At 40.3% G+C, this 144,179-nt stretch overlaps 4 protein-coding genes across 4 annotated transcripts in view; 1 reads left to right on the plus strand and 3 right to left on the minus strand.

Moving 5' to 3' along the window:
- Positions 1-12,232: 12,232 nt before the first annotated feature.
- Positions 12,233-15,017, minus strand: il17c (interleukin 17c). The gene is made up of 3 exons (XM_080875605.1): positions 14,901-15,017; positions 14,530-14,765; positions 12,233-12,926 (listed from the first exon to the last, which is right to left on the minus strand). The coding sequence occupies exons 1-3, from the start codon at positions 14,913-14,915 to the stop codon at positions 12,683-12,685; spliced, it is 495 nt and encodes a 164-aa protein (XP_080731731.1). The 5' UTR covers positions 14,916-15,017; the 3' UTR covers positions 12,233-12,682.
- A 7,641-nt stretch (positions 15,018-22,658) lies between these two features.
- zc3h18 (zinc finger CCCH-type containing 18) lies at positions 22,659-80,378 on the minus strand. Its single transcript, XM_080875757.1, has 19 exons — positions 79,924-80,378; positions 78,356-79,311; positions 73,270-73,354; positions 61,822-61,970; positions 61,527-61,622; positions 59,437-59,579; positions 58,215-58,244; positions 56,437-56,551; positions 55,549-55,820; positions 47,911-48,090; positions 42,934-43,059; positions 42,659-42,751; positions 39,461-39,727; positions 34,583-34,699; positions 34,066-34,271; positions 29,460-29,674; positions 27,742-27,841; positions 25,796-25,883; positions 22,659-24,059 (listed from the first exon to the last, which is right to left on the minus strand). Exons 2-19 carry the CDS (start codon positions 79,268-79,270, stop codon positions 23,849-23,851), a joined length of 3,408 nt encoding a protein of 1,135 aa, XP_080731883.1. The 5' UTR covers positions 79,271-79,311; positions 79,924-80,378; the 3' UTR covers positions 22,659-23,848.
- Positions 80,379-86,363: 5,985 nt separating this feature from the next.
- Positions 86,364-106,633, minus strand: LOC308391811 (aminopeptidase N-like; the record flags this gene model as incomplete). The annotated part of the gene is made up of 21 exons (XM_080874561.1): positions 86,364-86,522; positions 88,300-88,381; positions 89,249-89,389; positions 89,478-89,645; positions 91,680-91,787; positions 92,141-92,232; positions 92,322-92,469; positions 93,780-93,835; positions 93,926-94,059; positions 95,181-95,257; positions 95,442-95,614; positions 95,853-95,918; positions 97,407-97,472; positions 97,557-97,700; positions 97,793-97,906; positions 98,328-98,482; positions 99,735-99,861; positions 101,267-101,403; positions 101,614-101,756; positions 103,274-103,589; positions 106,339-106,633. 21 exons carry the CDS (start codon positions 106,631-106,633, stop codon positions 86,364-86,366), a joined length of 2,901 nt encoding a protein of 966 aa, XP_080730687.1.
- A 9,988-nt stretch (positions 106,634-116,621) lies between these two features.
- Positions 116,622-144,179, plus strand: part of LOC308391593 (aminopeptidase N-like) — a gene marked incomplete at both ends in the record, with an annotated part of 34,558 nt that continues 7,000 nt past the window's right edge. Inside the window, 18 exons of the mRNA XM_080874246.1 lie at positions 116,622-116,755; positions 118,507-118,604; positions 120,782-120,898; positions 126,291-126,477; positions 126,583-126,725; positions 128,097-128,233; positions 128,334-128,460; positions 129,227-129,381; positions 129,456-129,569; positions 129,666-129,809; positions 131,986-132,051; positions 132,162-132,227; positions 132,640-132,812; positions 134,692-134,771; positions 134,879-135,009; positions 137,510-137,565; positions 141,154-141,301; positions 141,438-141,529. Of these exons, the coding sequence (XP_080730372.1) occupies positions 116,622-116,755; positions 118,507-118,604; positions 120,782-120,898; positions 126,291-126,477; positions 126,583-126,725; positions 128,097-128,233; positions 128,334-128,460; positions 129,227-129,381; positions 129,456-129,569; positions 129,666-129,809; positions 131,986-132,051; positions 132,162-132,227; positions 132,640-132,812; positions 134,692-134,771; positions 134,879-135,009; positions 137,510-137,565; positions 141,154-141,301; positions 141,438-141,529 (2,168 nt within the window). The remainder of the gene's footprint in view (positions 116,756-118,506; positions 118,605-120,781; positions 120,899-126,290; positions 126,478-126,582; positions 126,726-128,096; positions 128,234-128,333; positions 128,461-129,226; positions 129,382-129,455; positions 129,570-129,665; positions 129,810-131,985; positions 132,052-132,161; positions 132,228-132,639; positions 132,813-134,691; positions 134,772-134,878; positions 135,010-137,509; positions 137,566-141,153; positions 141,302-141,437; positions 141,530-144,179) is intronic.

Genomic DNA, 144,179 nt, shown 5'->3' on the forward strand with positions numbered 1-144,179 from the left:
GCTTCCCTTTGTAGAAATTTGGTGAAATGAGCAAATGGTGGATACTCTTGACATCTGTCTAGTTCATCCACAACAACGCAACCCCATCTGCGTACCAGCCATTCGGGTAGTTTTTTGAGAAGTTTATGATTTTCTTCACAATCATTTAGAATTGCCAGCCCTTTAACATGAGGGATGGCCTCGGCACAACTTTGAAGGAAATCTGAAAACTCTCTGAGGGCTACTGGGTCATTGGGAGCTATTTTTGGCCATTTCATCAGTTTATCCCTGAAAGCCTTTTGGACGACAAATGAACTTCCATACCTCTCCTGAAGAATCTCCCAGGCACCCTGATATGCATCTTCTGAGTTTCGATAGAAGAATCCTTCGACCGCCTTCCGTGCCTCACCTGCAAGATAACTTTTCAAGTACAACATTTTTTCGCCTGCGGGGAGGGGTTTGTGGCCAATCAATGCCATAAAGGATATCTTCCAGTCTATAAACTTTAAAGGGCTACCAGTGAACACTGTGGGTTCAGGTGCAGGCAGACGGTTGGAGACGAACAAGCTTACAAGCTCCTGTGTTAAGCTGACCTCCTGTTGCTTTTGCAAAATCTCAGGTGGTGCACACTGAGGTCGAAATGATTCAGCCTGTGGATTCAATGGATTCTGAGATTCAATGATTTGGCTATCAAGTTGTGATTTGTCATCTGCTTCATACTTAAGGCTTTCCAATCCATCGTAGTTGTTGTAAGCTCTCACTCTGGCTGCTGCTACTTTTACCTCATTTTCTGCCTGTAGCTGTTGCAGTTTAGTTCTCTCTTCCTCTAGCTTTGCTGTCATTTCTGCAATCATTTGTGCTTCCTTGATTTTCCACTCATGTTCTAAGCTACTCAACTTGGCTTGCTGTTCATGTATTCGTTGCATTGCCTTCGCCTGTTCTAGTTTAGCTGCAAGGTCAGCTTCGGCATCCACACGTTTGCTAGAAGTCGTAGAGGTGGCTCCAGAGTATGAATCTGAGCCCTTTGAATGCTCTGAAATAACTGTTTCTGTTTCAGTTTTCCCAAAAACAGATCCATACTCCTCCTTACTTAATATCATCCTTACACGCTCCTTCTCGAGCCTGTCATTAAAAGTCTTATCTATATCTTCTAGTCATTTACTAATGAGATCACAAATTTCTGTTGTTAGGGCAACACACGCATCCATTTTCTTGACAACATCTGGAGTAGAAGTATGATTACGTCGGATAGGCTCATACAGTTCATGCATTAATGCTTCTTTAGCCTTAATGTCCGTTTGTGTTCTAACAAGGTCTTCGTTTGAGCAGAAACCTTTCAGCTTTGTTCTAACTCCTCTTGCTAACTCCTTCCAGGACTCATATGCCTTGCTAAATGACCTTTCATTTTTCTTGGCTTCCTGTTCATGCATCTCCTGCCCCTTTTCTGTTAGTCTTCGCTCTCTGGAGCTGGACCTGGCCTCTTGTGCCTCTGTAGATTTGTCTATTTCTTCAACAGGGGACAACATTATTATTAATTTTATTTTTGGCTTGTTGCACCTGCCCTTTTAAGTGTATATATCTGAACTCAAATGGGTTGAGTGGTGGTTTCAAACTTATTAACACTCAACTTAGATATTTACACCTTTAACCTCACAGACTGGCAACAAAACCCAAATAATACTGATGATGCCCTCAAATCAGACAATTTGCCACTTAAGTTTTTACAGAAGTACAACTGATAGCATAAAGCCCAGATTCAGTCTTAGACATTCTGATGTAAGAAATGTGGGATATTCAGCATCACAACTTTACATGCTACTGTGTTAAATACAGAAGAGGTCTTTCTTTCTTGCATTACTTTAGACTGCCATGTTGAAGATCATTTGCTCACACAGCTTACAAGATGAAGGTGTGCATGACATTGTATTTATAATGTCCTTATTTTGAGTCCTTTACTGATCCAGCAGTCTCTGGATGATGCGATACACTCCTTTACTCACAGTTCGACGAAAGAATAAGATGAGTGTAGATGGCTGCAAGGCAGCGATGAGTTTTCACTGTAGCAGCCCTTGGCATCAAGAACGACAGAAGAGTCTCTAACGGGTGCAGCCATTTATTTCCTCACCACACACGGCTCATTCTCTGGACGTTGAGCACCGTGAAAACTATAAAATAAGAAAAAATTGATACCCGTACAGTACTTTTTGAACTATAACAATGAGCAATAACAACAATGAGCTTAAGTTAATTCAGGCAAGTTCAAACAAGTAATTCTGAGATATACAGTCACAGATTAAATAAAACAAAAGGGGTTACTTCAAACAGCATCAAGGGATTACACAGTTCAGTTAAATAAAATATAACAACAGATCATCTCTCATCACATACCTCAGTCCGCTTGCCAAGGGTGCAAAACTCCGGTAAACACTTAAACACTTTGGCCCGTTTCTCATGGGGTGCTGCTAGCTTGCATGACACACATGTCTAGCTAAAAAATAGCACATGGATGTAAGTAACGTAAATACAGAATAAAAAGGTTTTCAGATAGCTCACAATACAAACGCAGCAACATACCTTACATTAGAAACACACTTATCATACTTATCAAAGTATTATCGTAACTTACATGGACTTTGTACAACTTATTCCCAGTGTTGGGAAGGTTACTTTTAAAATGTATTCTATTACAGAATACAGAATACATGCCCCAGAATGTATTCTGTAACGTATTCCGTTACGTTACTCAATGACAGTAACGTATTCTGAATACTTTGGATTACTTAATATATTATCATGCTTTTTACAACAACGTGAATGTACTATTGCTGTGTGATTTATTACTATTACTGAAGGTCCGCGACTCCGAACTGTAGTAAAGGGACCTCTGACTAATACTGGGTCCCTGTCGGATCGTAGCTGAAAAATAGCTTTACTTTGTTGTGTGGGTCAACTTTTCTTGCGAGAGACAGAGAGAGGCGTTGAAAGACTGCTCCAACGGAACTTATTGTTTTCGGAGGAAAACACGAACACGGTGTACAGTCGAGTCTTAATAGCTTACTTACAACTGGGCTCGTCAGGCACTCTTGGCTGAAGTGGTTATTATTATATTTACATGCTTCCAGCTCCCGTTTTTCCTCGATGACAACTCGTACCTTTCCACTCCCCTTTTTCTCCCTCCTCGCGCTCACAGACCCATAACGTGTATGGCAGTCCATTCTCCCTGCAACACGGACTACACTGCCCATGATGCTACATTCTTTAGAGCTATGCTTGTAGCATTCTGCCTGTTAGCTTAGCACAACAACAACGAAAAGGCGCTCTCTCACCCAGGAAACACACAGTCGTAGAGAGAGAGAGAGCGTCGCCCTGTAACCATGGCAACCGTAACGCTGCCGCCTGGAACAACAGAACGTAGCTGTCAAACAAACCCAAACAGTCCTGACCCGCGACAAAATGAAACAGGAAAGTACCGCAGTGTAATCCATTTATTTCAACAAAGTAACTGTATTCTGAATACCACCTTTTTAAACGGTAACTGTAACGGAATACAGTTACTCATATTTTGTATTTTAAATACGTAACGGCGGTACATGTATTCCGTTACTCCCCAACACTGCTTATTCCTGCCGCGACAGACTGCTCTATACGCGTTACGGGGCATGCCTCTGAGCACATCTGTCCTTAGTGCGACTGCGCATACAGTTCCGACAACCCCCGCAAGGATGACTTATGGTACAGATCAGCGGTTCATTACACCCAATAAGTTTGAAGCAGAAATATTGTTTCAGTGATAAGTTATAGGCGGCAATCACTTTTTGGCAGCTTGAAAATGACATATTATCGGTATTAATGTTCTTTTAAAAGTTATTCAGAACAAGACCTCTGAGTGAAAAACCGGATTACATCTGGAGGGGCTAGCTCGAATAACACCTTTGAGCGCAAATTCGATCACATCTTGGGGAAGTGCACTGCGGTCGTGAGTTCTCAGAACCTGCTCTTTGAGCAAAAAGAATGACAACATCACGGAACGTAAGTTTGGATAACATCATAGAAAGCTCGCGGCTCTCCAACGGGAGATTGAGAGACCAGTGTTGGACTGTTAGAACAGCTTTGAAATTCATATGAGTTGTTCGCACTAAAGTAAAAACCATCATCACTTCATGCGGAGACCCAGTAGCGGTTTTAGATACGGGCGACACGGGCGGTTGCCCGGGGCGGCATCGTGGTGGGGGGCGGCATCACGGACATCGGCAAAAAAAAAAAAAAATTTTTTTAAATGCTTGTACTCATGCTGCCCCGACGTCAGCCAGCGCGTATTGGGAATGGCATAGGCACCGATCGGTTTTCTATCGCCCATTTGCTGGGAGTAAGGGCGCCCTTCGTTTGCCAGGTGCGCCTGCTGCTTGCGGCGCAGAGAGGAGAGGGCGGGGCGGCGGGGGATTCTCTGACCGGCTGGAGCAGCATCTAATAACCAACTCGCAAAGTAACACAAAATAAAAAGAAACCAACAAACACGAAAACACCAGACATCATGATACAGACTTATAATTTGCACCGATGTTTTTTCAAAATTCTATACACGAAAAGTGAGCGCGAGAGCCCTCGGTGCGCCTGCTGCTGAAGTCAAAGTAAACTTTATTGTCATCTCCGCTACATACAGTCCAGTATATAGAGCAGGGGTCCCCAATCCCAGTCCACGAGGGCCGGTGTCCCTGCATGGTTTAGATGTGTCCTTGATCCATCACAGCTGATTTAAATGGATAAATTACCTTCTCAACGTGTCTTCAGTTCTCCAGAGGCCTGGTAATGAACTAATCATGTGATTCAGGTGTGTTGACCCAGGGTGAGATCTAAAACCTGCAGGGACACCGGCCCTCGTGGACTGGGATTGGGGACCCTGATATAGAGAGACGGACGACAAGGCTCCAGTTACAGCAGTGCAAGCAAACAAAAAATATATATAAGAAGAGTAAGAAAATAAATATACACTTTAGGACCAGGGGTAAAGGGATCAATAACAATTTAAAATTTACAGTTTGATGATTTAAAGTCTCACACACAAGCCATCGAAGGGGGGCTTGCTGCTTCCAAATAATAGAGCACATTTCATTTATAATGTTGTAAATCCAAGCTCATTATGTATTCATGATTTGAATCCTGGGTTGTGTGAAATCTCAGAAATGCACCCTAGACAAAGTGAATCTGTGAACTAAGGTGTAGGTGTGTTAGATCATGTTGTGGTGATCCTTGGGTTGAGATGGGTGTTCATACTGGAGTGCAAAATTAAAACCAATGGAAGACGGACAAGAAAAGTTCAAAGCCATCAGGTCCTCAGTTTAGAAAAAGAGAAAAGAAGAGGAGGAGAAACGAGCAAAAGATGCAGGTAAGCAGATGTGTCATTGGATACTGGCAGGTCATCCTGAAACAATCAGAATCAGAATACTTTATTAATCCCTAAGGAAATTATGTGAGTTACAGAAGAAATGGTAAAAATAGCAACAGTAACAGACTAAACTCCAAACAGTACATTATGTTACAGATTTTAATATTAATAATTAGTCATTGTCAGTTGTTGATTCGTACTGTTCTCATTGTATGACGAATTATGATAGCTGTTTGGTAGCCGTTTGCATACTATGCATACTCTCTCTCTCTTCATATGTGTGTGTGTACAACAATTTTATGTTAATGTACAATCCTTAATATGTTTTGTGTGTGTGTGTGTGTGTGTGTGTGTGTGTGTGTGTGTGTGTGTGTGTGTGTGTGTGTGTGGAGGGGGGGGCGCCAGAGGGGGTGTTCGCCCAGGGCGCCAAACTGGCTAGGACCGCCACTGCTGACACCCAGACGCCAGCTGCCGCCTCAAGGCTGGAGCTGAACAAAACACCCTGATGACGACTGTGTTTAGACTGTTCCCCCCATTCCATGCAAGGCCACCTGGGTTGGCTGGAAGACTGTTTACTTAGCCTGGCGGGGCGACACTGTCTCAGCTGAACTCTGGACACACACACACACACACACACACACATGCACTGATATGCACACACTCATCCCCCCTCCCTTTCCAAACGCCTTCGATACTTGTGCCCTACCGGGGAAGATGGCAGTCGACTGGACCAGCGCAGACATGCTGCAGGACCGGATGCACTGTCTACACCGGCTTTCTCTTACCCTTTACCCGCCCCTGTTGCTTGTCTTGTGTTTCTATGGTGTATTGATAGTCATGTGCTTTTTGTGCTGAGGTGTTTTTTCTGTTATCAAACTGTTCTCCCACTAGGAGCTCAGTCTGAGTGGAGTTTTTTTTCTCCTCCTCTTATCTCATGTTATGTATTTTCGTTGTTTTTTTCCTATCAGCCTACCTTTCTGACATGTCTCCCAAATGTGATGTTTGTGTAAAGTTGGTCAGAAGGTTCCTTTGTAAGTGCGCATGCGCCATTAGCGTGCTGCCTGCTGTAACCCCAATTTCCTTCGGGATTAATAAAGTATTCTGATTCTGATTCTGATATTCAGCAGTTCTTGGAGAGTGTTTGGGATATAATATGTCACATGTAACCCTCCTGGATGATATCCAACAATTTTGAAGCAGAAACATTGTTTCAGTGATAAGATATAGGCGGCATTCACTTTCTGGCAGGTTGAAAATGACATGTTATCGGTAATAATGTTCTTTTAAAAGTTATTCAGCAGTTCTGAGGGAATGTTTGGGCTCCTGTGTGTCACGTTTAACCCTTTTTGATGATACCCAACAAGTTTGAAGCAGAAATACTGTTTCAGTGACAAGTTATAGGCCACAATCACTTTTTGGCAGCTTGAAAACGGCATATTATCGGTATTAATGTTATTTTAAAAGTTATTCAGCAGTTCTAATGGACTGTTTGGGATATAATATGTCACATATAGCCCTTCTGTATGATACCCAACAAGTTTGAAGCCGAAATATTGTTTCTGTCACGAGTTAGGTCACAATCATTTTTTGGTAGCGCTAAAATGCCATGTTCTCAGCCGTTATTCTGAACAAACAAGAAAGAGTCATGGTGATACTGGCACAATAGGTCTTTATTGTTTTAACTACTATTCGACAGTCTTATAACAAATATGAACAACGAGAGTAGACATACTAAGCCTGTAGGCATTAATTATTCCATCGTGATGCGTGTAGTCATTCGTGACTGCGCTACACACTGAAAGCAACCTTCTGATAAGCGTCATAGTTCGGTTACAAGACACGTTAAAGTTCTATAGATGACATAACAAAGGCATAAATGTGTTTGGGTTTTTCCCACGTTATATCAGTTGCACGGAAGTAGCTGTCAACGCAAGTAATCCGGGCGCTGCACCTTTAACCGCTCCCGCGGACGGCAATCACTTTCTGGCAGACAATCACTTTTTGGCACAACACCTGTTGTAGCTTTTCAGCTCACAGCCCGACACACGCCAACACAACAGCATAGATAGCACAGACGTTAAGGCGGCGTCCTCCTTCCCTGCAGCGGCGCTGCAGACCAGGCCCCGCCACACACATTAACCAGGTAAAATACATATTTAGGCAGAATTTTGCAAATATCTATTTTTCATTTTTCAGCAGCACAGTGCTTTTTTTCCAATTATTTTTTTAAAAGTCAGATCAAGGCTCCAAAAGTTTTTGTTTGCTGGGTCATTTTAGTTCCGCTGGGTGTCTTTGCTTTTGTTATATTTCTTTAAGAGTTCAAAATGTATTAATTACATAAATAAAATGTAATTTTCTCTGTAGCACTTCATGGTTTTAAGCAACGCACCTTAGTTGTTCACACAAAGCATAAAGGTAAAAAAACAAACAAACCCCCCCCAAAAAACAATATATACAGTGTTATCTTCATTTTAGATGTCAAAAAGTATTTGCGGCTCCCAGTGTTTTCTTTTGCGTGGAAATCGCGTCCAAATGGCTCTTTGGGTGTTAAAGGTTGCTGACCCCTGCACTAGGTTCTATATCAGTATAAAGCGCCTTGAGACTGTTGCTGTGATTTGGCGCTGTATAAATAAAACTGAATAGAATAGACAAGCACAGCACAATTCCAAACAAATTAATATATATATAATTTACTGGTATGATACCAGAATTTCAATAATTCTGGTAATATTGATTTACATTTTATGTTTTAGAGAAATTGCCACAGAAACAAGGTTAGAAAAATATTGTGACTGTTAAAGACAGCAAGCCCAAATATCTCCACCTGTTAAAACTCCTTTCCCCCCCACAGTAACTCGTTTTACAAAGTCAAACATACAGAGAAAAGACTGCTGTGTTTACCGTAATAAGGACACTGGTTTACAGCTTCTTTTGGACTCAAACTCTGGATGTGTTTGGTTGATTTTTAAGTTTTCTAGTTCGTGTGATCATCTTCTGCTGAGCAGCCTCTGAACCATGAAGAAACTTTCCGTAAGTCCACACTGCTGTGGATGCTGTATCTGTGACACTGACATGATGCTTGAACCTACAGTTTTGGTCATAGTGACCCTGCAGCTTCCTGTTGTTTATGAGATGTTCGCACCAGTGGGAATTAAAAAAAGTGGGAAAAGGAAAAAAGAAATAAGAAATAGTTCGCCTGTAATTAATGGACGTGTTTTTCTACATTTTCAGTATACATACTGCAGTATAAATATATTCCTTATGGCAGCACAGTTTGTGAGTAAAGGGTTAGAGTGAGTCACTTGATACGTCAGCAAATAACATTTTCTGTTGAAAGTAGAAAACAACTAGAGAACAGACGGAGTTAGAGCTGAAGAGTCCTCCCGTTTTATGTCCTCACTGAAAGCAGAGGCGTTTTTTTTAAATTCAGATATTTTAACGAATCTCTGTTTTTCTCGCTTTCTCTCATCTATATGACAGCAATCACTGAATGAGATACTTATACATTGTCTCTAAATATTTCTTTGATTACACTTTGAATTCCAGTCTTTAAGCATCAGATATTCAGATCAGATCAGATATTGGTCTTCACAATCCACAACAAAAAAGAGGGTATTGCTTCTTTTTAAACATGCACGTGTAAGCGGTAGTATCACAAACATTAATTCAGTAATTACAATGACTGTGGTTCATTAAAAAATCATGCTGGCGCCTCGCAATGGCCAGAAGCAGCGGGTACGCCATCTGTCAGAAGTGGGCTGACGCGTTTTGAGCCACGCTTTGGAGCAGTGTTTCGAAATCTTGTAAATTCTAAATTCTAAAACTACGGTTATTACCCGACCCTAAAACTCAATGAAATATGGTACATAACCAGATTCGTACTCTGGATGGCATTACCTTGGCAATGTAGGACTGCTTTCTTCCATTTACGCAACATCTCTAAAATTAGAAACATCCTGTCTCAGAGTGATGCTGAAAAACTAGTTCATGCATTTATTCCTTCTTGGCTGGACTCCTGAAAATTCATTATTATCAGGATGTCCTAAAAACTCCCTGAAAAGCCTTCAGTTGATCCAAAATACTGCAGCAAGAGTCCTGACAGGAAAGAGAGAGCAGACTTCTCCTGTACTGGCTTCCCTTCATTGGCTCCCTGTTAAATCCAGAACTGGATTCTGAATTCTTGCTCCTCACATACAAGGTCTTGAACAATCAGGCCCCAAGGTTATCTTAATGAACTTATTGGACCGTATCACCCCAATTAGAGCACTTTGCTCTCAGATTGTGGGGTTATTGTTGTTCCTAGATTATTTAAAAGTGCAATGGGAGGCGAAGCTTTCAGGCCCCTCTTCTATGAAAACAGTCCCCTGTTTAGATTCAGGATGCAGACACCGTCTCTACTTTTAAGCTTTAAGAGCCTTAAAAATTTCCTTTTTGGTTAAGTTTATAGTTAGGGCTGGATCAGGTAAGCACAAATCTTCCCTTATTTAAGCTGCTATAGATTTAGGCTGCTGGGAGCTTAGAAGTAGAATGGGAGGGAGAGTCTTCAGTTTTCAGGCCCTTCTGCTGGCGGTTACTTCCTGTCAAATCGGAGTTATTCCTTCCTACTGTTGCCATTGTGCTTGCTCATAGGGGGTCATATTGGGTAGTTAGTTGTATGTATTATTACTGAGTCTACCTTTCAATATATAGCGTCTTGATGCGACTGCTGTTCTGATTTGGCACTGTATAAATAAAATTGAACTGAAACATCTGTGCTTCGGAAGCTTGATGCAGTCTCGAAACATTAGTTTCGAGCTTCCCATCCCTACTTTTAACTTCTTTTTTCCCCCATATTGTCCACTTTAGATATTGTGTTAGTGATTTAACCCTGGTCCTGTTGTTATCATTGGGGTTTTCTGGTAACAGCCGGCAGGTTTATGAAGTTTTGTGGTGGAAACTGGTGTGGTAGTGGAATTGTGTGTAGTCTGTCTGGTTGATTCCCAACTGAATTCATAGTAGAACCAGTGGACACGTTTCTTTGTTAATTGATTTACATTTTTTAAATACTCAATAGAGTTGCTTGTAGCAGCAGTTGAAATGGGCATTTCCGACTGCAGTGTTTGTCTTAACATTAAAAAGACTGACCACCTCTCTGCAGGGCAAGTAGTGTTGTCAGTACCAAAAGCTGAAAGGTCACAGTCTCGTGCAACAGCTCCTGATAGAGTGGTCTATACTGATATTTTAATATTTAGATTCAAAGTGATGCAGGAGAATGTTCTGTTTTACTGGTGTTGTACCTTACCTTCTGCATTGGTTCAGATCATAAAATGCTTTTCTAAGTAGGAGAGTAAGAGTTCCTCATCTATTTCTCTTACCTATGGTGTGCCACATTTGGCTCTTCTTGTTTCTATTATGTCTGCTCCCTCTTCTGCATATTCTGAGCACCTTCAAGGACATTTAATATCACTGCTATGCAGATGAAATTCAAATATACATCTCTTTTTAACCCCAAGATGTTTCTAAGCTGCTGATCCAAAATAATTTCTTAGACTCTCTTCAAAGTTGGATGGCTGACAACTTCCTGCAACTTAATGAAGAAAAAACAGAAGTTCCTGTGTGTGCCCTGACAGATTTCTGCCAAAGGTAGCTCCTTTGTCCCCTTACAACATTTGGTAAATCATCTATCAGGAACCTTAGAATTTTGACTCTTTGTTCATTCTTGATGTTCATGTGTAATCTCTAGTTTGCTCTTTTTGTTTTCACTTGCCAAGTTAAGTCCCATTGTGTCACGCTCTGAACCTGAGATTATTATTGATGCATTTTTTCATCTTGTGTAGATTATTGAAATTCATTGTTCACTTGTCTAAGCAGAAACTCCTTGGAACACCTGCAGGTTGTTCAGTGTGAGGGACCAAGCAGCCCAGGCACAGAGGACACAGGAAAAAATGGTTTTCTTTCTTTTAACCCTCAAAAAAGTTCAAAAGACAAAATTTAAAAACACAACTAGCAGGCCCATAAAAGAGGTCAACTAAATATAACTCTACAAAAAGTATTTTCCAGAAACTTAAACAAATCGGACACAACTTAACTCACAAACTGACCTAATTACAAAGACACAAGAGGGTAGCTTTTATGGTGGTTTGGCCAAACCATTTAAAAATGATTAATGAATTATAGTAATGAAGAAAACTGCAAACCAAACTAATAAAGTGAACAAATGGACTGATTTACCCATGTGTGGCTGATGCCATCACATTCAGAACACTACTGTGAGGCTTATTGTTCTAAGTACTTTCATACCTCACCATTGCTGACCCAGCTCCACACTGAATTCTGGGTCCATTTTAAGATTCTGTTTTTGACTTCCGGAGCTCCTCCATACATTCCCAGCAGCTCCTTGAAGTCATGTGATCAGGGACTACTTGTTTTGAATAATACGAGACTGAAAACTGGAGCTTTGCCACAGTGTCCCCCAGACTCTGAGATCTTGAGATCTGTGGACTCAGTGGTCTCTTTCAAGAGGCAGGTAAAAATGCATCTTTTTAGACTTACATTTGGAAATTTTTTAACAATATTAAAATTAAGTTCTGTAGTTTTTTTTTCTGTTTTTTTTATTGTGAAGCACGTGGTGGCTATAAGACTATAAGTGGAAATTCCAACATTAGAATAAATACTAGAGATGTGTTAACAATAGTAAACATGTTTTACATATTCAAATCACTGAAACCTACTGACACTGGGTATTTTGGAAGATTGTGTGGTTGTTTTACACGATCCAGTAACAGAAACACATACTCTTTTTTTTTTTTTTGAAATGCAGACATTTTCTTTATTTTGCTTCAAAGAAGCTAAACTTGAAGTCTTCACTAGACTTATATAGTCCCACTAGGACAAAACCTTGAGCATAAATAAATACAAAGTAGAGTAGCAGACCAAATAAATAGATCATTCTTCAAATACCATTTGAAGTTATTGTTATGTAACAAAACTATATAATAGCTTTTTTCAATGAGAAGGTCATCAATATGAATTAAATCAAGTAATAAAATACCCAGATTACATTTACTGCACTATGCAGGAGGAGTCTGTAAACAGAACTAAGAGAGCAAACATCTATAAAACATATTATTGATAAATAAACAGTAAATAGCTAAGTGTATAAATAGGCTTGTGTGACTTTTGAAGCCGCATTAAATATTCCCAGCGATGTTCCTTCTAAGTCACAGCCTGCTCACTATGAGCATGCTGCAGGACTTCACACCGCTGATTAGACTTGGTGCATTTCATGAACTTCATGCATTTTATGCGTGTCATGTGATAGCAGGTCTGGATGGTTCTCCCCTAGGAGCTCTGGGGTCTGACACAGGTACACCCCACAGCTACTTCCACATTCACTGGCCTCAGACGGTAAGTCTTCTTATCGTCACAAAGCTCCTTTTTGAGAAACACTCTGTTCTGAACGATGGGAACTGAGTTGTAGTCATAGTCCTCAATCATTTTATTGTCTTTGAGCTGGATGCATCCTGAACACAGGCACTGAGCACCAACATATGTCGAAGGAAAGTGATCTTCCTTGATGTGAGTTCTGTTAAAAACAAAAGAGGACTCGGTGAGCTACAGTTTATTCAGACTTGTGTAGCGTGTGGTTCTATATGTCAGTAACAGCAGATGGTCTTAGTAAATACAGAAGCCCCGTCCAAAATGTTAGGAAAGCAATCCTAAGAACAGGGCACATTCATCCTGTGCTATTTTCTTTCTTTTCTTTTCTTTTCTTTTCTTAAAACAAAACAAACAAACAAACAAACATCAAGCTGTCAACAAAATTTAATCAAACCATTCACCACAAGATGGCAGCGTTTGGCTTGAAGGTTTTAGCGTCATTTGATACAGAATTATACTATTTTGTTCTTTTGAAGTGACTTTTTTATCGTTACCTGAAGAGACGACTCGTAAATCTCATTTATTTATCTGTTTTCTGTTCTCTCCAGTTATGGTTAATGAAGACACAGGATGCAGTCATTCCCGGCAGCTATGTACCAAGAGAGCTTCATTCGCAGTAGGTGACGCAAGCATTGGATGAATCGGGGAAAATCCCCCGATTCATCCAATGCTTGCGTCACTTGCGCTGGAAGGACCAGCGCCAATTATCACTCAAGGCCAACTTAGCGACTTTGTCGCTATATTTAGCGAGTTTTCAGACCCCTTAGCGACTTTTTTTCTAAAAAAAAAAAGTCTTTGAGTCTTTCAAAGACATGAAAGCGCGTATCGCTTTTACTCTCAACAAGCAGCGGGTGCTGTAACGCAGTCAGTTCTTTTAGTCTTTTACTCGTATGCTGTTTTGTGGATCACAAGGTTTAAAACTACTTATAAACACACACAAAGTAACTCCACCAGAGTGCCTATTTCGGGTCACTTTTGCCGGTCCAAGCCCGGGTAAAGGAGCAGGGTTGGAATTGTGACATTAAAAAAAACAATAATTGCTAAAAGAAATTTAATTTGTAGTTCTAAATAAACTCTAAATGCATTTAGGACGTTTTTTTACTCACTTTATATCTCTTCCACGATGTTATTTCTCTCTCCAACAACATAGGATTAGCATGACCAATTATGCAAATTAGGCGATGACGTCATTTAGCGACTTCTAGCGACTTTTAGGACAACCAATAGCGATTTTCCTTACTGAGGAGTTGGCAACACTGCTCAAGGCACGCAAATAAGCTCGACTGTGCGCTGATTATGGCTTTATTTTACCGTGTAGCCGTGTGATCCCCGAGTTATTTATTCTCTTATCTGTTTAGCTGTTATGTCTCTTTCAAAATTCAAAACAAGAAGTTCTAGTTTCTAACTGCTGTTCATTTATATTTGCGCGCAGTAGACCGGTTTGTAATTAGCTGTTGTTAAGGATTTTACTACGTCATAAAAATGAAAATCGAGCTTCTAGTTTGCGCCTCACTCTGTGTAAAGGTTTGACTCAAGTCTGACGTGACAAAGACCCCAAACAAAATGTAAAGATGGAATTTTTGTAAAATCTCTTGACACTTTTTTATCTTTCGGGAACTTCTCTCACCCGCTGTTTGTGCGAGGTTAGAAAGGACTTTTATATATTTTAAAACATCATTTGCTTCATATGCTGCGTGTTAAATACTGAATAACATCGGGATTTAAAATGTGCTCAGGCTGCTGCTTACACGAATCTCCAGGGGGACAGAGACCTGTCTCGCTGCTCATCTGACAGCGGCGTCTTGTAAAGTTCCAGGGGACAAGAGTAAGATGAGCTGCGAGCCGTTGACCGCGGAGCCTCTGTGGGCCGCAGGTAGTGCGTCCTCAGCTTCCTGTCCGCCGCTGCCTGTAGCTCCTGGTCGTTATAGCACCGGAACATCTTGGACGACCACATGGGCACGATGAACAGTACGAAGATGAGAACCTGGGGAGACGCAGGCAAACCATGTCATTTCATTCATACAGATGTGAAAAAAAGCAGCAGTCTGGAGGTGAAAGCAGAAGCAAAGGGAAAACAGTGATGGAGGTAGCAGAGGCAGATGTCCCGCATTCGACTCACCGGTTTATAGTCCATCCTCCGACTCTGAGCTCTGTCTGATTCTTTCCAAGATTAACCGGTCGGTTCATGACATCCAGTCATTCATCTCTTATTTATGTATACAAAAGATGGGGGCGTGGGAGGGGAGGGGGGGGGGTGCTTTAACTTCCTTGTTTCCGGCAGTGAAGCAGCTGTAGCACCGGCAGTAGGTGAGGATACTGTCATAGAGAACACAGACCTGGAATTTCTTCTCTCTCTCTCTCTCTCTCTCACACACACACACACACACACACACACACACACACACACACACACACACACACACACACTGACAACTGAATCACCTGTGTGGTGCCTTTCACACCTTCTATTTAATGTTATAACAGTAAACATTAGAGAAACACAGACTAATCTTTCGAGCAGGGGTATCCTACTATCAGATTACTGTCGAAACAAATAAATGTTATAAATATTTATAGAAGATCTTGGTGAAGAATATCAGCAAACATGTTGTCACTCAAATGCATCTATAAATGTTTATACCTGCGCAGGGAGAGAGCCTCTGACCGAAACTGTACAAAGAAAAATCATCCCAGTTCCTGTGATGGTTGGGTGTAGTTAGGTTTTAAAGACATTGTAAATTACTCAATAGAGTTATTCACTTATACATTTTTAATTTCAGAAATTCACGTCCACACACTAGGGGGCACTACAGGGATTAAACAAGTGGGTCAATCCGACATTCCCGTGGGGCTATCCACACCAACTCACCTGGCGATAAGTTGTAACTTTTTCTTTTGAAGTTAATGCGACTTTATAAAATCTCAGAGCTACAGTAGACACAGTGGACATTTGTGTGATTCCCCTGAAGCTTAACCAGTAGCTTAATTTTTACATGGGACTGAAACGTGTTTTTACTCTAACAAAGTCTAAATGATAATTTACAACTAAATTCTTCCTAAAGCTTTACAATGATAAATTAAAAATCCCCTACCGTAATGAAGAATCTTTATTTTTCTCCAATTATTAGCAAAAATAATAGAAAAGAAATAAATGAAGAAAGTTGACTCTTGCTATAGCTTTTAAGATTAAAAACCCTAAACACACACTGCTGATCCCAGTTCCTGTGAAGTGTCAGGCTACCATGCTCTGCCAGAGTAGCTTCTAGTACTGATTCCAAGTCTGACTCTACTGAAGGGATGAACACTATTGTTTCAAAAGACATTTCCTCATGTGGGTTTTTGATGATGCTGCTGGAGAGGACTTTCTAATTTGTCATAGCTGAGCTGAGATCTGGTTGTTGTCATCACCTTTTGTATGCTATGGATGTGTGCAGTGTCATCCTGGAAGAGAACACTCGCATCAGGACATACAGATGAGGAAAACCCTGTTAGCCCACATCTGAAATTCAAAGTTTTTGTCAAAAAGTCTTTTAATTTTATTTAATTAATTTTTTTTGTTTTTTAACAGAGCAAGGGATTTTCAACACAGAATTTCTAAACATAGCAGTTTTATTTAGAAAGCATAAATTCCTCAGTTTCATACTTTTATTAAGACAAAGCACAAACCACTGCTGTGCAGTGAAGTTCTTTAACTTTGTAACGTCCAAAGCTTCTAAAATCAAGTGAACACGCTTTGCTGACACCCTTCTTGACAAGGGGAACCACCCCAGTCTACCAATCCAGAGGCCCTGTCCCTGACTGTTGCAGTCAGTGTTGCAGAGGTGCGTCAGCCATGACAGCCCCACAGCATCTAGAGCCGGGTGAATCTCATCCATTCCAGAAGCCCTGCCACCATGGAGTTGTTAACTGTCTCTGTGACCTCACCTCCATTGATGGACAAATCATTCCTTTCACTGCCTGATATAGTTGGGGGAGTGGTTGAAGGAATAATATCTGGAATGACAGAATAGTCCCACCCCCAATATACACAGTGTAGAGAGGAAGCTGCTTTTTCTCCTGAATTGTCTAAAGGCTTACCAGAACCACTTCGAGCCCTGCTCAATTGCTTCACCATATTTGTCGCATTCTGCTTGGCCTGCCAATAGCTTCCAGCTGCCTCTAGAGTCCCACAAACTAGCCATGCTTGATGGAACTCCTCCTGAAGCTTAGCAGCTCCTTTCACCTCCATTTGGTTTGAGGATTACTGTCATGACAAGCACTAGCTGCTTTGGAGACACGACTCAGCACAGACCCAAAAGCAATGGAGATGCAGAACATGGTCCATTCAGATTCACCGTCCCTAATTTCCCTCCCTTGTCCTGTGTCTCAGGGATTCTGACAGTTAGTATGATTTATGATGATTCATTCACATTAGCATATTACAATGTTGCAATCAGGACTTTGTAAGGCACAATAATTAAAACACTTTGATCATTTATTAAATAATTTATTTAACAAGAACTTAGAAGTGAACAACATAATGTTTAATGATCCACATTTCACTGTTTACTACTCTTTGCATCTGGGGATTTTATATTGTTCTGTCTATGTGAGTTTTTATGCTTAAATTGTTTTTTGCTAATTTGAAGTGTCTGATCACCATGTTGCTTTTTCCTTTGTAAATGCTCCTTAAAGATTGGTATTTTGTCTGTCGCCGTGTTGGGTAACCAGGAGTGGTAGCAACCTTGGTTAGCAAGCGGCATTCATAAAATATGCCGGTACAACACCTAGACAGACATACTAAGTTCTGAGCAATCTTCTTGTAGTGTCTGTACTGCACAGCAAGACATATTATTTGTCAGATAATTCCATTGACAAGTAGAACTGGTCATGCCCATGCTATAAAATTGGGTATTTAACACAGGAGTCTATGGAAATCAACTTACTTTTTGAGAGTAATTTAAGTTTATGCCACCTCCAAACTGAGTTCAATTACTAGTCCCAGAGGTTGACACATGCACCTACCCTTTAAGCTTCAGTACTAAACTCTGTCTAATTATTCTTAGTAACATAAAAAAGAAGGCTCCCTGGAGCTGTCACTGTTTGGACCTCTAATAAATAAGGTTCTATCCAATCACAACCAACAATGAAAGCTCCTACATTCTCCTGTGTATTATGCTGATGTTATTTCGATTTCCACAGTTCCTATTTGCCTCGGCACAAACACTACCAATGATGTCTTCTTGTTTTTCAGGAAACGTGCAATAAATGTAAGAAAGCACCTGCCAGCCTAACCACAGTGTCCAGAGAGCACATGGTACCATGCCGTTATGTCCATGTAGATTCCACTGTTCCCCTTTCTTCCCTCAAGGACATTCAGTGTTTTCAAACAAACCCCTTTCCAACACATGAATTATAAAACAAAACAAAACAAAACAAAAAACAAACAAACAAAAAAACCCCTCCATTTAAACTTCCCATTAAAAGATGAAAATATAACAAGTCATTATATCTTGGCATGAATGAGTGTCAACAAGAAAATGGGAAACTATCACTGCCCTGCCCCATAAAAGTAAGTGTGAAGTATCTTCAGTGAATATTTTTGCTCGCATCTTAGCATCATCTCCTTCTCATATTTCCTCATATACTCTTATGACATGTCATGAATGCTACTGTAATAATTGTTATTATTACCCAAATAGTAAAGACAGTAGAACAAGAAAAAAAAAGTATTCACCGTCACCTTCTCCAGCTGACCTTGTTGCTCGTGTTGTCAGATTTGGCACGAGTCACTTTTTCACGAGTTATTTTGTCTTTTGATGTTGTTTCTGTCCTGTTCAGTTTCTCCCGTAGATGAAAGGTATGAAGACATGGATGCTGTATATTAGCAGTAATATTGAGTACAGCATGAAAATAAAAAAGTGTAGTTTCATGTCCAGTTTAAAGAGACTTAACAAAGACTCCAAATGGCTTAAAAAAAGATGTGTGTGGTTTCGTTTCGTTTTGTTTTTTTAAATTAACTATATCTACTCTACAAGAGTACTCAAAATTAGTTGTATTTTGCCTGGGAATCTTACTGTCACAGTGTCTGACCGCATTGGGGCATTTTGTCGATATGCTTGTTCATTTATCAACAGAGGGGAATGTTCTCTTATCTGCACAAGTGTTTCAGGGGCATTTGCAGGTAACTTTCCAATGGTCATTCTACTTAGAGGCCATTCAACATCCCACATAGCAAGCAGGTCTGGCCCGGATCTGGTATCAAGCCGGCACTGCTGGCTGACTTCTGGCATGATAAGGCGTATGTCATCCAGATATGGGCCAGGCCTGGCATAGATGGCACTGTCTATGTGATGGCATGCCACATCTGGCTCGATTGTGATTCGGTTTATGTGGCCCAGTCTCATAGAAAACAGGTCTGGCCCGGATCTGGCATCAAGCTGGCACTTCTGACTGACTGGTGTCATGGCAGAGTGTATGTCAACCAGATGTGGGCTAGGTCTGGCAATGATGGCACTATTTATCTCCTATTTTAGTTAGAAGACCCAAATGTCATTTTGCAATACTATACTGCTATAGTAGCCAACGTTTCAAATGCAGGTTTGAGAGTGTACACTTTATCCAAAACCTAGTTAGGGTTTACTCGTGTTTTCCACTGTGTGGCTGTAGCTCAGGAGGTAGAGCAGGTCACCTACTGATCTGAAGGTTAGTGGCTCGATCCCTGGCTCCTCCAGTCTGCATGTCAAGAGTGTGAATGTGTATGAATGTAGTTAGGAAGCACCCAGTTAAGAGAAAGTGTGTGATTTGTGACTGTGGCATATTGTATAGAGTACTTTAAGTGGGAGACTAGAAAAGCACTATATAAGATTAAGTCCATTCACTGTCTGAACAGTTTCGTCATGTTCCAACACATGTTGTTATTACATGGCTTGATTAAGGTACACATTAGGATGACATCTTGGATCAGCACAGGACCACCAGTTTGTCTACAACTGGCCCGTGGCTGCCCACATACTGCAAAGAATGACGGCCCTTTGGTGGCCCAGATCAGGTTTGCCAGAGGTAATCCACACATGGGCCAGCACAGGATCTCCAGTGTCTATGCAACTGGCCTTGTGCTGGGCCACCAAAGGGCCGTCATTCTTTGCGGTGTGTGGGACAGATCTGGGCCATACCAATTTTGCTATGTGGGATTGAAAAGCTTTTGCAGATGCAAACGTGAATGTCTCTAGACATCTGCAAATTACAAAGAGCCAAAGAGACTTCACTACTAGTGCCTAGTGACTTCACTAGAGTTGGCTGTTTCACTGACTTAATAATCCTGTCTGCACTCATTTAAGTTAATGTTATAAATGCAGGCCTATATAGCTAACCTTGCTGCATAGTTTGGCCATGCACATTATTATTACTGCAAACATTAAAACATCTCAGCTGGCAGGCACTCAGATCTTAATGTAAATGTTTGAAGTTCATTATGTTTTCAGTTTTACAACCATTCATTATATATAATTTGCTACCAGTTCTAAACATATTATTGCTATTGTGAATTTTTAATTGACGATGGTTAGTATGTAAAACAATGAAGAATTAATTGTAGACTTTAGTAATGACTTAAAACTTGACAAAAGACTTTGGGGTCTTAACTTTGGACTCATAAGTCATGATTTGAGAGTTAATATTTTGATTTGGGACTTGATCACCTTAACTTGTGTCCTCTAAACAACAATGCATGACATCACCCTTCAGACAAACTTCAAAGAAGTATAACAGGAATAGCGACTCTTCTGTGGTGTTGGCAGCAGTCCATGTCCAAAAACAATATAATATTTGCATAACAGAGATGCAGCCAAGGAGACTCACAGGTTAATATGGACATCCATCAGCCTAAATCCTTAAATTCAATGACAAGTCATAACCATGTTGGAAGCGTCACTTACCTGTTGGCAGATTTGTTTGTTTATTGTGGTCTGGTATTTCCCCTAAACTATGTGCTCTGGGTGCTCACAGTAGTTCCTATTTATGACTTCCTCCAGGATTATTTCTTGAGTCTGTAGGCAACTTTTTCCCATGACTGCAAAGTTGATGTGGTTCATTTTTCTAAAATTTCTCCAAAATTGCAATAAAAGTGTTTCCACTACATGCCAAATGGGGTGTTCAATGTTAGAGAGTTGTTTATTCAGTTATGTCGACGTTATGGAAAACTAAACAAATTTTTTGGTTCAGATACAGGTCACATGTTTGGAAGAGGAATTCCTAAATGCAAAACACTTCATGCATCCAGAAAATACCCCACATAGATCACATAGCTTTGAATATATCTATCTATCCACACACACACACGAGGTACAACACACCTATCTATCTATCTATCTATCTATCTATCTATATGTATGAATAAATAAAATTCCCCTCTCTCCCCTGTGGGCGGTCTATCCTTCAAGCTCGAGTCCTCTACCAGAGGCCTGGGACTTAAGGGTCCTGCGCAATCCGGTGCAGTATCTTTGCTGTTCCCAGGACTGCGCTCTTCTGGACAGAGATCTCCGATGTTGTTCCTGGGATCTGCTGGAGCCACTCGCCTAGCTTGGGAGTAACTGCACCAAGTGCTTCGATTCCCACTGGGACCAGTTACCTTCGCCCCTCACATCATCTCGAGCTATTGATACTTCTCTAGCTTCTCGTGTTCCTTCTTCCTGATGTTGCTGTTATTCGGTATCGCAACATCTATCACTACACTGGGATGTCGTGCTTGGAGAAAACTCCTGAGTTTCTCTGATTGTCATCCCCTATGTAGCCAGTGTATCAGAGAAACTCATGAGAGTTTTCTCCAAGCATGACATCCCAGTGTATTTCAGACCCAGCAACACACTCAGACAAAAACTGGTTCACCCGAAAGACAAAACTCCAAAACACAAACTTAACAATGTGGTGTATGCTGTACAGTGCAGTGAGGATTGCCCAGACCTCTACATTGGAGAGACCAAACAGCCACTTCACAAGCGCATGGCACAACATAGAAGAGCCACCTCCACAGGACAAGACTCAGTAGTCCATCTGCATCTTAAGGATAAAGGACACTCTTTCGAGGATGCCAATGTTCACATTTTGGACAGAGAGGACAGATGTTTTGAAAGAGGAGTGAAAGAAGCCATCTATGTCCACTGTGAGCGACCATCTTTGAACAGAGGCGGTGGTTTACGACACCAACTCTCTGCCATCTATAATCCAGTTTTGAGATCCCTTCCCAGACGCCTTAACGCCCACTCACATCCTGGGCCATCTGACCTCAGGAAATCACATGATAGGGTGGGGCCAGGTTTCACAATGAGCTCACCCGAAACCCTGGCTGACTGTGACCCACACCCGTTTTCACACCTTGGCTCATGTAATTAGGTAGAGGATCATCAGGGGGTTCTTTGTCCCTCTGTGGGGGGTTACTCCCACTGGGCTTAAATCTGGGACTCTCCACCATTTGACTCTTAGAACTGAAGAAGCTTCTTGGATGAGAGGTGAAATGTCTTCAAGCAACTTAAAGAAGTCCAGATGCTTTTCTCTCCAAGCTCCTTAGACTATGATGACCTGGATGACTGAGAACCTTCACAGACATATGGTGTACTACCAGTTAATGCAGTACACCATAGTGTTTGCATCTATCCAAAAGATCGACATAGCCAATGTGACATCAGTCACTGGTTGTTGCACGACTGGCCACTGGCGAAGTTTAGACTTCGATCACTAGGCTCACTTTTCCTCCAGCACCAGGTTTTTCTCTTTGTAGAACTGGTAGTTGCTGAGAAATTGCAGTCAGGACCGCAGTGGTGACTGACACTGCCCTGTCAAAAGCAAAACTATGATAAGATCAGGTATGACCTCACTGTGACCTTAGGAGCAATGCAACGGCTTAACAAAGAAATCGATAGTGACTTTATTAGAGATGGCAGATGGGAATTTCTCAACACTCAATTGTGATGGTTCAATGCTGTGAATAGATTCATGATAATGCGCTAGCTTAAAAAAACATGGACGTTCTTAACAAACATCTGTATGCTGTTTAAATTGAACAATGCCCCTTTGAAATTATTATACATTACTGTGGATCTGTACTGTAACACATTTTCTTTTTTCAACAGTCGACAGCACACAAAGGAACTTGTCTTATCAAAATAGTTTATTTAGAGGCTTTTCTCACAAAAGCAAGACATACGTTGTCTCTAAATGTTCCCATTCCACCTCAGACTCCTCCAACAAAAAATGTGACAGAAAACATTGTTTTATCACTTAAGAGCTAAGAAAACAAAACGTTGGAATTTTTAAAAAAGCAGTACTTCACATCAATGTGGTTTATAATGATATGCTTGAAAGGTTCTGAGCTGTGAAAATGACCACTATCCTAAAACACAGCAAGGAGGCGAGGCATTGGTTAAAGAGGGAGCTGGGCCGAGTATGGATGCTTGTGAACTTGGAGATTTGTACAAAGAAACGCTCTGAGGTCCTGTGGGCTGTTGGTACCCTGTAGAGCTGAGCCAACAGTCACACCACTGCACATACAGGAAAAAGGAGAAAAAAATGCAAGAACAAGACAGTAAAAGAGATAGAAACGGCTCAGTGTTCATAGATCTATTATTCACCACACCATGAGGAAAATGCTTCCATTCTAGTGAGGGAACAAAGTGAGCAGCAGGTAAACACAGTACCCCTTTACTATCCTGTCTCTGCATTATGAAGTCTAAACATATTGCACTCCATTCCTGAGACGTCCCTTTCCTTGCCAAATGCCCAGATGACCTCTTCTATTTGTGAGGTAATATGTGGCTGAGACATTAAAAGGATTTTAACGGGAGCAAACTCGGGAACATGGAAGTGATCAATGTTCGAAAAATGAAGCAGAGCCCATCAAGCCCAAGGTGGTTTTTGTGGCAATTACTTCCTGTTCACTCACACAACAGCCTTTATAACCAAACCATACAACATTTTTACATGTCCATTGGAGATTTGAGAAAAAACAAAACAAAAAACAGTCCACCCTGTGACCCTCATGGTTGCCCAGGCAGACTTTGCATGTGGATGAACAGGTTAGGGCTGTGCTGCCATTTATTTGGCAGGAATCTTTGCTCGTTTACGGGCGATGGCATCTTCCACAGCCTTCAGCTGTTTCAGAAGCTCCTCGCGCCGGGACAGCGTGTTGCTGGGTTTGCTAGAACCCGATCCGGCACCCGATGCTGGACTCGGTGTGACCAGCTTGGCCGATGGAGCTGCTGGGCTTTTCCCAGATGATTTGGGAGGTGGAGACAGAGGACGTTTTCTAAGAAGACAGACAGAGTTAAGCGTTATAATTACCAGCCAAGTGCAAATGAGAATACATGACTAAAAACAGGAAAAGAATGTCTGAGAGCCATTCCCTGCATTCACTACTTCCACTGCTGAATCAGCCTTTGTTTAACAACACTTAAGTTAGATGACAGCACACATCATATCTTCTGTTTTAAACGGGATGTTATGTTGATTCATCAACTATTATAAACCCATTCAGTGTTTATCTACATCTGGGTCTGTTTTAACTGTTAAACTCTTTAATCCTAGTTGTTAAAGCTAGTTATCCACTAACTTTAGTTATAACTAGATCCCTGCGAGTTTCAATAAGTTCAATATAAAACTTTGTCAGCTTTAAAGTAATTACATACAATTCTTAATATCACATATTTAATAGGTTAAATATAGAATCAACCAACCAAAATCAGCCATCTATGAATTAATCTTTTAACATTACAATGATTCAAATACTTTTTAGTCTTTAGACTGCTAACCAAAGTAAAGCAGTTTAAGCAGTAATTGTGAGCTAAAAAAAGGAAAACGCAAACAAAAAAAAAACCTCTATTTGCATATCAGTCAATGACAAGCAGAAACAATTCTCAGTTTTCAGAAACTAGAAGCAGTTTTGTGGAAGCTTTTTTCCATTTCTGGTTAACTGTGCAGATTGAAAACAGCACCTGCTGAGCATCTAATGAACTGTTGACACTGTCCCTGAACCATTTTAAAAATCTTTTGATCAAAAGCCTTTTGGTAAATTAGACTACTGAACAATGTTGATATTGTTTATGATACTGGCCTTTCAGTTAATTAAACAATTACTACTATTCAGGTATACAAAAGTTTAACAATGCCTATAGCATAGTACAGTATTTGATGCTTATTCACCACATAGTAAAAATGATTACCTTTTGCATTTGGGACTGTTGGTCAGACAAAACAAGGAAATGGAAATTGTCCCTTTGATCTCTCGATTTTCACAAGTCTGTTCAGAGTTTCACTAAGGCAATTCCCTGGCCCCAACATAACCCTCTCTGTTATTTCTAACTCATGTGTTAGACATGCCTGCTGACATGCCTCAATTTTGCTCATCAGCTACTGCAGGCTAAAATAGTTAACTAGTGTATATGACCCAGGTTAACCTTGCTGTGTAGCTGGTAAAGTAAACATTACTATCTCTTCATGTTGGAAAAAAACAAACAAACTTGCCACTGTCTCTTCTTTTTGAACTTTCCTATTTCCAAAACCAGGAAACAACTTAACGGGAACATTTATACTGGATGTCCAAAGTGGTATGACATGAATCCATACATTATTCATAATGGAAGTCACAATGAGAGTTTCATGGTGGACAAAACAAATTGTTATTTCAATTCTCTCATTGGTTCTGCCTCTGTGTTCAGTACAGTTCAGTACAAAACAGGATGCTTGATAACACAACGGAATTATTTCATAGAGGGGATTTTGCACAAGAGACAATGCATTCTACAACACGTGCAGGGAAGGTTAACTATCTGTGGCCTGTTCCTCATTTTGGCTTATGAAGTTTGCCAGACCACATGACATGACAGACATGTGTTTGGCCTGAGTCACCATGATCACTGCTGCCTATACAGAGGCTGTACAACATAGAGAAAGGTGATTTAAGAAATTCCACAGTTCTAGCTGAATGTCTTTGTCTTCAGTGAAGGTTTAAAAACCACAGGCCTTCAGCAACAATAAGCCACCAACCTGTCTCCCTGTGGGGGCATGGGTCGCCCTCTGGGTCGATCTATTCGAGGAGAAAGTGGGAGTCGGCCAGGTATCCTCTTATCGCGGCCTAAAAAACACCAGATTAAGAGATAATGAGGCAGACGGACTAAACTACATTTAAGCTTTTCATATGAAAACAGTAGGGGTGCAACGATACACAAAATTGATGGTTCGGTTCGATACTTTGGTGTCACGGTTCGATATTTTTTCAATACAAAAAAAAATGTTCACGCCTTTTTAATTTGTCATTTATTAAAATTATAAATATATATTTTAACTCAAAAGTACAGTTTTTAAATTTAATGTTGCTGAAACAACAAAGTAATAAAAAAAATAAATCTGTCTGATGGAGAAATCACTCATCTTTGGAAAAGAGAGTTTATTACAGAGAAATGTCTCTTTCCAAAATAAAAGCTATACTATACGCTTCTTCTGGGCTATATTCTCAGCAGCATATTAAACATATCAGGTCCCCATAAGGAGAATCATGTGCTAACGGCTGTCTAAATGACTCGGGTAAAGTTTGTAGCATGCTTGTTGTTTTTGTCTGCTTCCACTTGTCTTTGCACTAGGGTGATGTCAGAGTAAATGTGCAGTCATATTCGTTGTGTTCCCACTAGTGCTGTCAGCGTTAATCTGAAATGACGTTAACGCCACAACACGGCAAATCTCTGTTAACGTGTTACCGCGAATCACCCCGTGCGTGGGGCTGGACGGCGTCAACACGTTAACGAGCTAACTGCGCTAACACACTAGTTCCCACCCATGTAATTGAGCATTGCATGGCACATCCAACATACTGTTTTACTTTAGTCCATGAGCTTACCTTCAGGGTCATACGTCACATGAAGACCAAAACAGTTCCAAAGGCCAGATCTGAATGAGGGTGGGGGAGGTTCAATTTGCCATGTTGCAACGAGCTTAGCTACTGTCTTGCTAGCTTGTGCTGCGCTCAGTGGATCTGCGCTCGACAATGCAGCCTAGGCGGAGTAGTCGAACGCAGATCCACTGAGCGCTCAACACAGACAGCATCGACAGAAGAAAAGTTGCTAAAATAAATAAAAAATGTTGTATTGTTCATACATATGCGTACCGAACCGAAAGCACTGTATCGAACGGTTCAATATCGATACGAGTATCGTTGCACCCCTAGAAAACAGGTGCAATTTTCTGGAGCTAATAATGACTGGGCATTCGGGGGGATGTGCAACGATGTGTCTTGTCCTGACTGTTAGATGGTGAACCAGCCCGGCATTCCAAAAGCACCTTCATGCCCATTACTTCTAATGGAGGTCCCTTTTGAGTGTATGGACCTCATTGGGCCATTTCACCAGAGCGCACAAATCATGGACTTTAAAATCTTATTCGGTTGCTCCACCAACCCGTCAGTCTGAGGGTGATAGACGCTGGTCCAAAGAGATTTAATGCCCAATAATTCGTATTGTTCTTTTAGTGTGAGAGACATGAACAGTGTGCCCTGGTCAGTCAGTATCTCGGGGAGATGACCTGAAAACTGAGCTTGCACTACACTCTTTAAAGAAATGGTGCGCAGCGGCACTGCTTCGGGATATCACATTGCACCAAAACTAATACAACGCTAATACAAAGATTTTAAAGTCCATGATTCGTAATTTCATTCATGAAGGATGAACGCAATTGGAATCGCTGGTTAGACCCTCTGTTGTTTACAGGTTCCCCAGTTAATGTTTGGAGTTTTATACCAAATTGAAGAAAACTGGAAGGAAGGAATGAAATTCAGTATGTTCTGGACCTGAGAGCAAAGCTAGACACACTGAGTAGGTTTTCCTGGGAGAATTTGCTCCAGGCGCAGGAATGTTGGCAGCTCCTGTACAACAGAGGGGCTAGGCTCAGGCAAATTTCCCTGGGAGACAAAGTGCTTCTATTTAGTCAGTCATGTTTCTCACCTTTGTCTGGAGACATAGCCATTCTTTTGTTGAGGGGGGAACCTGGCCTGTCTTTGTCTCCAGGCAGGTACCGCTTCCTGTTGCCTTTGTCTCCCTGCTGCTGAAATTGAACAATTCAAACATTCAGGAAAAATTACAGAAACGCAAGAAATGGGTCCATACTGGAATGGAAATCAAGCTCAAGTAAAGAGTCAAGTTGTCTATTGTTTCATGCAAAAATGCAAATAAACTTGCTGAGATGACACTTGCTGGGAGCATAGATACTCTCTATCAGATACAAGAGGAGTGATTGAAGTTGATCAAATTTTTAGGTTAGTTCCTTATTAAGAATGAAATTTGTTTAAAATATTTTCATTAATTTATTCTAATTTTAGGATTTAAACCACAGGCCCAAAAGTGCCACTACTTACATTACGGTTGGAGAAAAATCAGTGTGTTCAAAATGTAAATTTTAGGGTAAATGTGGAGCTCTTCAGTGTGCAGGCTGCAGATCTTTGGCTTTTAAAGAGTTGTTTCAATTCTTCTGATGAGTTTCAGCCAGGATTTAATTCATCATAGCACAGAAACAGCACTAGTGAAGGTTACTAATCTTATGGCCTCTGACAATGGACCGGTCTGTGCTTGGTTTCACAGTACCACCTGACACCACTGAACATTATACTTTGGAGACTGTAACAGACAGTGAATTAATTCAATATTTATTTATTTTTGCGTATTTGTTAGAAACATTTTTTTTTTTATTTTCCTTGAACTGCATACTGTGAAGATGAACGTACTTTCTTCTGTTTGGTTACAATTGGCAATGAGGTGCATTCAGTGTGTCTCTGTTAGTTTGAGTTTCCATGTAAAACGTGATAAAACAGGAATTTATGTATGTACACTCGTATTTGCTGCGTTAATCTTGGTAACAATGTTTTGTTTTTTTTAAACCATGTCTCACGTGATGGTGTAAATCATTTTATTTTCACTGAGTATGTGAGACAGGCTAAAAGAACATGATTGTTTTATGCTTAGGAAACTTGAGATTTCTAAATACAGTTGCTTTCATTTTTTTTGTCCTCACAATAACAATGCTGAGTGATCCTGTTGGTGAGCTTGGAATAACTGATCTGTAAACAAAGAACTTCTCCTTGTGGTAACTAATGGCAGTAACAGAGACTATAATACACCATTTGGTTTAATGGTAATGCATTCCACCAGCTTGAATCATCATTTTTTAGATAGATTCCAGTCTGTAAGCATACTGCTTTTTCTTAAACTCAAAAGCTAAGTGACAAGTTGGTCAAGATTCTTTTCACGCTGTACATACTTTCCTTATACATTTTTAATTAAAAATATTGTATACATTCCATTTATGATGGAGATGACACCCAGTTATGTTTATCAAGCCAGATGCCACACTGATAAAGGTTATAGTTGGGCCTGGATCAGGCGACCCTAAACCATCTATTAGTTATGCTGCAAAAGGTTTGTGTTGTTGGTGAATCTCCATGATTCACAGAGTCATGATGTCTATTGTGTTGATGCTAGTATGGATTGTCAGAGTGCGTCAATAGAGGCTAATTTTCACTTGTATAGATGTCAGAAAGTACATTTTCTTTAAGGACTTATTATTTTGAACATTAAAGGTTCACAAAAAGCCATTAGAAACAAAAAAGGTGAGGTTTTCTGATTGAGATAACCAGACTCCTTTAAATGTAAGAAAGCAGAATATTAACCTTGTTAAGCAGGGTGAGCTTGATGTCTCTGTGGGAACTTGAACTGCCATAGTTTCCAGGGGGGCCCATGGTGCCAGGTGGAGGATGTACTGGGTGCCCCCCCCTGTTACCAGGCCCTGCTCTGGGCAAGGGATTTCCTTCTCTGGGTGGGGGACCAGACTGGTCAATCTTTCTTCGATCTTCTCTGAAGGGTTCATCCTTTTTCGATGGTCTTTCTTTAATGATGAAAAAAGAAATATGAGAATGTCATGTGTGCAGACCCAATGTCTGATTGAAACACATGAGGACTTACACGTAAGCTCCCAGTTTATCAAACCCCACTGAGCAGTCCTTCCCATTAAATCTAACCTCTCTTCTGCCTCTCCTGCAATGTCTTTCTTATCTTTCTCCATCTCTGAGTGATTAGTGGAAGCTAGCTAGCTTTCTTTTCTCTCTCTGTGAAATATAGCAGCTAGACCTTTAGCTAGCAGTACACTGTGCGACAAACTGCACACAAACAGTTTGTGTGTTTGCTGATGTTTGTTGAGCTAATTGCTGCTCTTCAGTAGCACTAGCTAGATGCTGAAGTACCACAACCGCAATTTACGGAAAGAGCTGTCTCTATTATCTGAGGTGGCAGATGTCTTTTAACTCATTCACTGCCATTGACGTCTATAGCCGTCAATTGCAGTGAATGAGTCAATGGGTTTAACTCATTCACTGCCAATGGCTGGCAGTGAATGAGTTAATATCTGTCAGACAATGCTCAGGATTTTCCTACAACCTGTTGTGGCTAGTGCTATATCCTCTATGCCAGGGGTTGGCAACCCTGGGCATGTGTGCCACAGCTGGCATGCAAAGGGTTAACTGATGGCACGACCATAGCTGGACTGGCCATCAGGCATACCGGGCATTTACCCGGGGGGCCCATCGTGATTTTTTGTTTTTACGGGCCGATGTTTTTTGTTTTTTTTGTAACGTACAAACAATGAAAGATAACTCAGTTGTTTGGTGGTGGCTATGGTGGAGCTTTCACAGAGGCCAGCAGGTGGATGAGGGAAAGGGGAGGCAGGAGGAGAGCCCTGAGGCAGCCGCCGGTCCGAGTATCAGGTGAACTAAACTTCAGGTAAGAAGTTATGACCTGCAGTCTATCTGTGTCAGATATAAACCAAGTTTAGCTGGAGTTTATTTTTGTTGTGCTGACTTTTTACAGTCAGTTACAATAACTCATATCGCGTACTAGCTAGCATGACAGAGTTTCTATACAGCTGGGTGGGTGCTATGATGTTACTGATGTTGAACTTTATTTTAGTCACAAGGTTAGTTATTAGAGTTGCCAACCTTTCTGTAAAAAACGGAATCGTCCCGTATTCAGAGAAAATATTACGCGTTTCGTATTGAGGTGAGAAGGAACACAGTTTGTCCCGGACTTCAAGACACAAAGCTGGAGTTATTCTGTGTCTTTGCTGCACAGCTGCCTCGTCTTCTCTCATCCTCTCCCCCTCTCTCTCCTGTTGCTACTTCAATCATGACACTGATCAGTGATCAGCTGATCGGCTTTTCTGTCTTGTTTTTTTTAATCACCCACTTTGCGCTAGAAAGAGGAAACTGCCGGATGTCGCGCTAAACAACAGCAGCACATTTAAGCTTGATCAGTTGTTGTTAGAATTTATTTAATATTAATTTCTAGTATCAGCTGATGTTTGCTGGAGCCACAGCTGTAAAAGCTGCTGGTCATGATACCGGTTTGGTTATCTGGTGAGAGGGAAACATGAAGATGAAACCAGGAGATGTCCTTACTGAATCATCAGAGCTGTGATGGAGAAACAGGTTTACCTTTTAGGTGACATGAATGAGTTGAAGGGAAGTTATGAACTCTTTCTGAGAGACAAATAACACCAGGATCTGTTTCTAAGTAGCTGACAGCTGGTAACTGTGCAGGGGCGGGTCTAGCAAAGTTTTGCCAGGTAGGGCATTAACAGGGAAAGGGGGGCACAAAGAAATACGTTTCTTTCTTATTCTCATTTAAAATGTCTAGCTTTTAATAAATGATGATCAGAATCTTACAACCAAAGTTTTCGTGATGATGATGTAAAATGTATAGAAATCACACATATACCAACAAGACTACATCACTGTCACAACAGTGTTTGTTTTCATTCAAAGGCTTTATGGCTTTTCCTATAATGGAGGTGGTGAGTGACAGGAGAACGGCGGCTAAGCTGTCATCCCTGTTGGACAACGTCTCCCACCCCATGCAGCAGACTGTGACAGCACTGAGCAGCTCCTTCAGTGGGAGACTGCGGCACCCACGGTGTGGGACGGAGAGATTTCGCAGGTCTTTCCTCCCCACTGCTGTCAGACTCCACAACAAAGACTTTAACTGAACAAACACACACATCCACACATGTGCAATAACACTAAGTGCAATAATCTTTTCTGGCATCGTTGTATTTTTACTCAGTTGTATATAGCATTCGTATTCTATTTTTATCTTATTGTATATTTTTATTCTATTTTATTCTACTGTATATAGTATATTATTTTATTCTATTCTGTACAGCTGTGTACTGTATTTATTCTTATTGTATTCTAATTTTTGCGTCATAACTTTTGCACTGTCCACTTCCTGCTGTGACAAAACAAATTTCCCACGTGTGGGACTAATAAAGGTTATCTTATCTTATCTTATCTTATAATACCTGGTGGGCCGGTCTCTAGTCAAAATGCCCGGGCCGATTTTTTGTCCCAGTCCTGGGCACGACACGCAGTGAATTAATCTGAGAGGGTGCATTAAAAAAAATAAATGGCGGTGCACATCGCAAATTAGCTCGCATAGACACATTAGTTGTGCTGCTTCTTAATGATGGTATCTTAGCTAACAACCCCAACTACCAGATTCAACTTGTAATTGGCTAAAAATAACTTAGCCTACCGGTGAGAGGGACGTTGCTAGCTGGCAGTTTTTTCAAGCGATGTTGAAATTTCCACATTCCGACACTTCAAATGCTTCAGGAGCTGTTTGCTCAGCGCAGCATCAGCACCACGGAAATACACGGATACAGCCAAAGACTTGAGACAGAATTCACAATGCGTTTTCAGGACTTTCAGGTGTATGGACCAATGTTTTCTTTTCTGATCAAACCAGAAAGCTTTAATGAGCAGCTGGATTTGACTCGCATTAACTGGCTGGACACAGAGGACATCGAAATGCAGCTGACTGAACTGAAAAGCTCGACTCTGTGGGTCAAGATTTGCAGAACTACGAACACAGCTGGAATCTACAGCTGTGCATGTTCATGGAGCTGCATTTTCACCTGCTGTGCATCACTACCTAACAAGTTTAACTGTCTTCAGAACATTGCAGAGGCCCTATTGACAGTATTTGGCTCTACATGTCTGTGTGAGCAGATTTTCTCTCACATGACTGTCCTCAGGTAGCCGTCTGAATGGTGGACACTCAGTGACCTATTTCTCTGAGTGGGAGACCAGAGATCACATTAACATGTGTATCCCTGTATTAACAAACATGCCATATTGGCCCAGTTTATTTTTCTTATCATTATTGTGAGGAGACCATAAATAGCATTTGCACTTTCTGTTGTATTTGCTGTTATGGAGTTCTTGTTATGGATAAAAATTGTCTTTTTGTGTTTCAAAATAGCTGATAACTATTCGATGATAGCTGCCAACATCTGCAAACAAATACATTTGTATAAAGTTGTTCTATATAGTGTGTAACTGTTAATATAGAGCATTATTAAATTTATTACTAATGCAATCATATTGACTTCTGAGGAAATTGTAGATGGCACTCATCATCAGAAAGGTTGCCGACCCCTGCTCTATGCTGTTGCAATGCTGGGGAAGCAGGTTGAGGGGTCACAGATGCCAACAGACTCATTAAACTGATCCACAAGGCCACTAGCATTGTGCGGATGGAGCTAGGGTTTCACAAGATGATGTCATAGAGGTGGATGTTGTACAAGATAAGGACAATGCTAGACAAAGAGACTAAGATGACCTAAATGTGCATCACAGCGTCATAGGAAATAATTTCTGCCTGTAGAAATACACGCCCACAATAGGTGAGTGTACTTCCTTTTTACCTTGACTGTGTTCAACTAAATCTTTTGTCTCCTTTCAACCATAGTGTTTGTTCTGGCCTCATCTCTCTGTGCTCTCCTTCTTTCCCTCACCCCCCAACTGGTTTCAGCAAATGGCTGCCCCTCCCCGAGCTTGTGTTCTGCTTGGGGATTGTGTCACTGGGGTTTTTCTGCCATTACAGGTCTTTGCATCAGACTGTTGTGAGGAACTGTCAGCTACATGAACTGAATTCATTAATTCCAGTTGTATTTAGTAGTAAACCATTTTTTAACGTTAAGACCAACCGTTTCAGATTTAATTTCGAGCTGTTAGATTAAATAAAATTATACTTAACAAACCTTGCTTAAAATTAGACGTATGAATATGGGCTACGTAAAACTGAGAAAGGTCAAACTTTGGGAAGAAATTGGGGTTGAAAAGAATCAATCTGTTATGTCCAGCAACACTACATTTATGTTTGCATGATAGGCTGTTGGGTCCTGTGTTCCAGTTGAATGGGTGTTAGGTGGCTTGTACTAACCCCTATTCTTGTCTCTTCCATGTGGGGACCGATCGCGTGGAGGCCCTCGCTCCTTGCGAGGGTGATTTGGTGTGGGTGAGCGTGAGCTGGCAGAGGATACTGGGCTGGCCAGGTCGGCATACATGTCATCTGAGTCTGCACTGCGTACAGAGCTGCTGCTGGATGACGCTGATGACACAGACGACACGCTGCTCACACTAAGTGATCTGCAACAAGAATTGACAGGTTGCCCCGTGAATACACAAAACACCATACCCAAACACAAAATACAAAGCTTGAACAACAACTGTCATACCTGGATTTTCTGTAGGATTTTCCAAGAGAGGCAGAGCATGAAAGCAAGAGAAGAGAAAATATAAATTACTGAAATATAAATTACTGATATTAGGTTGCATTGCGAGTAAATACAGATCAATAAGGGCCAAGGCAACAGATAAATAAGATATGATAGTAATAATAGTACTCAACTCTTAACTGGCAAAATGCAGTACTCAGGACAATGACTGTGAATAAGTACCTGGATTTCCTGGATCCAGAGTGTGATCTTGAGAGGGTGTTGGATGAGGATCTAGATCTGGAGCTGGAACCAGTATAACTGCTACCACTTTCACTAATACTCCCACTCATAGTTCTCCTGCAGCACATACAGAGACAGAGCTAAGAATGCAAAAAGGTTTTGTTTTTTTCTAAATAAACGAAAACCAGAGTAAGACAGGAATTTATTCAGTAGCTTTCACACAAGCAGATCATCACCAAAAAAAGAAACCTGAAGGAGAGTACATGCTAGTACATCTAATTTATTATTGACAAATGTTCTCTTGTTAATGTTCATTCTGGGAGACTTATCAAGTCACCACCCTCATTATCATCAAATAAATCATTGCTCATTGATGTATTTTTCTAACTAACATGCTGGATAATCATATTTGCAAATGATGTCAGTGTAGCTGCTGTCAATCGAAGCTCCCAAAATGAAGACCAAAAGTAATTTTTCAATGAGATTTTAAGGATTTCTGTGAGCAAGTTTTAACATTTTTGTGCGCAGAGTTAGGATGGAATGGCACAATGTACAGTGCGAGCTGAAATGATCAGAACTGATTATAATGCAGAAGTCTAAGCCCATTTTAAAGGAAAATAGCTTTTAGTGTGACTGTTTTTAATGTTGCTAATAAGGGTTATAGAAAGCAGACTAATCCTCTAGAACAGGGATGTCAAACTCATTTTACACCATGGGCCACTTACAACTCAGTTTGAGCTCAACTGGGCTGGACCAGTGAAAACTTTTATGAAGAAGTTGAACTACACATATAATCCCTGAGATATCTAATATACGAAAAAGTGCAATTTCAACAGTACATCTCAGTTTTTCAACATGATAAAGAAATGCTGTTTTTTAAGATAAATGAAAGAAACCTGTCAGTGACTCTTTGGACTTAGATTGTAATAAATAAATGTGTAAAATTCCAGTGAAGGTTCTGGTAGTTTATTCTTGTAATGATAAAACAAAGGTTCTGTTAATTCACATAGAATTTCCTTGTGTTAATATTATTATTACTTTACAACAAACAAAAATGTATGAATGACCATTAACAAGGTCTTTATCAGTAGGAAAAGCTGTAAAACCTGTGAAAATGGAGTCAAGGTTATAATTGGCCATTTTTGACATTTATATTTCACCTTTAAAAACTGTTGCCTCGCCTTGTTTGCTGTCACTCTTTTCAGCACAACCTCATAGCTGACTTTTTAGGGTTTTTTTTTTTCTTCTTTCATTTTGACATACTGTTTTAGCACAATGGACATAACATCAACAAAAATGTATCAGTTGGAACATGAGTTCTTTCTGAGCTAAATAGGTGGACACAATTATCTTGCTACTATCTCCCTACTAAAAGTCAACACTGGACAATGTTTGGCTCTTAAACAGCAAATCTTATTCCTCTGCATCACTTTTCCCTCGTCAAATAAAACCAAAATGCTGTAAAATGCAGTGCAAGTACGGCTGCAGTTACTGATTACGTTTTGTGAGCGTATTCTACTGATTATTCCATTGATTAATTGGATAAGAAATACTTCCTAAATAATAGTAATAACAATAAATAGTATTCATATAAATAATATATTCAATATTATTTAATATTCGATAATGAGCAATAATAGATATTCACCAGAGAAAAGTCATAGGTCTTTCAAAATGAACTGGTCATTGCTTTGTATTTTAGAAATTGAGTGAGCATTTTAGAAATTAAAAGATTTTAAAGACAAAGGCAAAAAAAAAGAAAAAGAAAAGCGCACATGCAATTTAAACTAACGCATTAAAAAAATTGCCTATGCTCTGTCTTTAATTGGAGGTAAAAAGAGTTTTGACAGTATCACATCTCCTGGATGAGGTGGATTTGGTGTATGCTTGGCACCACTTTACTTGTGTGGGTAAGGAGGCGACCACACGCCACATGACCGGAGAGCAGCAGCCGAGTCCTTCCCATACAGTAGGATACAATATGAGACCACCTTTAGCTTTTCTGTTCCATAAATACACTACTTAAAGCGTAGTCACTTACAAGTGATACAAGCAAAAATGAAGTGGTGGAGTCATAGCAAATGCTGTATGGTACAGTCTGTACAAGACGTCTTTGTGACAATTTTGGTAATTAGATTCTAGTAATGCCTTTTTAGTCCTGTACTGAGAACCAGTTAGTGAATATCTGTGAGTATAGCCCCTTTTCCATTAGTACGGATTGACTCGCCACAGTTTTCGGGGGTTTCCATTAGGTTATAGTACCAGGTTCTAAAATGGTGCGTGCTTGGCAGGGTTTCAAAGCGATCCAAGAAAGTAAAACGTGACGTCGTCCTCCAATGTAGAGCACCCCTTGCTGCACTCCACAGCATACACCATGTTGATTACTTTATGTTTGGGAATTTTGTCCTTAGAATGAAGTGGTTTTTGTCTGAAGGTGTGGCTGGGTCTAAAGTACACTGGGACGTCGTGCTTGGAGAGGATTTTCCTGAGTTTCACTGATTAACCTGTTACATATAAGGGATGACAATGTTATTCTGTTTGTCATTCTTTTTCTCCCATTTGCCAATTTGATGAAAGCACAAGTGGGATAACCACATTTTTTAAAGACCTTTCTTCACATCTCTGTGTTCCTTTTTTTCCCCTTCTGCATTAGAGCAAATGTTTTCTGCCCGGTGTTGTAGGGACCTGATTACTCCAAGTTTGAGTTCCAGCAGGTGGTGGGAGTCAAAGAGTGGGCACTATTCTGTGTGTGTGTGTGTGTGTGTGTGTGTGTGTGTGTGTGTGTGTGGGGGGGGGGGGGGGGGGGGGGGGGGGGGGCTTTGTGTAAACTTCAATGTTGAGGCTTCCAATCTCCTCAATGTGCACAGCACAGTCCAGAAATGTCAAACTATTATCCTTTGTATCTTCCCTGGTGAACTTTATATTTCTATCCAATGAGTTGATGTGAGCAGCGAGGGTTTCTGCTTCTTGGGTTTTGATTATGACCCAGGTGTCATCCATGTGTCTGTACCGGTGACTAGCCTTATTCTGTATTTTACTCAGCCAACTTGATAGTCAAGCTTGCTAGCCTTAGCCAATACTGTAGAACGACACTAAATATAAAACGAAAAAGGTAAATAATAAAAATAAAAGATAAGATAATTCAGAACCCCTGAAACTAATCTTTTATATACAGTTTAATCTAAATTTAAACATCTAGGTGACCAGTCACGCCCATCTATACTCTTTTTAATACTGCAAGTTTAAGTTTAAACCATCGTGTTGAAGAGGCAGACAAAAAATTACACCCCTAGTTACATCATATATATATCGGTTCATCAGAGTGAAGTTAAAGGAAGGGAAGTAAACATAATAACAAGCGCCTGAACTGGTTTTCCTGGATTATTTCCACATGTAACTCAATCAGCCCACAAACTTGCACCCACACACCCACACACCCACACACACACACACACACACACACACACACACACACACACACACACACACACACACACACACGAAAACAGCCTTGCACACACAGACTGTTCTTCCCTGCCCTTTTACTCTTCTTCCGCTTTGGCTGATGTTGCTCTCTCACACACTCTCATAAACAAACACAAACATAAGCGTACAAAAGAGAGGTTTTTCCTCAAACTATGTACCCACTCACTCGCCCACGTGTGAGCTCTATGGTCTTCCCCCAAAGTGGAATACATCTGCATTATCACTTACATTACAAAAATATGCAAATAAGAACACAGTTCTCCTTACTGCAAATGAAACGTTTAAACAACGCCGTTCACTGTTTGTGCACTTCCTTGAAAACGTGAGCAAAATAGACATGGTGGGCCAACATGCTGCCATCCACCTACACACACATGGAGAACATCCAAAATGTTTTATGCTCACTTGAGAATTTGGCAGGAGCCACACATTTAAGTAACAGAATGACAAATCTAAGTACCATAAGAGTTCTGGAAGGGCCTGAGGATTAATAACTAAGACTAAGAACTAAGAGTTCTTTTTTGTTGAACTGTTGCAGTCAGACTTCACTTAACATACAATTTCTTCTTCTTTTGACTGACATCTTTAGGGGCTGTCACAGTACATCATCTGCTTCTGTCTCTCTCTTTGTTCTGTGTGAAATAAAGAATAATATGGGCTACTCTTGTTTATGTTTGTGCTTTTGCTGGTCATTTCCTTTTGCACCCCCAAAAAAGAAAAAAGAGAGTAAAACAACAGACTTCAGAAAAAAAACATTGAAATACCTGGAACAGAGTATTAGCTCTTTGGTTTTTGTTTTTTCTTTGCCTTTCTTCCTTGTCATAGTGAACTCTGTCACATTTTTTCCTGTTCAAGCCAACTTTTCATCTAATCATCATTTAACCTAACACAACTGAGACTGCTCTGTTAGCTTCATGAAGGACATGTTATGTGTGTCACAACTGAACCATCCTTTCCCAATTCCCAAAGAAAAGTATAGCAACACAGATTCCAAGCTGTGTTTAAATTTTAACATCAACAGATTAATGCAGTCCTCTTATTTTATGCTGATTCATTGACATTGCATTGCCTCATAAATGTCTTGTATCTAGTTAAATGTCAAACCAAATTAGGTGTGCAGACAACTTTTCCTGATTCTTGAAATAGCTTAAATTCCTTTTTCAATGTCATCTTTTTTATTTATTTATTCATTCATTCTAAATAAGAAGCAAAATCCACAACAGGCCCTCCATGGGTTTGTATCCAGGAGCCTCTTGCTACAAAACAACACTAGTAACTTCTCCTAAAGCCAATAATCTTGTAATAGATCATGTCAAATGTATAAGTGTATAACCATTTTTGTGAATTTCTGTGTCCTGTAAAACAAAACAAGCTTTAAGATGAGATGCTTACCTTCGAGGAGGATGCTGCTGTCGCTCCTTCCGCCTGCCTTCCCTCAAGTTGACAGGTTTTCCAGGTTCCCTGGGTGGCAGGGGTTTGACTGCTCCACCAGCTCCTGCACCTCCAGCATCTCGTGGATTGTTAGGAGGCTTTCCTCCATCTGGCAAGGGTTTGGATGGTCTGGACTGCAGTCCTGAAGGCATAGAAGGGCTGGAAGCTTTTTTCATGGGAGGCCTGTCCCTGCGAGGAGGGGGCATGGCATCCTGCTTCAGTGGTATGCTAGGGAAGGAAAAGGGATCTTATAGGTATACAGACAGTAATGGCAGGCATGTGATAGTAGCTAGTAGTGGTGCAACGGATGAAAAATCTCACGGTTCGGATTGGATAACAGTTTTAAGTCACAGATCGGATCAATTTCGGATCAGCAAAAATAGAAAAAAAAGACAAAAATTCGACTTGCCATTTATTTATTTAAGTATTTTTTGCTTATTAAAAAACATTCAACTGAAGACTCATTCCACGCACTTATATAAAAACAAATTAAGGTGCAATATGGACATTATGGACCATGCTGGGCAGCCTCTGCATCCTCTGCACACAGCCATAAAGTCTGTTTAGGGAAAGGTTGCTTCTCCCAAAGTCAAGAACCAGCAGACTTAAAAAGTCCTTTGTCCCACAGGCCATCAAACTGTCTAACTCCTCGCTGGAGGGGAGACGGAGGGGAAACGGGGACAAAGGAGGGGGGAAAAAGTAGCTGTAGTGCCTTTTCACTGTGCAATAGTTTTTGTTAATATCCAACGGTGTAATAGACTCACAATACTTGAAATGTGCCGTTCCCTTGTATTCTTATTCCTATTTATTGTATTTATGCCTTTTGTGTTCTCTGTATTTATATATGTGTATATATGGTATATTTCTGCTCACATTCTGCAACTTCTGTCGGTGCTGTGCTACTGGAAACTGAATTTCCCAGAGGAAACCACCCGAGGGATAAATAAAGTTTCATTTAATTTAATGTAATCTATAGGGCAGTACAGGGCTTGTACCTACCACTCCGCTGTGATATAACGAGCGGTCACGGTCACGTGGCTTTCCGTTGCCCTGGAGGTCCACCCATTTGTAGTTAGAGCAACAGAAGATGCCTGGGACAGTGCAGCCATAACTTTAAACTTCTCCTGCTCATACCTGCTTGGAACGATCTTGTCGCTGAAGTGGACGCGCAACGAGATATCATAGCGTGGCTCAAGCACGTTCATCACAGTTTAAACCCCTTGTTTTGCACAACGGAATACGGCCTCCCGTCTGCAGCTAAACACCCCAATAGCCCAGTCGGATTGGGCAGCAAAGGGCTGCTTAAATGCCGCAAACTCCTGTACTCCGCTACTTGGACCGCTGACCATAACTACCGCTCGACAGACTGACCACGCGCACCACACACATACTTTTTTTTTTCTTTTTCGAATCTTCGGATCACGTGCGTGCCGAACTGGGATCGGTTCGGAATTCGGATCAATCGTGATCCGTTGCACCACTAGTAGCTAGCATGCAACTATCCAACTATGGGTGGCTGTAGCTCAGGTGGCAGAGCAGGTCAGCCACTAATCAGAAGGTCGGTGGTTCGATCCCAGGCTGCATCCTGGCTGCATGCCAAATATCCTTGGGCAAGATACTAACCCCATGTTTGCCTACTGGTGGTGGTCAGAGGGCCCGGTGGCGCCTGTGTCCGGCAGCCTCGCCTCTGTCAGCGCGCCCCAGGGCAGCTGTGGCTACAATGTAGCTTGCTATCGCCAGTGTGTGAATGAGTGTGTGAATGGGTGGATGACTGAATGTAGTGTAAAGCGCTTTGGGGTCCTATGGACTAGAAAAGCGCTATACAAATGCAGGCCATTTACCATTTACCAGGCCATCCAATCGAATCGAATCCAACTTTCTGTATAATCCACTTTAAAACAGCCAGCACAGGACCAAAGCTCTGTACAGTAAATAAGTTGAGAACAGTAGATAAAATGAAACAAAAAAAACCCAAAACTAAATAAAACAACTAAAAGAAAAATAAACTAAGAAAAACAACATCTCACAAGGTGTCAAAGGCCAGGGTGAAGAGACGGATTTTCAGAAGTGATTTTAAAAACAGGCAGAGAAGAGGCCTGTATAGAGGCAGTTTGGGAACTGCTACAGCAAAAGCAGAGTCTCTGAGTTTACGCTCAGTCCTGGGTACATTCAGGAACAGTTAATCAGCTAACCTGAGAGAGCGCGTGGGTGTATAAGTCAGTAGCAGCTCAGAGAGATAAGATGGGGCTAGGCCATGGAGGGCTTTAAAATAACTTTAAAATGAATCCTAAAAGGAATGGGCAGCCAGTGAAGTGAAGCTAAAATAGGGGAAATGTGCTCAGACTTTAAAGTGCCAGTTAAAAGACGAGCTGCAGCATTTTGCACCCTCCGTAGATGAGTAATGGATGAAGCACTGACCCCTATATAAAGTCTGTTACAGTAATCCAGCTGAGTGGTAACAAAGTTGTGAATAACTGTCTCAAAGTGCTGCCGTGAAAGATTTGGTTTTATTTTAGCCAATTGCCTGAGCTGAAAGACGCACGATTTTATGACTGCCTTAATCTAACTGTTAAGCTTAAAGTTCAGAGTCCACTTTGACCCCGAGCTTTGTGACAGTTGGCTCATTATACTGGGCCAAGGAATCTAAAGACACATTGAAGGTCTCAGTGGGGCTACCAAAAAGCATAATCTTAGTGTTTTTGTCATTGAATTTTAAAGTTACAAGACACCCAAGCTTTAATGTCATCAAGACACTGAAGTCATGGCTGTATAGAATGTGTGCCTTTTTTCTTTACATAGATCTGACAGGCATCAGCATAAAAGTGAAAAGCAACGCTGTATTTGCTCAGTATAAAACCAAGACGGAGCACATACAAAGAAAAGAGGAGGGGGCCTAGAACTGAGCCCTGTGGGTCACCACAGAAGAGAGAAGCAGAGGAGGACACATGGTTACAGAGACTGACACAAAAAGTCTGCTCCAACAGTAGGACCTGAACCACTCCAGTGCTGTGCCTCTAATGCCCACTGCATTGCACAGCATAGGAATGCAACCTTGCAGCTACCGATCAACAAGAAGCCCTTCAAGTGCAAACCTCCGCCAAAGCAGCTCACTCTCTGCTCAGGATTTACATTGAAACTTTTAAAAATTTTAATATTTACCCTTTGGCTACAACAGGCTGAAGGTCTGCTTTGTTCTTAGCGTTCCTCAGTGCTGCTGGACTTGGTGAGGGAGATGTGGAGAAAGACTGAGACCTATAAATTAGATCAGATCAGATCACTCAAATGCACAAAACAATGCGATTCATAGTCAGTTGCTTGTTTTCAATTTTAGAAATTCTCGAGTGGCTTGACATATCTTAGCAGAATGTGTCAAAAAATGGTGTTGGAGAGCAGAAACACATTAAAAACACAAACACACTATAAGATTTATGTACCTAGAGTGGCTGCCGCTGAAGGAGCTGCGTTGGGACGAGTGGCTGGAGTAGGAGCTGAATGAGGAGGAACGGCTGCGGGAACGGGACGATCCGGAGCCTGTATAGGATGAAGAGCGGGACGAGGACCTGAAACGCACATGGAATAAACCCAATTAAAATTCTGAATGGGCTACTGAAGAATTATCAAGCAATTCCTTTCTACCTTCTACACTAAAACAAAAAGTAACCAGAACAGGACGAAGGTTGTTTTTGGCTCTCAGTGCACTCCATTTGTGTAACTTCCCCCCTGAGGGTACTGAGGGGTGAAAGTATGAGACGCAAATGACCATTCCTGCAGTTAATGGGTCGCTTCTCTGCAGCTGTGACCTCACTGAGGAGAGTGAACACAAGGAAAGCGGCGGGGCCAGACGGCATCACCGGCCGTCTGCTGCGCTGCTATGCTGACCAGCTAGCAGGTGTGTTCACTTACATCTTCAACGAGTCCCTGGCGAAGTCTGTGGTCCCCACATGCTTCAAAAGATCCACCATCATCCCTGTGCCCAAGAACAGCAAACCCTCATCCCTGAACGATTACCGGCCAGTTGCACTGACCTCGGTAGTAATGAAGGTGTTTGAGAGGCTGCTGAAGAACATCATCTCTCCTCCTCCATCCCAGACACCACAGATCCGCTGCAGTTCGCCTACAGATCCAACAGATCCACAGAGGATGCCATCGCCCATGTCCTACACACCACTCTCAGCCACGTGGACAAAAAACAGGGTAACTATGTGCGAATGCTGTTTGTTGATTACAGTTCAGCGTTTAACACAATAGTGCCCTGCAGACTGTTCACAAAGCTGAGGGATCTGGGACTTAACAGCCGTCTGTGTGCATGGGTGTTGGACTTCCTCACCGGCAGAACTCAGGTGGTGAGGGTGGGCAGGTGCTTCTCCAACAGCATCACCATCAACACAGGAGCACCTCAGGGATGTGTCCTCTCGCCACTGCTCTACTCCCTCTACACTTCAGACTGTGTGGCCACCCATGGCTCCAACACCATTGTGAAGTTTGCTGACGACACAGTGGTGTTGGGTGCCATCTCCAACAACGATGAGGCGGCCTACATGGATGAAGTGAAGAATCTGGCATCGTGGTGCCAGGACAACCACCTCCAGCTGAACGTCAGCAAGACCAAGGAGCTGGTGGTGGACTTCAGAAGGGGTCAGCACAGAGACTACAAGCCCATTATCATCAATGGAGCTCCAGTGGAGAGGGTGCAGTCCTTCAAGTATCTTGGTGTCCACATCTCCTCAGACCTGACATGGGCTGCCCACATTCAGGTCCAGACCAAAAAGGCTAGGCAGCGCCTGTATCACCTACGACAACTGAGGAAGTTCAGGGTCTCTCCAAAGATCCTCAGGATTTTCTATACAGGCGCTGTGGAGAGCATCCTCACACAGAACATGACATCGTGGTTTGGGAACAGCTGTGTGAAGGACCAAAAAGCTCTCCAGAGAGTGATCCGTACAGCAGAACGCTGCTGCAGGATTGCTCTCCCCCCGCTTCAGGACACCTACACCAGGAGATGCCGGACTAGAGCAGCGCAGATACTGAAGGACCCGTCCCATCCAGGCAACAAACTGTTCCAACTTCTGCAATCTGGTAGAAGGTTCCGCATCTTCCGGGCAAGGACAGAGAGACTCAAGAGGAGCTTCTATCCCCAAGCCATCCGTGCCCTAAACACACACACCCGCCCTCTCACATCATCTATAATTGACTGAGACAGGACTCTCTTCCAGACACTCTAAACCAAGGCACAATGTACATTTCAATTCCTTTAATTTTAAATATGTTTATATTGTCTATCCTGTAAAATAGTCAGATGTCTATTCATATTAATGTACAGAATTCACCTGCTTGCTGCTACTACTGCACATTCACCCAGTGTATATACTATATGTATGTATGTGTATATAATGTTCTTCCTCTACACACCCCCCCCCAATTTTTGCACATGTCGAGGAGCGTGTCAGGCTACATTTCACTGTGTGTTATACTTGTATAACTATGCATGTGACAAATAAAGAACCTTGAACTAGGGCTGGGCCATATTATACCGTTCACGGTAATACCGGGATAATGTTAGGCAACGATAGGAAAATGAAATATCGCGATAGAATATGAGTAAAACGCGCATGCGCAGTGCCTTTGTTTTCATACGCACATGGCCGATTGTTGAGTGAAACAGATGAACCAGAATTGGTTTGTAAAAATGGTGCAACTTCAGTGATGTGGAACTGGTTTGGTGTTTGTCCGTCAGATACACGACAAAGCACATTTTTTTGCAGAACATGCAAGCGGCCGTCGGACTAAGATGCCCTTAAATCTGGGAGTAATCTGTGTCCTAAACTCCGTATCTTTCAGGTCAAACGAACACTGCAGCATCACTAAGAGTTAAAAACTGTCTAAATTCTTTCATCTTTAATAAAACGATCAGCATTGCTGCTTTACCAGGTGTAACTATGAAGTTTAACTTCCAGGCATCCATGAAAACAAAATGTATTACATTTAACGGAGTTAGAAGCTAGCAGGAAGCTAGCGGAAGTTAGCTCGCTAGTTTCGCTAGTTACCTAAGCATGATATAGCACGTTCTGACTGAGAGATTTCTGAAAAAAATCAAACGTACACCTCTGCTATCACTTCCAACATAAATGAAGACAGGAAACTAAACAGCAGTGACGTTTGTAGGGTTACTGAAGTTGGGCTAGCTGGTATATAATTATGTGCTACGTGATCGCTAGCGACACAGCTATGTTAGCATAACATAAACAGTGAAGCTGGAGGACAAACACTAACACTTTTCCACTTATAAAAGTTAACGCTAAGGTTCCTCATGGTTAGAGACAAATGCAATCGCATGGCAGGATGCTGTAAAAGGACCAATCTTCAGTCAGGAGAACAACTGAGATAATCCATCCACAATACGAGGTTAGTCATTAATATACTGCAACAACATGGGAATAGAGCAGCTGCCAGAGAATTCAACATTAATGAATCAATGGTACAGAAGTGGAGGAAGCAAGAAGAATGAGTTTAATAAAGTTTGATTTATCTGACTGCTTTGTTTCGCTTAATGTGCCTTATAATCCCGCGCACCTTATGGTCCGAAAAATGCGTACTGCACACTGCAGTTTAATGTTGCAAAGCACCTCTTTTTAACTTCAGTGGATATTATACATGGTTATGCTCAGGATGTGTCAGCCCATTTCTACTGGAAATGCCTTTTGGTTAAACTTTCAGCAAGGAATTTGCATTTGCACTGTTACATTTTTATAAAGCTTTAATGTACATAAAAACCAGCTTCTTGTTTAAGTGAAAATAAATGGAAGGTTGTCTTTTTGCGCTAGTAATGTTGTGGAGTTGTATTTTGTCTCGCATCAATTATATCGTCAGTTATATCGTTATCGCAAATTTTCAAATATATATCGTGATAAATATTTTTGGCCATATCGCCCTGCTCTACCTTGAACCTTGAACCCTGACATCTCAGTCGTGGGGCTCTCCGGCCTTGGAGGAGCCCGACAACTCTCGCTGCAGGAGTACCTCTCGGGGCAGTATCATCCAGGGTGACACTGACCACAGATGCATCCCTGTCAGGTTGGGGTGCAACTATGATGGGCAGAGCAGTGAATGGCATTTGGTCACAGAGACTGGCTCTGAATCACATAAATGTGCTGGAGCTCCGCGCGGTGCTCCTAGCCTTACGGCATTTTCTGCCATATCTCAGGGGACGACATGTTTTTGTGAAAACAGACAACTCCACTGTAGTTGCTTATATCAACCGCCAGGGCGGTACCTGTTCCCGGCAGCTACACAGGTTAGCCAGGGAAATAATTGTGTGGAGCAGCACACGGCTCCTCTCCCTTCGAGCAACTCACGTGTCAGGAATTCTGAATGGGGGGGCGGACCTCCTGTCCAGAGGGAATCCACTGTTCGGAGAATGGAAGCTTCACCCACAGGTGGTGGAGCAGATTTGGCAGAGATATGGCCGGACTGCCGTAGATCTCTTCGCCTCGCAAGAAAACACTCAGTGCCCTCTGTTTTTCTCGCTGTCAGACGTAGATGCGTCACTGGGCATGGATGTGCTGGCCCATCCATGGCCAAACACACTGCTGTATGCTTCTCCTCCCTTCAGCCTGATCTTCCCAACACTGATCAGAGTGAGTGATCAGGGGCTGTCACTGATTTTAATAGCTCCACGGTGGCCATTCAAACAGGTGCATGGGGAGATATACGATCCCCATCCAGACCAGGAGGCTCTCTGGGCCTGGCCTGTGAAAGGTGGAATTTGAAGGCAGCAGGCATGCCTCCGAAGGTTATTGAAACCATTCCGAATGCCAGAGCCTCCTCCACTCGTTCCATTTAAAACAGTAAATGGCGGGTTTTTGAAGAGTGGTGCCATGAAAAGCAGATAATCCCTTTCCAGCGTTCAGTGGTGGAGCTGTTGTGTTTTCTTCAGGACTTGCTGGACAAAAGGAGAGCTTTTTCTACCATAAAGGTCTATTTGGCAGCTATTTCAGCCTGCCACGTGGGGTTTGGTGATAAACCTGCTGGTCAGCACCCTCTTATATGTTGCTTCATGAGGGAGGCACGTCAAACGCTCCAAGTCACTAGACCACTGGTCCCTTTATGGGATCTGTCAGTCGTTTTAGATGCCCTCTTTAGATGCCCTCTTCCACCACCCCTTTGAGCCTATCGGGGCAGTGGGGTTGAAGTTTCTCTCTCTTAAAACCGCTCTGCTGTTGGCTGTAACCACAGCCAAGCGAGTTAGTGAATTAAAGGCTCTGTCTATTCACCCCTCTTGTCTACAGCTGACCCCGTGACTCACTAAAGCGTGTCTAAGGCCTAACCCAGCCTTTGTCCCTAAGGTGTTGGAAACTGGATAACACCTTTCATTATTAGGCTCCATGTTAAGCCTAATATGGAGAAGTCCCTACCTTGAGGAGTTGGACACAGAGATTGAAGAGCCTGATGGTCGATGACGCCGGCGGCCCCGTGGGGGCGAGCCCGGTGCTGGACGTCTCCTGGGGGATTTGGACCGTCGCCATGGGTCCTTCCACTCATCTGGTCGTCTCATGATTGGAACAACCTCCTTCTTTGATGGGGGCTCAATCGGCCTGCTGACAAAATTGAAAAGTTGAAATCCAATTGAATTTTTTATATATATACACCTTATATAACTATAATCTTAATGAAAAAGAAAAGTTTTAAGCCAAATCTTGCAAGTAGGGACTGTGTCTGTCTCCCAAATCCAAAATGAAGGTCGTTCTACAGAAGAGCTGCCCTGAAAGCTAAGGGCTCTGTCTTAGGAACTACAAGTAAGCCTGCAGTCTGACAGTGAAGTGCTCTGGTTGGGGTGAGGTATTTAAAATAAGATGCGGCCTGATTATTCAAAACCTTGTATGTGAGGAGAAGAATTTTAAAAAAGATTCTGGAATTAACAGAAAACCAACGAATAAAAGCAAGTATGCGAGAAATAGGATCTCTCTTTCTAGTCCCTGCAGCATTTTGGATCAACTAAAGGCTTTCAAAGAGCCGAAAATTAATAAATTACAATAGTTGAGCATGGAAGTAATACATGCATGAAGGCATTCAGGGGGTCACGTGACCAAGACAACAGCTTAATAGAGAAGCTCTGGGAACCATGGTCTACATTTTTAAAAACAACCCTTACAAACTGTCAATCTCTCTGTATAAGGACACAGTATGTCAAAAACCTACAGCAGCTAGGCATCCCACAAAGGGAAATGCCAGTGTTCAAAACAGGTTCTGTGTTCAGTGTGTGCGAGTGCTTGAATGTATAATGTATGTGTAAATTTGTGGTTTTTGTTTGTTTTGTTGGGGGTTTTTTTGTGCACAATCTAAAAGACACCAGGATAATATAATAACAACATATAGCGAGGACCAAACAGGAAAGTTTCATTGTTAATATAATGAGCTGGAATGTCAGCGCAAAGAGAAAACTAAATGAAACAAGTATTCAATAGAATACAAGACTTTAAATCTAAGATGATCTTAAATGCGATAAATGCATCTGACCACATCAGACATAAAATTGCTGACTAAATGTTTATTTCACATTTGTCTTAACAGTTAGGCAAGAGGGGTTGCCATCCCTATACACTAGTCAATGTAACTCCGCATGGGAGTTACATTGTCATTCAAGTTAATATCCTCTCACAAAAATAAATTATATGTCTATCTGTGTGTAGCCCATTGATGACAACCCGTTTTTTTGAGAGAATATTTTTAACTGTCTGCTTTAGAAGGAATCTACACTGTAGGAAGGGACTTTAACTTTACTCAGTAATGGACAGATCCACCCGGACTGACAAAACATGCAAAAAGAAAGAAAGAAAGTGCCATTCATGCGCTATTTTTTTTTTAAATATCCAAAGAGTTACAATCCCAAGTCAAAAAATGCTTCTATATTAGATGTAGTATTGTGATTAGTGATCATGCTGCAATCTCTATGCAAGTTCAATGAGATGGAGACTGCAAACAATTTTGTTAACGGATCAAATTTTTGGTGAATTTGTAGAAAGATGCATAGACAAATACTATGAAAGAAATGAATCTGAAAACAAAGCAAGTATTATGTGGAAGGCTTTTAAAGCCCATTCTTATCCTTAGTCAGCTGTCAATGTTGCCCACTCTGGTTCCTGGAAGACAATAAACATTGGTTGCTGTTTCTTTCTATCTACTTTATTTTTATTTTTTGAGAGAAACCATTCATAAAAGCCAGACTAAACAAATCCTTTTTTCGCTTCTTATCTGCTAACCTGTTGTGCATCAGACATGTAATAATGGCTGAATAAAGCGTAAAATATACCCTGTTACTGTTTTGACAAGTCATTAATGTGACCTGCACATTATTGTGTGTATGCTGTATTTATTCAAAGCATGAGATGTAGAGGTTTAATCTAAACGTTCCAATTAGTAGGGAACATGCTCTAACTCCTCAGTCACAGCTCTTATGAAAACATTTAGTCAAGAAATTGATATGGACATGAGAATTATATTAGGAATTAAAAAGCTAATAATTATAAAAAAAATAGTGAAAAGAATAACATGTCATAATTTCAATATTTATCATCTCCCATTATGTTCTTGTTAAAACGCACATTTGTGTTTTTGTTTAGCTTATCTGTGTACGCAATTGAGTTAAAAATTGTATACATAACGTCTTATTTTATAGTGTAACCATGTGTTTTATCTAAAGCACACTCTGTGGATTTACATGCTAATTATATTGACAGGATTCTTTCACTGTCTTTTTAAAGATTCACTAGCTTAGCTTGTAGCCAACTCGCAAGCAGCATGGCCTCTTCACCTGTCCTTGCTGCACTTTCCTGCTCAGTGTGCCAAATATCCTGAGCAGCCAGAAAAACTGGAGAGCTGGGTGACGGTAGGGATGAAGTACCGTCCTAAACAGAAGCCTACAGTACACCACCAACCTCTTCATGTGTCTGAGGGAAATTGAAAACAGCTGGCTAAGGGGCAAATGTAAAATCTGTAAAATTATAATTCACATTGACAATAATGACACCCGGTAATTTGAATCGGACACCAAAATTGATATTGAATGGCTGAGTAACTATATCAGTTAAAGTCTAACGAGCTTGGAAAGAAAAAGCGTCTGGACGTCTGTTTCTTGAAGATGCCTCACCTCTCATCCAAGAAGCTTCTTCAGTTCTAAGAGCAACTGGTGGAGAGTCCCAGATTTTTAAGCCCTATTGAGAGTGTCCTGGACCCCCTATTGATCCTCTGCCTAATTCCACTTAGCCAAGGTCCGAAAACGGATGCCTTGATGATGACATTTTATTACAGCAATTCGAGGATGCTGAAGGTATTACAGGTACTGCACTGCTGTGGTTTGTATCATATCTATCTAATAGACTCCAATGGGTTCATGTAAATGGAGAGTCCTCTTCACAAACTAAGGTTAATTATTGAGTTCCACAGGGTTCTGTGGTAGGAACAATTCTATTTACATTATACATGCTTCCCATAAGCCCCTTTTCGGTTTTCCCTGATGATGATGAAAAAGAAACATTTTGATCCAACACCTTCAAAGCCCTTTGGACCTCCATGTCATCCAGAGAAGAAAAGCTGAAGGGTTAAACCGCAGATTCAGTTTAAATGGCTGCAGAGAGAGCATGCTGCTCATTAAGCGTTATAAATCTAAAAGAAAAATTCAAATAGATACCCTGAAGAAAGAAAATGTTCATTACAGCAGTTAATACAGCTAACATTAAAATGTTCGTGGCAGTTTAACATTTCGATAACTGTTCAATACTGACATGTGAAGTTATTTCAGTGGAAACACAAAGACACCGCAGATGATACTTATTTGCAACAGTATCAGTAGCTAGTCAAGTTAATTTTTAATATTAATTAGTGTCTGAGAATTTAGTTTTTCACGGCCCTAGTTTAGCAGAGAGTTATCTGTTTCACGTTCACTTTTTAATTATCATTTTAAATTGTTTTACTCTGACTCTGAAATATTTATTATTACCAGATTTATTAACTGATTTGTTGACTAAGCATTGGGAATGATAACTGGTACACTTATACTTGCAACTTAAATTTATTAACTAATTTTTTTTCTTCTCTTCAGTTTTACTACTGTAATTTGAATACTGTGATAAAGCAACAGTTAGGATATGAGCATGCTTTCCTACATTAGTCACTGAGGTCATAAAACAAGCTCTGCTAGAGTGAGATAAAAAGCTGCTAAATGCGTTCAGACATTCAGGTGCAATGAGCTAACTTCCTCCTCATAAATGACCGAAAGAAAGTGGAAAAATGTCACTGGTACATCATAAAGTATTTTTAAAAATGTACAAAAGGTCACGCTTGATGAATGACGGATGAACAATGTCCTAGAATAACAATTTTGTCCTTGTATTTTTTAGAACTAGTACTTATTACCTAAGAACATTGTCAAAGCTGATTGATTAAGTTGAAAGAGCAGAACTAAAAATCAAAATCGGCTTATTAACAGCAAAGAGCACAACTCAAAATCATTTCCCAAAACAGACCTGGGAATTTTTTCCCTTCTTTAGATTAAAACGGGTATGATGCAAACAACACTTCAATCATCACTCGATGGAGCTCAAAAATTTCTCCATTATGACATAAAGATGATCATTTTTCCACCAAACAAAACAGAGGAACCCAGTGTTTTCACACAACAATATTGATGTATGATATTAGTATTTATTATTCCCTAGCTTACATATCCCTATTTCCCACATTGTTTTGGACAAAGGTATTAAAAAGGTAAAATGACTAACTGTTATCGTTTGTGTAGCCCATTTTACTATTATGTCAGAATCAGAAAAATATTTGCCAATAAACCAAACTTTGTATCAAATGAAAATTTTTACTCTAAAAAATTTATATCAATCCATAAGTAAATAAGTCAAGTATCAACTGTCAAAATATGTCATTTAATTTTGTTTTATATTATGTGTCTCTTAAATAGAGTTAAACACCTCTAATATATTTATATTTACATATATAAGTTTTCATGCGTCGATAAAAAAGATCTTCCATGATGACATCCCTTGACTAGCACAAGACAGCTACAATATTTAAATACATAAGGGATTTTCCCTATGTTAGTTTAGTTTTGTTTAAACACTGCGAAGGTTCCAGTGATCTTCTTCAAGTGTGTATCGTGTAAATATTTGTTGGAGGAAATGAATACTAGTGGATATTCCCACTAAAGGGTAAACAGTATGTTGGCATATAGAACTCCTTAAAAATGCTCACAGGAAACCTTTTGTGATTTATTATTATACTATATGTGTACCCTGCAAACAGTTTGAAGCAGTTACCTAAAATTACATAGGATAAAAATAAAAAAAATAATGACTGCAGGTTCTTTGCACTTGCAAGTAAACAAAAGGTACACATCGCCTAGGGAATGAGAAATTCCACTGTGATGTGATGCAAGAGCAATGAAGTCATGTTACGAGATTACAACTCACAAATCTAAAAATAGAACTACAACAAAACACAAGTTATTTTTATCTCAAAATTCTTATCGACTTAATGTTTCCCGTGAGAAAGGATCAAAAAAAGGAAGTTGGGCAATTAAAGCCAGGAAGCCCATGGTGTACACCAAAGGTTATGGGATATTTCCAGAACTTTATAAGTGTAATTAATCAGATCTAAAAAGTCTTCTGGAAAGCACAAGCCAGATTAGATTTCCAGTTTCATTAATTAATTTGATTCTACGGCTATTTACTTACATATTACTTATTGCTTATTACTACTCCCAAATTTCCCTTTGTGGGACAATTAAAGGATTATTCTAATTACTTGTACATCTGTGATCTTTTTAAATTTGTACTTGTAATTTGTACTACTCTTTTGTAATTTTCATGTTTGCATGTTAAAAAGGCAGAAGGCAATAATCTCACTGAAAGTCATGGCATTAAGAATGGGAGTTGTAGAACACGTTTTTGTCTATTGTTTTTACAAGAATGGTTTGCCTTTATCCGGTTTATCCAGATGAGTAACCTCAGACTTAAGAATTAAGATGGTTAACAAAAAGAGAAGGCAACTAGACATGCCTTTTTATTAAAACAGTTGCTGTTACAGAATAGATAGTACAAATATGCTTGGCAAAAGAGCTAAAAGGCTAGTTCTGTGGTTTTATTTATGGTATGGTTTGTCTGTTAACTTATTATTAACTGTCTTTATATGCGAGGAATAGTTTTGCGTTAAATCTATGGTCTGGCAACCCTAAGTTGAATTAGTGAAGGAGATACAAGAAAAGAAAGAAGGAAATAAAAGTCCCATGATTTACTCGTTTTCTCAACCATGATAAAGTGAAAGCAGCTCTTTGAACATGTTGATGTTGTTGAGATTCCAGGACACAGAAAGGTCATCATTATTGCTTTTGAGGCTGATGAGGAGACTTCCATAATTTCAAAACTAGAGACTATGAGTGGGGAAAAACAACACACACACACACACACACACACTAAATAGTAATTTCATAATAACAAAGTAGTCTTTGTAATTTTTCTTCCTTCTGTCACCTCTGCCTTAGCTGATGTAACAAAAACAAACAAACAAATAAAACAAAAACAAAACAAAAAAACCCAAGATGAACTGGGAGTTGCTAGTACAATAATTTTCCATTGGTAACATCTCTCCACTGTGACTTACAAATAAAAATAATCTTACCAATCATTCTTTAATGAGTCATTACGATGATCATTGTGAGGAGTCCCCTTACTAAATGTTTTGGATGTTTTAATGTGCTGTGTGCACATTGTTGATATTATTACAGTGTCATGTTTACTTTAACAACGCACAACATTGTATACTTTTAGACAATATTTCCAGGGAAACACCAACAGTGCTACGAAATCATGTACTCATTAATTAAAAGTGTCCCAAATGAGGAGCAGAAAAGAAAAAAAAGACAACATAAACTACTACTACTACTAATAATAATATTGGGATATTAAAGAGATGTAGAAAAAAGATCAAGTTGCAGTTGAAATATATGAATTCATTATTAAAATAAACTTTCTATGGAACATTATTTTTTGTATTATTATACATTTCAATTTCAATGTGCCACGCAGGGTTTGACTGACAGATGGTTTTCTGGGGAACTTAATGGTCATAGTAATCGCTAACACAATGCTTACTAAATATATTAGTATAACTATCATCTAATACAAGGTTTATGGCACAGCTGCACTAAATTAACAGTATTAACAATTCCCCAAATAATTCTTTATGTTTCTCTAATAGTCAATTCACCAGTATGTGCCCTTTAATCAAAATTTTTATTTTAATGCTAAAATAAAGTAATTTTTAATTGAAACATTTAACAAATTAAAAATATATAAATAAACAAAATAGTCAAGCACATTGTAATGTTATGCTGTAATAATGAAATTATTGTATTTTGATTAAGATTGCAAATGACGCACACACACACTGACACACTCACTCACTCTCCTCCCACCTCTGTGTAACTATGTTGGTCCGCAATCATTTTCACATTGCTAAACAAGAGAACAAATATAAGGTTTCGCTGTGACCATGGCCAAACACTCCAGTTTAAATGTGGGGGACAGAGCCTTGTCACATGTGAGAAGTTTGGTCCAAGTTGGACAAGTTACATGTGAATAAGAGCAATATAAAATTTCATGGTGAATAATCGAAGTTTGCCATGGCGTTACATGCACTCAAAAGTTCTGCAATTTAATATGGCCTAGGTCATAACTTTAGACTGACCAAATGTAAAGTTGATGAAATAAAATCCCTAAGAAAAGTTCACAAACGTGTAACGAAATTGCCAAAATGGCACAGTAAAATTAAAACGGCCCACTTCCTGTTGGGGTTGGGTCACAGGTCCCATGGGCTTTTTTCTGCATTGTGGGATGTTACATTTGTGTACCAAATTTCAATCATGTAGCTCAATCTATGTGCTGGCAATACTTTCATAGGTGGCGCCATAGAGCCATTTTGCAACACCCATGCTGGAAAACAATAAAATGCATACATTTCAACCAGTTTGCCTGAAATATGTTACTCACTTCGGAGGAAGGCTGATTGGAGAGCGTGGTTTCAGTTTGTCCTCATCTTTCTTCTCCCTGGTGTCTCGAGGAGGACGCATCCTTGGCCTTTCCTTCTCATCTCGCTTCATCCGGTCCCGCTCCCATTCTTCTTTCCGCCGCATCCTCTCCTTCTCGCGCTCCCTTTCTCTCTCCCGCTCCCTTTCTCGCTGGCGCCTCTCCCTCTCGCGATGGTCTCGTTCCCTCTCTCGATCACGGTTCCGCTCCCGAGGGTCGCGATCGCGTTCACGCTCCTGCTGAGATGGGAGTTTTAAAAAACAAAAAGTGGTCCTTAACAATGCATATGTTCTGATAGAACACACACACACATTCAAATATAATTATTCTACATTATTTTTGTTGTACTTCATCTTTCTTATCGTGTCTCTGAAGAATATACAATTAATGTTTTACAGTAATTGCATACCATTTCCAATTATAGTGTAAAGTAACAGTATGATAACAGACCACACTTGACAGTATGAATGATTCCTTTTTACTATAGGGAGGCTACTGACCTCACTGTGGCCCTTCAAACAAAAAAAGTTTGAGATTACTTTAGTCGCAGCGAAGCTGTGACCAAAGAGACGTTTGCATGATCCGATACAAAATTCAGGCCATTGCCAATGGTAACATTTTGCGCAGCCCTCCATGGAAAGAAATGTCTAATAAGGCAGCAAAAAACAAAATGGTCTATGAAAGAGATATACTTTGACACACTCTTAGCTGGCCTCATAGGCCACATAACAAACTAGGAAGGACCACCAATGGCACAGCAGCCACACCTGAGGTAAACTGTTATGTTACAGTGCTCCAGAAGACCAAACTACAAGTGTCTGGCTCTGCTTGTATCGTGGGGTGGATACTCACACTGTAGTGATAAGGAAGAGGAGCTTCAGTGTACTGCACTCTAAAATTTTCATATTGACCACCTCGCCACAGGGCTTCCATTTCATAGTCATAGTATGGGTCAGCATATGGATCTCTGCAGGAGGAAGAAAGAAAGTTAAAAAACTTTACAGAATTTAATATGCCAAACTTTTATGAATGATTTTGCTTCCATGAGCAATAATTTCATCTGCTACTACTTCTTTCCACTGGTCCCTTTTGGGGGTAGCAGATCAGCTACGTTGAGCTCACCCTATCCTAATTCAATTCAATTTTAATAACATAGCACCAAGAGGATGCTATACATTTTGGTCTATACATTGATTCCATGATTTCTTTTTTAACTCCAATTGCTTATTTGTACTATGCTTTCATTTCAGACTGAAATCAAACTGCATAATTTTCAATAAAAAACACTGGAAAAAATTGGGGTGTCCTAAAACTTTTGACCGATAGTTCACTCTCAGACTGGTGACTTGTAGTTCCTATTTTTTTTTAAACTGGAATGGGAGGCAGAGCCTTCAGCTTTCAGGGCCCCTGTTCTGTGAAACTAGGTCCCATTTGGGTTAAAGACACCCTCCCTACTGTCAAGAACTTCCTTATGTATAAAGCTTATAGTTGGGGCTGAATCAGGTGACCCTGAATCCTCTTTTAGTAATGCTGCAATAGTCTTAGGCTGCTGGGGGATTCCCATGATACACTAAGTATTCCTCCTTCATTCACCCTTTTACTCACATTGTATTTCATCATCATCATCACCTTTATTTATAAAGCACTTTAAAACAACCACAGCTAATACAAAGCGCTGTACATTGGAACTATATAATAAAATTACATAAGATATAAATAAAAGCCAAATAAAGGAAAAAGTAAAATAATTAATTAAATAACTATTTAATTATAAGAGGAACTCAGTCTCACTGAGGTTAAAAGCCAAAGAATAAAAGTGGGTTTTAAGACGTGATTTAAAAGTGGACAGTGAAGGGCCCTCTCTAACGTGCAAGGGCAAACTATTCCATTTAGGACCCACGATAGGAAAGCCTCTGTCCCCTTTGAGCTTGAGCTGGTCAGCTGACCTGAGAGACCGACAGGGTGTGTGGGGATGAAGAAGCTCAGACAGGTTAGGTGGGGCAAGATTGTGAACAAACATAAGAATTTTAAAATGAACTCTAAAAGACACAGGCAGCCAGTGCAGAGAGGGGTTATATGCTCTCTTTTACGAGTTCCTGTTAGGAGTAATGCAGCAGCATTTTGAACCAGCTGCAGACGTGAGAGCAACGACTGATCGCTCCCCACATAAAGTGAGTTACAGTAGTCCAGACGGGAAGAAATAAAAGCATGGATCACTGTTTCAATGTGCTGCCTAGAAAGAAAAGATTTCACTCTTGCCAGTTGCCTTACATGATAAAAACTGGACTTTTTATACACAACCCTGCATTTAATGAACAGCCCTGGAACTTTCTTCCTGCTAAAAGTGAGTTTTTCCTTCTCACTGTCACCAAAGGCTTGCCTTTTCTCTACTATTGTAGGGCCTTGACATTGCAAAATAAAGCGCACTAAGGTGACTGTTGTTGTGATTTGACGCTATTGACGTGAATACTGTTTCTACCCAAGTATTCAAAGAAGGCATGACCTACTGTGACAAATTCATTAAAACCATTACAAATCTGCTCAGTTGACTAGTGATAATATAGATTCTGAAACATATTCAAACTGAAACTGGTTTGAAAGCTCTGTGTTATGAGTTTTATTAAACTTACCCATATATGGGATCTCTGAAGTCCATTTCACTAAAAAGGAGAAGCAGATCAGCATCAACAGAAAATATTATGATGTGTGTACTAGGAAATAATGGTGTTTATAGTTAACGGTAAACTGGTACGAGTTTTGCTGTCTTGACAGCTACACTATATTACCAAAAGCGTTCCCTCGTCTGTCTTCAGACATATGAACTTGAGCAGCATCCCATTCCTAATTCACAGGGTTTAATATCATGTAGCCCCTCCTTTTGCATCTACAACAGCTTTAGCTCTTCTGGGAAGGCTTTCACAAGGTTTAGGAATGTGTTTATTCTTTCAGAAGTGAATTTGTGAGGTCAGAGACTGATGGTGGATGAGAAGGTCTGGCTCACAGTATCTGCTCCAATTCATTCCAATAGGTTGAATTAGAGCAGATAGGTTCAAGTCAGGACTCTGTGCAGGACAGTCAATTTCTTCCATGCCAAACTCACCTATCTAGGTCTTTATGGACCTTGCTTTGTGCACTAGTGTGCAGTCATGTTGGAATAGGATGGGACCTTCCCTTTGGGAGCATGAATTTATCAAATTGACTACCACTTCGTAGCTGACTTGCTTTTCTTTCCAATCACCTCCACTTTGTTATCATACCACTTGTAGTTCACTGTGGAATATTCAGTAGCAATGAAATTTCACAATTGGACTTGTTGCACAAGTAGCATCCTATTACGGTACCATGTGTGAATTCACTGAGTTAAGATGAACCATTGTTTCACAAATGTTTGTAGAAGCAGCCTGCATGACTGGGTGCTTGTTTTTATACACCTCTGGCCATGAAATTGATTGGAACACCTGAATTCAACAATTTGGATGGTTGAATAAATACCTTTGGCAATATAGAGTATATTATGAGCACAAGATAAGAAAAAACAGCCAGTAGTCAGGGTTTCAGGATAACTTTAGGAACTTTCTGAAAAAAAAAAAAAAAGAGTATAATCAAATACACCAATATCTAAAATCCCTGTTGGGATGGGACTTGTGGCCTATGGAGGTGGGCTCAGGTGTAATCAGAGCAACACTTGACTTTCTGTTTATCACCTGTTTTTCTATCGACATCAACAAGCCTAACATTCCAGCTAAACTTCAGGGGGGTTCTATTTGAGACTTATGCTTTGTGTGAATGTTACTGTCATGTGGGCTACTTTTAGGTGTTGACAGAAACTACATGAAGTGAAGTAAGTCATACTCTCTGATAACACGGTAGCTGCGTTCTCTGAAGAAATCATTTTCTTTGTCAAACTCTCTCTCATCCTCTCCAATCGTCACATTAAACCGTTTCTCCTCAAAGTCAGGCTCCTGCTCCTTACGAATGGTGGCCTTCTTCAGCACCTGTGAGATCCAAACACATACAGAACAATCTGAAATACTGACAATCTGTGACTGATGTCATCAATTAGCCCACATTAACACACAAAGTTTTATCATGACAGGAATATCGGTGAGACTATGTTCCAAGTTCAGTATGTCTAATACTATGAATGGCTTGCTGAAACTGGTCAGTTCAGAAGTTAGGTACCCCCTTGTAAGTAAAATAATTACTGTCAAAAGTGTCTGTGAAGGTTCTCAGTCATCCAGGTCATTGTAGTCAAAGGAGCTTGCAAAGAAAAGCGTCTGGACTTCTTTAAGTTGCTTGAAGACATTTCACCTCTCATCCGAGAAGCTTCTTCAGTTCTAAGGTCAAATGGTGGAGAGTCCCAGATTTAAACCTAGTGGGAGTTTCCCCCCACAGAGGGACAAAAGGACCCCCTGATGATCCTCTAATCCCCTGAGCCGAGGTGTGAAACTAGGTGTGGGTCACAGTCAGCCAGGGTTTCGGGTGAGCTCATTGTGAAACCTGGCCCCACCCTATCATGCGATTTCCTGAGGTCAGATGGCCCAGGAGGTGAGTGGGCGTTAAGGCGTCTGGGGAGGGATCTCAAAACTGGATTATAGATGGCAGACAGTTGGTGTCGTAAACCACCGCCTCTGTTCAAAGATGGTCGCTCACAGTGGACATAGATGGCTTTTTTCACTCCTCTTTCAAACCATCTGTCCAAAATGTGAACATTGGCATCCTCGAAAGAGTGTCCTTTATCCTTAAGATGCAGATGGACAGCTGAGTCTTGTCCTGTGGAGGATTGCCCAGACCTCTACATTGGAGAGACCAAACAGCCACTTCACAAGCGCATGGCACAACATAGAAGAGCCACCTCCACAGGACAAGACTGCCAATGTTCACATTTTGGATAGAGAGGACAGATGGTTTGAAAGAGGAGTGAAAGAAGCGTGAGCGACCATCTTTGAACAGAGGCGGTGGTTTACGACACCAACTGTCTGCCATCTATAATCCAGTTTTGAGTTCCCTCCCCAGACGCCTTAACGCCCACTCACATCCTGGGCGATTACAGGATCATCAGGGGGTCCTTTTGTCCCTCTGTGGGGGGAAACCCACTAGGTTTCAATCTGGGACTCTCCACCATTTGACCTTAGAACTGAAGAAGCTTCTCGGATGAGAGGTGAAACATCTTCAAGCAACTTAAAGAAGTCCAGAGGCTTTTCTTTGCAAGCTCCTTTGACTACTGTCAAAAATCTGTTGATGTTCTTCCAGAAACAAAAAGAGCTTGTTTCAACAGGACTGTTTATATAGTGCACCTATTTTTGTCCAAAATGATGTTAACATCTATGCAAACTAATTTCCAATACTTGACCCCGCAAGTGATTTTCCCTTTTAACTTCACTCTCTCATGCTCAGCGGGATACGTGGTAAAAAACCTTACATTTCATTTACAGTAATGTTGTCATAAACTTGATTATTATTCATTATTAATTGCACCCATCTTGTTAATTTCACTCTACATGAAAATGTGAAATCATTAGCAGTAAAGACTCTCACTATGCAAGAATTTTATTCACACATTTAAGTTCAGTGTGAGTGTCTTCACTTTCACGCTTGTAACTCAAAACTGGCACCTGAGCAGATTATCATTTTATTTTATTTTGCTTAAGCTTCAACTTTTAACAAACACCTTGTTGGCAAAATGCAAGACATCAAAACACATTTGGTTAACAAATTAGGCTTTATAAATGTTTACCAGGCTAAAGGGTAAGGCTTTCCAAGCTGCCTACAGGAAAATACAATAAATTCTATTTGTAAGCATTTGCTTGGAATGCCGTTAAACAGACTATAATGGCAGGTAGTTAACACACACACACACGCACTCACACCGCAGTGTGATTGGCTTTCCATTTGGCGGAAGCTCAATTTAGTTTTCAGTGACAAGCAGTGGAACTGTTTACCTCTTTAGCATGGCGCAGTCCTCTCTCCCAGGCACTCTCCACAGGAGGTTCCACTGGAGGTGGTGGTGGAGGCAGTTCCTCCACAGCAGGAGCAGCCTGAAACAGCGAAGAATAATTAATTTATCTTACTTGCAGAGAGATACAGAAGAAGCCTGATGAGATTCTCAGCAGAATTCAAGCTAGCGCAGAATTCACAACATTGATTCACGTCCTACAATACAAAAAAAACAAAAAAAGCATGATAGATGGGTCTTAGCAGTACTAAGTACAGTCACTGTAACAGAGGCACACATACCCAAGGATTATTGGGTATGAGTGGGTGTGGTCCTCCAGGAGGTGCCCCATTAGGTGAGAAGAGATCTGGCTTACTGATGAGGGAATAGTTTCCTTTGTCATTGACTCCAGGGTGGATAAAACGACAATTCATTCCCCAGGTACAATTTCCTGAAGAAGGCACAACAATATTTATTATTTATTACTGTAACTTTGCTTGGGGTTTACAGAAATTTTTTTAAGTATTATATGTCAACATTGATACTCTTGAATTCAGGCACCAATATGAGAGAAAGATTCTTGAAGAAGTACTTCCGATAGTATTCCATTTTCTTAATCTGACCAGTATTCTGTTATTTATGTTAGGAAGTATGTTGTGGGAAGGGCTACTGTTCAGTTCAAAAGATAAATTACAAATCTTTATTATCATCTTGCAGCAAATTAAGGTGATACTCAATCTATGTGAAACTTTAAAAATTTGCAGTAAAAGATATAATGGATCAACAGTTTCACTTAAAAGTTTCTTGTTTTCAAAGTTTCTTATTAAGTGTCTAAAAGCAGAGGGGAAAACTTAAAGCTGAATAAAGTTTAAAGTTCAATAGCTCCCTCTACTGTAGATAAACTGAAATAATCAGACATATTCTTAACCCTTTAAGACCTACCATAGAACCAAGTCCGCCAGAGCTTATATTATATTTTTACATGCTGTGGAGCCATTTTTGGGAGCATTTCAAGTTGCTATACATCAATACAACCATTATAGCCCAGATTTTAATAATATGTATTCATTAAGTGCATAGTAATTACATAAATTGCAAAAAAGTGCAATAAACTACAAAAAAATTGAAAATCGTTTTTGATTTTTTAACATATATTTGTAGTTAGAGAAATTTAAGAGGCTTATCCCTCAAAACTGTAAATACAAAAAAGTTGCACAAAATAGTTTCCCACCACAGGAAATTTATTTTGAGTGTCTTCATAGTTTTATTTTTGAAATACACCAATTTTTATACACTGCAGGAAAAACGAAAATAAATATTATACTGCAAATTTGCAAAAAAGCAGCATATGCATCAAAATAAACTATTTCCAGCAGTGCAATATGAGTCCTAAGCATCCCAGAAACGACACAGAAAGTCATAAAGTCAAAGATAACTTTTAAAAAGAGCAGTATAGGCCCTGAGACCCTGATCGCAAAAAAGACTACATTTCCGCGAAAATGACGTCACTTCCGGTTTCGGCCAGGTAATGGCGGAAATGCAAAAGTTCGCGCTGACGTCTAATCCAACGTAGGAAGTGTTTTGAACAGCTGATCGGACCGGCAAAGCGTGTTTCTGGAATATTATGTTTTTGTTCCTGCAAGCGCTTTTTATGCAGTTTTTGCAAAGCTTTATGTGGAAGGAAACCGTGACCTAGGACAAGCTGATGGCACAATATGTAAGTACAACTCCTCCGGTTTCATATGCAAAAAAATTTTTTGCGCTAGCTTACGTGGTTGCAGTGCTACCGGGATTTAAAAATAGTTACGCATAACAGAGCGTTCCCGCTCCGATCGGCTCTAAAGGGTTAATACATTAAAAAGGCTTAAAAAGTTTGTGGGAGTTGACAATTTCTCACAGCTGGTACTGTCACATGGCAACAGCCATCATTCTTTTGGAGACTGTCACTGTCACTAAAGATGTCACTTTAAAAACTCATCTGTGTAGACTATGCCAGAGGAAAAACAGAGTTTAGGGTGTTTTCTTGAAGTTTAAAACAATGATTTACTATGATCAGATGTAGGAATACTTTGTTACGGTTCTTAACTAGAATTTTCTGGTATGTGTACTTCAAGTACTGTATTTTCGCGACTATAAGGCGCACATAAAAGTCTTGGATTTTCTTCAAAAAGTGCGGCGCGCCCTATAGAGATTGAAAATGTGACGTCACTTGGGGGTAAAACCGCAAAGAATTCTGGGAACTCGTGGCAAGAGGTACTAGCACACGCAGGCTTTCAATTGAAATCAGTCACACAGCGATAAAAAGAAACAAAAAATGCCAAGAAGCTGTTGTATTATTAACTGCAATAGCCGGTCGCATGACAGCTACGGGAAGCCGACGGGTAAAGAGATCGGTTGTTATCGGATTACGTCGTTGAAGAGAAATTGTTCGAGCCATGTTTCCGAAGTAACAAAGACGCGACTGGATTGCAGCCATTCAAAGACAAAATATAACATCCCAGAACACTCCAGCTCAGGTTAGTCTGCTCCAAGCATTCCCACAAAGGTCAGTCTGTTGTTGTAGTTAATGCGTCATTTTTCTTAACATAACTGGTGATACAGGTTACAAGCAAGTCTGGCGCTGAACAGAAATGGTCGCGCTATGCTCCTTTATTTATTGTGCATAAATAGTGAATTGTCCTGACACAATATTGTGTTTCGCTTCTGTTATTACCATGGTACATTGACAAAAACATACTTTTATTCACAGGATAAAACAGTTGTTTTGTATCACTAATTGCCCAGTGCGATTACAGCATACAATATTATTGTCACTGCTACATTTCTGTGATACGTACCAGAAATTATTTCCACTACTAATTAATTACCATTGAGCTCAAAGGTCCTATTAATAAACGGTTAACGAATGTGTATTTATGACGACGATTTGTCAGACTGGTAAACTTATGATACGTACGATGGTCTTTACTTTCTACACGGTGCATTTCAAGGTCCTGCACCCATCCGTCGGTAAACTGTACCTGGGCTTGTTGCAGTGACCGGAAGTTACTAAACTTCATGAGTGTATGCACTCACTCCAAGAACCGTATGATTATAAACATGAGCGTGGTGAAAGTTGGGCAGCACGCTAACGTATTTTGTCACTCTGTTTGCTCGTAAGGGTCTAACCCTTTCACTGGTTTGATTTTTTTCCTCGTATCTTTTCTTTGACTTTTCATCAAGTCTGTCTTTGTTCGGACCGGCATTGTTCTCCTTCATTTTGTACATACCTTTTTGGGGGGCAAAGAAAAAGCAAGAATTTATTGGAACCGAAGAATGAACGTTTTGCGGTGCTGCAAATGCTTGCATTTGATGCAGGTACTTGGATTGTTTTGCCACGAGTTCCCGGCATGCAATGCGCGAAAGTCACGTGGTCTGTCAATCTCTATAGTGCAGTGCGCCCTGTGTGTGTTGTAAGGAGGACGTAGTAGAGAACACCATGAGAACGCTGAAGGGTGGGCGTTGATTGTATATACCGGTACAATCGCACATACCTGTATAAAAGGACAGGTATGTGCATTATGTGGAACATCGTTGTTTTAACAACCCTGAAAATGGCAAAGAGACACGCTTATGAAGCACAGTTTAAACTGAAGGCCATCAGCTACGCAGAGGAAATCGAGCAGCCGCGAAAGAATTTAAGATTAATGAATCGATGGTTCGCAAGTGGAGGAAGCTGGAAAACAAGCTCCGACAGGTCAAGAAGATGCAGGTGAGTTTCCGCGGACATAAGGCAAGGTGGCCCGAGTTGGAGAAAAGACTCGAGCAGTGGATCATCGAGCAAAGAACGAGCGGGAGAAGCGTTTCGACGGTTACCATTCGACTAAAAGCAGTTTTGCTAGCAGAAGAAATGAAAATTGAACATTTCCAAGGAGGTCCGTCTTGGTGCTTTCGTTTTATGAAACGGTGCCATTTTTCCATCCGGACCAGGACTACGGTAGCGCAGCAACTTCCAGCGGATTATAAGGAAAAGCTGGCCATCTTCCGCTCCTACTGCAGCAAACGCATCGCCGACAAACACATCCAGCCCAGCCACATCACTAACATGGACGAGGTCCCGCTCATTTTCGACATCCCAGTGAGTCACACTGTGGAGAAGAAGGGGACCAGCACGGTAGCGATATGCACAACGGGGTATGAAAAGTCTTCTTTTACTGTTGTGCTTGGCTGCCATGCTAATGGACAGAAACTGCCGCCTATGGTGATTTTTAAGCGAAAGACTTTGCCTAAAGAGAAGTTTCCAGCAGGAATCATCATTAAGGCAAATGAAAAGGGCTGGATGGATGAGGAAATGATGAAAGAGTGGCTGAGGGAGGTGTATGTAAGGAGACCAAGTGGTTTTTTTCCACGCATCACTATCGCTGTTGATCTGTGACTCTATGCGTGCCCATCTCACAGCCGATGTGAAAAAACAAGTGAAGCAAATGAACTGTGAGCTTGCTGTCATTCCGGGAGGCCTGACAAAGGAACTCCAACCGCTGGACATCGGTGTGAACCGCCCGTTCAAAGTAAGGCTGCGAATGGCGTGGGAGCGATGGATGACCGATGGAGACCACAGGTTCACTAAGAGTGGAAGGCAGCGCCGGGCGAGTTACGCCACAATTTGCGAATGGATTGTAGATGCTTGGGCTAACATCTCTGCTGGCACTGTTGTTCGAGCTTTCGCAAAAGCCGGCATCATTTCCGAGGAGCCGCACGGCACGGAAAGTGACTCTGACAGTGAAGACAGTGAACCTGGCATGTTTGATGGAGATTTAGCACAGCTGTTCAATTCAGACACAGAGGATGAGGACTTTGATGGGTTTAATTTATGGTGATTACCGGTAATAAAAATGTGAGTAACCAATCTGAGTCTGAATGAAGGGAAGAGCAAAACATTAAAAGAAAATTCTGATAAATCCAGGATATATCCTGCCTTGAGTTGATCCCCGGTTAGGCCCTCCTGACTCGATTTCCTGAATGCTGCAGTTTTATCGTGGGGGATGTTGATTCCTGTGCATGAGAGTTTCTATAGATAGGTGTAAATATGGGCTGTCTGGATACACGAATGTGATGAGGTTGAGAGCCATACAGGGGTAAAGGGGTGGGGGGATGGTGGGAGGGGTTCACATGATGTGTTTTCTGTCTTGCTCACTTTTTTTTCCTTTTTTTTTTGAGTTCTTTGTTTTTGTTTTTTTTTGTTTGCTTTTAAAAAAAATTCTGTAATTATCAATTATCAATGTTGTTATGCTGTTATTATTATTATTATTATTATTATGCTGCTTGTATTTTCTGTGTTTGGTTTTCGGATGTCTGAGGTTATCCTTGAAAGGCATAGATACAAGTTGTGAGTTTTCAGTTTGTTTTTTTTGCTTTGTTTGTTTGTTGTTATTTGTTTTCCAATTTAAAAATGAAAATAAAGCTTGGGGGAAAAAATCCAGGATATATCACACACGATGACATGAAAGATTCAAAAAGATATAGTTTATACATAATTTATAGAGCTATAATCAGGGGTCAAAGTGGGTTGCAATGGCGTTTGTGGTCACGCAGCTTCAGCAAGTCTGCTAGCTAAAAGGTACAGTTGCTGTATTTATGGAGAGAAAGTGTGTGAAATAACTTCTCACCCTGGTAAAGAGATGGGTTTTTTTTTAGTTTAGTGCTGGAAAAACACGTGATCTTAAGAAAGCTCATGAAATATTTTCACATGATGAATTCAGTTGTATAAATCCACAAAGAACAATGAACATCAGAGCAGCAGTAAGCACTAAGAAAATTTCTTTCAACTCACAAAAGAAATTATGATGAGTTGCGGCAGAGTCACCCTTTACAATGTCGGCAATAGCAAATAGCAGTTTTTGAGAAGCTAATAATATTTCATTGTTACATCAATATAGCACAAAGTAGAGATAGCTTAGCAGAAAAATAGTTAGTGTAAATGTCCTCCAAATAACCATTTTACTTTCTTACTTTGAGTAGATTTAACTGAACTTTTTCACTTTTACTTAAGTAAAAAAAAAAGAAAAAAAAAAAGTATAGTATAGTATAGTAGTAGTATAGTATTATTTTTTAGAAATAGGATATGGCATTGCTCAGAGAAAGAATTACAAAATGTACATCTTGACCATAGCTACTAGGGGTGCAACGTTAGTCGTATCGATATTGAACCGTTCGATACAGTGCTTTCGGTTCGGTACGCATGTGTATCGAACAATACAAAATTTTTTATTTATTTTATCAACTTTCCTTCTGACGATGCTGTCTGTGTTGAGCGCTCAGTGGATCTGCGCTCGACAGTGCAGCCTAGGCGGAGCAGTCGAGTGCAGATTCACTGAGCGCAGGGCAAGCTAGCGAGACAGAAGTTAAGCTCGTTGCAACATGGCAAATTGAACCTCCCCCACCCTCATTCAGATGTGGCGTTTGGAACTATTTTGGTTTTCATGTGACGTATGACCCTGATGGTAAGCGTGTCATGGATAAAATGCTCAATTACATTGATGGGAACTAGTGCGTTAGCGCAGTTTGCTCGCTAACGTGTTGGCTGTCCAGCCCCACGCACGGGGCGATCCGCGGTAACTCGTTAACGGAGATTTGCCGTGTTGTGGCGTTAACGTAATTTCAACGAGATTAACGCTGACAGCACTAGTGGGAACACAACGAATATGGCTGCACATTTACTCTGACATCACCCTAGTGCAAAGACAAGTGGAAGCAGACAAAAACAACAAGCATGCATGCTACAAACTTTACCCGAGTCATTTAGACAGTCGTTAGCACATGATTCTCCTTATGGGGACCTGATATGTTTAATATGCTGCTGAGAATATAGCCCAGACGAAGCGTATAGTATAGCTTTTATTTTGGAAAGAGACATTTCTCTGTAATAAACTCTCTTTTCCAAAGATGAGTGATTTCTCGATCAGATATTTAATTTTTATTACTTTGTTGTTTCAGCAACATTAAATTTAAAAACTGTACTTTTGAGTTAAAATATATATTTATAATTTTAATAAATGACAAATTAAAAAGGCATGAACATTTTTTTTTGTATTGAAAAAGTATCGAACCGAACCGAACCGTGAATTTTGTGTATCGTTGCACCCCAAATACCTACATATGAAGGTTTTTCACAGGTCATTAAATAGGAACAGTCACTGAGTGAATCCGTGTACCGTATTTTCCGCACTATAAGGCGCACTTAAAATCCTTTCTCCTTTTCTCAAAAATCGACAGTGCGCCTTATGTATGAATTCTGGTTGTGCTTACTGACCTCAAACAGATTTTATATGGTACACGGCGCTCAAAAATCTGTCAAGAAAATGTTTTATTACGACTTTGGTAAGCTACGAAGCCGCACCACTTGATTGATCAGGAGTCTCGCGGAGTAATCTGGATCCAAAACTCTGTCCGCTTCAGGTCCCAAAGTCAAACGAACACTGCGGCATCACTGAGACTTAAAAACTGTCTAAATTCTTTCATCTTTAATAAAATGATCGGGTTGCTGCTTTACTATGTGTAACAATTAAGTTTAACATCCGGGCATCCATGAAAACAGAATTTATTAAATTTAACAGAGTTAGAAGTTAGCAGGAAGTCAGTGCACTAGTTTCCACCTAAACATGATATAGCATGTTCTGACTGAGAGATTTCTGAAAAAATTAAAACGCACAGCTCTGCTGTCACTTCCAACATAAACGAAGACAGAAAACTAAACAGCAGTGATGTTTGTAGGGTTACTGGAGATGGACTAGCTAGTACATAATGATTTGCTATGTGATGGATAGCCACACATCTATGTTAGCATAACATAAACACATAGACTAACTTTTTTCCACTCCATAAAAGTTAACATCAGGTTTCCTTATTGTTAGGGACAAATTCAATCGCATGGCAGGATGCTGTAAACGTACCAAACTTCAGTCAGGAGAACAACTGAGATAATCCATCCACAATGTGAAGTTAGTAATTAATATACTGAAACAACATGAGAATAGAGCAGCTGCGAGAGAATTCAACATTAATGAATGAATGGTAAGGAAGTGGAGGAAGCAAGAAGAATCAGTTGAGTAAATTTTGAATTATCTGACTGTTTTGTTTCGCTTAATGCACCTTATAATCCTGTGCGCCTTATGTATGAAAACAGACGCGTTCATCGACAGTGCACCATATGAGGTGAGGTGACACAAAAATTTCCCCGTTGTGGGATCAATAAAGTCTTATCTTATCTTATATAATCCAGTGCACATATGGTCCAAAAAATACGGTACACCAAAAATCAGGACAAATGTTGAATAATCTATACCAGGGGTGTCCAACTCCAGGCCTCGAGGGCCAGTGTCCTGCAGGTTTTAGATGTGTCCTTGATCCAACGAAGCTGATTTAAATGGCTAAATTACCTCCTCAACATGTCTTGACGTTTTCCATAGGCCTGGTAATGACTGAATCATTGTAATGGTAATAATCATTTGAGTGAGGTGTGTTGATCCAGGGTGATGTCTAAAACCTGGAGGACACTGGCCTTTGAGGCCTGGATTTGGACCAATGATAAATGCTTTATCATTTGATATAACTGATCATTACATGGATGAAGAAAACTGTTCAGACATTATGTAAGTTGTGTTCAATTAAAGCACACTGATAAGCTAGGTTCTAATTAAAATACTTTTTTAAAATACATGCCAACAAGGTATACAACAAGAGACTATTTAGTCTAGTTAGTCCAAATATTTTTCCTCATTTAGTCAACTAAGAAATTAGTCTCCAGGAACATCTCTAATGGGAAAAGAAAAGTATGAGGAAGAAGAGAAAGAGCCCATACCACATTACCTTATCACGGTGGACGCAGCCTTATGGTACGGGTATGTATGGGCTACTGTTCAATTCTATTTATAAAGTGTCAAATCACAAAAACAGTTGACTCAAGGTTCATTATATCGTAAGGTAAAGGACTTTACAATAATATAGAGAAAACCGCAACAAATGGCCCCTTATGAGCGAGCAGTTGGCAACAGTGGGAAAGAAAAAAACTCCCTTTTAATAGGAAGAAACATCAGACAGAACTACAATGCAACTGGCTGGGGTTGATGGGAGGAAGATTTAAAAAAAAAAAAAAAAAAAAAAAAAAAAAAACACTATGGAAGAAAGTCAGAGATTATGATAATGATCAGTGTATAAACACATCACAAATGAAAAAGGTGAGTGACAAAGAAATACTTACAGGGAGTGCAGAATTATTAGGCAAGTTGTATTTTTGAGGAATAATGTTATTATTGAACAACAACCATGTTCTCAATGAACCCAAAAAACTCATTAATATCAAAGCTGAATGTTTTTGGAAGTAGTTTTTAGTTTGTTTTTAGTTTTAGCTATTTTAGGGGGATATCTGTGTGTGCAGGTGACTATTACTGTGCATAATTATTAGGCAACTTAACAAAAAACAAATATATACCCATTTCAATTATTTATTTTTACCAGTGAAACCAATATAACATCTCCACATTCACAAATATACATTTCTGACATTCAAAAACAAAACAAAAACAAATCAGCGACCAATATAGCCACCTTTCTTTGCAAGGACACTCAAAAGCCTGCCATCCATGGATTCTGTCAGTTTTTTGATCTGTTCACCATCAACATTGCGTGCAGCAGCAACCACAGCCTCCCAGACACTGTTCAGAGAGGTGTACTGTTTTCCCTCCTTGTAAATCTCACATTTGATGATGGACCACAGGTTCTCAATGGGGTTCAGATCAGGTGAACAAGGAGGCCATGTCATTAGTTTTTCTTCTTTTATACCCTTTCTTGCCAGCCACGCTGTGGAGTACTTGGACGCGTGTGATGGAGCATTGTCCTGCATGAAAATCATGTTTTTCTTGAAGGATGCAGACTTCTTCCTGTACCACTGCTTGAAGAAGGTGTCTTCCAGAAACTGGCAGTAGGACTGGGAGTTGAGCTTGACTCCATCCTCAACCCGAAAAGGCCCCACAAGCTCATCTTTGATGATACCAGCCCAAACCAGTACTCCACCTCCACCTTGCTGGCGTCTGAGTCGGACTGGAGCTCTCTGCCCTTTACCAATCCAGCCACGGGCCCATCCATCTGGCCCATCAAGACTCACTCTCATTTCATCAGTCCATAAAACCTTAGAAAAACCAGTCTTGAGATATTTCTTGGCCCAGTCTTGACGTTTCAGCTTGTGTGTCTTGTTCAGTGGTGGTCGTCTTTCAGCCTTTCTTACCTTGGCCATGTCTCTGAGTATTGCACAAATCATACAGGTAGGGCTGGATCAGATGACCCTGAATCCACCTTTAGTTATGCTGCTGCTGCTGGGGGCTTCCCATGATGCATTGAGCTTTTCTCCTTTTCTCACCCCTTTTCACATAACGTGTTTAGACTGTATTTTCACTTTTTTCCACAGCATGTCTTTAGTCTCATCTTCCTCCCGTCACCCCCAACCTATCGCGGCAGATGGCTGCACCTCCCTGAGCCTGGTTTTTCAGTGGTTTCTTCTTGTTAAAACAGAGTTTTTCCTTTCCACTGCTACTAAAGTACTCAGTCATAGAGTCTGATTAAAGTGGTGGGTGGGCTCTCTAACATTTTGAAAGAAGCCAATTTAGCCTAGCGTTAGCCTCAACGTGCTTTGAGTCACAGTGGCTATATACAGTGCCTTGAAAAAATATTTGCCCTTTTGAAATTTCTTAGATTTTTTTTTCTTTGCATATTCTTCACACAGAAATGTTTCCGATCAAACAAATTTTGATATTAGAAAATTATTCCAAATAAATACAATCCAAGTAAATAGAAAAAATTTAATTATTAAAACATTATTTATTAGAGGAAAAAAAGCTATCAAATACAGTGGTCCCTCGTTTATCGTGGGACTTACATTCTAAAAATAAGCCGCGATAGGTGAAATCTGTGAAGTAGCCAACTTTATTTTTTACAATTATTATAGATGTTTTAAGGCTATCAAACCCCTCACTACACACTTTAATAATAATAATAATAATAATAATGGATACTTTATTGATCCCCATGGGGAAATTACTTGTTTTTCTCTGCATTTGACCCATTCACTCAGTGAAGCAGTGGGCAGCCCACTAAGCAGGCGCCCGGGGAGCAGTGTGTAGGGACGGTACCTTGCTCAGGGGTACCTCAGGGTAGCCGTTAGGTGGATTCGAACCGCCGACCTTCCGATCATGGGGTGACCACTTTACCTACTGAGCTATCCCTGCCCTATATCCCTTTATACAGTTTTCTCAGACAGGCATGAACATTTTCTCGCTTTTCTCTCTTGTTTAAACACTCTCAAAGTTCAAACCTTCGTAGAAAAATAAGTCCAGTATTATAGAATGAAACCAAAGACGCCTGCGGTTGCCTTTGACGATGCAAAATGTTTTGTCGACATTGTTGTGTTTGTTGGGGAGAAAACTTACTAACATACACAGTACAGCACTTCAGAGTCACACTGCTAGCGGTCGAAGATTTATGTAAACAAGATTGATTGACAATGGTCTACAGCCAATCAGGACGCAGAACACAATGTGCTGTAAAAATATTTTTAAAAAGCATGCAAAATTGCACCCAAAAAAAATCCGCAAACCAGCAAAAGGTGAACTGCGTTATAGCAGGGGACCACTGTATAACACTGTATATGCCCCATGTGAAAAAGTAAAAAGGATGAAGGTAAATACTTTACTACGACACTTCATCTGCTGTTCACCACCTACCTTTAATGAAAAACCTGCAGATGGGACGTGGTCGGATCTTCCTGTCTGAAGGATCTTTGACCTCCCCCTCCTCCAGATCATCATCCTGCATACACATACACAAGCCAAATCATGACACTTCACAACACATCACTGTATCCAGACTATTGTTGTGAAGTGTGTGCTATTTGTATTTCAAGTGCAAAGTAGAAATTATTTTAAATGTCTAATGAGGAACAATCATTGGGGATGGGTTAAAAAAAAAAGATTTCCTAATTCAAATCAATTTTAATTTGAATAATCCGATATCGATCAAATCCTGCAATCATTTTTTTAAATTAATGTATTTTTCCAGAAATATCAGAATCTCAGCTAAAAGCTCACAAAACTATTTCAACAACCACCAAAGAGATAAAATAGAAAAAATTAAAGAGCAGATAGACAGATTCTACACAAAGATGTAAACACACAGCTTGTTCACTCGATGGCACGGGTGCTGAAAGCCAACATCTCATCACAGAATCCAAAAATGCAGGTTTCGTCACTGCGAACTCTGAATTTTGCAGCATATTTTCAAGAGGGTTATGTGCTATAAAAGATCAGGCCAGTAAAAACTCCTTTATATTTTTCTGGGTTTTAGCCTCAGTTACTTTGACACAAAGGCATCTGCTGTGATGCTTACACCTCTGATGAAGCCTCACGAGTGTCAGCATTGTTTTTATACCTAGATGGTTTACACCAAGTTTGTAATTGCAGAGAAATAGTCCGTTCACTTTGGGCATGTCATTTTCCAGCAGGAACCTCAGAAAAACCCCTGAGGCTTTACTTTAAATAATAAGTCCAAGACTGTAACTGCTTTAGGATCTGTTTTCCTAATTTGGAAATAAATATATTTTATTTACAAGGTTTAGAGGGTTCTTTCAAAAGTACATATCCAAGATAAATTATCCTAATTATAATATTTCTGACTGAGTCAAAAACGGAATTGAATCGAACCGGGGCCTTGTGAATCAGAATTGAATCAGTTAAAAAAAATCAGTGAAAATACCCAGCCCTAACAATCACTAGTGTGTGACATTCTGCTGATCCAGGCAGTTATAAGATAAAGACTTTTAGTGCCCATTCTGCCTCTCCACTAGAGGCAGAACATGACATCACTTGGCTGGTTGGTACTAACAGACTTGTTAGCCCAGTCTGTTGACAGGAAAAAGAGGACACCAAGACTAAAAAGCCGTCTAATGGTAGCCGCTTTTGCACTTCTCTTTGCTGCAGCAATCAGTTTTATGTTTAAAAAAACCCCCACAAGTACATTCTGTCCACTTTTACGCTCTGTCTTTTAGGCAGTAAGTGCCTCCTCGTTGTTGGCTAGCTAAAATGAAACAGGAAAATCCACCTGTTAGCTGTAACGTTGGGGTTTGTAGAATACGTTCTGAATCAGGTACACTGACAAGTTGCATTTCAACACACTGATTTTTTTTTTTCTTTTCTTGTCAGGTCAGGTGTACAGGCCGAGGAGCGCAATCACCTGATGTCTTCATGATGTGTCCTTCGGATGCTCATTGGGCAACATGTCTGACAATCCCCATTATATGAAACGCTGCCTTCAATTTGGAGACAGTACTAGGGCTCACTCCAAACAATGTTAGAACTTGTTTTTTTGAAACATCAAAGCCAATTTTCCATCAGTACCTACTCAGATCAACTCATAACGACTCAACTGGTTTTCCATTATATTTCAGTACTATCTTTTGTGCATGCTCGTCATCATAGCAACAGTGCCAAGCATCCTGTGACGTAATTAACATGCGACACGAATGCTACAACAAAGATGGACGCTGAGAAAACAATATACTTGGTGCTTGGTCTGTGTTTTGTTTTTGTTTTTTTGTCAGACTCGGGGAACATGACGTTGTTTTTGTTTAGCCATTTCCCTTGTTGCCGGGTTTCAAAAATAGTGGTTTTGACTTTCGTGAATGAGAAGCTCTCATGACTCATTGAGTGATGCTACTGACCAACCAATAGGTGGCATGCAATCTAATGACGTCACATTTTAGTACTTGCTCAGATCGCTTGGAACCCCGGCTGAGTAAATAGCAAAAAACTGGTAACTGGTAGCCCTAGTAGTACCTGGTACCAGTTACTAGGGCTGCTCGATTATGGCAAAATGATAATCACGATTATTTTCACTGAAATTGAGATCTCGATTATTTGACAATATTTATTTAACAATAACAATGTATTGAATAATGACTTTAAAGATTGTCAAAAAATAATATAAAATAGTGTGCAAATACTGATAACAGTGCAAATGTTTGCAATATAAAAAATAAATGAAAAATGTAAACATCTATGTTTAGTAAACTTCGCAGTGTTGCTCTGTGGTGCAGCTACGACACCGTAGCAAAGTTTACACACTATGTCTACTTGATCCACGTCTGACTCTGCGGACCCATAATGTTTCCACACCACTGAAGTTTTTTTTTACCTCTCTTTTCAACCAGCGGCAGTCACTCTCCTCTCCAGATAACTTCTGCTTAGCTTTCCGAGCTTCCCTCGGGTCCTCTTAATCAGCGGTCCCCAACAGCCAGGCCTCGGACCGGTACCGGTCCGTGAGTCGTTTGGTACCGGGCCGCGAGAGTTGAGGCTCAGGTGTGAAATGTATAGTTTTCAGGGTTTTTATCGGTTTTCAGTGTTATTTTGTTATCGTTTTTATCGTTTACTTGGTTTTCCTGGGTCTTTTCACGTGTGTTATGAATAAATCTTCTTTTTTTTCGGTACCGGTACTAGTTTTATTTTGTTGTATGTATCCACGACACCTTAAAGGCCGGTCCATGAAAATATTGTCGGGCATAAACCGGTCCGTGGCGCAAAAAAGGTTGGGGACCGCTGCTCTTAATTGTTGTGACACGTGTTCGAAATGCAGAGAGGTGCGCTCGATTTGCCACACGGAGCAGCGCGAGAGTAAAGTACGACGGAGGGGCTAATAATCGGCTCAGTCATTTTTAATGATCGTTGAAAGCCCAGATCGTAATCGTGATTAAAATTCGATTAATTGAGCAGCCCTACCAGTTACTATGACCTAATTCTAAAATGACCGAATTAAGAATTCACACCCTTAAAACCCTTGTGTTTACATTCTGTAGTGCGCACAACAAGACATGCCTAGGCATGTCAGAGAACAAGAACCCAAAACCCCCGCAAAAAAAGAACTAAACCAAAACACTTAAGTTGAAAGCAAAACCTTTTTCACCACTTAAGGCAGAAGCAGGCTACAAATACACATAGGACTATGGTGGAGCAAATGGGTTGTCCAGAAGTTGTTATGGCTGCCTATACTGTGGTGTGTAAAAGTGTTTTGCCCACTTGCTGATTTCCTATTGTTGTATATGTCAGTCACACTTAAATGTTCAGATTATCAAAAAATGTAAACATTAGCTAAAGATAACAAAAGTAAACATGAAATTCGGTTTCTACATGAAGGTTTTTATTATTAAGGGGGAAAAATTCCAAACCTACATGGCCCTGTGTGAAAAAGTGATTGCTGCTAAATCCATTGCAATAATTGGGAATAAGTATCTTGGAGGGCTGTGGAGGAATTTTGACCCACTCATCTTTGCAGAATTGTTGTAATTCAGCCAAATTGGAGGATTTTTTAACAGGAACCACCTTTTTAAAGGTCATGCCACAGGAATTTCAATAAGATTCAATTCAGGACATTGATTGCCTGTTCCATAGTCTTCATTTTGTTTCTCTTAAGCCATTCAAAGGTGAACTTGCTGGTGTGTTTTAGATCATTGTATTGATGCAAAAGACAATTGTGCTTCATCTTGAGGTCATAAACACATGGCCAAACACTGTCCTCCAAGAGCAGAATTAGCAGTATCTTCCCAAAAGCCTTGGGGATCATAGAGATATTTCCTGGCAAAACTTATTCACCCCCCCCCCCCCACGCACCTTCATTTAGAAATTTAATTTTGTGTTTACTTGTGTTATCAGTGTGTAACATTTACATTTGTTTGATGATCTGAAACGTTTAAGTGTGACAAACATAGAAATCAGGAAGAGAGTCAGAAAGGGGGAAAAATACTTTTTCACACTAGTCTATAAAACATTCAAAACTGAAAACATATTTCTAGTTTTAGTTATTTGACCGTATCTGTGCAGAGGTTTTAAAGGCCCAAGATGCTTTTGTTTTGTACAGCTCAAGTTGTTAAGCTGTTATTTTATACTTACTAAATACTAACACTACTAAATTTAAAAATTGTATCAATAACAATATTATTTCTGCTTAGCATCGTAAATATTGTTATCACAAACATTCTTGAAATATTGTGATGTAATTATGAGGCTATATCACCCAATCCCAATGAAATACTTGTGTAAAACCCCTTGAATTAAAATTGAAAATCTGTACTTCAACCACATTTTGATTTGATTAAAAATCTAATGTGATAGTGTACAGCGGCAAAACTTTCCAGAACTACTTGATTTAAAAAAATAAATAAAAAACAAAACAGAATTGCATTAACGCATCAGTGGTGGGCCGAATATCAGTATATGTATTATATTGCAAAGGGACTTGTATTGTGTGCTTTCTCATCCACAGCTCTATTCAGGTTTTACAAGAATGTATAAGTCAACTATTAATCAAATACTAACTCTATTTGGACGTTTTTTGGTTTTCCCTCTTTTGCTCTTCACACAGACCGTTTACTCGCATGCTAAAACGTGACTCGTGAGAAGAATATGGACTTCAAACACAAAAAGAAAGAAGAAACCTTTGAGTTCTGAAAATGTTAAGCCTACAAGGCTTCATATTCTTATTTCCCTATTATGAGAGTGTAACACACACTCAACACACTCAGCAGTAGCATAAAGAGCATCCAGCCAAATTAGGTCCAGTCCACTTGGATTTTTTTTTCTCTTCAGATTTAACACCACTCTTTATGTTTAAGGCTATTTGTTCTAAAGGTTTATCAATAAAACAAAAACACAGTAGCAGTGCTTCCTGACTAAAGGCTTATTTTCAAACACAAGGGATTTTTACAATTTACCTGCACTCAGCAAATCAGGCAGCACTACTACCAATAGAACTACAATAACTTACATCAATCTCTCCTTCATCAATTTCTCCATCATCCTCATCCTTCTTCTTGTCTCTGAAGGATTCCTGGCGTATCCTCTCCGGCCCTTTCGACCCATCTGTCCTCCTGGATTCGCTGTGTTTAGGAGATGGTGGAAGGATTGATTTTTTCTCCTTTTTACTGCTTTTGTCCTCGCTTTCCTCCTCATCTTCATCTCCCTCTACTTTTGTGTCTTCCTCATCGTCCTCCTCGTGTGTAGGGATGCCAGGCTCCTCTGGGACCTCCTCATCATAATCAAGCTCATGTTCGTCCAGTTCCCGGGAAACTGACACAGAGTCATCCTTCACTTCCCTTAGCGCAGCAGCTCTCCTTGTCTCTTCATCTCTTATTCTTCCATCCTCTTCATCTTTGTTTTTGTAATCCTCCTCTTGATCATCCACTTCAGCTACCTCACATTCTGCAGAGGCAGCTTTTATGTAGTCATCATATCCTTCCTTCCAGTCTTCTCCATCTTTTCCAGCACTAAGGCTCTTGACATGTTCTGGCTCAGAGTCTGGGGATAATGGAGTGCTAACAACTCTCTCCTCATCCTCCTTTCTTTCCCTCTCCTCCGCCACCTGAGGACTGTCTTCATTCCCCTCCATAAGCACAATGCTCTCATCATCCTGTCCCAACTCTCCCATTTCTCCAAAAGGTTCCTCATCCTCTGGCTCCGACACAAAGTCAGGCACCACCTCATCCTCCTCTTCCTCTAATTCCACATGTTTTCCATGGCTTTCCAGCATTTCTATGTCCCCTTCTTCATTGAGGATCTCGCTGTCTGAAATGACCCTGTCCTCCTCTTCATTAGGAGACTCCAGCAACTCACTGTCAGAAAGACCCTTCTCCTCCTCCTCAGGAGACTGAGGGGACTGGGTAGGGCTTTCAGGAGTATCCATGTGAATCCACTCTGGTGCAAAACAAAAACAAAAAAAGCAATCTGCCAAAAAAAGAAAGAAAAGACAACTGTATGTCACCAGTAATCTGATAGCAATTAAATACTGTTTAATGTAATGCTACGTGCCTTTTGTTAATCGATTTAAAAACAGTCAATTAAAAACAGTCACAATTAACCAATAAAATGTCTATAATCACAAATTAAATTTAAAATGATGCACCACAAAAATATGTTAATTCCGCTACCCACTGAAAGAAAAATGGTACAGTTAACTTTTATAGTAATATATAACTGTCATACACCATAACGTTAAATACTTGTTTTTGTTCATTTGGTGATAGCTGACACAAAGAACGGAAAAGAACCGATTTCTATTAACTTTGATAACACCGTTCCTGAGATTAAGACGTAGCTATATGTTGATCACAGCAGTATATGTTTTATATGAAATTAGTTTCCGGCGCTGCTAATTCACCAGCAAAGTAAACGTTAGCTATAACAAGCTAACTAACAACCACCATTTAGTTTTGGGTGTATATAAGTCTCCATATAGCTCCATGGTACAACTACATGTGTATACATAATTAGATAACATGCTCAAGTTTATAAAGACTACAGGTTTCCCTGTAGCATAATGTCACTGGTAACACTTACAATGGCTGGGTCGCGCTAGTTCGCAACAAGGCCCATAACTTGACGGTGCGAAGACAAAGCTAATAACGAGTAAAGTGTCCCCAACCTATGGATAGTTTTCTTCAGCGATTATAAACGCTTGGCTTAACCGTACAAATAAGTGGACACTACCGGTTTAGTACGAAGCGTTCGCACCAGTACACTTGGCCGTCTTACGGTTAACAATGTAGCCTCCCCTGAAGCTAAGCTAAAAGAGCAAGTACACTGTGCTAGGAGCTAACAACACATTTTTAATCACCTTGCCGACACGAAGCTCTATAAAGACCACGCCTCTACCTTTTCAGCTGCACTCTCTCGCGGATATAACTTTTTACAGTCTGCAATAAATATTAGACGGTTTTATTTTTAGCCGCTGTAGCGATGAAAATAAAACACCCTGCACGGCACAGCGAGAGCGGCCATTACCTCAACGTCATCAAAATACGACAACCGTGTGGTTGGAACCGCGCTGAAAGCTAATCAGGGCAGATCTGAGATCAGTATGGTCCAACGTTGACAGGAGAATATCTGTAATATTTTAACAATGTTGTTAGACATACATGATTTTTAACCAGTTACTTAGAAATAATGGAAGACATTTTTGGGGAGCAGTTACGTCGTTCCATGTAAGTATTATTTTTGATTAATGTTTTCTCTTCAATTCACTTGGTGAACTCTCATCTCTGTTGACAATAACTGTAATATGGATACAATGTTTTACCACTAATTCTTTTTGAATTAACTATTTGAGTTAACTCGTCTAATTTCATTTATTTCAGTTCTCCATATCCAAAGACTTTTTTAAACCTTTGTTTAGTTCACTAAAGAACAACAAAGTAATCATCAGAATCAGAATCAGAATCGTGTTTATTGGCCAAGTATATGTGCAGACACATACAGGGAATTTGGTTCCGGTAGATGGTGGCTTTCAAACACAGCAATGTAAATCACACACACACACACACACACACACACACACACACACACACACACACACACACACACACGTGTCTATATATACACATTACACATACATACACAAAGCTCTGTAAACCAACTATAAATAACTAATCTAAACTTATATACATAAAATACAGAAATGAATGAGGTGGAATGAATACTACAAAATGTACATAAGGTGCAGCTGCAGTCTGGCAGTGGGAGCAGTGTGACAGGTCAACTGTTAAGAAGGGAGATGGCGAGGGGAAAGAAACTGTTCCTGTGTCGGGTGGTCCTGGTCTGCAGGCTTCTGTACCGTCTGCCAGAGGGCAGCAGATCAAAAAGTCTGTGTCCAGGGTGTGAGGGGTCTGTGATGATTTTCCCTGCCCGTTTCCTGGTTCTTGAGAGGTACAGATCCTGGATGGAGGGCAGGGGCGTGCCGATGATCCTTTCTGCTGCCCGTACAGTCCGCTGCAGTCTGCTCCTGTCCTGTTTAGTGGCTGCACCATACCAGACTGTGATGGAGGAACACAGGACAGACTCAATGACCGCAGTGTAGAACTGGATCAGCAGCTCCTGTGGAAGACTGTACTTCCCCAGTTGTCTCAGGAAGTACATCCTCTGCTGGGTCTTTTTGAGGATGGAGTTGATGTTGGTCTCCCACTTCAGGTCCTGGGAGATGGTTGTACCCAGGAACTTGAAGATCTTCACAGTCGACACAGGGCTGTCTGATATGGTGAGGGGGAGCAGAGTTGAGGGATGTCTCCTGAAGTCCACTGTCATCTCTACAGTCTTAAGAGTGTTCAGCTCCAGATCGTGCTGACTGCACCAGAGTACCAGCCGCTCAACTTCCTGCCGGTATGCAGACTCATCACCATCTTGAATGAGGCCAATGACAGTGGTGTCATCTGCAAACTTTAGGAGTTTGACAGCCGAGTTCTTGGAGGTGCAGTCGTTAGTGTAGAGGGAGAACAGTAGTGGTGAGAGGACACATCCTTGAGGGGCACCAATACTGAGGGACCGGGTTTCAGAGGTGATCTCCCCCAGCCTCACTTGTTGCTTTCTGTCTGTCAGGAAGCTGGTGATCCACTGACAGGTAGCTGGTGACACGCTGAGCTGGGAGAGTTTGGAGGAAAGAAGTTCAGGCACGATGGTGTTAAAAGCTGAACTAAAGTCCACAAACAGGACCCTGGCATAAGTTCCTGGGCGGTCAAGGTGTTGCAGGATGTAATGCAGCCCCATGTTCACTGCATCATCCACCGACCTGTTTGCCCGGTAGGCAAACTGCAGAGGGTCCAGCTGGTGGCCTGTAATGTCTTTCAGATGGGCTAACACCAGTCGTTCGAAGGATTTCATGACCACAGACGTGTCATATCAGTATTATGACCAGTGACTATATAAAAGTAGATTTTCGTCAATGATGTTGATTGTTGCAGTTAATAAACTTTTTAACATAATTCTTGATCATTGTTATTTATTTATTTATTTATTTTTTGCCTTGAAAACAGTAGCTCACATTAAGCTCACAGCAAGTTGAGTGGCTGAGTGAAAAACTTAATGCTTAATACTGGTGGCAGCCAGTGCTATCCCTCAGCCCCCTAGTAGATGCACTTGTGGCATAAATTTGAAAATCTTAAATAAGTCTTAAATGAGTTGCTGTTTTCAATAGGCAAACCAATATAAACTGTCTAAACAAGAAAGGCCACTTTGTTTGAGCTAACTAATCGTTTGTAGATTATAAAAAAATTATTTGCTTTTAGTTTGATTAAACTTAAAATGTCTGTTTATTTCCAGAAACGTCTAACTTGAAAAATTCTTGCCCATAATGAAACCAATCCTTATTTCTTCATATTTTGTTAGTAATATAGAAAATGAGCACAGTAATGTGTAAACATGAATACGGTGTAACTAGGCGGCACCAGAGTTACTACGGGAGAGGCTCAGAGTACAGCAGGAGTCTCCACCACATCACTTGCGAACAGGGCCTTTTTCAGTAGCTTGCCAAAGGGATCAATAACAAAAGTGGTCAAGAAAATAACAAATATAATTTGTAGATTGGTGAAACTGGCCAAGCTTTCCATCCAATTAAAATTAAATATACCCCTACCCCTCTTGAGATAAAACAATTATTTGTCAACTAGCTGTCAATCAAAAGTTTGTGCCGTCAGCAATTGAAGCGGTTAGACGCCGTATGGAGGTAGCAGGCAGACGAGGTGCCAGGCTATTAGCAACAATGATAGCAGCAGAGTTTGGTTATGCTAGTAAGAGGGGAAAAAATATGTTCTTGAGGAGTGGGAAACAACTTGTTTTTTTTTCCACAAATGTGTGCGTATGTGTGTTTGACCTGTGGCACGAACCTTGGTGTCTCTAAAAAATGCAACACGGAGCAGCATTTCACCAAAGTTCACAGCAACCTTTCCCAGGACTTTGTAGTGGGAAGCAACCTCTGCAAAAAAAAGGTAAAAGAATTGAAAACTATCCTCCAAAAACAACCATCTAAACAGACAAAGAACGCTAGCGCATCAACCGAGGCATCATTTAAAGTGGTGCACATCCTCACCAAGCACAAAAAACCCTTCATCAATGTCGAGATCATTAAAGAGGCAATGGCAGAATCATTGAGAAAATAAGACTGAGATTCTTTCTGCTATCGCTAATGTTCAGCTTGGCTTGAACACAGTCAGCAGATGCAGAGAGAAAGCTAGATTTGGACCTGCACAGGTGCTCCTGGTATTTACTTCAGTCTGATGAGTCTGTAGACTACAGTAATATGGCACAGCTAGCTGTGCACACATGGTGATGACTTTTCTACAAAGGAGGAATTTTTGACGTTGCTGCCACTGAAAACCAAGGAAGTTGGCATTTACAATGCAATGAAGCGGTACTTGTTGGGGGGGGAAAAATCCATTGAAAAACTGGTTTCTATAACAACTGATGGAGTAGCAGAGGTGACAGGACCTCACTCCAGATTTATTGCACATGGCAAAGTGCACCCAAACTTTGCTAAATGTTCGAACTATCACTGCATCATTCATCAGCAGGCATGACGTCACATCCGGATGGCCCGGATTGCAGCCGTTCGAAGACCAGATATAACGTTTCAGAACAAATACTCCAGCTCATATGTTAGTCTGCTCCAAGCATTTCCACTAGTTGTAGTTATTACGTAATTTATCATAACATAATTGTTGATGTAGGTTACAAATAAGTATTATATTGACTTGAATAGAGATCAATGACTGTTTTCCACAGTCATTGATAGAGATTGACAGACCACGTGAATTTCGCGCGTTGCATTGTGGGTACTAGAGGCAACAAAATCAAAGCACTGCATCAAGCGCTAGTATTTCCAGCTTTGGTAATCATTAATTCTGCGGTTTTAATCCCTACTTGCATTTTATTTGCCCCCAAAACAGTTATGTACAAAACGACGGAGAACACGGCAGGTCCGTACGAAGACAGACTTGACGAAAAGGCAAAAAAAGAGGACAAAGAAAAAAATCAAAGGAGTAAAAGGGTGAGACCCATTTGTGCAAAAGTCACATGGAAGTCCGGTGTTGAGCAGACATAAGCTTTTTTTTTTTCTTATTGGGTGAGATCGAGGCTTTCATGACAATGAGAGGAGAGGATAACATACTACTAAGAGATGCTGAGTGGGTGATCTGGCCAAAAATCCGGATCAAGAAATTAAAAAGCTGAACCAGCAGTTGCAAGGTAGACACAAAAAAGTGTGTGAAATGATCGGTGCTGTGAAGGCATTCACAGCAGGTGCAGCAGCCACTATTTTGTGGTCCATCCCTTGAGGAACTACTCTCTTGTTTATACTCCTCCTGTTTTGCCTGTGTTGTTTTGCCACAGTTACTTCTTGCCCGCGTGTCTTGCTACTTTACCTGCATCATTTGTTTATTTCTACTAGCTTGTTTAGTGATTTGCTCCAAAGGCCACAGAAGGTGCCAAATGGGAATTCCTTTATGTTGTGTTTGAGCTAGGATTACCTGTTATAACAACAGTCACTGGCACAGCCGACAGTTCACCAGTTGAGTGTGTATATGTGGGCGACCGTGGCTCAGGGGGTTGGGAATCGCATCTGTAACCGGAAGGGCGCCGGTTCAATCCCTGGGCTCTCTGTCCTGGTCGTTGTGTCCCTGGGCAGGACACTTTACCCTACTTGCCTACTGGTGTTGGCCAGAGGGGCCGATGGCGCGATATGGCAGCCTCGCTTCTGTCAGTCTGCCCCAGGGCAGCTGTGGCTACAACCGTAGCTGCCTCCACCAGTGTGTGAATGTGAGAGTGAATGAATAGTGGCATTGTAAAGCGCTTTGGGTGCCTTGAAAAGCGCTATATGAATCCAATCCATTATTATTATATGACTATTTGGCTTGTGTATTTTAGCGTGTGTGTGTGTGTGTAAGACATTTTAACACTGTATGCCTGGAGTGGATTTTAGTAGTTTTTCTTGTATGAGTCTGATGTCAATTCTGCCATGGTCTGCCATTCTGGACTATGGTCAATGAGCCACAGGTGTCCTCCTTACAAACCCAGTGTGTTCCCCGGAGGCTTCCATTAGGGGGTGCACTATCACAGCTTCCCAGTCTTTTTATTTTTATTGCCCACTGCCAGTTTCTGTCTCATCTTTTCATTCTTCGTCTCTTTTGTTCTCTCCATGTGTTTGAGGCGCTGTATTTACCTTTTCCAGTGGTAGTCATCCTTGGTGCCTGTCAGTAGTGGGAAGTAAAAAGTACTTTACTACTGTACTTGAGTAGAATTTTCAGGTATTTGTACTTTGTTTTACTATTTATTTTTCTGACAACTTTTACATTACTCCACTACCTACATTTTTACACAAATGTAAAAATGTACAGCAGGCAAAGAGGGAGCTGCAGGGAGGGTTTAGTGGTGTGCTGTCAGAGAGGCAGACCAAAATGGCTGATCTCCATCGTATAATCATAGGATGAAGAGACCACACAAGAGAGCTGTGTGGTGTGTTGAGCTGGAAGAAGCAGCTGGAAAGCTGTGTGAACTAAAAGTGAAAAGCATTTGTAAATAGCTATTCATGTGCATTGGGTACATTGATTACAATATTTTTACCTAACAACATATAGACATTAAAAAATTTTAAAATTTGGAGACATCAATAAATGACAGCAGCTGATCTGTTTTTCTTCCTCACACAAGACGACTGACTGCATTACCGAAATTATTATACCTACCACTAGAGGGAGCCAGAGCATCAAGTCAAATCAAGGGGCTTTAATGTCATTTTAACGATATACAGTACACAGTGAAATGAGACAGAGTTCCTCCAAGACCATGGAGAAACATATAATAGAAAATACACACAGGACTACATAAAGTGCAAGTGTGCAAAAATCAATGCAACACCAGAGAGAACGATACAGACACAACAACACACAAAAATTTCAGGTCGATCGAACCTCTGTTTTCATTTTTAAATGAGTGATGAAAAAGTAAAAACAGCTTCTTCATTGGGCATTAGCTTCAGTTGTGAACCAGTCCAGAACATTCTTCTTGTTCTCTTCAACCCATTTAATGTTAGCGATGGTTCTCTCAATGGATTGATCCAGTGCTAAGGTCCCAGAGCCAAAACCAACATCGGAATTGTCAGCCTTGAACTGCTTCAGCTGATGCAACAGACACAATGTAAATCAGGGGAGTAGTTTTAAAGAAATACATATACTGAAAATACATGGCTTTGTTCATATCACTCATCTCTTATGTTATATTACAATTATGTTTTTTTCAACATTTTAATAATGAGACATGTTGTTTGTCATTCATAAAATGCTACAAACACTCAAACCTTTTGTTATTGTTATTGGATGAATGTTCCTCTTGCACACAGTCACTGCAACTTTTGACCAAATATTTCAAAACTGACCAAATATTGCAGCTTGGTTATGGCACAAGACTGCACTGCTTGCATGTTGATGTTAAAGTTGTCATAGTCCTGAGTCTCAGGCCAAGTATTTTTGAGTTTTGTTCTGGACTTCTGATTCTCTCTTTGGACATTTGAGATAAATCATATTCAGGGTTTTGTGTACTGATTTCCTATTACTTGTTTATCTGTTTTTATTCATATTTCTTGGTTTCTTGTTTGATTATGTTAGTTCCTTTTGGTGCCCTGTCTGTCACCTCTGTGTCCTGTCCTCAGTGTCCATCCATCCAATCATTCGTTTCCGCTTATCTTTTTATATTGTTTGTTTTATCATTTATGACTTGTTATCTTACGTGCAGTACTTTGTGATTCTGTATAAAGAGGTGCTATATAAATAAAATTTTATTTATTTATTTTTGTTTTCAAGGTTGCGGGGGGAGCTGGAGCCTATCCCAGTTATCTTAGGGCGAGAGGCAGGGTACACCCTGAACAGGTTGCCAGTCTGTCGCAGGGCTAACACACAGACAGAGACAACCAATTGCAGTCCCATTCACTCACCCATTCACACCTATGGGCAATTTAGTGTTTCCAATTAACCTGTCCCCACTAACTCAGTGTCTCCTGTGGTAATCACAGTGGTTGTCTCCATGTTTGTATCCCTTTGTGTCTCCCCAGTCACTCATGTCTCTGTGTAGCTCCGGTCTCTTTGTCAAGTTCATGCGTCTTAATCTGGGTCTCAGTGTGTGTTACTTCCTGTTTTATTTTCTTAGACCTCTCTCTTGTGTGTATCATGTTCAGTTTTGGATCCCTTGTCTTGTTAGTTCTATTCTTCACAGCTGTGCTCCCTGGTGTGTCCACTCTGTGTATATATTCTCTGTATCTGTGTCCTTTGTTGTGTCAACCTCTGTCAGTCTGTTTCTATGAGTCAGTCCAGACTGATTGAAGATTACCAATAGTTAGGGCTTAACATAACTGATTTCAGTCAATATTTAAATAAATCCAAATAGGATATGATGAGAGGTATATGTTAATGCTGTTTATGTTAAAAGTGTTTTCAGAAGATGGGAAAGTGATTGTGCTTATGAATACTGGAGCAATGGGAGGCCACTGTGCTTTGATGCTATGGAGGGCCATGAGAACCAAACCACTGTCTTTAGGTTTCAAATCAAATCAAATCACTTTTATTGTCACATCACATGTGCAGGTACAGTACATGTGAATGAAATTCTTGTGTGCGAGCTTCACAAGCAACAGAGGTGTGCAAATACTGGTAATGAGAACACTATCACACAGCAGTAAAATGCCTGTCCTGTCAAACTTATTAGTTCAAGTCAGTTCAGATTAAATTAACATCTTGTAAAGTCGGGAAGGCTTGAAATCAATACTTGAAATTTGAGATTTTGAGACCAGAGGATGACTTGAGATTTGATAACGCTTAAAGTATCTACATTTAAAAGTAGTATAACAAAATGAACAAAAGGGAAACCACATTGTGGTAAAGTCATTTCAAAGAAATATCTAACCTGCTGAAGCTCAAATTCAGTGGAGAAACGTTTGGTGACGCCGTTTACGAGGTTGGAGAATGAGAATGAGCCACCACCATACCTGTGAGAGGGAAGCACAGTTGAAGGCAAACATCAGTTAGCAGAAATTAAAGTCCAAGTCACTTAAGAACGGTCTTCTCTTTCATTGAGAACGTGATTATCATCTGTGAAATTACTGAATTTCTACATGCTTTCATAAATTACATATAATTCATTACAAATGTATATATACTGTATATTTAATGAGTATACAATAGATTATATTTTTTAAATACTCTGATCATTTAAGAGTGCAGTTCTATCCAAACTGTAACATATACAAGCCATTTATGAGAAAAAAAAAGAAGAGAAGAAAGAAAAGAAAAGAAATTTAAGAAAACCGTACTAATGATTTTGCGGGATGAAATCTATTTATCTGAAATGATTTATAATAATCTTGCTTAGAGTAATGGCTCTTATGAAGCCCTACAAACTGAAGTATGAGACATGTTACTCCTTTTTTGCTTATGAGAGAAATAAATTATTTGCTTTCCCTTTGGCATTTTAAGCAACTTTAATAAAATATCTGGTGATGTTTCTCCTAATGTCTCCTAGTCAGTTCAGGCTCTGCTTTAAATCCAAAACTTGGAATCACATGGAAAACAAAACCATCATCAGTCCCACACCAGCATAACACTGTGCACTAACCACAGTGCATCCACAACTGATGGTTGCATCAGTTATGGGTCCAATCATGTAAAGATTATGTTATGATTATGCTGTAAGTGTTCTTTGGTTCATATAGATATGACACACAACACTTCATATATGTGTTGCAACCTTTTTTAAATTGTCACTTTGAAGATAAACTGTAATTCTTTTTTCATATTAAAAACTATCCTTCCTAAAATGAAACTCGGGTGCCTTTTTAGAGTTATGTTGTACTCACTGACTGAAGATGTATGACCATCGAGCCCTGACAAAGTCCCATGCCAGAGACTGACCAACCACATTACTGGCAATGTCGACAATGGTGGCGGTGGCATCCTGCTTTCGGATCATGTCTGGATCCAGAGTGTATTCCAGATACCTGAACAGTCACAGAGTAAATATGTGTGCTAGATAGTAACTTTAAGTTACATAGTGTGGCATATTTATTAATAAAGCAATGAATGTACCTGTTGAGCAGCCAAGGTTGTTTGGTGCAGGACAGAGCATAGCGAAGTTTATCAGATTCAATAGCAGTACTGCCATTCTTAAACTGTGACCAAGCAAAATCCCATTCTTTCTTGCCACCTGCTGCAATAGCATTGCAGTACACAGTGGAGCGCAGGTTAGGGTGGATCCTAGAAAAAGAGCATATTGTTAGACTTCAGTACACCATAGATTATACAGAGTATTACTTTAAACTAAAGGGGAATAATTATTTGATCCCCCTGCCAAATTTATAAGGGTGCTTAATTACAAGGAAAGGAAATGAACTGTCTGAAATTTTTATAGTTTCATTTTAAGTGATGTTATTGGCTGCTGCTTCAGAACTTGAAACTTCAACTCCCTCCCAAGATTTTCTTTAGGATTAAAGTGTGGACACTTCCAAAGTCACTACATGACCTTATTCATGTGCTTCTACGTGTGCTCCTTCAGATTATTAACAAGCTCATCCCTGGCTCTATTGGATTAATGTCAGGCAAACATGAGGCCTAATCATGGGTATCGATTCCTTGATCCTCCTGGTACTGCTCGCATACGTACTCGGGCATTGTTGTCCACCAGGAGGAACCCAGGACTCACTGCACCACTGTAGACTCTGACAGCTGGACCAAGGATTTCATCCCAGTATACTCATATGACATGTATGACTCTATGTTGTACGAGTGTACATCTCATAATCCTGTCTTTATGTTTTTAATATGTGCTCAAGGTGAATGTTCATAGAGGGGATCTCTGCAGAGACCTCAGACTGGGTCTGCTGGCACCAGCTGGCTCGCTTGTCTATGCTTTTCTCTGCTTTTCTCTGCTTTTCTCTGCTTTTCTCTGCTCTCTCTCCAAAGATCGTGGTAGCTCTTATACCACCAGCTCCACAAACTGTGCCTGCTCTCCAGGGGCCCAGGTTGCAGCCACTGTGCACCAATGGCTCCAGTAATTCACTCCACAGGAGATTTCCCACTAGAGCAGTCTCGTGAAAAAACTCTACACCCAGCCTTTGACCAAGTGATAAAAAGTGATCTTCATATGGTGCACCCTAATGCAGCGCTTATCTATCTGCATTTTGTATTGATTAAAGATTAAAGATGGGCTGACGCTCACACAAAAGAGGAACACACCCAGTTGTTGGTGCCAAAAAGCCACCAAGAAATTATTTTCCCGGTGGCTCATCATAACCCCATGGCAGAGCATATGGGATATGATAAAACTGGAGTGAATCATGGCCTGATATTATTGGCCTGGATGTGGATGTGTTCAAATGGTGTGCATCCTACCTGGAGTGTTAGCTGCTATTTCAAAAGTGCCCTTGTGCCCACTAGTGCCTACCTTAAAGGAGGTGCCATTTGAGTGCATTGGGATGGATCTCATCAGTTTACCAACTGACACTTTGTTCATGTCTCACACACTAAAAGAACTGTACCAATTACTGCTATTACATCTATTCAGACCAGGTTCTACCACCGTCAGACTGAAAGGCTGGCAGAGTGGCTGAATAAGACTTCTATTCATGAGGATGAACCCAGTTGAGATCACTGGTTAGACCCTATTTTGTTTGTAGTGGGAGATTTTCTCCCTTTAACTAACTGTTTGTCAGGAACTTGTGTGGGTGCGTTTGACCTTATTAAAGAAAACTGTGAGCAAGGTCCAAGCCGAGCTAAAAATGAAATTCATTATGTTCTAGACCTGAGAGCAAAGCTATACACATTGGGGAGTAACACAAGAGCTCCAGGCCCAGGAACATCATTAGTCCCTGTACAACAGAGGGGCAAAACTCATCTCGAGGTAAAGTGCTTGTATTGCTCCTTTCTTTTAGCTCAAGGTTACTTGCCAAGTGCCAAGGACCCTTTGTGGTCAAACATGGGGTGGCTGACACTGACTATGAAAAGGGAGGAGCCACACTGGTATATCACCTCAATCTCCTAAAAGTATGGCGAGAAGCTGGAACTGTTTCTCTGATGAGCCTGGTTAGGGAAAGAGATGAGTTAAGGTGCCAAATTCAACCATTCCCACCTTCCTCCATTATGATGACTATCTCACAAAGGTCTAGAGAGCAGATGTTGCTTGCATTGCAACAGCAGCTCTACTTGAGGAACTGCCAGTATTCTGGAATCACCTCCATATATATATATATATATATATATATGTATGGCCCCAAAATTGACATGGACACACACCTGTTGGTGTCAGTATCCATCCACTCTTGAAACCATGTCATGACCAGGTTTTGGCATTCCTCCAACCCTGTCCTGCAAGCCAGGCTAATTGCATTCACCTGATTATACCTGCAGGATAGACAAATAGAAAACAGAAGTATTGACAAGAACTTTTAGGGAAAAACTGGGGAGAGCAAAGAATAATGAATACAGATATTTCGGAGTTCAACATCATATAAGCTGAGTAGCAGAGTTTCTAAGTTCCAGCTATCACGTGTGCTGAACTGAATTTGTAGAATTACACATTTTAAATAATTCATTTAAAAACTGTATCCTGGGTCCAGAAAAGAACAACTTCTACAATTACATCACAACATAAATTATGTTTTATTGAAAAAGTCTAACCTATCTATCTGATTTATGAATGCAGTTTAGACTGGTGGCAGCTTTATGTTGAAAACTTAAAATGTGTTTTCACTCACTGGTCCATGTGTCCATCAGGAACTTTGCTCGAGTTGTCTGTCATTTGCTTGTAGTATTCAAACAGAGGGGAGACTTTTTTCACGAGATAATCCTGAAACAACAAAGACAGAACTCAGAAAATGTGACAACTTATTTGTGTATTGTTTCTTTTGTATGTATATGTCGTTGGAAGAAGTTCACCTGCATGGGGCCATAGACTTCGCTGCGGTCAAACATGAGGTAGAAAAAGTCCAGGTTGTTAAGGGCTGCCTTCCATGGAATGTAATCTCTCTCATTACTCAGGTATTTGGTGGTATTAAGCGCCTGCACTGTAGAAATGATCTTGGCTCTAAGAGGTAGAATATAGTAAAAATGTATCAGATACTTCATGTTCATGTTTTCCATTGTCATAATTTTAAGATATTACCACGAGTACTATTAATTAATATCTGATAGGTAAGTATTTAAGCCCACAGCCTACCAACATATTTAAAATACATGGACAACTGGCTGGGATCCCTGGGGACCCCAAGAGAATTCGTAATATCAGAATAAGAATAATAGTAAGGCTTAATTCTTCTCATAGTATCGCTGTTACCACTTTAATGTCACCATATGAAAAATAGATTACAATTATTATTATAGTTATAGAATGTGCACAAGTTTTATTGTTTAATCAACTTGCAGATTTCATCCAAAGTATAATTACATAACAGCCTGACTCTGGTATTCAATTAAGTAATTTCAAGAAAATATTATTTTTTAATATTGTAAATAATTAAGCCATACTGAGGTCATATTGATCCCGGTATAAAAAAGCTGAAATAAATAAAATGGTAAATGGACTGGTTCTTATAAAGTGGTTTCATACTCTACATCAGCACTCAAAGCACTTTAAGCTACTTAACTAATTCACAAAGCACTTTTTCTATGCCTTTTCTATGTAAGTGCTTTCTATCTAATATTCACATACTCGAATGAATGCAGTGGAGAGCAACTTGAGGTTAGTACCTTGCCCAAGAATATTATGCATGCAGGGTGGCAAGGGATCAAACCACCAACCCTTTGATTACTAGATGACCTGTTATACTCTATTTATAGCCTGGTGATGGCTAACTGATTAGAAATAGTTGTGTCAGACAAGCAGAAATGGCTGTAGTGATAAATGTAGCTATTCCAGCAACATTAGGAAGACTGAACACGAGAAGCTCAAGAAATAGCACGGGCTGAGAGAATGTGGAAGGCAAAAGCAACAGTGGTCTCCATGGTGATGGACTGAGGGAAGTGTCCCTCACATATATCAAACATTCCCTTTAGAAAAGACAATTATTCATGTCTTCTCCATTTGCGGGTAATGGCTCTCCCAGTGATTCACTGGAGTCCCAAAGCCTTAGAAACGGTTTTGTAACTCTTTCTAGAGTAAATGACATCTGACATCTGTCTAATTGATATATCATTTAAACATGTCTGTTAATAATCAGGCTAGTGAAATTGAACTTATAATAATAATGTATTTAATCAAAGTATCGCAGTTGATTCACGTTTTAATGATCATGAAGTGACAAAGCTGGAACAGAAGTAAATAGTTTTTCACAGCAGTGTACATTTCGGAATTATAACAGTTATCATGTACATGTGAGACAACACTTGCAAACTTACCTGGCCAGATTGAAGGCATCATCCAATATCTGAGCTCTGTTGATCCGTGGAATGAGCTTAAAGAAACATCAGGAAACATCAAGAAACACGTTTACAATCACTGATAATCACTGATAATGACTGTGTGTTGGGCTCCTCTGTCTTACCTGATGATTACTCTGCAGAACATCTAAGAGTTTGGCCCAGTTGTCATCATCATAGTTGACCCTGTAGTAACCAACCATGTTGACATTGGCTAGCACCCACTGATCTTGTGTTGCTTTCATAGCTTCAGATGTTTCTAGAAATAGAACTCAAAGTTGGTGCACAAGAATAAAATAAATGTAAGCTTTTCTTAAAAAGTTGCCTTAGTTTATTGAGGGTTGCAGGTATTCATGATCCACAGTTCTCTTAAGATCCTGCAAGAGCTAATGGTGGCAAAAGGACAGCTATTCTGCACTTAAGTAGAAGTACAGATACCAGTGTTAAAAATACTCCAGTAAAAGTTGAAGTAGTGATTCAACTACTTTACTCAAGTAAAAGTAAAAAAAGTACAGGCTTTGAAATTTGCTCAACATAAGAAAGTAAAAATCAGCTTTTTGGAGGATGGTTCTACCCGCTATTTTTGTGAATAGCTAAGCTAAGTCTTGTGCTATAATAATGTAATAATCAAATAATATTAGACAACGGAAATACAAACTTTAGTCTAATTTTTAATTCTAATAGTCCTCAGGTTGAATCAGTACAAAAAGAAGGAAAATAAAAAAAATCTTGATTTTGTTAGGCCTACATTATAGAGTGTGACTACCTTAAAATGAAGGGAGTAATAGTAAAAAGAAAAACAAACTACTTAATTAAAGTACAGAGTGGTGCTGTGCTTTTGACAATTGTCCAGTTATATAGCTCAGTTTTGGCCAAGTTTCAGCTGTTGTCAGTGTGCTGGGTCTTTTGACCCAGCAGTTTGAGCTTGAATTGTGTTTTTTGTGACCTTTGTGTATTTGAAATGACGTTCAAGTTTTAACTCTCTAAACTGTCAACAGACTGCAACTGTTTTATTTATGAACACAAAATCACCATCATGTTGTTTGCTCTATCTCAGGGACATTAAGGTACTATAGAGAGACCACAAGAATTTAAAGGTAATATAGTTTTAAAAATACAAAATTTTGAGTCAATGTAAATATTTACATGTAAAAAAGAAACAGAACCAATTATTCAGTGGTTTCTGCTAACGGAGAATCAACTCCAACAAGCAAATTGTTAGAAGTTGAACATAAATCAGTGAAAACACAAAGATGAAAAAATACTTAGAAAATGCTTGTGTGATAATTGAAAGATTGTGATTAAAAGATTGGTGGACTGCAGAGGACCACCACATTTTGAAAATGATGTGCAGTCTTAAGCTGGGAATGGATTATCTACCTGATTTGGATGTTAGCCACAGTGGATTCTGCATATTTCCAGTCATCATCCATTTGATTGGAATGATCCATTGATAACTACGGCAGAACATTTGAAACATTATTTCTGCAGTTTCTTTTTCTTTATTTTGCTTTTCATTAACTAAAAACCGCCTGTTACCATTTTGCCATTTAAAAATAATAAAAATTGAAGAACTGCATAAAGAATATGGTCTTCACTTGATATATTAGGAGGAAAAGATAAAAAAGGCAATGCAAATACTTGAAGGGGGATGGAGTTGTGACTACAGCTTCTGGATCCAGAAGGAAGTGCTGCTGGGAAACACTTCCAGTCCCAGTGTTAATGGTAACCACAGGAAAGCCCATCTGCAGCACCCAGGTGTTCATTATGTTATCGAGAGTATCAGGAAGCTCTAACTTGCTAGAATCAGCAGCCTGTGAAGGTCCCAAAAAATCCAAAAAGATAAAGTAAATATGGTTTGTGTGTGTGTGTGTGTGTGTGTGTGTGTGTGTGTGTGTGTGTGTGTGTGTGTGTGTGTGTGTGTGTGTGTGTGTGTGTGTGTATGAATATATATATACAGCTGATCCTTTCTGATGTTTCGAAAGCACTAGAAAAAAAAAGAGATCTTAAACTAAATATTCAAATAAAAAGAGCAGAGAGATGATAACATGCCTTTTGCAGATGATACCAAAGGTCTGTGTAGACTGCATTCCCAAAGCTAAATGCACTCAGATAGGACTGCAGAAAAAAACAGTAAACAGAGATATGTCAGACACACTGCTTTGGATAAATGAGGGATTACTGTGTTAGCAAAAGTTTCCAAAAAATTGTACAAGTGTTCAACATTTCGCTACAATGTCCTCCAAGTTCTTTCATTGAAAGGGATATCCTTTTCACAGATGACAGGATATGATTTCTTAGGTTATTTATATTTCTCACTCATCATTGGACAAATTGTAATTTGTAATTTGAGAAAGATAACTGGTGTATGAATGGGTTGTTTAAGAATATATAAAAGCATTTCAATAAGGAGAGATTGCTTGGAAGAATTAAACATGATTTACTGAGATATAAACATTCATGTATTTGGTGATTAGACTCTGAAGACCCATCATGGCAGAATGGAAACCCAGCGATGATAAGATTTAGGACAGGGCCCCCCAGAGTTGACACGCTGGAGGTGGTGAAGATGAAGACTGATGCTTGGATTGGACTATTACTGAAGTGTCCATAAGTTGCCCCTCCATATTAGACTGGCCCAAATTCTTGAAAATTTCAAATCACTTTTAAATACACACCTTTTTTTCCAAGGCATTTTAGGAGTAGTACCAGAGTCGGCTTGTAGTCAGTTTTAGTCCGTTTTTGGTCGCTTTTAATCTTCTTTACTTTACTGATTCATTTCTATCATTTTTTTTTTCATTTATTTGTTTATTTATTCTATTGTTATTTAATTTTCTTTGTGTGTTTAATGTAAGATTTTAAACTTTTTTCACTGTTTTTTACTGGAAAGCATTTTGGTCAACCATGTTGTTTATAAAGTGCTCTATAAATAAAGTTGGATTGGAAAGTTGGAGTGTCTGTGAGGTGGAAATGGAGAGTAGGTGGGCTGAACAGATACAACTCCACATGTGGCTGCACAAAACAAAACCTTTATAGAGGTTTGGCAGACATGTGACCGCTTACCACATACCATTAAGTTGTTACCCATTTTGGACACACAGTATTCCTAAATCATACTCAAAAACCTACTAAACCTCATGTAGATAAGATAAATTATGGAAACTATGGTTAAAGAAACAAGTGTATATACTCTCTCAGAGGAAGTAAAAAGCTTTCATCACTAGTATCTTGCTTGTTATGTGCAGAAACTGGACAAGGGACTTTCACTATTGCAGTGAACGTTTAAATAATTATTTGAGCGAGAAGTTTTGTGCTTTTGCAACAATCGTGGTAACCAGCATGACTGAGCTGGTGATCACCTTCTGCATACAGCGGTCGTCTGCAAGATGTTTAACTGTTGATATGGTGTTTATTTACTCCTTCTTGTTGATCTATGAACACTGACCTTAACTGAGGCAGTGCAGTTCTTTTAGTCTTCTTCTGGTACATTTTTAAAACAATGTAGATATTGTCCTGTTGTTACAGCAAAAACCTCTGCAAGGATGACTGGCTGGTGGACTCACCTTCATAGTAGCACACTGTGTTCTGTTATATTGTGGTCCTTACCCTCAGTCCCAGCTGGAAGACATCTTCAGTGAGGAAATCTGACAACATCCTGAGGACAGATGCTCCCTGATGAGGAAAAAAACACACTGTTAGGTTTTTTTGTTTTTTGCTTTTTGTTTTCATGGTTTTGAGAGTCTATGCATGCTTTACCTTGCTGTATGAAATAGCATCAAACAGCTCACTAATCTGTGCTGGCGTCTGGATATCTTCTTCTTTAGATGACAGAGGGTGAGAAGAAGCCAGAGCATCAATAGCAAACACCCTATGAATGTCACCAAGCACGATGAGGTCTGTCTATTATAAAACAAATGAGACTGTATACTTAACAACTTTGTCGAGCACCAATACTTACATTCAAAACAATTTGGTGTTAATGAAATTCTTACCACATTCCACTCAGGTTCAGCATTATTTGCTCCCAAGTACTCAACATAGGATGCAAAGCCTTCATTCAGCCACAAGTCATTCCACCATCTGAGTGTCACCAGATTACCAAACCACTAGAGGGACAGTTCAGAAAAAAAATGTGAGAATTGACTCATGCATTTGAACTAGTTTACAAAGAAGTGAATAGAATTTGTTTTTTGAAGTTTTTTATTCACTTAAGTCTCATCTTGAAGTTATTTTCTGGGACTTCAACCCTTTTCTATGACATATGAATGGGTGTGAATGGGTGAATCAGCCAAGCTGTATGTGCTCAGGTAGAGTAGAAAAGTATGTAAAAAGTAAAACTATATATCCAGAATATCAACTATATAATATATATCCAGTTACCAGTTACTTGGAACTATATCTGAAATTGCTTTCGGGGGCCCTGAGAGTTGACATGAATGTTTTCCAAAGCACTTAAAACTTAATTACTGCCTATATCCAGCATCTCAAGAATCCTCTTAAACTTTATTTCCAGGACTTGAAACTCACCATGTGAGCCAGTTCATGAGCAATGATCGTAGCGATCTTTTCCTTGTTGGAGTTGGAGGAGAATGCTTCATCGTACAGTAGAGCTGTCTCCCGGTATGTGATCAGACCCCAGTTTTCCATGGCCCCTGCATTAAAGTCTGGGATTGCTATCTGATCTGTGTTAGGACAGAGATTATGTTAATGTGGCTGATTAGTTGCTTGAAGTGAAAGAGGTTACCAGTTTAAAACAGCAGAAGTGCTTAAAACCTTTACCCAGTCACAGTGCAACAGTGTCAATTTAATCCACTATGGGTAAAAAAAAATAATTGATTAACATCCTACTTAGTTAAAAGTACCTATAATCACGTAAATAAAAGTTTCAAAGGTGTCATAAATATCAGTTTATATATGCATAATAAAATGTCAAATAAAATAAGTGCGAGTACATCAAATCTTGGCCTGCAACATAGGACAGGCTAAGATTATATAACAATGAAGAATCACATTTTACCTGTTAATAATTGATAATGAAGATGACCTTCTCATAACAGGTCATAAAAAGTCACAACTGAAAGATGTGCGTATGATAAGAACATAATGGAGCTGACTGGATGCTGCAGCCAAGGTCTTGGGCAATAAAACTATATATTTTACAGTTTTGCCATAAACATACACATGATGCCAATAAACATGAGACCAAAAACTGATCTGAGATCTAAGATTAGATCAGTACACTGAGTAGACACATGTCCCCACTTTACATGTGAGCAGAGACTTAGGTGCATTTATTAATGAACAAAATGAACTTCAATCAGGACACCATAAAGATAAGGCATTTTTATGGTGTGTTTTTTTGTACACTAACAGAAACTGTGATGCTGCTGAAGTCTATCATATCAACTGGTAAAGGAAAAAGTATAGCATTTTTTGTACACTGTTTTTTAATTGCTTTGTCATTTTGTGGTAGTTTTTTGAAGAAATATAATCTCTTCCAAATGTTGTCCCATTTGCATAAAAACAGCAAACAAAAAATAAAATCTTGATGTTATTTTGCATCTTTTTAATGAAATTTTGCATTTTGCTTATGGTCATTTAATGTCACTATAGGATAGGTTTTCTTGCCCTCACAGTCTTTGATTTGAGTTTAGTCACTTATGACAAGCAAGAAATATAAAGTCACTTCATGACAAGGCCTCAGATCAGGTATTCACTTAGTACTTGATATGTTAGTATTGTTACTTATTAAATATAGACTTTTATCAAATTAAATGTACATAATAGATATGAGATTAAGATTTCATAGACTTGAGAAATCCATGCTGGTGCATCAGGACAGCTGTGCTGACTCATGATACAGTGAAGCTAAAAAGTGTGCAGTAGTAAACGTGCAGGCATGTAGATGTCTAGCTAATTGTGTGGTGGTCTTACCAGACTTGGGTAGAGGGTACGTGGCATTGTAATACTGCTCAAAGAATTTAAGGATTGGTCCAGTTTTGTTAAGGGCATACTGTCCTTGACCAGCTGCAATGGCGGACCTCCGGGCGAAAATGCGGATCTAAACCCAGATTACACAAAATAAAATAAAATTGAAAAACACTTTACACCACTTTGCAAAATAACATTATTCTATACACTTGTATTTCAAATAGTTTAAATCTATAGAAAGAGTACAGGGTACAGTCTAGGCACCATGATCTTAAAAGTACAGTCAATCATCTCCAAAAGTTGATTCTGTTCATCTGGACGTAATGTTTTCAGTGGGAGAAATGTTTCGTGACTCATCCAAGTGACTTCTTCACTTGCTGACTGCAGGTTTCATCTTATAAACAGTACATCTGCATCATGACTGAAACCAGCCCACTGAAGGAACAAAGGGCTGGGAGGTCAGTTCCTTCATCATCATGAGCATGCATCAAGACGTACCGTCAATATTTTTTTTTGCAGTTATAAGAAAAAAATAATAATGTTGAACTGAAAAATATGCATTATTAGTCTGACTTATGTCTTATGTGTTCACTTATGTGAACTTAGAATGAGTCCATTAAAAATATACAGGTGTGGGCACTGGTTTGTGGAAGCCACCAGGTTGCCCCGCCACTCAGGAATACAGCCCTCAAGATGGACATCGCTGTTCTGTCTAATTGTATTTTATGTATGCGGGTAGAGACCAACCTGACACTGGCCCGGTGGCGCCAATGTCAGGCAGCCTCGCCTCTGTCAGTGCGCCCCAGGGTGGCTGTGGCTACAATGTAGCTTGCCATCACCAGTGTGTGAATGTGTGAATAACTGAATGTGTAAAGCGCTTTGGGGTCCTTAGGGACTAGTAAAGCGCTATACAAATACAGGCCATTTACCATTTTACCATTTATTAGTTGATGATTTCCATCTCAGTCTTTTATTTCTGAGCATGTCTTTGTTTGTTGGGATTCTGTATCAGGTCCTGATTGTTTTGTGTCCCAGCCAGCTAATACTGCCAGGAAAAAGTCTGATTTTAGTGAGCTGACTCCCAAGACTCCTAAGACTGTGTGTTTCAAGACTGTTTATTCTGGGACTGTTTGTTGTTTGGCTGAACAGGGCTCCCTTGAGACAGAAACTCTGCCCGGATCATGGCCAGAGACCAAGTTTAAGGTCTTAGTTGACCCCCAGAGGTTCTCATTCCTGCCTTGCTCCGGGCTCAGCCGAGCCTGCCCAGCCTCTGGGGCCTCCTGGGGGCCAGATGTTAAATTGACTTGATGCTATTTACTTGATTAAATTGTTCCTTTAAATTTTCTGTATCTTCAGTTGGATGAGCACAAGAAACTTTTACTAATTAGTTTTCTGTTTTACTAATAACATATTTGCTCTACTTGATCGGAAGAAAAGGCAACTGTGAAAATTACTGAAATCCACGTGTGAAAGTTTCTTGGAAATCAAACCACTTTGATTAAAGAATGTCAAAATTACTATGGGACAACAATTACCTCAACGCCATCAATGCTGTTACCAATACTGTCGTAGTCACTGACAATGAATGCCAGCAAGTAAGTCGACATTTTCTCCGTTCGCTCAAAAACTGTCTTAAGCAGATCCTGGCCATCATGGTTGATTTCAGTTGTTTCTGAAAATAATTAAAATAAAATAAAATAAAGAGGTAACATTTTTATTTGATTGCTTTCCACTTCTTACCATTTTACTGACTAGACACAAAGTGTTTTTATATTGTTGTTGTCATATTTTATTGTTTAACTATGTGTTACATCCTCAATATTTAACTATGTAGTGACATCAATTTTTAAAACAAAAATATCTGCTCTGTTCTCAAACTAACCTATGTCCTTGCCATTGGACAGGGCTGTAGTTCCACGGTCGTGGATCAGCGTAATGAAGAAGTAAGCTTTCATAGCTGGCTCATCAAAGCAAGGGAAAGATTTCCTAGCATCTGTAGGCTGCATCTGGGTGGTAGCCATGACCCTGACAAGAAGAAGATAAATTAGCCTTGTGTGTAAAGAAGGTGCTACACAATTTAAACAAAATGGTTGGATGAAGGTTCTCCAAAATCCAGAAGATGTAATAGCTATATGCCCAAAACCTAGTTGGCCTATATAAGCAAAATAACAACAACAACATAAAAACTAGTAATTTCAACCAAAGTCCTCAACTTTTCTTATCTTGTAAGCAGTACTTGACATTGGTCAAGTTCGCGTCAAGTTACTTGAAAAAAGTAATCAGTAAATAATTACTGATTACTCCCCCCCAAAGTAATCCCATTACTTTACTAATTACTTATTTTCAAAAGTAATTAATTGCTTAGTTACTTAGTTACTTTTTAAAAACACGATTTACAACCCCTGAATAGGTAATAAAGCGATAGATCTTCAGCCCAATTCTACTTTTTCTGCATAATCCATCATACAAAATGTAATCAAATGGAAAAGTATCTTTTTAAAACTTGTTTTATTAGTTTTAACCTTTTAACTTTATGCATCAAGCAAAAGTTTAATTATATGCAACATTCACTGACTGGAAGAAATTAGTTTAACATTTAAACCTATTTTCTGCACATTCCAGCGCATAAAATAAAATATTTTTTGTGTTTACACTCACTCTTTCAAATAGATGCAAGTGAAACACAGCAGAAAATAAATAAAATCAAAGACTAGCGGTCCTATTGCTCTATTTTCACCTGTAAAGCAGGTGTGGGGTAGGTGGAGGTTTACCCTGGTGCAGGTGTGCCGCGGTCAGTTGAAGAATCCGCGAGTTTCTCTGTGAGTTTCCCATTACCTCGTAGCGCACTCGGTGCTTGTTTGGAAGTTTAGGAGTTTTTTTCGCTGTAAAAAGAAGTTTTCTTCCCACGCACGATGGACGCTGATGTTTTTGTCACTTTTTATGGAATTAAACTCAAAGTAAGGTCAGTGCTTCCACGCTTTAAACGCTGCACGCTCATACTCTCTCCTGCACTCGATATATGATCCATTGTTGATCTGCACACAGCTGTTGTCATGAACGTCGCACTTACGTCACTGTCATGAGACATTCTCGCAAAAAAAATCATGGTTTTAGTAACGCAGTAACGCAGCGTTCCTACGGGAAAGTAACGGTAATCTAATTTTTGCAATAGTAATCCCTTACTTTACTCGTTATTTGAAAAAAGTAATTGGATTACAGTAACTGCCCATCTCTGCTTGTAAGACAGTAAAATTCTTATTTTCCGACACTTTGTCAAACAAAAGATATAAAAGTATGTACTGTGGGAATTTTCCGCTAATTTATGATAGTATTCATCAATTCATTATTGAAATAATTGTCAAACTGTAACCGTTGATTTTAACAACTATTTTGTAGTTGTTCTAGATGTGGTTGAAGTTTGGACAGAGATTAACTAAATGATTCAAACAAAAATGTAATTATTAAAGACATACTCTTTTTTGCTATTTTCATTGTTACCTATGTTGATATGTTCCAGGTTTGTTGACACTATATACACTTACCTTTTCTCTCCATCCTCCATGTATTCGCTCCTGTAGAAGCCTCCAAGGTCATCAGCTAGTTCTCCAATGAATTCAGTGTAGAGGCGATACTTGTGTCCCTTTTTCAGTGTACCATCCAGCTCCAGGACCAGGTACTGTGTGACACCTTGGAGCCAGGAGGACTTGATTGCGGGGGCTTCAACACTACTCACTGACATGAGTCTTGCCAACTGGTTCTCAAACAACTGGTTCTCAAACTTGGTGTAATTCAATTTATTAGAATGGATAAGAATCAGGTCAGTGTCCTCCACACATTCAAAGTCCACAACGGAACTGCCTGAAACACCAAGAAATAATGTGCAGTTTAATCAGTTGTTTAAACGTAGAAACCTTCACATTATTTGGAGTCACATTAGGATATGTGACCGGTTTATCCAATCCATGATTTTGTTGCCAAAAAATATAAACTCAGTTGCATCAGGTAATGCTATTAGCAATCCCCTAGCTAATACACTTTAGTCCAACTTTAAAAACACCATAACTCTCGTGCCACTATAGAATATTTAAACAGCACACTGAAAAAAAACAATTGGCTGCACACCTAAAAAGGACTTTAAGTTTCAGATGCTTTATTTATTTTTCTTCATTCTCTGTTGTTTACTATTGTTACATTTAATTTTCTCACTTGTGTGATCAGATCTAAACTTTTATAAGAGATGAGAACTGTTTTTCAGTAACAGTTTTTAATATCATAGGTGTGATAGTTATAAGGTCAAACTCAAGCTTTTAATGTGTTTTTAATTTTTGCAAATACACATGTAAGAGTAATTTAAAAAATAGCAGCACTGAGTTGGTGTCATATAAATTCAAACTAATTTAGTTTTTAATACTTTTTAAAAGTTTTTTTTTTACTTCAAACTGTATTTGTCTTTTGTGTTTCTAAAGGACAGCATAATGTAAGACAAATCGTTTTGTGGCTTAAAAACTATCCATTCGCTTCTGCTTATCCTATTCAGAGTTGGGGGGCTGTCTTAGGAAAAGAAGCAGGGTACGCCCTGGACAGGTCACCAGTCTGTCGCAGGATACAAACAACCATTCGCACTCATATTCACTCCCGCATTCATACCTACAGGCAGTGTTGGGAAGGTTACTTTTACAATGTATTCCACTACATATTACAGATTACATGCCCCAAAATGTATTTTGTAACGTATTCCGTTACGTTACTCAATGACAGTAACGTATTCTGAATACTTTGGATTACTTAATATATTATCATGCTTTTTACAACAACGTGAATGTACTATTGCTGTGTGATTTATTACTGTTACTAAAGGTTACTCGCCATACCAATACCAACTAGATTTTTAAATCTTAGCGTAGAATGAGTAACAGTAGGTGGACATTAAGTAAGGCTGCACTTTTTGCAGCGATCTCGTAGAAAACTATTCCGCGCATATATAAAACAGGTCCGCGGCTCCGAACCGTAGTAAAGGGACCTCTGGCTAATACGTCGGGTTCCGTGTAGCTGAAAACTAGCTTTACTTTGTTTTCTGTGTCAACTTTGCTAGTGAGAGACAGAGAGAGGCGCTGAAAGGCTGCTCCAACGAAACTCATTGTTTCGGAGGAAAACACGAACACGGTGTACAGTCGAGTCTTAATAGCTTACTTACAACTGGGCTCGTCAGGCACTCTTCTTGGCTGCAGTGGTTATTATTATATTTCCATGCTTCCAGCTCCCGTTTTTGCTCAGTGACAGCACGTACTTTCCGACTTTTTCTCTCTCCCTCGCTCACAGACACATAACGGGTTTGGCAGTCCATTCTCCCTGCAGCACGGACTACACTGCCCATGATGCTACATTCTTTAGGGCTATGCCTGTAACACACTGCATATTGCCTTCATATTAAATCATTTTTGTGAATAATTTTAAAAATATTTCTTCACGTCATTATGTAATGACGTGAAGTAGAGGTGACATGGGCCACAGGCATTAGAGCCTCTTAATGCACGTTTTGTTTGGGTTTCCACCAGCGTGGAAAGCAAAAATAAAGAGGGCATAGCCTTATGAAAAATGTAATCCATTCATTTCAACAAAGTAACTGTATTCTAAATACCACCCTTTTAAACGGTAACTCTAACGGTAACTGTACCGCCGTTACGTATTTAAAATACGTAACGGCGGTACATGTATTCCGTTACTCCCCAACACTGCCTACGGGCAATTTAAAGATTCCAGTTAACCTGTCCCTACTACCTGCATGTCTTTGGTCTGTGGGAGGAAGCCAGGGTACGCAAACACGGGGAGAACATGCAAACACCACACAGAAAGACCCCGGCCTGATGGTGGAATTTAACTCAGGACCATCTTACTGTGAGGCAACAGTGCTCATGACCATGCCACCGTGCTTAAAAACTATTTCTGATTAATTCAAGTCCACATTTAGATTCACGTTCAGCACATTTCTTTTTGAAAATTTCTGACAATTCATTGTTGGAGCACCACAGGCTGAAAGTGTTGAGCTTAAGTTGAAATCTGATGTTAAAAGAAGCCAAATTTCCCCTCCATTGACTTGGTTTTGAAGTTTTAAATTAAAAGCCACCTGGACTTACCATTGCTTTAACTATATCAAAACTGCATGCATATTTCACTATAGCATTCTAAGCCTTTCCACCTCAAATGTTCCTGTTACTGTAAGTATTGCTGTCTCTGTTGTTTAACTGCAACCTGTTTTTCCAACACAGTTTACCATTAAAATGTGCTTCATTTGTGCTTAACAATATTTTGCTTAATTTCTGTTCCATACAGTGCGCAACTGTTAGTTGGGCTTAGAATGGATTCAACAACTCTCATCAACTCTTCAAAGACATTTCAAGTGTGATCAGTGTTATTCATTCTATTGTCTGTTCTACATTATACATTTTCAGTCATCCCTTGGAAAACTAATAAAAAGCATTACAATCATACTTCTACCTCTGAGAACAATGCTGGTAAACACCCTCTGGCTTTAGTTCTTGCTGATACCGGGAGGGTCTATTATATGAACATTACAGAGAAAGAGAGAAAAGTACTCATAAAGCCTTACCTAAGAAGGTGTAAAGACCAGTTGTTGGGTCTGGAGTCAGTCTTGGCCATAAGGTGACATTATATGTCTCTGGCACCAGGTTCTTGGGCAGCCGATACTTGTCCCAAGGTTTATTGGATGGAATGGGTGTTGTGGTAGGGGGTTTGGAGGTTGTTTGTTCTTCATTTTGATTATTGTTTTTCCCCTTTTCCTGTGAGTAAACAACTGACAAAGCTATGATAGTGGCTAAGGCTCCCACACCTGCGATGATCCCCAAAATCCCAACAGTTTTACTAATAAAGAAACCTTTCCCCATGTTGCCTGCCTACCCAGGAGCCCCACACTCAGACACTGAATTCAGAGGTGGAAGGTGAACTTGGATATGTAGCTGTGGGTAGCATTTCTCCTCCCATTTGCAATAACAGGTGATACATTAACAATAGCATTGTAAATAACAACACAGCAAAATCTCCAGTGTTAAATTAACACTAGAGAGTGTCTATATGGGTGCACACCTCTGAGTGTTAAATACAACACTGTTGAGTGTTAAATTAACACTTTTGACAGTGTTATGTGTTTAAAAGTAACCTAGTCAGTTTTGAAGATTAACAATGGCTAATTGTCAAACTGGATGATTACATTTGATTGTTGCTCACTCAGTCATATTTAAAATATTACTGTTTCTGATGTTTTTTGATGAGAATTGATTTTGATATTTGAGAATTGATTTTGATATTTGCTCTTGCATTTAATGAAAAGAAAGAACATATTGAAATTTTTAAGTTTTTATTCTGAGTATGTCAAATCCATGTTAGAACATAAAGTTCATAAAGATCACTGAAACGCACTATTTGTTGGTATTGATATTTTACCATGTTTCAACATAACTTTACCGCACTTCTAACTTAAAGCCCAGAACATATTACTGAGGCATGCAAAATAAGGTTAGATGTTTAAAGCTGCCATCCAGTCACAGTGAAAAAAGTTTTGGAACTACATTTGCATTACTTACAAATAAAAGACAGACATAGTACACTAAGCCATACTACATACTACAAGAAAGTTTGCTAACTTCTCACTTGACTAAGAATCTCATAAACTACTGCATTTATAGTTTCATACCTAAAGTGCAGCATGATTTTTGTTATTTATGGTCCCATTTAGAGAAAACAGAAAACAAAACAAAATATAATTTAGGGCCTGGGTGCCTTGTCATTGACAAGTGGCTATATTTTGGGTGGCCCTGGGCACTTCACTACCATGTTTTGGTGTCTCTAAACATAAATGGACAGTGTCTGTATTCTAACAACCTTTAAAGTCACAATTTGTTATTCTTCAACACATCCATAACTCTCTTTCTTCTTGATTCAAATTATTTTTTAATTCAATTCAGTTCAGTTTTTATTCATAGCGTCCTCAAGGTGCTTTATATTGTAAGATAAAGTCCCCACAATTATAGAGAAATCTGCTACACCTGTAAGAAAAAACAAACATACAGCATCCGGAATACAAAAAATAGAAAATACACAATACACAGATACATAAATCCAAACTTTTGTCGAAGTGTGAATCAGTGACAAAGAAAGAGATAGAGAGAGTGTCTTTGACACAAATGTACTTGATAATGAGGCAGACGTAGATGGAACCAGGACAACCATCCGCAGCTCCCAAGAGTACCGAAGACCTGGGGGCACATGTCTCAGCAACATCCGTGCGTTCCTCCATTTCTTTACTAACTTTAACTTTAACCTGTTAGCAAAGAATTTCCAGATTTATTACCATGTTCAACGTTCTCCAAATGCAGCCTTTGCATCAGACATTTTGTTCTCTCATTAATGATGTCATTTTATTCTAGTTTTAGTTTTCTCAGGTTGTTAATTATATGTTCTTGTGGTGAGGCAACATAGGCTGATTCCAATTATTTATTTTTTGTCCTAGTTCTGACACAAGCATTTTTTCCTTCTTTTTCTTATATGAACATTAAATTTTGCTCTACATTCCTACCTTTCCCGTTTCCCATAGAATACATGGGGATATTCACTGAGTTCATTATTATCTAACTACATTATCTGCTTCTTTTTGAAATAATTAATGAAATCTTGTTCTTTTAGCAATGATGTATTAAATCTCTAGCTCCTAATTGGTGATGTGACTCTTTGCTATGTCAGTGGAAAGATAGCAGTGCATGATCGCTGACAGTTGAAGGAATGTGTCTTTGACAAGTGTTATTGTTGATTTTCCCAGCAGCTTTCCTGTCAGCCCACTTAGCCAAATGGGGGCAGCTGCCCGGCCAGCCACCCTGGCATTGATCCATGAGCCCACTGCACCATCCCGCCTCTGCAGTGGAGCAGCAGACCGCACCTCTGTTACAAAAACAAAAACAGGTACACAGGCTTTGCTGGCTATTGCTAATTGTTTTATGTAGTCAATTCCATTAGATTAGTGGAAAAGGAGAGTGAAAACAAAAAGTGAAAAGAGAAAAGCAAAAGACAATCGTGTAAATACACGTCACCTGAGTCATAGCCATAGGGTGTTGTTTTGGTCCTGATAAAGCTGCCTGTTGACATACAGATTATTGACTGTGACAAAAGCTCAAGACCCTTCTTGGATAAAGTTTTTTTCAGATTGGGAAGGACCTTGTGTCTCTCCAGGATCTCCTTGGGAAACTGATTGTTTACACTGACGTCCGTTCCTCTGAACGTCTGGCTTCAGCTCTTCACCAGATGTTTTTTAAGTGTTTAAATTGGTTCAAGATTGGTCTGTGCCTGCACAGACAGACAGTCAGACAGACTGATAGATAGATAGAACTTTATTAATCCCTTGAATAGGTTCCTATAGGAAATTAAGTTTTACTGAGAATAAGATAAAACAAAATGCTATGTAATTTGTATTTGGTAGCAAACCAAATTTTCTTTTCACTACAGTCTTATGGAAGAAAAACTATTCAGAAGAAATCTATGCAAGTTTTGTTTCAATACATTTCTTAATAAGTAAATTATAAAATTTTTATTTCATCATGTGTGGTCTCCAAGTGATTTGTCTTATATTTGAACCTTTAGTTATAGTTTAACAGAAACAATTTTTCATAACACTTTTACTTTATGAGTGTCATTTTATTGTCACACAGCTATAAAGCACAGTGATTATGAACAGGAGAGTTAAACACTTATCACATCCATGACATCCATTTGTAACCTTTGTACTTTCCAGTTTTCCAAGCACTATCTCTAAATCAACCTTCTGTTCTTCTTCTTAGTTTGAATAATTTAATAATTTACAACCTCTCGTGATCCTACCTGTGTATTTTAGTTCTCGGTGTTCCCCTGCTTGTTGTCACATTGCACCACCCTCTATGTTTTTTTCCCTCAGTGCTCCTCATAGTTTCCTAGGTGTTTCCCAGTTTAGTTCCTTAGCTTCCCAGTGTCATAGTGTATTGATTTTTGTCCGTATTTCTAGTTCCTCACTTTTGGTTTGGTTTTCTGTATGTTTGAAGAGTTTTTTACAGCCTAAATAAAGCTGCCTCCTTTAGTTCACTCTTTCATTTTCTGTGAGTCCTGCATTAGGGTCCTGCATCCTGCCACACAGCAAACATGACACTACCTGCTGTACAGTAAAAAATTAGATACAGTTTAGTTATTTCTACATTTTACACGCCTCACTTAGGCATTTCCATTGTTATGGAAAGGGCACGGGATGTTTCTCTATGAAACTACTGTAGATGACAGAAATCAATTAGTTTCAACCCAAATAAAATATATCTTAGATGTACTCCAACAGGCATATGCTAAAGATATAAGAGGCCTGGATATCCTATAAAAAGAGATAGCTGATGCAGTTTAGCTAAGTTACAAATAAATGGCTAATCTTAGCTTGCTTGAATACTTTAAACCTCTAAGGTCAAAGTCAGCCTCAGTAATGACTTGATGACTACACTAACATAGTCTATGCAATATAATTTTGTCTTTACTAAATTATTTTACCAAAACTTGGCACTTACGATGATATGGAGGCAGTTGGTCTGCTGTGGTGTCCCCTACAGACAGTGACCAAAAGAAGTAGCTGTTCCCTATCCCCAATATCCTCCTCTGTTATCCTAGCCCTTCTTCAATAAATCTATAAATCTTCTCAGTGGTCTTCCTCCTTTCCTCCGGTCTTACATTTCTGTATGCAGCCTCCTTTGTCCAATATATCCACTATACCCCTGCTAAGTATGTGGAGAGACAAGACTACAGCTGACCACCCCCATTAAGCAATGGAACTGTTCAGTGGGGACCAAGTCTAAAAATCTAGTCTAAAAATTAGTAATATACAAATTGTGTTTTGATTTTAAATTTTAAATTATTTAAGATCTAGTGACCTACACCAATCAACAGAGGGTTTATTTGGGATCAGTAAAAACAAGTAGTTGATTATAGTCATAACCATCATTTTAATTTTGGCTACCCTCTCTGTGATTCATACAAGTATTCCAACGTGTGAGATCATCCTCTACTATTTGCAGTTGAGGAATGTGATTCAACCCTGACAAATCTGAAAACCAGGCAGAAAAATTTATACGTATTCCAGTTGATGGAGTATTCTGATATAGATGAGAACTTATCTATAAGTGTGATCATCTTCAGAAGAAAGATTTGTGAGTTCCCAAGGAAAAGTATTACATCATCAGCATATAGGGTTATCTTATGGTCTGCATTTTCAGTTTGAATTTAATGTTGTAGAAATATTTGAAACCAGAGGATTCTAAGGCAAATTCGGAAGCCTCTGCAATGCTGTCCCAGTATTACATAGCTTCTATGATTTAAAAAATTAAAAAAAAAAAAAAATCTCAAAACGAGAATCAGAAAAGGAAATGCACGTCAGAATCTGGCAATTATAACTTTGGCCAAATTACTGACAATAAAACCTCCCAACAAAAAGTTGTCCAGTCTGCAGCAAACACATATAACTGCACATGCACGACTGAATGGGAGTGCTTCAAAACATGCTCTAGAATTCTTGAATGTTGTTTAGTATTAAAGTGAAGCTTAGTGATAAATCAGCACATCCACCGCTGCACAATAGAAATAACAGCTGTAGGTAAACGGCAATTTCAAAAAGACTGATGTGTGGCACAGATGAGTTCTTTCATATTTAGAAATAAAAAATAACTACATAAATGGAAATATTTGATTATTGTTTGATTATTGTACAAAAAATATTTAAGCAATGAGAACAAACAGCAGATAGATGTGTGATGTTTCCCTGTGGTCTTAAGACCCAAGAAGGGAGACCAGAGCGATGGATCTACAAAAGACATAACTGAACTTAAGCCAGTGATTAGCTGCAAAGAGATAACCACAAAGCATAAAAATGTAGCACACAGCAGCTAAAAGTATGGTCCATCCATCCATCCATCCATCCATCTTCATCCGCTTTATCCGGGGCCGGGTCGCGGGGGCAGCAGCCTAAGCAAAGAGGCCCAGACCTCCCTCTCCCCAGCCACCTCCTCCAGCTTATCCGGGGGAATACCAAGGCGTTCCCAGGCCAGCCGAGAGATATAATCTCTCCAGCGTGTCCTGGGTCTGCCCCGGGGCCTCCTCCCGGTGGGACATGCCTGGAACACCTCACCCAGGAGGCGCCCAGGGGGCATCCTTGTCAGATGCCCGAACCACCTCAGCTGGCTCCTTTCGATGTGGAGCAGCAGCTGCTCTACTCTGAGCCCCTCCCGGATGGCCGAACTTCTCACCCTATCTCTAAGGGAGAGGCCGGCCACCCTTCGGAGGAAGCTCATTTCTGCCGCTTGTATCCGCGATCTCGTTCTTTCGGTCACTACCCACAGCTCGTGGCCATAGGTGAGGGTAGGGACGTAGATCGACCGGTAAATTGAGAGCTTCGCTTTTACACTCAGCTCCCTCTTCACCACGACAGACCGGTGCAGCGTCCGCATTACTGCAGCTGCAGCCCCAATCCGTCTGTCGATCTCCGGCTCCCTTCTCCCATCACTCGCGAACAAGACCCCGAGATACTTGAACTCCTCCACTTGGGGCAGGAACTCATCCCCGACCCGGAGTGGGCACTCCACCCTTTTCCGGCTGAGAACCATGGCCTCAGATTTGGAGGTGCTGATCCTCATTCCCGCTGCTTCACACTCGGCTGCGAACCGTTCCAGTGCGAGCTGGAGGCCCTCACCCGATGAAGCCAACAGAACGACATCATCTGCAAAAATCAGAGATGAGATTCTGAGGCCACCAAAGCGAAAACCCTCCGCCACTTGGCTGCGCCTAGAAATCCTGTCCATAAAAATTATGAACAGAACCGGAGACAAAGGGCAGCCCTGGCAGAGCCCATCACCCACCGGGAACGAGTCCGACTTATTGCCGGCAATGCGAACCAAGCTCTTGCAACGGTTGTATAGGGATCGAATGGCCCGTAGCAATGGGCCAGACACCCCATATTCCCGCAACACCTCCCACAGGACACCCCGAGGGACACGGTCGAATGCCTTCTCCAAGTCCACAAAACACATGTAGACTGGTTGGGCAAACTCCCATGCACCCTCAAGTATCCTGGAGAGGATAAAGAGCTGGTCCAGTGTTCCGCGACCAGGACGAAAACCGCATTGTTCCTCCTGTATCCGAGGTTCGACTAACGGACGAACTCTCCTTTCCAGCACCCTGGCATAGACTTTCCCAGGGAGGCTGAGGAGTGTGATCCCCCTGTAGTTGGAACACACCCTCCGGTCACCCTTCTTAAAGATGGGGACCACCACCCCGGTCTGCCAGTCCACAGGTACTGCCCCTGATCTCCACGCAACATTGCAGAGGCGTGTCAACCAGGACAGCCCTACAACGTCCAGAGCCTTCAGGAACTCGGGGCGGACCTCATCAACACCAGGGGCTCTGCCACCAAGGAGTTGTTTAACTGCCTCAGTGACCTCGCCCCCGGAAATTGTCAGGTCATTCCCCTCATCCCCAGACTCTGCTTCCTCCTCGGAAGACGTGTCAGTGGGATTAAGGAGGTCCTCGAAGTATTCCTTCCACCGCCTGACAATTTTCTCAGTCGACGTCAGCAGCACTCCGCCAGCACTATACACAGTGCAGGTAGAGCACCGCTTTCCCCTCCTGAGACGTCTGACGGTTTGCCAGAATCTCTTCGAGGCAGTCCGAAAGTCTTTTTCCATGGCCTCTCCGAACTCCTCCCACACCCGAGTTTTTGCTTCAGCCACTGCCCGAGCCGCATTCTGCTTGGCCTGTCGATACCTGTCGGCTGCCTCCGGAGTCCCACAGGCTAACCAAGCCCGATAGGACTCCTTCTTCAGCCTGGTGGCTCCCTTCACCTCTGGTGTCCACCATTTGGTTCGGGGATTACCACCACGGCAGGCACCAACCACCTTGCGGCCGCAGCTCAATGCAGCAGCTTCGGCAATGGAGACGCTGAACATGGTCCATTCGGACTCAATGTCCCCAGTCTCCCTCGGAATGCTGTTGAAGCTCTGCTGGAGGTGTGCGTTGAAGATCTCGCGGACTGGGGCCTCTGCTAGACGTTCCCAGCACACCCTCAGTACGCGTTTAGGTGCACCAGGTCTGTCCAGCGTCCTCCCCCGCCACCTGATCCAACTCACCACCAGGTGGTGATCAGTTGACAGCTCAGCCCCTCTCTTTACCCGAGTGTCCAGAACATATGGTCGCAGGTCTGCTGATACGATTACAAAATCGATCATCGACCTACGGCCTAGAGCGTCCTGGTGCCACGTGCACTTATGGACACTCCTATGTTCGAACAAGGTGTTCGTTATGGCCAAACTGTGATTAGCACAGAAGTCCAATAACAAAGCACCGCTCGGGTTCAGATCAGGGAGGCCGTTCCTCCCAATCACGCCCCTCCAGGTCTCGCTGTCGTTACCCACGTGAGCATTGAAGTCTCCCAGCAGGACAACAGAGTCTCCAGGTGGAGCACCCTCCAGCACCCCCCCCCCCCCCCCCCCCCCCGGGACTCTAAGAAGGCTGGGTACTCTGAACTGCCACTCGGCGCATAAGCACAGATGACAGTCAGGACCCGTTCCCCGACCCTAAGGCGCAGGGAACAAACCCTCTCGTCCACCGGGAAAAACCCCAACGTACCGGCAGCAAGCCGAGGGGATATTAGAATACCCACCCCAGCCCGCCGGCTCTCACCAGGGGCAACTCCAGACTGAGACAGAGTCCAGCCCCTCTCCAGGAGACTGGTTCCAGAGCCCAAGCCATGCGTAGAGGTGAGCCCGACTATATCTAGCCGGTACCTCTCAACCTCACGCACTAACTCAGGCTCCTTCCCCACCAGAGAGGTGACATTCCATGTCCCTATTGCCAGTCTTGGCAGCCGGGGGTCAGTCCGCCAGGGCCTCCGCTCCTGGCCGCCACCCGGCACACAATGCACCCGACCCCTATGGCGCCTCCTGCGGGTGGTGGGCCTGCGGGAGGATGGGCCCATGTCTCCTCTTCGGGCTGTGCCCGGCCGGGCCCCATGGACTAAGGCCCGGCCACCAGACGCTCGCCCTCGGGCACCCTCCCCGGGCCTGGCTCCAGGGTGGGGCCCCGGTAACCCTATCCCGGGCAGGGTAAACTGTTCCCTCGGTGTCCTTTTCATAAGGGTCTTATGAATCGCTCTTTGTCTGGTCCCTCACCCAGGGCCAGTTTGCTATGGGAGACCCTACCAGGGGGCAAAAGCCCCCAGACAACATAGCCCCTGGGATCCCTGGGACACACAAACCCCTCCACCACGATAAGGTAGCGATTCAAGGAGGGGCTAAAAGTATGGTGCGTAATATAATCAAAATGAGCCTTTAGATTTACACACATTATAGCAACAATCTGAACTATTTATTAGACACTAGTTCAGACAAATCAGCTACTTACCAAAGACAGCCTGTCATATAATCTTCTCCTGTGCACCTCACAGACTGTCTGTTCAGAGAACCTGACACATTATCTGGATGAAATATTACAGTCTAGCCTGAACCCACAGTGAGTGGAGCTCTGCAGCTGTGTACAGCTGTACACCAGTGAGTGATGCGCACTCACTGCCAACAACATAAAGGCATTTTATATTGGTGCACATTTTGTAAAATTACGTTTACTCAATTGAATAAGAAACAATTTATTTTTTTCTTAGGAATGATGTGTGCTTTTCATTATGATGATTTTTTTTAAATCATAGAAGCTATGTGATACTGCACAATCCACTTCCCTGGATCCAACATTTTACAGGGTGCGCAAGGACAAGAGAAAAGACATGAAAAGTGACAAATGATGCCACCTGAGAGCCATTCCTAAGTGACCAAAATTAATAACAATAACAACAAAAAGAAAACATGCTTTTTAAGCCAGCATTACTTGTTCTATGTAGACAGGTGTCTAAATCAGTGTCACTACTGAGAACAGGAAGGCTGTGCAGAGGGTAATTTACTGCCAAAAAACGAGTGGCTACTACCCCTGGAGGCAGCCCATGATCACAAGCTCCTCCAGTCTCAGGAAAACCAGGGCCATCACGGGTGACACCTTGCACCCTGCCAAACACCTGTTTTATGTTTGACCTGCTACCTCGTGTCAGCACCTCAGGTCACTCAGGTCCTGCACCTCCAGACTCACAAACAGCTTCTTTGACCATACATTTTATACAGCTTAAGCACATTATCTACCTCACATTTATGGTGAGTTAAGAATTAATAGTTAAGCTAACATGTATGTCTTTGGGAGGAAGCTGGGGTGGCTACCAGCTGTGAGGCAGTATACTGCACCATCTCGCCGTTCAAATTTCCCAACTCTAAATGTCAGCCTTGACAACCAAGAGATAGGGCTAAAAGTGATGACTGGTAATGGGCCTTTGTGTTGTCAGTATCTTACAAGGTTTGACCTCTGAACACTGAGTCAAAGATGATAAGAATCTTTATGTTATCCAATGAGTGAATTCTCATTGGACATGCAGTGTTTTATGACTGATATGTAAACAGGCAGTAAAACATTATTGTGCAGTTTACTACTACAAAATGGAAAGTCATCGTCAACAGCAGCACAATTCCCACAAGTGCCAACCTAATTTATAATCCATTTATTTCACACATTGAGAGGACTTGATTGTGGCAGAAGGGGAGGTCGTAGTTAAATGCTGATAGTCACCTCTCTTTGTCATTCACAGGAGATTCAGCAAACCAGACAAGCTCAGTTTAAACAGGGCTTTGCTAATTCACAACTGAACTGCCACTGAAGACTGAGATCAGGGTTTATTCAACAACTGGACTTGTTCCACTCTGCCATTTTGTTCACATCTATCTGTAGGACGTCTTTGCAATGGGAAAAACCTGCAGAGTCAGTACTCTGTGTGTTTTGTGTGTAATCTTAGCCTTGGTCTCCATAGCAACCATTGTCACATTGTGGACTCTTGCCCTGACAGATCATGGTGATGTTACAGCTCCTTGGGACAGGTAGGATATTAATTGGCAAAAACATACCTTTTATTGTTTTTATTACCATTTTATAACCAGGGACCTTATAATTACTGCAACCTAGTCTAGCTGAATTAATGATTTCTGAAATGGAAGAACTAAAAAAAAAATGGTTTGATGTAAACAAATTATCTTTGAACTTGACAGAAACGAAATTTATGATTTTTGGAAATTGGGTAAAAGACGAGGAAGTAACTCTGTCCATTGATGGAGTTCCGATTGAGAGAGTTACCGTTTTTTGGGGGTAGTATTGAATGATAAATTAACATGGAAATCTCATATTGAACATGTTAGAAAAAAGATGTTTAAAAATATTTCTATTTTGGATAATGTCAGATATATACTAGATTATAAGGCAATGCGTATTTTATATTTCTCACTATTTTTCTCCTATCTCAGTTATTGTGCTGAAGAGTGGGGGAATACATATGCAACTAATATAAATCCTCTATACTTGTTACAGAAGAAAAGTGGTACGAATGGTTCATAATGTTAAATATAGAGAACATACAAATAATCTGTTTATAAAATCGAATTTGTTGAAATTTGAAGACTTAGTGAAATTACAGACATTATTATTTATGTTCAAGGCAAGAAATAATACATTACCTCTTAAGTTACAAAGTTTGTCTGTATTGTGTTCAGGAAGTGGGGATAACAGAAGGACGTTTGACTTGAAGCATCAGTTTGCTAGGACCACACAAAGGCAATTGTGTCCGACAGTTAAGGGTATAAGAATATGGAATTCTCTTCAAGATAATCTTAGGAGTTGTACAAATATGCACCGTTTTAAAATGTGTTACATACTTAAAAGGGTAAATCAATATGAAGAACATGAAAGTAATTTGGGCTAAATGTGGAAGGAAAATTTTTCATTGCCATTTAGTGCTGTATATTGTGATTATACTGATTTGTTGTTAGTTTTGCATTGTTAAATAAAGATACATATTAGAGGGTTTTTTGGGTTGTTGGCGCCCTCTTGTAAGAATAATTAGATTGCAGATAGGGGGCAGGTGCTAATAAGAATTTATTCTTCTGCTCCTTTTTACCCATGGGTGCAGTGTTATATTAATGGGAAGGAGGATTTGTATGAAGGAAATGAAACACTGTTGAACCATGTGTGAAATAAATAAATAAATGAAATGGAATAAATGAAATTTAAATGTTTGTTTACGGTCATGTACTGTTTGAGGTGTTTATATATATTTTTAATATTTCTGTTATTTAGACATACTGAACAGGCATAATATCATGGTCACTTCCCTAATATTGCATTGGTTCCCTTTTTGCTACAAAAATAGGAACACAACTGTGATGCACCATGTATTCTAACACCTTTCTATCAGAACCAGCATTAACCTTTTGGTAATTTGAGCCTACTGGATCAGACAACACGGGCCAGCCTTCACAGCATGGATTAAATAGCCTTGACCAACCATGACCCTGTCACTAGTTCACCACTGTTCCTTCCTTGGACCACTTTTGATAAATACCACTGCAGACTGGGAACATCACAAGAGCTGCAGTTTTGGAGATACTCTGACCCAGTCGTCTCCCTATCATAATTTGGCATTTTTAAACTTGCTCAAATATTGATGCACAATCCTTTTTTCTGCTTGTAACACATCAACTTCAAGAACAAACATTTGTAAATGATCAAATATAAATAAAACAAGCTGGATAGCAATGTCTGAAATAAGTCCTATTATTTTTGTGCTTATTCTCCTAAGCTACCGTCTCTCCATGGATGTGATTCCTGAGTACTACAACATCACCATATGGCCTCGTCTCAGTCCTGACCCAAACAATGGTCTCTACATTTTCACGGGTGAGTAAAACCTTACTGTACAAATAGTTCCCTGTGGCCTAAAGTAAGGTGTATAATATGAAGACTGACAGTGCATTGACTATCATTTTGTATTAATTATCTGTTCTTCATAGTGGTTGAAATGGTGTTTAGGTCCTTTATTTCAGCAAAAGTAGGATAGGGAATATCAATCTGTATTGAAATTCAAATCCTACTTCAGCAAAAACATTTTAATTATGACACACATTGGATGTTCAGAATGTCATTCCCATCATGCATGTCTAGCACGAGGACCCTAGAGTGTGTTGTAATCAGCACCAAAAGAACCAAGCCACATCAGATAAGCTGTCTGAGTATGTTTTTCTTATGCACTGTATGAAGTTGATATGTCAGTATGTGGTTATAAAGTGACAATGATTATGTGCATTATTCACACAAATATGTATAGCATCTGAGCACATGGTAGTATGCTTAGCAAGCTAGCAAACTAGACCATTAACACAATGCTAACAAGGGAAATACATTAGCATAGAAAAAAAAACTTGCTGAATTAGAACCCCTCTGAAAGTATTCAAAGTGAATGACCAAGCACTTTTCATACAAGAAGTCACATAGTTAAAACAGCAGCAGCAGAGATGGTTGTGGTGTATGACTAGCATGTTTATTTTGAAAAACAAGGCTTATCTGTTCTTGCATATAGTCATTAATGTGTGTAATTATAAATGCTGATTTGTAGTTATCTTCACTCACATGTAACATTGTGTTTTACAGTTATCTCCAGTAAGCATCACAAGGTTATACTATGGTAATAATAGGTTGAGATGTGATGTTTGAGATAAAATTAAAGGGTAAATTTGTAGATAATATTTTTTTTTATTGGATGAGAAAATTGTGCCATTTTCTTAAGAGGGAAAATATATCAAAATAGCCTGTATTTCTATAGCGCTTTACTAGTCCCAAAGGACCCCAAAGCACTTTACACATTCAGTCATCTACCCATTCATACACACATTCACACACTGGTGATGGCAAGCTACATTGTAGCCACAGCCGCCCTGGGGCGCACTGAGAGAGTTCAGAGCTGTGTTGAAGGCTGATGCTTAATGGGTAAATGGGTCTAATGGTAGAGATGATATAGACACATGTCATCCTTAAAATACTCAGTGCTGTAGATCAGTTTACCCTAAAATATATAAAGCTCATACAAATCTAAAACAGTAATGTGCAGACAGTAATGTAGCAGTAATATTCATAAAATTTAAACCAAAAAGTAAGGCAACACATCTTTGCAACATCCCTGAACCCATCCCAGCAGAAGAAGGAGGACACCCAGATGGGTTGTCATGGAAGGCGCAGCAAACGATTGGCTCAGTAGGCATCCCCACTCCCCACATCCCACCACGGTGCAGGAAGAAGTCGGCCTGGGGCCCACAATGTCATCGCCCTGGAAGACCAAGTAGTCCGGGGCAGAACCCTCAACACAAAGAGTAGACTGGAGTGTGCAGATGAGTTCCAAGGCTCATCTGTACACTGCGTCACAACACCAGACATTTCTTCAGTTACAGACAGTAAAGGGACTGGTCTGGGTCCAAGACAAGCTGCACCCGGCAACAGGTGCTCCCTTTTGTGGACACCCCACCCCACCCAATTGGCCTACGGGCACCCATGAGTCCTGGAGGCACAGATCAGACATCTCAACGTGAGCTGACCCACACCACATGGTGAGGTGGCCAGACCAACTCATCACAAGGAGAGACCCAGCCAGAGACTAGACAACCACGGGCACCGGGGCCTCAGACCTATCACCTGGCCCTGCCCAGATCAGGCCAGCCACCCTAGCCAGGAGCCAACCTCTGCCACCACAAGCACCCCAGCCCCACTACCTTACTAATGCTTAATAGTCTTGATATATGATCAATCATCCAGGTAAAGAAATCCCAAAAAATTGATTCTGGACGTCCAGATGAACAGAAGAAACTTTTAGGGAATGCCTTAATAGTGTGTCATTATTATAAAGGGTTACCTTCAAATGTTTTATTCACTGTTATTAGTGATTTATTTTCTCTGTATCGGCATTTAGGTTTCTCTACTATACTTTTATTTCCGCAGACATTTCATTGGTGCCTGTGTTAAACTACCGCTGCAATGGAGGTTGCATTAATATAAGTTAGCATTTTTCTTTTTTTCATGTGTTTCAGGCCAGTCCACTGTGCAGTTTGAGTGTGTGAAAGAAACAAATTTGATACTGATTCATTCCAGTCAACTGAGCTACACCAGGCAAGACAACAAACACATGGCCAGTGTCACCACTGCAGGTACCATCAAAGTCTTGATACAAAGTAAAGTAACAATTCTTAATTTTATTAGGATCTCAGAAATCATTTTACTAGTTCTGCAGTTAATACTATTGCATACATAAAACTGTGAGAGCAGCAGAAGATGTATTGAGTTACAGATGTTTTCAAAGATATTATTACCTTTCTGATATTAACAAATTAAGTATTGCTGTAGGATAACACATTTTAAAAAATCAAAATTTTGAAGAAAAAACTCATTTATGCATGTTTAGCTTTTGTTTGTGAAGGTTCTCAGTCATCCAGATCATTGTAGTCTAAGGAGCTGCGTCTGGACTTCTTTAAGTTTCTTGAAGACGTTTCAGCTCTCATCCGAGAAGCTTCTTCAGATCTAAGAGCAAGCCCTATTGGGAGTGTCCCTAAGAGGGCTGTGGACCCCCTATTGATCCTCTGCCTAATCACCAGTGTTGGTCAAGTTACTTGAAAAAAGTAATCAGTAACTAATTACTGATTACTTCCCCAAAAAAGTAATCCCGTTACTTTACTGATTACTTATTTTCAAAAGTAATTAATTACTTAGTTACTTAGTTACTTTTTAAAAACACGATTTTCAACCTGAAGAGGTGATAAAGTGATAGATCTTTCAGCCCAATTCTACTTTTTCTACATAATCCATCATACAAAATGTAATCAAATGGAAAAATCTCTTTTTTTAACTTGTTTTATTAGTTTTAATCTTTTAACTTTATGCATCAAGCAAAAATTTAATTATATGCACCATTCTCTGAGTTGAATAAATTAGTTTAACATTTAAACCAATTTTCTACACATTCCAGCACATAACATAAAATATTCTTTTGTGTTTACACTCACTCTTTCAAATAGATGCAAGTAAAACACAGCAGAAAATAAATAAAATGAAAGACTAGCGGTCCTGTTGCTCTATTTTCACCTGTAAAGCAAGAGTGAGGTAGGCGGAGGTTTACCCTGGTGCAGGTGTGCTGCAGCGGTCAGTTGAAGAATCCACGAGTTTCTCTGTGAGTTTCCCATTACGTCAGTGCTTGTTTAGGGTTTTTTTTTGCTGTAAAAAGAAGTTTTCTTCCCACGCACAACGGACGCTAATGTTTTTGTCACTTTTTATGGAATCAAACTCAAAGTAAGGTCAGTACTTCCACGCTTTAAACGCTGCACGCTTATACTCTCTCCCACACTCGATATATTATCCATTGTTGATCTGCACACAGCTGTTGTCACTAACGGCGCACTCGCTTACGTCACTGTCGTGAGACATTCTCGCAAAAAATCACGGTTTTAGTAACGCAGTAACGCAGTGTTCCTACGGGAATGTAACAGTAATCTAATTACCGTTTTTGCAATAGTAATCCCTTACTTTACTCGTTACTCGAAAAAGTAATCAGATTACAGCAACGCGTTACAAGTAATGGGCAGTAACGCGTTACAAGTAACGCGTTACTGCCCATCTCTGCTAATCACAAGAGCCAAAGTGTGCAAATGGGTGTGTGTGTGTGTGTGTGTGTGTCCAAGAACGGGTCTCCAGCACCAGGCACCGACGTGGTCCACGCCTAATGGCTGAAGAAGCTGACTGCACTCCATAAGCATCTGCAGTACAAATAAACCAGCTGCTAGTCGATGATAGACACCCAGAATGGCTAACTGTAGGGCGGACAGTCCTGATCCCCAAGGACACCAGAAGGGACTGGTCCCATCCAACTACCATCCAATAACCGGCCTCAGTACCACATGGATGCTCCTCTCAGGCATCATAGCAGCTAAGATGAATAGGCACATGGCACAATACATGAGAGGGGCACAGAAAGGGATTGGCAAGAATACCAGAGGAGCAAAACACCAGCCACTAGTAGATAGAGCAGTTGCCTGAGACTGCAAGACTAGGCTGACCAACCTTGCACTGCCTGGATTGATTAGGCCTATGACTCGATGTCCCACACCTGGATCCTGGAATTCCTAGAATTGTACTAGATCAACAGGAACATAAGAGGCTACGTTAGCAACTCTATGGGGATGTGGTATACAACACTAGAGGCCAACTTCAAGCCCATAGCACAGGTTGCAAACAAGTGCGGGATCTACCAAGGAGATCCTCTGTCCCCACTGCTGTACTGCATAGGCCTGAATAGGGATGGGTACCGGTATTTTTTTTGTATCGAAAAAATATCGAACCGTGACACCAAAGTATCGAACCGAACCGTGAATTTTGTGTATCGTTGCAATATATATATATATATTAGAGATGGACCGATCCGATATTACGTATCGGTATCGGTCCGATACTGACCTAAATTACTGGATCGGATATCGGAGAAAAATAAAAAATGTAATCCGATCCATTAAATATCACGAAAGCACCTCACAAAACTTGCAACATGCCGTAACTCACCTCAGAACGTTAGCACGTCGGAGCAGTATGCATCACGTGATAGAGCGGCTGTGGTGGTCTGGATAGCATTTGGAGCTTCGCTAGCAACCCGGCATTTCATCTCCAACAAAGTTATCCCCGAGAGAAGTAAAGCAAGTGTGCAAGTCCATCTCTGAATGTTTGTAAAGCATTCCTGCGTTAAGCTTAACAAGCGATATATGGAGCGACTGCCTCTTCTCTCTCCCTCCCTCTCTTGCTGCTACTTCAATCATGAAACTGCTTAATGATCAGCTGATCGGCTTTTCTGTCGCGAGTCCGTCTCTCTTGTTTGTTTTTGGCCCACTTTGCACCAGAAAGAGGAAACCAGCGGCTGAACAACAGCAGCACGTTTAAGCTTGATAAGCTGTTGTTAGAATTTATTTAATATTACTTTCTACTCGAGGATCTTTTTCTACGTAGCTGACGCTGGTAACTGTGCAGGGGCGGATCTAGCAAAGTTTAGCCAGGGGGGCCGATAGGGCATTAACAGGGAAAAGGGGGCACAAAGACATACTTTTCTTTCTTATTCTCATTTAAAATGTCTAGCTTTTAATAAATAATTATCTGACACCCAAAGTTTTAATTTGATGTAAAAGGAATAGAAGTTAATTACTGTATAAAGTGACTATTAAGTCTAATATATATACCCTAGTAAGCTATAGTACTTTTTCCTTTGGGAAGGTACCATCTGTGCAGTCTGCAATTTTGTTGAAGAAAGATCCATCCATCCATCCATCCATGAAAAATAATTGATTTCTGTGCATTTTTTTTCACACTGCATCAAATTAAGGTTGATTACATCGATTAAGCATCATGAGGTGAAGCGTGAGGGGTGGTTCCCTATTTTTTATTTATTTATTTTTGTTGTTGCTGGGAGTTGGAACCCTATTAGTTAGGTTGCTTAATATTTACGCTAAGTACTCTTTAAAATACCAGAATAGGGAGGATGGTGTAGGTTTAAGTTTATTAGATTGATCAGTATTGCTGAACTATGAAATATATTTTTTTGCATACAGGTATAACAGAATAGCTTTAGTGTAGTTGTTGTTTTAAACTTGAGTATGAACTTATACAAAATGCAGAAAGATATTTAAAAAACTGTTTTGTTGATTAAAAAACACTATATCGGATTCATATCGGTATCGGCAGATATCCAAATGTATGATATCGGTATCGGACATAAAAAAGTGGTATCGTGCCATCTCTAATATATATATATATATATTACGGGTGCAACGATATTCGTATCGATATTGAACCGTTCGATACAGTGCTTTCGGTTCGGTACGCATATATATCGAACAATACAACATTTGTAATTTATTTTATCTATGTTGTAAGGAGAGCTTAACTTCTGTCTCGCTAGCTTGCCCTGCGCTCACTGAATCTGCGTTCGACTACTCCGCCTAGGCTGCACTGTCGAGCGCAGATCCACTGAGCGCTCAACACAGACAGCATAGTCAGAAGGAAGAGCGCAGGGCAAGCTAGCAAGACAGAAGTTAACCTTTCCTTGCAACATGGACCTCCCCCACCCTCATTCAGATCTGGCGTTTGGAATTATTTTGGTTTTCATGTGACGTATGACCCTGAAGGTAAGCGAGTCATGGACTAAAGTAAAACAGTATGTTGGATGTGCCACGCAATGCTCAATTACATGGGTGGGAACTAGTGTGTTAGCGCAGTTAGCTCGTTAACGTGTTGGCCATCTAGCCCCATGCACGGGGCGATCGGCGGTAGCTCGTTAACGGAGATTTGCCGTGTTGTGGCGTTAAGGTCATTTCAATGAGATTAACCTGAAAGCACTAGTGGGAACACAACGAATATGACTGCACATTTACGCCGACATCATCCTAGTGCAAAGACAAAAACAACAAGCATGCTACTAACTTTAGCCGAGTCATTTAGACAGCTGTTAGCACATGATTCTCCTTATGCTGCTGAGAATATAGCCCAGAAGAAGCGGATAGTATAGCTTTTATTTTGGAAAGAGACATTTCTCTGTAATAAACTCTCTTTTCCAAAGATGAGTGATTCCTCAATCAGATACAGGGCTCGCAATATCGCTAGCCCGACGTCCCGGAGCTAGCGATTTTTTTCAGTCGGGCTACCAAAATCTATCTCTTCCCTGCCCGTCGGGCTATTGTAGGAAAAATATATGTCAATGCTTTTGCATTCTTTCAGAAATGTAGCTGGGTAATTATGTCATTGGCATCGGTGAGCCACTGTCAATATGTGACATATTGAAGTCGCGTTTGAATTTGCGCTTGTGTATAGAGAGCGACAGCACTGATCTGTGAGTGATGATAATTTGTGCACCAATTCCTCTGACATCGTCTTATTAATCGTTAGCTTACTATGCAAACATGACAAGTGAAATCTCCCGCAGCTTAAACATGTGAGAGGTTGATCGTGCAGAGAATCGCTGAGCTTATGTGAGTGCGTGTGTAAAAGCATTTCAGTTCTGCTGAGCCAAATAAGACAGGTCAGGGTGAAGAAGTGACAGCCAAAGAAAAGCTTACCACAAAACGGAGAAGTTATGACAAATCAGACTATGAGGCAAAAAGAAAGTGCAGCTTTATGGTTTCATGGACAAAATAATTTCTGTGGCTGCAATATGATGAGCTAAATAACCAGGGCTGCACATAAGTGGTCCGCAGGTGCGCATTCGCTGTCAAAATAAAAAACACGCACAAGGGTTAGGGTTAAATTTAAAAACTGTACTTTTGAGTTAAAATATATATTTATAATTTTAATAAATGACAAATTAAAAAGGCATGAACATTTTTTTGTATCGAAAAAATATCGAACCGTGACACCAAAGTATCGAACCGAACCGAACCGTGAATTTTGTGTATCGTTGCACCCCTAATATATATATATGTGTGTGTGTGTGTGTGTGTGTGTGTGTGTTGTTGTTACATTCTTGGAGATTATACAGAGAGACCATTAAAGATGTTTTGTTTTTTTTCTCTCCAGATGATGCAGCTGCTCTGATTATAGAATCAACATGGCTGCAGCCAGAAACACAGTATCTGGTTATCAACTTAAAAAGTAAATTACGTCAAGGACAGAAGTATCAGCTGTACACTGAGTTCACTGGAGAACTAGCTGATGACTTGTCAGGGTTTTACAGGAGTGAGTATGAAGAAGATGGATTACAAAAGTAAGTCCTCTTTGTGTCCTTCTATGGCTGGATTTGTTTCACTGGTGTCATTTTAAACCTCTACAGTCTCACTATTTGCATGTGTGGAATTTTGATCATTTACAGGATAGTTGCCACCTCTCAGATGCATCCAACTTATGCCAGGAAGACCTTTCCTTGTTTTGATGAGCCAGCTTTGAAAGCTATTTTCCATATAACGCTCATTCACCCGCCTGGAACAGTAGCCCTTTCAAATGGCATGGAAAGAGGTCAGTGTACCTAAACACAGTGTCAAGATCTGCAACAGCAGATCATAAGGAGCACAGAAGAGGATCCAAATAAAGACGCATAGACACAGGAGACAACAGAAGCTGAGTCGTTTATTTAGGCTGGTAGACAACTGTGACAATACAAAAACATGAGGGCGATTAGGGAAAGTAGAGAGACATGGGAACAGAGCTGGAGCAAACTACACATAACGAGACAGGGAGAACAACACTGAATACAATGCATATGAGACAAGGAATACCAAAGTAAAACAGTAAACACGGCAGAGATAGAGACGAGGAGCCAAGATCCACAAAAATGTCCATGGAAGAGAACACAAAGCACATGATAGACAGACATGTCCAAGTGCCAGGGGACTAGAGATGGTAAAGACATGAGAGACAGAGAGAGAGAGAGAGAACAAACAGAGACGTCTGAGGAAAAAGGTAAATAACTAGAGGGCACGACTAACTCTCACTGGAGACACCGGACAAGACAAAGACAAAAGGAACTTAAAAGAAAGGAAACCAGAAATACAAATAAACTGAGAGACAACAAAGGAACTAAACTCAAGACTAAATGGTACAAAACTTGGACTTAAATCATCTTTATCATGCAAGGAAAGAGTCACGAAACCAAAATAAACTCAAAACACTGGATTAAAGACCCAGGACCATGACACACAGTTCAAATAACACAGTTCTAAGTGTTTTTAGTTTTAATTCTGTTGAATGCATGTGATGCATTCGGCGTTAGCATAAACCCGTTAGATTCAAAGTAATTTAGACGACTGCCAGACACAACCTAGACCTGGTGCTACAATTTGTGCTACGGAGAAATTTGCAGTCATGTGTTTAACTAAATGTCAATTATGAAAAAAGTTAATATCTTAAAGCTCTGTCATAATGACCAAATGCTGTAGCCAAAACAAGTCCGTTTTCTTAATACAGCTTCGCTCTTTAACTCTAAAACTTAAAAATAAAAAATCTTCGTGCTGCATGTGTTGATCAGATTAATTATGAGCTTCAGAATCAATAACCTATAACCTTACTAAATAGTAATTTAACAGAATAGCTCATATAAATATTCATGAATTTTTAGGAAATTTGACTAGCTGCTGGAAAAAGGTTCCTCAACTAGACTACTTTAGTTTTAATTCTGTTGGATTCACATGATGTAGCTATAAAAGACTAATATGGTATTTTTGTCACCCTGATGGGCAGGGTGTGTGTCTATTTTAAAGTTTGTATGTCTCATATGGACAGTCATCATCGTGTTTAACAAAACAAAAAGTTGCACACAGTAGCATTACCAAAACCTTGTCTTCTATTACTTCATTCATAGTCACTGATAACTTTAGTTGTGTTCTTCAGATATTGCTAACATCACCATTGATGGAGTAAGTTGGACAAAAACCAAGTTTGAACCCACCAAGAATATGTCCACCTATCTGTTGGCCATCATTGTCTCTGACTACACATATATCAATACCACACAAAAAGACCCTCAGGTAATTCTCTGTGTGCTTTGGTTGACTTGCTCCAAAACTGGAAGAACTGTGTCAAAAACGTTTGTGAAAGAGTTGGTTGCTGTTTTGTTTTTGTTTTCAGATTCGTATCTGGGCTCGAAGGAAGGCCATTGACCTAGGACAGGGAAACTATGCTCTCAATGTAACTGGACCCATACTGGACTTCTTCCAGTCATACTATAACATTGCCTACCCTCTAACTAAATCAGGTGACCCTGCTTTTATAACAGGTGTTGTTATAACATGATGTTAGTGTTTTAGCTTTTCCAATTATTGGATAGATATTGGGTGGGTGGGGAGTTCTTTTACCTATCCAGATTACTGAGAGAGAGTCTGTCTGAACAGTTTCAGATGAATTGATATGATTGTTTATTAACCCCTTGTATGAAAGCGAATTAAAAGTCTTGTTGCAAATGGTAAACATACTGAGACCCGATTTGCATAAATTAATAGAAACATTAAAAGAGGTTTCATCAAAAGATGACATTCAAAAACAAGTGTCTTTTTCATACATTGTTCATATTTATCATGAAGATAAATCCAGTTTCCACTTAATCTCTAGGCAAATCAGCACAACCTGGATTTTAATGAATGAATCAATTAATTCATTAATTAATTACCAAAGGTTTTGGTTGAAACCACAAGGTTTCACATGAAGGGTGGAAGCATAAGGGTAACAAGACACAGAAGAAACTAATCAAGTGCAGTGACACAAACGAAGTAAAACTACAAAAAGAGAGGCAAAAGAACCAAAATCAAAAACCATTAGAGTTCTTACTATAATTATAAAAATAAAGAAAATCAGAAAGCTATAAACTAAAAACTCTCATCAATAAAACTCACAGACCACAACAGTTTATACCAGTTGAGGGAATTAAGGAATTGTGTGTCTTATAACAAATTGTTTAATTACAATCTTAAGATAACTTGAAGCAATTCCTTAAACCTATATTAAATCTGCTCTCTTCCGCACAGACCAAATTGCTCTACCAGACTTTTATTATGGTGCAATGGAGAATTGGGGTTTGGTGACCTACAGGGAAACCAATCTTCTTTATGACCCTGAAACTTCCTCCAGTAGGAATAAAGAGAAGACTGCCACCATTATTGCCCATGAATTAGCACACATGGTAAGCTGTTTTGCCTTTTGATTTGTTCGCTCCTTGATAAATCAACAAATTAATTCATGCCATGTCTGGTACAGTGGTTTGGTAACCTGGTGACCCTGCGCTGGTGGAATGAAGTCTGGCTCAATGAAGGCTTTGCTTCATATGTGGCTTACCTAGGAGCAGACCATGCTGAGCCCACATGGAATGTTGTGAGAACAGACTTTTGCATTTGGACCTGATCTTACATGCATTCTTGTCATAGTGTAAAATTCTCTTAAAACATTCCTGTTTGTCTGTTTGCCCAGAGAGACCTGATAGTACTTGACGAAATTCATAAAGTTTTTGCTGTCGATGCCTTGACTTCTTCTCATCCTCTGTCCTCTAACGAAGACAGTATTGTCCTACCTAACCAAATCAGTGAACAATTTGATGTCATCTCATACAGCAAGGTACAGAAGCTGCAACACCATACAGTATCACTACTCATCAACTGCTAATTATCCTTAATTGAATAAGATTTATGTATGCAAACATGCCCAAATTGTCTTTATCTGGCCTTTTGAGTTTATAAAACCTAAGTAGTTTAAACAAGATTAATTGTAGGAGATTAATTGAGATCTCTTTTAACTTAACATATCTCACCCTACTGAATAACTACGGTTCAGAGAGGATTTGGCTTCAGATTTGGAGGTGTTGATTCTCATTCCCACTGCTTTACACTTGGCTGTGAACCATTCCAGTGTGAGTCAGAGGCCATCACCCGATTAAGCCAACAGAACCACATCATCTGTGAAATCAGAGAGGAGATTCTGAGACCACCGAAGTGAAAGCCTTCCTCCATTTGGCTACGCCTAGAAATTCTGTCCATATATATTACAAAAAGAATTGGTGCCAAAGGGCAGCCCTGGCCATCACCCACCTGAAATTAGTCTGATTCATTGCCAGCTATGTGGACCAACCTCATGGAATGGTTGTATAAGGATCAAATGGCTCATAGCTCATAGCAGAAAACCCTATACTCCCAACGGACACTCCCAGGGATACGGTCGAATGCCTTCTTCAAGTCCACAAAGCACATATAGACTGGTTGGGCAAACTCCCGTGTACCCTTTATCCCCTCGAGTATCCCCGAGAGGATAAAGAGCTTCTCCAGTGTTCCACGACCAAGACAAAAACCACCCCAGTCTGCCAATCCAGAGTTACCCCCCTGCCCCGATCTCTACACAACATTGTAGAGGTGTGTCAACCAAGACAGCCATGCAGTATCCAAAGCCTTCAGGAACTCAGGGCAAACCTCATTCACCACAGGGGCCCTGGCACCAAGGAGTTGTTTAACTGCCTCAGTGACCTCCCCCCTAGAGATAAACGAGTCATCCCCCTTGTCCCCAGGCTCTGCTTTCTCCACGGAAGACCTCTCAGTGGGAGTAAGGAGGTCCTCAAAGTATTCCTTCCACCCTGACAATGCTCTCAGCTGAAGAACCTTAACACCACTAGGGTTCAGATCCGAGAGGTTGTTCCTCCCAATCACCCCCCCTCCAGGTCTCACTGTCACAGACATGAGTGTTGAAGTATCACAGTAGGACAACAGAGTCCACAGGTGGAGCACCATCAAGCACCCCACCCGGGGACTCAAAGAAGGCTGGGTACTCTGAACTTTCATTCACTGCATAAGCGCAGATGACAGTCAGGACCCATTTCCCGACCCAAAGGCACTGGGAACAAGCCCTCTCACCCACCAGGTTAAACTCTGACATACAGGCAGCTAGCCAAGGGGACACAATGGGATACCCACCCCAGCCTGCCATTTCTCATCAAGTGCAAATCCAGACTGAGACAGTCCCCTCTCCAGGAGACTGGTACCAGAGGCCAAGCCATGTGTTGAGGAGCGCCCAACTATATCTAGCCAGTAACTCTCAACCTCACACACTAACTCAGGCTCCTTCCCCATCAGGGAGGTGACATTCCATGTCCCAATCACTAGTTTAGGTAGTCAGAGATCGGTCTGCCTGGGCCTCTGCTCCTGGCCGCTGTCCAACACACATTGCAACCGACTCCTAGGGCGCCTCCTGTGGTTAGCGGCCCTACAGGAGGATGGGCCCATGTCCCTTTTTCAGGCTGTGCCTGGCCGGGCCCCGTGGAAGGTCTGGCCACCAGAAGCTCGACCTTAGGCACCTTACCTGGGCCTGGCTCCAGGGCAGGGCCCTGGTAACCCTGTCGTGGGCAGGGTGAACTGTTCCCTCGATGTTCTACTCATAAGAGTCTTTTGAATGGCTCTTTTTCTGGTCCCTCACCCAGGACCAGTAACCCTACGAGGGGGCAACCCCACCCAACAATATAGCCCCTGGAATCTCTGGCACACACAAACCCCTCCAGGACAATAAGGTAGCGATTCACAGAGAGGGGTAGCGATTCCATAATGATTGAATACAAAATAAGTAATAGCCCTGAAGATACTGACACTGTAGATGTGAAAGATCAGGAATAGTACCACTTTGAGATAAATGTACATGTCCTGAATAACTAGTGTTTTTCAGCTGCTGTACACTCTTCGATATATTGTGTTAATTTTTTTTATTATTATAAACTGAGTAACTGATAGATTGAACAAAACTTTTACCTCCTCAGGGTGCAGCAGTGTTGAGGATGCTTTCAGACGTTCTCTCAGAGCCAGTCTTCATCCAGGGACTGAGTGTATGTTTTTGTATATTTCTTTTAGTTAGTTAATGAGATACATCACCTTATCCAATATTGTTCAGCCACAGATAATTAAGAATTTTGGATTGTTTTCCTTTTTTCTGCAGACTTACCTCAGTTACTTTGGATACAGTAATATAGTAGGGAATGACTTGTGGCATCATCTGCAGATGGTAAAATGATGATTTCTTTTTTTTATTTACAAAGGTTGTATGTGACTTTGGCATTTTGTTACAGTTACAAAACATGATTGTTTGGTATATTCTCTAAAAAAGGGATAGTTACATTACCATAATTTTTTTTTAACATTTTATGGCATTTTGAAATTTCTCACACTACCAGACTGTGCAGCCAGACACAAAATCATCTGCATGTATTGCCATATGATCCTACAAAGGACTGAGGTTCTATTAAAACACACAGTACAAAAAATTTCACAAATTTTAAATTTCACAATAGCTGACAAATGTTATTACTGCAAACTTCTTATATTTTATTTTCATTTTGTCTTAAAGTTATTATCATTATGCCTCTGGTGTTTTTTTTTAACTAAATTCTTTTTGGTACTTTTTTTTAAATCTACAGGCTGTGAAAGAATATAATGGTTCACTTCCTCATTCAGTTGATCGAATTATGAGTCCCTGGGTGCTTCAGATGGGATTCCCTGTGGTTACTATAAATACAGCCATAGGGAAAGTATCCCAGAAGCACTTCCTGCTGGATGCAGATTCTAACGTCACAGTCAAATCACCTTACAAGTATGCAGAACTACAGCTTTTGAAATGCAAATATGCTTTGACTCATTGTGGCAGTATTGAGAAATATGTCATTTTTTTTATATGTCCTTCCCACAGCGTTTAGATTTAGTCTAAAGTCAACTTAGATTTAGTTACGTTTTGTTTTCATAGCACAAGTTCACAGCAATAGTTATTTCAAAAAGCTTTGTATAGTAATAAAAAATACCTGGCAATCTGAAAATCTCAAATAGCCCTTTGCAATAGCAGGAAGAAAGAACTCCCTTTTAACAGGAAGAGATCTCTGGTAGAATCAGGCTCATGGAGGAACTATAAACACATCAGGAAAGTGTTTGCTTGTTTAGGGTTGTTCACCACATCCGAATCAAATTCCTGATGAAGGCTCTTAGGATCCTGTTGCATCCTTCTCTGAAAGAACAATTTTTAGAGGGTATAGCAGACGTGGCAGTTGGTTGACTTGAAACTACAACGTAAATCTCCACATTTCTCAAAATAGTATTTCAGCTTTTTTTTTCTCGAAATGGCCTTTTGGGTTTAAACTTTAAATTGTGACAGCTCAAAATGGACAATAATAATGAAAGAAAATCTGAAATAACTGGCACAGGTAATGATACAGGTAGAAATCTAGACAGCAACGTTTGGTCTGTTTAACGATTCGATTCTTTATCGATTCTCTTATCGATTCTTGTTTTTAAAAAAGGAGAACACACAGGTCGATTAGCTTAGAACTTTGTTTTATATCGTCTCTTTGAACAAGATAGAAATTTAGCAGTAACATGGCCTTACAAACCCAACTGTGAGATCTTAAGAGATCCAGCCTATGGCTCTTCCATGGGGTGTCACGGGGTCCCCAGAAAAAAACATTGTAAATGTAAAATAATAAAATAAATATTCTTCTGTAGCAATAACAAAGTATAACATAGATTATTCTGTAGCAATTACACAAGAATATCCAGTAATGTCCCTGCCTACAATTAAACACATTCACTTACCGAAAATCGGGGGCATCTGCTGTAGCAAATGGGTGCAAACCTTTGACCACAAACTTAGTCCCTGCTCGGTGACATTCGTCTATCCTGGACTAAAAGGAGACGCTACCGGTAGACTGCAGCGAGAACTGCCAGCATCTGAGCCAGCCAGACTCTGTCTGTCTCTCTCATCATGGTCACCTAAATGCACAGTAATGGCAGGTTTTGTAATAAGGCAGATAGTGCTGACATAATATGCACTGTTAGTTGATTATTTACCTGCCGTATTAACGGGAGAGGACGTGCAAACGTTACCGCTGCTGCTGGGTTCGTCCAGAGCAGAATTAAAAACACGACATTCATTTAAGGTTATCGCGTGTTTTATGAGCAAATGCTTTTGCATATTCATAGTGTTTCCTCCCTTAAATGAAAGATCTACTTTGCAAGTATTGCAAGTTGCCCTGTTGTCATCTGTTCTCGTAAAGTACAACCAAACTTTTGAGCGGTTGTGCCGCTTAGGCGCCATGATTCCTGCCAGGTAAATGACGCTCAACAACATGGTGCCGTCATTCGAGGCGACTGGAATCGATAAGGGAATCGTTGCAAAAATGACAAACAATTCCAATTAATTGAAACAGTGGGAACCGGTTCTCAACAAGAACCGGTTTTCGATTCCCATCCCTACTTATAGTATTTATAGAAAGTTAGACCCTTTCTAACTCTCTATTTTGTTCAAACACTTGACACATGTAATCACATAACATTATTGGATCACCTTATTTAAGGTCCATTTAAACAGTGAATTGCTAAACCGAATTAAATAGAAATATTAAATTCACTAGTATTTGTCAGAGCTGCACCTGTTAGTAACTTGTTTGGTATATGAATGACGCTAAATGTGTTGCCTTCCCCAGCTATGAGTGGCTGATTCCTATTCGATGGATAAGGGGTGGTACGGTCCAGAAAGATATCTGGTGGCTCATGGAAAAGGAAGGTAAAGCTGGTACACAGTTTTAATGTGGTTTTACAAGTACAATACAAATGTAATTAAACTTTTTGAAAATTTAAGCATGTGGGTTTTTTTTTCTTTTCCTCCATCAGTGATAAACTTAGAAATGAGGAGTGATGGTTTTTGGGTACTGGCCAACATTAATGTAACTGGATATTACCGGGTAAACTATGACTTGGGAAACTGGGAACGCCTTTTCACCCAGCTTAATACAAATCACAAGGTACACAGACACTCTCTGACATGATTCACATTTTCTCATTTAATGGATGCAGGACATCAATTTTGTTATTTTCTGTTATCAGTATTTATGCATATGCATAATGAGATATGCATATGTACATATAAAAAATTCCCCTCTCATCCCTGTGGGCAGTCTTTATCCTTCAAACTCAGGTCCTCAACCAGATCTTGGATGTTGTTCCTGGGATTTGGTGAAGCCACACCTAGCTTGGTGGGAGTTTCTGAACCTAGTGCTCCGATTACCACTGGAACCACTGTTACTTTCACCCTCCACATCTTCTCGAGCTCTTCTCTGTGTCTCAGCGGGGAACGCCTATGTATTTATGAAATGGACCCAAATGCAGACACAGGAGAGATGAACTGAGGTTTAAAGAAAAAGTGAGCCTTTATTGTGGCGGATGGCAAAACTAAACTAAGACCTACACTGGGAAATACTAAAATAGCTATGAAAACAATTTTCTTGGGGATAAATAAAGTATTATCAATCAACCAGTCAATCAACCAATCAAAACAGTTTCGATGGATAAGAACATGAAACTGAAAAGGAACATGCGACTATGGAGCTATGAAACGAACCAAACATGAACATGAACCTGAACAGTAGAGAAAACTCTGTGACTTGACCTGATTCAACATGAACGCAAACAGACGACCCAACAAAGACTGCATGGATCACACAGATCAGGGAAAGTGGAAACACATAGGGAAACAGCTGACACAAATGAACGTCATGACACCACAGGGAAGAGAAACACTAAGCACGTTGAACATAGAAACAGACTTTCAAAATAAACCAGGAAACATGGAGAGACAGAGACGTTACAACACCGGCTTGACAACATGAAACACACAGACAAGAAATACAAGTCATACTGACACAGAGGAAAAGAACAGACTCACACAAGGGAACATAGATGAAAACCTAAACTGGAATAACACTTAACTTAATCCTAACTGATAATACCAACACAAGACTTTTATTTTCACATATTTTCAATATAATATAAGAAATAAAAATTACAAAATGAACTCAAAATGCTGAGTCACAGACCCATCCCCTGAGACTCTGAGCCCCTGGTACTTCTCCAGCTTCTCATGTTCCTTCTTCCGGATGTTGCTATCATTCGGTATTGCTAAGACTGTCACTACGGCTGTCTTCTTCTGCTTGTCCACCACTACTATGTCCGGTTGGTACATACCAAGCAGGAGCCCATCCTTCCATGATGGTTCCTCCTTGTTCTTGGGTTTCTGCTGCCTGAGGTATTTTTACCAATTACCTAGTAGTTAGTGGTAAGGCGAAATGACAGCCCCAATTTGACAACTGTAAGAATTTATATGATGGCAAGGACCAATCAGCTAAGTAAAGACAAATGACAGCCCATAATTCTTTTAAGAACTGAAGGTCAGTCAGTCTGGAAAATTGCTAAAACTTTGATTGTGTCCCCGAGTGCAGTTGCAAAAACCATCAAGCGCTACAACAAAACTGGCTCATAACAGGACCACAACAGGAAAGGAAGGCCAAGAGTCACCTCTGTTGATAAATTCATCCAAGTCATCAACCCTTTAAAAACTGCAAGTTAACAACACCTCAGATTAGAGCCCAGATAAATGCCGCACAGAGTTCCAGTAGCAGACACATCTCTACATCAACTGTTCAGAGGAGGCCGCATGAATCAGGCCTTTATGGTCAAATAGCTGCTAAGAAACCACTACTAAGGAAAAGCAACAAGCAGAAGAGATTTCTTTGGGCCAAGAAACACAAGGAATGGACATTAGACCAGTGGAAATCTGTGCATTGGTCTGATGAGTCCAAATGTGAGATCTTTGGTTCCACTCGCCGTGTCTTTGTGTGATGCAGAAAAGGTGAACGAGTGGTCTCTGCATGTGTGGTTCCCACTATGAAGCATGAAGGTGGTGTGATGGTCTGGGGGTGCTTTGCTGGTGACACTGTTGGGGATTTCTTGAAAATTGAAGGCACACTGAACCAGCATGCCTACCACAGCATCCTGTGGCAACATGCCATCCCATCCTGTTTGTGTTTAGTTGGACGATCATTTATTTTTCAACAGGACAATGACCCCAAACACACCTCCAGACTGTGTGAACGCTATTTGACCAAGAAGGAGAGAGATGGAGTGCTGCACCAGATGGCCTCCACAGTCACCTTACCTTAACCCAATCGAGATGGTTTGGGATGAGATGGACCCCAGAGTGAAGGCAAAAGGGCCAACAAGTGCTCAGAATCTCTGGGAACCCCATCAAGACTGTTGAAAAAAACATTTTAGGTGACTACATCATGAAGCTCATCGAGAGAATGCCAAGAGTGTGCAAAGAAGTAATCAAAGTAAAGGGGAATTATTTAGGAGAAACTAAAATATAAAACATGTTTTGAGTTATTTCACACTTTTTGTTTACTATACAAGTCCATATGTGTTAATTCATAGTTTTGATGTCTTCAGCGAGAATCTATATCATTCCAGGTTATACCAGTGATAAACAGAGCACAACTTGTGGATGATGCATTCAGTCTGGCCAGGTAGGTCCATTAAGTTGCAGTTTTTCACTAATTTCCAGTTCTAATAATTCTGGTGTCTTTTATATATACCCACTGATAAAAAAGTAACTATATAACTTTTCCTATTTGAGACAATGAAGTACTGACTCAAGTGCAAGCTTTAGGTTTTTACGCAGATCTTTTCTTTTGATGCCACCTTTTGCTTTTCAGTAACTACATTTTCCCCCCAGACTTAGTTAATTGCTGTTTTTCAATTTAAAGTTTTGGAAGCTTACATTTCTATTATTTATAATCAGGAAATACAGATGATTAGTAATGACGAAGTAAGGGCAGCTACGAAAAGTGGAAAGGAAGCTGGTGCCATGGTCCTGGATCTTTGAGCCAGTTTTTTTGTTGTGGACTCCTGGGCCTTTCTTTTGGATTTCAGAGATGATTTAAGTTCATGCTCAGTATTTTTCATTCCGAGTTTAGTATTTCCTTGTGCTTCTGAGTTTCTTATGTATATTTTCTCAGGATGTCTTGTTTGATTATGTTAGTTCCTTTAATGTCCTAGAGTCTGTGTTCTGTCCTCAATGTAAAACCTTACAATTCCAAAGGAACTGCAAGTAAGCCTGCAGTCTGAGAGCAAAGTGTTCTATAGTGGCAGCATGGGACACTAAGGACTTTAAGATAAAATGGGGCCTGCTCATTCAAGACCTTTTATGTGAGGAGAAGGATTTTAAATTTGATTTTTGGATTTATAAAGGAGCCAATGAAGAAAATCCAGTATGGGTGAAATATGCTCTCCCTTTCTAGACTATGTAAGTACTCCTGCTGCAGCATTTTGGATCAACTGAAGGCTTTTTGTTGAGTTCTTAGGACAGCCTGATAAAAATGAATTACAAAAGCCAAGCCTAGAAGTAATCAATGCATGAACTAGTTTTTCAGCATCACTTTAAAAAAACAGGATGTTCCTAATTTTAGAAATTTTGCACAAATAGAAGAAAGCAGTCCTACATATTTGTTTAATATGTGCATTGACGGACATAGCCTGGTAGAAAACACCAACTCCAGGACTTGTCACAGTCTTACTTGAGCAGAGGAAAAGCAAACTCTTTGCGTTTTGCGGGGCGGCATCATGGTGGGGGCGGCATCAAAAAAAAAAAAAAAAAAAAGCTCGTTCTCATGCTGCCCGACGTCATGCCAGCGCATATTGTGAATGACATAGGCACCGATCGGTTTTCTATCTCCCATTTGCTGGGAGTAAGGACGCCCTCCGTTTGCGAGGTGCGCCTGCTGCTTGCGGCACAGGGAGGAGAGGGCGGGGCGGCGGGGGATTCTCTGGCTGGCTGGAGCAGCATCTAATAACCTACCCGCAAAATAAAAAGAAACCAACAAACACGAAAACACCAGACATTATGATACAGACTTATAATTTGCACCGATGTTTTTTCAAAATTCTATACGCGAAAAGTGAGCGCCAGAGCCCTCGGTGCGCCTGCTGCTGAAGTCAAAGTAAACTTTATTGTCATCTCCGCTACATACAGTCCAGTATATAGAGAGACGAGACGACAAGGCTCCAGTTACAGCAGTGCAAGTAAATGAGCAATATGTATAAGAAGAGTAAGAAAATAAATATACACTTTAGGACCAGGGGTAAAGGGATCAATAACAATTTAAAATTTACAGTTTGATGATTTAAAGTCTCACACACAACCCGTCGAAAGGGGAGGGGGGCCGGCTCCTTCCAAGTAGAGCACATTTCATTTATAATGTTGTAAATCCAAGACCATTATGTATTCATGATTTAAATCCTGGGTTGTGCGAAATCCTCGAAATAAACCCTAGACAAAGTGAATCTGTGAATTAAGGTGTAGGTCTATTAGGTTATGTTGTGGTGATCCTCGGGTTGGGGGATTTGTGTTCATACTGGAGTGCAAAATTAAAACCAATGGAAGATGGACAAGAAAAGTTCAAAGCCATCAGGTCCTCAGTTTATAAAAAAGACAAAAGAAGAGGAGGAGAAATGAGCAAAAGATGCAGGTAAGCAGATGTGTCATTGAATAATGGCAGGTCATCCTGAAACAATCAGAATCAGAATACTTTATTAATCCCTAAGGAAATTATGTGGGTTACAGTTGCTCCAAAAAGAAATGGTAAAAATAGTAACAGTAACAGTTACTGCCATAAACATACAGCAATGTGCATAAACATACTTATTTTAATGCAGATATTGTCACAATTAATTATCAGCATATTAGACATGCAACCCTCCTATCTGCAGACAGATGTCAAGCCAGCTGCACAACAACAACAGATTCTGAGCTAACATTACTCCGACTAATTTGAGGTTCAAGTGTTCTAAAAATCACACTCTCCCTTTAATACACAGTTTTATTACCTTCTCACATTGTATGAGAGTTTATTTGCTAAGTGTCATAGGCAGAATCTGGGCTCATCACTGAACATAATATTCCTCCACATGTTCATGATGCACCAGTGCACATGTTGTCAACATCAGTTCAAATGGGCCTGATGGTGAAGGGCACCCATGGCAGGCTTCCTGGCAGTACTGTAAGGCCAGAGTTCGGCTGTGTCCAGTCTGTTCTGGGTAGAGAGCCACCGGCTTCATCATCCTGCAAACTTTGACTGCAAATCTGTTGAAGACTAACTGCGGTCCCTGGCCTTCTTGCGGTGTCATCTTCTTGGGGTGCCCTGTGTCTGAAATTCCCTGTTATATGGAATTTTGTGTTCAATTTGGAGATGATACTAGGGCTCATTATAAATACGCTGGAAGCTGGGTTTGGAGAACACCACCTTAAAGTTGCTTTATGGCATGGGGCCATATCCAGATCAGTGAAATAGGGTAAGCTTAGAGCAGACATCAACTGACAAGAATCAGAATCGCATTTATTGGCAAAGTATCTGCACAAACACATACAAGGAATTTGGTTCCGGTCGATGGTGTCTTTCAAGCACAACAATGTAAAAGCACACAATATGTGAGCAACACAATGAACAATATACATAAACCACAATATAAAAACATCTAAATCCTTATATACAAAAACTACAGGATTACAAAAATGAATACCACAGAATGTACATAAGGTGCAGTTGCAGTATGGCAGTGTGAAGCAATGTGACAGTTCAACTATTTAGGAGGGAAATAGCAAGGGGAAAGAAACTGTTCCTGTGTCGGGTGGTCCTGGTCTGCAGGCCTCTATACCGTCTGCCAGAAGGCAGCAGGTCAAAAACTCTGTGTCCAGGGTGTGAGGGATCTGTAAAGACCACTGTAGAAGGGTCCATGCTCACTGGTCCTGTTAATCAGATACCTGATTGGCACCTGATCGTCAGCACCTGGGGTACCAGAAATTCAAAACAAAGAGTCGGTAGCAGAATAAGTTATTTGGCAATGTCAAAAAAGAGATGGCAAGTTTTCATGGGCGCAATCCACATACTCAATTCCACTGCTCAAACCACAAATGTATTTTTCTCACAAATGTGGTGAAAAGAGGTTTTCCAGTGTTACAAGATTTATTGAATAAAGAAATTTGTTTGTGGTCAATTCTTTGCTGTAATATTGTTTCTTAGCAATAAGTTATTTATTCCCATGTATTCTTTCTGCAGGGCTCAGCTGCTCTCCACCTCTCTAGCCCTCAGGACAACCTCTTACTTGTCAAAGGAAACAGAGTACATGCCCTGGCAATCTGCTCTCAATAATCTGGACTATTATTACCTCATGTTAGACCGTACGGACGTCTATCAGCCCATGCAGGTGAATACTTTCCAAAGTTTAGCTTTTTAAGAAATGTTCCTTTACTCTCTATGACTGTTTACCCAACTGTGACTTTAGACCCATTTGGAGGAAAACATTTTCTGCAGATAAACTCTCCTTAACTCTTGATTTTTAGGACTACATAAGAAAGCAGGTGACTCCACTATTCCTATACTTCAAGAACATGACCTTAGACTGGAGCAGTGTTCCTGTACAACACACCGATCAGTAAGTATACTCACCAGGATACATAGTCCACCTATAAACGCAAACAAAATATAAAGATGAGTAGATGAGTATAGGTTACAAGACATCAGAGAAACAGCAGCTTATATAGATATAGAAAAATAAATAAATAAAGACTTGAACCACAATCCAAATGGGTTATTATAGTCTAAAAATCACTTTCCCATCTTATTCCTACAAAATAATCAGCAATCCACAAATGACATATATTGACATATATTCCACCTTGTAATCAGTGTGTCAAAACAAAAAAGAGATCTGATTTAGCAGTTGGCTTGAGTGCTGGATAGTAGTTTAATTTATTTTTTGTACTTAAGTTTTGCTAACCACAATTTCCATTAGTTTTAGATTTCTCCTAGACTGCATTGTAGTGTTAGTCTAGTTCTTACTCTAGTATAGTAATGTATCACAGATCAATCTTGGTCCTTGTTCCAAGAACAAAGTACTTTTATTTATAAATGCATGGCCGCATGAATAAATTAAAAAAAATTCTAAACATGTACTGAGAAAGTGGGTACGGAAAGTATTCAGACCCCCTTAAATTTTTCACTCTTTGTTATAATGCAGCCATTTGCTAAAAGTTAATTTTTTTCCTCATTAATGTACATACAGCACCCCATATTGACAGAAAAACATAGAATTGAAAAACTGAAATATTATATGGTCCTAAGTATTTTAGAATTTTGAAGTTACCTGGATGAGCCTGCTTTGTAGTGCAAACCTCAGCTGAGGTAAACAGCAGACTGACAGCCTACATTCACTACAGATGAACGGCACCCAGAAATAGTTGTCCTTCAGTGGCCACTGTAGGTGAACTGTGGAATGAGAGTGGTAAGAAAACAGAACTCAGTTGACTGCAATCTACAGTCCACTGACATCTAGCAGTTGTATTTTATACACTTTAATGTAGAACTTTCCAGTTCTGTTATGACTCGTCTGCCTCAGTTTGAGCATCACTCTTGTGGCAAAACTCTTAGCGCTCTGGTCCTTTTGTAAAACAAATATATATATTATATGGTATAGAAATCAGTTAGACAGTAAAAAATGCTTGTATGAATGTGTGTGAATAGGTGATTGAGACATGTTGTATAAAGTGCTTTGAGTGCTCAAGTAGAGTGAAAAAGTGCTATATAAGAACAATTTCATGAATTTTTTTTTTATTTTTTATCTAGCCTTTCTTTATATTAGCAAAAAGCTAGTAATTTGCTAAGATTTCAGTGCTTTTTCAAAGTCTTCATTCCTTATTTAGTGCTGTTCAAAGAAAATTCCATGGTGGATACAAATTTTGGTGACCATACAGGCAATGTACAATGAATGAAACACGTGAAACTACTTATGAGATAAATAATCTATATGAAAATCAAAAGAATTGACACTTTTGACAGTGGTTATGCTAAGTTTTGTGTAGATTGGCTTACCCATTAAGGAGGTGATGGGCTATATACACTACTTTACACCAGTCCAATGTGTCTCTGATGCTCAGTGATGGGTTATTCCCATCACTGAGCATCAGCATTTTACTAAGCAGTTTAAGCAGCTGCGCGCTCCCACAGGTGGCAATCACTTTCTGCCCGACGATCACTTTTTGGCACAACACCTGGAGCTAAGGAGCAAAACAATCGCATGAGTGCTGCTGTTTGACTGAGGAAGAATAAAGTAGTCGTGGTAAGCCAATCACACGACCACTTCAAGACAAAGCAACAAGGTGATATATACCAGTTTATAAATTGTGTTGATAGGCAACGTAAAACCAGAGTCATGATAAACAATATATACGCAGCGTTTTTTTCCTCAATAGTTTCGCCACGTTTACTGTCTAAGGACAGCGCAGCAAGCACTCTCTGCTTATGAGCAACAAATCAAAAACAAAAACAAAAAAACTGCCCTTTCATTTTGGTGGGAAAATGCACCATGTCAACCAATCAAAAAATGATATGGCAACATGACATTTGGTTGTTTAGGAAGAGGGGGAAGTTTTAGGAGTGATGGCGAGAGAGAGAGAGAGAGAGAGAGAGAGGAAAGAAAGACAGCAGTAAAAGAGAGAGAGTGAGTTTTGAGATGTGAGAGATTTGTGACGTTTAGCGTGTTTGGAGTGTGTAGTTAATGTGTTGTCTTGTGTTGTGTGTCAGAACAATGAGGTGACTGCTGTCTCCAGGTAAAAAATAGGAGTGATACACCTGCTGCTGTCAGACCTGCAGGTATCAGGCTGTGATGTTCTCCTTTATAGTGGACAGAATTTTTTTTTTTTTGGAGTGGCACAAATAATTTGTGGCATCTTATTGAATGCAGAACAGCTGATTGTTCTGTAAATAGTTTGAAATAGTTATTAAAAAAAGGGGGTAAAAGGTAAATGGCTGCAAATAACTTTGTTGTTTGCAAAACTTTGTGGTTGTTACAGTAAAAATGTAACTTTCTACTTGGATTTTATGTTTTTTGTCTGACTTTAGATCAATTGTGTTAATACAGTATGTCAAAATGAAAACTTAACTGTAAATTCAAACACGTGAGGTTGTGCTTTAAAGGATGATACCAAACAAGGCAAAGTAAATAGTTTTTAAAGGTAAAATGTAGAGGAAACATCAAAAGTAGTTAAAAATGGCCAATTATACCCTGGACCCCAGAGGCTTAAAGA

This window comes from Rhamphochromis sp. 'chilingali' (genome assembly GCF_963969265.1).
Source record: "Rhamphochromis sp. 'chilingali' genome assembly, chromosome: 2".
In the NCBI taxonomy this organism is placed as follows: Eukaryota; Metazoa; Chordata; class Actinopteri; order Cichliformes; family Cichlidae; genus Rhamphochromis; species Rhamphochromis sp. 'chilingali'.

Coding starts and splice junctions, on each gene's coding strand:
- zc3h18 (XM_080875757.1), bottom strand. CDS start 79,270: ATGGATACTCCTGAAAGCCCTACCCAGTCCCCTCAGTCTCCTGAGGAG. Junction 39,728..42,658: donor CAGCCTGTTGTAGCCAAAGG/GTAAATATTAAA, acceptor TTCCTTCCCTAG/CATACCACTGAAGCAGGATG. Junction 24,060..25,795: donor ATGCCCCCACAGGGAGACAG/GTTGGTGGCTTA, acceptor CTGTCTTCTTAG/AAAACGTCCTCTGTCTCCAC.
- il17c (XM_080875605.1), bottom strand. Junction 12,927..14,529: donor CTGTCCCCCTGGAGATTCGT/GTAAGCAGCAGC, acceptor TGTTTTTAACAG/AACTCACATCAAGGAAGATC.